This window comes from Mesocricetus auratus, unplaced genomic scaffold, assembly GCF_017639785.1.
Source record: "Mesocricetus auratus isolate SY011 unplaced genomic scaffold, BCM_Maur_2.0 Super-Scaffold_100043, whole genome shotgun sequence".
In the NCBI taxonomy this organism is placed as follows: Eukaryota; Metazoa; Chordata; class Mammalia; order Rodentia; family Cricetidae; genus Mesocricetus; species Mesocricetus auratus.
The window spans coordinates 1,716,375-1,860,553 of NW_024429220.1; the positions used below are offsets into that span (position 1 = coordinate 1,716,375).

Below are 144,179 nucleotides of genomic sequence, written 5' to 3' on the forward strand. Positions count from 1 at the left end.
ATAAATAGGTAATTCTTCAATGCCCATAGATGTCAAGTCTTATATTTATTTATTATTAAGCAACTATCCTTATTTATGAATTTAAAATATGTTTTATTATTTTTCATAATATACCTTGTGTCTGATAATAAGAAACTATACTATATCAGTCCTTTAAAGACAATGTGTCATGTAAGAAGGAATAAGAAAGCAACTTTTTTTATATAAAGAAACTCATATTACAGAAAGTCATATGTGAAATATACATATGTATTCATTCTATTTTTAGATTTTTCTTAGATGTTTTACATACAAAATATTTTGACCATACTCCTCCACTCCCCCAAATCTTCCCCACCTCCCTATCCATCCAATGTCACACTCCCCTTCTTTCTACCCCTCACACAAAAATATATAACAAAAGTGGCCAAAAGAAACAAAAGTAACCAGTCGAGAGATACAAAACCAAAACATGACAGAAACAACCACGGATTCTGTTTTGTATAGGCTGACTGCTTCCTAGTCACAGAATCTGCCCTGTAGTGAGAATGAAGTACTCAGTGACATGCTATTAGAGAACAATCATTTTCCTTTCTCCAGCAGTTATTAATTGCAGACAGCTTGTCAACTAGGGGTTTGGATTTTAAGGCTGCCTTCCCTTGTTTATCATAGCAAATTTGAACTCTAGACAATCTCTGGCATATCAGGAGGGAAATTTTGAATGGAACATGTTAGTATATTTTAATCGTTATCACTGTTTCACAACTGTTGTTATTCAGTGATTTTGAATATTTGTTTATTATGTGGCAAACACTATAGTTCTTCTATTATGTCTGTATTTCTGAGACATGTTTGTAGTAATTTGCAAGTATATAAATAATATGAATTTTAAATATTACTTAATGTCTGTGTGAATGTACATGTGTGTGTGCACATCTGTGTTTGCCAATGGAGGCCAGAAGAGATCATTGCATGACTCCTTTATGATCCCTCCAGCCTATTCTTTCAAATAAGGTCTCTGCCTGAACCCAGGGCTCTCCTTTGTTAGGCATGCCTGAAATCCTGGAAGTTCCAACAATCACACAATGTCTGTACTCGGCTTGGAGTTGAAGTTATCAATGTGCAGACACCTGGCTTGCCGTGGGCATAGGTATGCAAGGTCTAGTACTCATTATTGCACAGCGAGCATTTCTAGCCAGCAAGCCATCTTTCTAGCTCAATTATGTGAATTTTATTTTTAAGTATGACCATGTAAAACCATTAAACAATAAAAATAACAGTCACTTATGCAGAAAATAAGTGACTATTGTGCATTCAGCCCCAAATGGATCACTTGTATCATCATTCCTGCCCTAACACAGGCTCAGAGAGAACTATGGAAGAATTAGTGGAAATAATGCTAAGAACTGGACAATAGGGGAGAGCATGCTGTCTTCTGGACATGGCTGCTCTGCTCATGGATTTGCAGCTATGGTTACCTGCACAAGATCAAGCCACCAAGCATGCCAACGGTCAGCATTAACTGAACTCAGCGAGCTATGAAAACAAAATAGAGATCATCCAGGGAAGGGATCTACAGGAAGTGTTTAGGGCAAGCCAAAGTGGGGAGCTGACATTTCAGTGTTCATATATTCAAGGTAGATTGTTTACATGTATTAAATTGTTGAAAAGAAAAGATATATTAAATACAAAAATCATACCTTTAACTGGAATGTTTAGTAAGTTTCAATGTAAGTATTTTAAGGAATCTAGTGGGGTTTATTATCTTTATATTCTATATGGCATATATACATATATATGTACTTAATAAAATGGTAAGTAAAATTCTATTTGAATAGTTAGTGTACAAAATAGAAATGAGTTTTTACAGAAATACTGTTTGCTTTTTATTTACTTCACATCTCATTAATACCACAAAATAATAATAATTCACATTATAAATACATCATTTGCAATAGCTGAGAGCCAGAAAACATTTTAGCATGCCATATTTCTATCATTTTCAATGTGTTTATGGTCATAAATGTGTGACAATGTAATATAATACTTAAATAATTATGTGATTCTTTTACATCTATTCTAGATCATGTGGTTAATTCTAAATAATGTCAAACTGCATCTGAATAACTAAAAATATGTAAACACTTAAATACGGGGAAGGATAAGCAATCTTTTTTCTAACAGGATGTCAGGAGACTTTCGCTTTAAAAAAGTACTACCTCTCTGATGATTTTTCTCTCTTTAAAAGTGTTTCTTTTTTCATATTTTTTTATTTAGCTTTTTACACATGTCACTCTTAGTCCCTCTCTCTCCTCTCCTGCCCTACCCCCCAGTCCTCCCAATCCCTCACTCCCACTCCATCCCCCCTACACTCCCCAAGGAGGGGAAGGGCTTCCATGAGGGATTTTCAGAGTCTGTCACATCATCCCGGGTAGGGCCTGGGTTGTCCCTCATGTATCCAGGCTGAGAGAGCGTTCCTCCATGTGGTATGGGTTCTTAGAGTCCCTCTGTATGCCAGGAATAAACACTGCTCTACTCTCCAAGGTCCCACAGATTGCCAAGGCCTCCTCTCTGACACCCAGGTTCGGTGGGGGAGGGGAGGTTTCTGGATCAGTTCCATGCTGACCCTTAGTCATCAGTCTGAGGTCCATGTGTTCCCCCTTGTTTAAGTCAGCTACTTCTGTGGATTTCACCAGACTGATCTTGATTCCTTTGGTCACCACTCCTCTTTGCAACTGGGTTCCAGGAGTTCAATTCGGTTCCCAGCTGTGGGTGTCTACCTCTACCTCCATCAGCCACTGGATGAGGGTTCTAGGCATATAAGGTAGTCATCATTCTCATCTTTCTGATCTGAACTTGCATGCTTTTTTATTGACCCCTATTTCCCCTCTGGAAGGTACAGTTACTTTTATCTGTTCTTTATGATAACTGGGTTATGAGCTACTAAAGTGTGGGTCTTGTTGCTCCTTGCAACTTGTCAACAGCCGTATACAGAAGTGATTGTACAGACAATGTCAGCTGCAATGTCTCGGAGTTCGAAAGAATGCATGGGCTTTCTAGATCAAGAAGGATTAAAAATGAGATCACCTGACTTCTTGCCAAGACTTCTCCATAGGAAACCACCCTTAACTGGAAAGGTGTAAATTAAATGGGTGGCACATAGCAATCCCAGCTTTGCAGATAATCTTTCCAGATTTGTTTGGGAACAAACACAAGAGCTGAAATACTACCTGTGTGCATAGTCACTCAGATAAACAGAGCAAGTCTACTGTCATCATGGTTGAGTAACAGCTTATTGACCTTATGGTTTAACTTGTAGGAAGACTGAATTAGTATAAATAGGCAAAATTTTGTACATTTGTTAGTAGGCCTTGGTGTGGGCATTGGAGAAGTCAGCCTGAGTATGAATACCATCAAGATTGTCTTAATATGTGGAGGTGAGTTTTCATTTGCTGATTTTTTGTTTTAGAAGACTGTGGGTATTGAAGGATTGGATCTGTACTTGGATCCTTTTTGTTTCGGTTAATATTCCTTGACTTCTTATTGTTGTATACCCCTATGAGTAGGAAGAAAAACCTTAATTGGCCCTGGGTTCTTTCAAGCACATCTCCACTTGGTATTATCCAGCATCCTCTTTTTGTAGCACTGTTTGCTTTTAATATCTTACCGACTATATAGCTATCATATGAGGCATTTCTTAAGCTTATGAGTAATTCTCACACCAGGTTATTTCTTTGGGTGCTATATATGCTCATATATTATCCTTTGTGTTGTATTTCACAGTCTGGGAGTGAGTTTAATAATATTTTATTTCTGCTTTTTGCTGAGGAGGTGTGGAGTTATGAATCTATAATGAGTCACATCTAAAGCAAAACAGAGACGTTTTTCATGATGATGAAAATTATAAAGGAAATAAAATGAGAAAAGACACTGTGCTGATGTTTTGAAGTGGTGTTTCAAATAAAAATGTAATAAACTTTCTATGAAAATGTAGTTGAAATCAACACACAAAATTCCTTGACTGAATGATCAATAACAAGGAGGAAATTGGTGAAATTTCCTTTGGACAGGAATAGTCATTGTACTTGGTAATGGTTCAACAGTCTGATTGAATGAAGAAATAAATTCAAGATAGAATAACTTGGTCTTCAGTCAAAATTCATTATGCAAGACCCAACAGAAAAAAATGTATTAAATGTCATTTAAAGGGAAAACCAATGCTAGTTTGCTTTTACATGCAACCTTTTCATCAACTGTAGTCACTAATGAGCACAAACCTATGGAAGGATTGTTGGTAAAATGTTTCATTGTTCTTGGTTCTACTTAAGTCTTTCTGTGTTACAGCTTTACTGTTTTCCAATATTGTGGCAGAAATTCAGATATTAATCAACCCTGTGTATTTGTCTGAAAATAAGCTTCCTGGAACAGAACTAAGCCGTGCTTACGACAAAGATGTGGCTGGAAAACCAAATGCCTACCGCTTTTTGAATAAAACTAAAGATTTTGTCATCGATGCAAGTAAATTAATTTTAGCACTTATATATTTTATTTATTTTATGGCTGTTACATTGAAGTAAGACTCTGAAGATGATTTAGTTATACTCCAGTTGTATGTTAGAATGTTTGCTCAAACTTTGCTTCAGATAATTACAGTCTTTGACGCTTTCCCCCCTGTCTTGTTCCATTTTCAGAATAAGCCTGATATTGTCCCAAGTGTACTTTCCTGAGTAAATTAAGTTTTGTCCATTAATTATCTTGAGAGTTGCTTCTGCCTCTTCATTTGCAGAGCAAAAAGTAGATCTTGGATAAAAGATAATTTGGGAGATATGTATGTATACGTGTGTATATATGTATATACATATACATACATACATACATATAACCAAATTCAAATGAAACGTTTTGAGATTGTTTTGAATAGCAATGTGGAAGCATCTTCATGAACATTATTAAGTGTGGGAAGCAGGGAGCACATGCAGCACAGCTTCTGGCAGCTCCCAGCCTGATAGAACGTGGGCTTGGTAACTTAACAACACAGGAACAGGCTCTCAGTTAAAACACCGAAGAAGCAAAATCAATCCTTCCTGCAAAAGCATGTGATCCAGGCCCACTTGAAAATGCAGGTGGTAACTGTGGAGATTGTTGAAAGATCAAAAGATCATCAGCTTGTTTTTATCCATGATACTTTTTGTTCAAACTGTGATTTTTCATAATCATATAGTTTTCTAATTACATATGAAGTTAACTTAGCATTAATTGTAAACTTTGTTGTGTCCTAGCACAGATGTCATTTATATTTCAGACAACTGTTAAAATGCATGTACACATTTATTTGTTTATTGTACTCATGAAGTATCAAAGATTTCCCTAGTATGACTTTTATAAATGTAAGAAAAAGGTTTTGACAATAGAAATGGCTTAGTTGCAAGCTGTGTATCTTCTTCGGACTGATTTACTGAGAACAGAGCATGCTCTATACTCTACAACAGCCCCGTTTCCACAAACTCATTTTTACCTTCTGTTTATCAGACCATCCCTTTCCACTCAGTCCCTGAGACCAAACCTCAAATTTAGAATTAATGTATTTTGACAACAGTGTGATAATAGAAAACATTCTGTGGAAATAGGGTCTCTGATTTATTGAGTTACTTACTTATATTTGTGTGTAGTGTTGCTAAATGTCTGTGTGTAAGCCAGAGATTGACATCAGAGGTCTTTCTCAGTTGCCCTCTGCCTTGCTTTTTGAGATAGGTTCTCTCACCAAGTATGGAGGCCATCAGTTAGCCAGAAAATTCCAAGAATCATCCTGTTTCTGTCTCTCCAGTTCTGGGATTACAGGACACCAGGCTGTCTATGCTGACCTTTGATGCTGGTCTGAGTGCAGATCCTCATGTTTCTACAGGAACCACTTTTTCTATGGCACCATTTCTCCAGATGGTCTCTGATTTTTCCCAGTCACAGTGCAGTAAAATCCCCTCTCTCCTAGGACTCTTCAACTGCCTGCTACTCTTTTTTATTTGACCTCTGACATTTGATCATAGCACTCTTTTTTTCCTATTTGACCTTTGCTAAAGCGACAGTGTAAATCTTGGCTTGAATCTCTGATGAGCACTCCACTCTCTTGTTTACCACTTGTTTATTATCTGAATATATCTGAATCTAATTGTGGAAAACATCTGCACACTTAATCTCTTTATCTCCTGTGGTCCTTGCTCTTGCCTAAGACGGAAGCTCCTGCTAACAGGTATTTGTCCTCTCCTCCATGCTCATCAGCATCCTACCCAGTTGGTTCAATAGACTAATCCCACACAATCGTCTCTACTCAGATCTTTCAGTTCTGCCCCCAATATGCTTCACTTATGAAAAAAATCAATTTCAAAAAATCCTTTTTTCTTAACCTATCTTGTGACATTTTTCTACCTCTTGACTGAATTTTTTTTTCATCTTTAGGCACATTTGTAGCAAGTCTCCTGCTGATATTTTTCACACTCCCACACATCTCCTATCTCTGGATCAGGAAGTAGGGAGTCAGAAATTTTCTCATCTGTAAAACTGATTCTTGAGTGTGGCTGTGGTCCGCATTGGAATTTCCCCAGCTTGTATCAGCTCTGGATATTTTACTTCTTCCCACACACCAGAAGTCATATCTCTGGGGACTTGGTTATGTCACTCATACCATTTCTTTCTACTTCATTTCTGCCACAGTGTTCATTCTGATTCTTTGACCTTCACATTATATCCTATCTTGTGTCCCAAGTGCTCAATCCCTTCTATGAGCCCTGTACTCAAATTTCTTTAACTTTAAAATAATTTGCCATTCACACATCCTTGTGTTGTAGTCAGAACTTTGTCAACACTCCAGAACCATTTTGTTTCTGAGTATATGTGTGTTCACATGTATATAGTTGCATATATATAGACAGATGCTCACACACATGTGTTGGTGGGGGCCAAGGACTGACACTTAATACCTTCACTCCCTGCTTTAGACCTATGTATTGAGGCAGGATCTTTCACTTGAACTCATAGCTACCCAATATTGCTTCTCTAGTGAACTGCTGTCTTCCAGGAATCCCTTGAATTTACCTTCCAAGACTGGGAATATAGGTAGGCTATGTCTGCCTAGATTTTAAGAGAGTGCTGGGGATCTGAACTCTGATCCTTGAGCTTGAACACGTTCTTCAACCGTTGAGCAACCTCCCTCCCAGTCTCTTTTTTCCCTCTTAACTTCAGAATCTCAAACTCAAGTTGTTTTGCAAGCACTTTGAACAGAATTACGAATAAACAATGTCAAGATCCACTGATTTATGTTTTCTTTATGTAAATTACCTCTTTATTTTGTTTAGACATTATAATTCCTCTAACTGTCCTTCCCTGACAATGTAGTCAGGTAGTTTGTTACATGGTTCCTGAAAATTACACTTGAGAGAACTCATTCATTTGACTGCATACTTGTTGTTGCTCTGCGATTCCTGGGCCAATGAGTATAGGGAAAAGCTCACATGAACCATGATAGCAATTCTAAATTGTCCTTAGCACAAAAGATGTTTGAGTAGTCCTTCATAATGACTCTACTCAGATTTATTTTCATTGTCTAACAAGTTTATTTCTCAGTATTTCATATCTCTGACACATCTGAAATCTTTTTTTTAATGGTTAACTGAAATCGTGTCACATATGGGAAAAGAATGTAAGTGATCAGTAGACTTCCTTGGGTTCTTTAAAAACAATTGGTTTCTAATGTATCCCTTCCTGCTCTGTTGTCACAAGAGGTGTGCTTTTTTGGAATCTATTTTCATTCCTTCCAAAATAGTAGGAGTTTCCCTCATATTTTATTCCCTTGTCAGTGACCATCTTGAACTAATTTATTATTAACTTTTCCTTATATTGTCTTTATCTTCTGCTTCATTTTGACAAGTTTCAGTCATCATTTAAGTTATTCTTATTAAAACTCACAGATCTCCACAAAACTTCTCAATTCTTATTATATTGTTCAACATTTGTAAAGAATCTCTACAGCATTATTTTTAACTCTTGCCTTTGTCATATATTCTTGAGTAAAGTTCAGTATAAAGTGTGATTTCACAAAAATAAATCATTCTTCTTTAATGATATTCAAGGATATATTTTGAATATAGTGAATCTTAAATATTACTTCTATTTCCAAAAGTTACCCTTTGCTTTTTAAAAATCCTACTTAGCTTTTTAAAAATTGCATTTATTTTTATTTAGGTGTATGGAAATTTTGCCTTCATGTATGTTTGTGCACAGTATGTGTTTGTTGCTTCTAGAATCCAGAAAAAGGTGTTGGATCCTCTAGAACTGGAGTCGCACATGATTTTTAGCTACTGCGTGGATACTGGGAATAGAACTTGGGACTTATAGATTAATAATCAGTACTGTTAACCACTGAGCTACCTCTCTAGCCACCACACTCATCTTTTGGTTCCTATGACACTGTAGTCTACTGAATCACACCAATTACACTTTTCCCTGCCTCTTTTTCTTCTGTACAATGCCAGCATTTTCTTTGCTTATTCTGTACATTGCGTTATTCGGGATTATATTGATTTCTGTCTGCTTATTCAACCTTGTGTGCATCTCTTGACTAAAATCTCACCTATGTATCTCTTTACTACAGCTACAAAATATATTTGGATGATCATTAAATACACACAAAACCCAAATATTATGGGTGAACTCTAGATCAATATATCTACTGCAAAGAGGTACTTAGAATCACCTTAAATTTAATTATTTAAATGTGGCTTGATTAGTTTTTCCTAAAACCTACTTCTACTTTATCCTTTGTGGGAGTTCTATATATAACCTATCACTCTCTTGATGCAAAACAGCCCTGTACAAGAAAACATAACTTTCAATTGCCCTATGGCCAGCACCATCTATTGCTTTGCAGATCATCTCACACCGTGTGCCCTTTAGAAAATGTGAGACAAATGTGGATTACAGACTTTTCTCACAGCTTTTGTCTGATCGAATCCATCTCAAACCACTTGGATTTTAATCATTTGGCACATAATCTTCATCTTTAAAAATCACTGTTTCAAGCCATTTTCCATCAGGTCTCATCTGATGTTTTATATCCATCTTCTCAACAGCTTTCTTGCTTCCAGATTACTTTCACAAGCTTCTCTTTATTGGCAAACATTTTACTGAATAGTAAATATGGTCACTCAGTACAATACTTTGATACATATCTATTATGTGTCACATAATTATTCGATTGGTTCTATTTTCCCAAGACAAAAAAAAAAACACTGTAAAACATTTCAGAAATCTCTTCAAAATGTGACTCATTTTTTATTTCTGTTTCCAAAAGATAACACTTTCAGTATATATCTATGTATTAGTCAAAATATTCTATGCATAGACTCCTTTCTCTGGCTCTTTGAACACATCATGTCATTTGTCTTTATTCTTCTCCTAAGCAATTCTTTCACGTCTTTGATTTGAGAGTTGATAAATAAGAAAAGAACATAATTTTAGAATGCACTCTGTCCTCCTTTGGATAAAACGCTCCCTTATCTGTTAACTTCCTTTTCATCCTCTCCCGTCTCTTCCCTTCTCTTCCATTATCTTCCTCTTTTTTTCCACAGAGATTATAAATAGTACAGTTGATCTTAAATTAGTGAACTCTTTTCTTCCCCCTTGGAAAATTAGCATCACAGTGGTGTGTCATCATTCCATGCTCCCCTTATGCACTACAAGCCATTTTCTAATTCTGATTGTATTTCTTGAGGATAAGTGCCATGCCACTGATTTTTTAGTATGTTTCCCTAAACTAGTGAACTTATGTTTCTATTTCCAATTCTAACCCAAGTTTTCAGATCTACGTGCCTCTTCTATTTTGTTGTGCTGTACAATAAATCACTTAAAATAGTTGTCTTGAGATATACTATTTCATTTCTTACAGTTCTGAGAGTTGGCTGAGTGTGTTTTCTAATATTCCTGTGTTCCTTCACGGATTATGAATTCTGAAAATTTGCTCAAATCTGTCTCAAAGAAAGAGTTTGATCAATCCCTGAAACTAATTTATCAATATTATCTAAACATTCTATCTTAGTCAAAGTTCTATTGCTGTGAAGAAACACCATGTCCTTGGCAACTCTTATAAAGGAAAACATTTAACTGGGGTTGGCTTACAGGTTAAGAGGTTTAGTCCATTATTGTCATGGCAGGAAGCATGGCAGCATGTAGGAAGACATGGAGCTAGAGTAAGAGTCAAGAGGTCTATACCATGATAGTTAAGCAGAAGGAAGAAAGAGAGCCATTGGGCCAGGCTTGAACATTTGAAACCTCAAAGTCCATCGACCCACACTGACATACTCGCTCCAACAAAGCTGCACCTACTCCTCTAATAAGGCAATACCTCCTAATAGTGCCACTCCCTGGTCCCCAAGCATTCAAATCTACAAGCTTATGGGGGCCATTCCTATTCAAACCACTGCACATTCTTTCTTTGTTTTCCCTAACATGCTCAGGATTTGGAAGATTCTAGTTTATTATTGGTTGGTTTTATGCTACTCAACCTGGAAGGCTCTTAGACACAGTAGTGACACATAACAAGAAAAATGCAGCTCACCTCAGGGGGAGAGAGAGAAAGAGGAAAGTAGTGAGAGAAAAGAGAAGAGAAGAAAGTAGGAAGGAAAGACTGGGCTCACAAAATATCCTTTCTAGGACACTCCCTAATAACATGTGACCTGTCACTCGTCCCCAACTTTTGAAGAATTCTTCAGTTCCTGATGATGGAAATAAATGCTACTTGAAAAGGATGTCTAAGATACTATATTGAATATAATTCAATTCTCACTTACTGAGAATCACTCTATTGTCCCCACAGAGGCCAGTATCTAAGAGAGAGAGGTTTACTTTCTCTTTCCTTTTATTTCTCACCTGTCTCACGCACCCCTGTCTGTGCCCCTTTGGGTATGTCCACTCACATATCTTGGGTATGTCATCTTTTCCCTACAAGTTCCCGATACCACCAAGATGAAACTTAGCAATGAACACATAAAACTGTATAGAACATTCTAGATTCAAAGTTGATCACTTGCTAAGGCTACTCCTGGTAACACATCAACAAAAATTTGGGGCTAAACTGGTACCACTGATACGAGCTATTATGACCTACTTCTTTTGGTAGTTGGGCCTTCAATACCCAGATGTACCCAGATTTTATGTTATCAGCACAGATAGAGGCAATCTTGCATTATATTCTTAACACAAAATCATTATAGGGAATCAGAGAAGACCCATAGACTCATTATCTCAAATTTAATTTATTCAATTGAATAAGATGAGTTCTATTAGGAGAGGCCAATAAATCCTGCCATTGATGCTATTGATATTTCTTCTAGGTTGAATCTAGCACCACACTTAGAAAATATTTCTTGAATATTTAGGAACAATAACAAGCTCCATTTTAGTATGAGTGGTATTCAAGTGGGGTTATGTTTGTCTCCTGCTACTACTTGAGTTTATCAGGCACTTAACATTACATTAAATTGAAAAGAAAATCTCTAAGAACTAATAAGAAGTTTTTTTCAGGAAAACTTAATATTTGTCCTCTTAAATTCATAAGCTAATTTCAGTAAGTATATATATATATATATATATATATATATATGTTTGAAAAGATAGTCTGTTGATAACAGTGAACTTCTCAGAATTTAAAGTGTTTTTCTCAACATTTAGTAGATTTCTTTAAAAGATGGTGTTATATTTACTTTCAAGCAACTTATGTTTTGAAAATGCTTCCAGTTTCTTTTCAAATATATGGACTTAGTAAAACTGATATTCTTAACAATAAAAAATTGCTTAACTGTATGTACCTTTCTTCATTTCATCTACTATCTCTACTTGTCTCAATTTAACTGATTATTTTAATACTGAGAATTAGGCTAGTCTAGCAGGAGTAGTACATCTCCTTCCACAACATAAAATTCTTGGTAACAAATTTCATCTTAGTTTAATGTAAAAAAATCTGCAAAACACAAACCACAGGGGCTAGAGAGGTGACTCTGTTGATAAATCACTTGCCATACAAACGTGAATATTTTGAGATCAAATACCTACCACCCATGTAAAAGCTGGGCATAGCAATGGTTGCTTGCAATAAAATGCATATTGGAAGGGACAAAGACAGGGAGATCCATGGTGCTTGTTGGCCAACCAGGGTATCCAGGCAGTTAACTCAAATAGTGAGAGATCCTGTCCCATTAAAAGGTGGTAAGTGATCTAGGAAGACATCATCATTAACCTCATGTAACATATCCCAATAATCATGTATATGTCACTGCCCCCCCCATATACTATCAAACATATAATAGACCTTATGTCATTATTTTAGGGTCAACTTATCATAACTAGTGGGGATCAATATAAACAATATCCTTTTTTGTTTATATCAAATCACTATGAGTGAATGAAATCTCTGTCACTGATAGCCTTTGTGATCTCATAAATGATTTTCAATAAAAATATTTTAGGAAAGGCATAGTTTATTAGAACAAAAGTGTCTATCATTTATGTCAACTTGCCTGTATTTTTTCTTCACAGGTAATCTATTTTGTGCATGAGTTAATGTGCAACTTTGGATAGATTATGCCACTTCCAATTTAATTTATTTATATAGCAATTCCAATTTTGAATCCTAACACATTTCTAGACATTTCAGGTATATTTTTATAGATAGAAAGATAATTATGTATCTAAAAAGCTAGACTGATAGACTATTTCTGATTTTAATTGTCTCTTGGTTAGATTCTGGCGTCATCACAGCTACAAAAATCTTTAATTATGAAACGGATCCAACCAAGTTTCTATTTATAGTTGATACTGGAGGAATCATGAGACATGTTTTGACTGTTAATATAATCGATGTTCCAGAACCTCCAGACTGTACTGCTGACCCCCTCTTTTCTTCAGGTTCAGGTATGATTCTTATTTTTTTCCTGTTGTTTAGTTTCAATAGAAATCTACAGTAAAGGAGATAAAACATACTTTTCAATATGGAAATTTTTGTTAATATTATTAGATAAAGGATGTAGTATACACAAATATACAAAAATATGCCAGTATACATGTGTAAGAAAATACACAATACTCAATAAAATAGATTGAAAATACATTGGATAGGTAGAATTTTTTCACTTACATTAATGATGTTAGAAAGAATACACATTAAATTAGGAAAATAACTCTTAAGGACATTTCTTGAAAAATTAAGATAGGATGGAGATATAAGAAATCAATGAGTAAAAGATTCTTCCTTCTTGTGTAACAAGTGAGTCCTTCAGAAATCCTGTTTTGGTTATATTCTCATTTTTATTTCTTTTATTGAATAAAATCTGCCATCATGAAATATTTCAACAAACATATTCTACCTTTTCTGACAATGATTTTCCAATTAAGTTAATGTGATCAGAGCTTAGTCTGTGTTCTCTTCATATATCAGATTCTTATAACTACAGAGCCATTGTGTAATAAGTATTTTTTTCAAAAAATTTGAACAACAAAATAGTTCAATTACTTCCAAGTGTGTCGTCCATTCTACTTTCTTATTTTCTGATTATAAGGAAGAGATGTAGGAACTAAGAATAAGTTATTGACAACTGGATGCCTGAGATTCAAGGTTTGAACTGATGAGTTCACTTTTATTCAACTCTCCTCCTGTAGCAGAAATGCAACAATGCATACCTGAAAGCAAGCATGTGTATTATTGTTATTTATGAGCACTGAAACATCAGTTTCAAACACCTTTTTTTGTTTCACAAAACATGTTCTCTTTGTATATTTAAATAAATTTATTTTATGGAAACTTTTAGTTTTATTTTTAGTTCATAGACCATAGAAACCCCAACATAATTATAGGTGTAACTTATGTGAATAAGTTTAAAGATATAGAGAAGAGATAGAGGAAGGCCAGTCAGCAGTTTGTTTCAGTAAACCAGGAAGGGTATGGTGCATTTTGGTTAAGAATGTGATAGATATAAATGGAAAGTATTGTCTTGATATGCTTAAATACTAAATGAACCTGATGACAAACTAAATAATAAGGAAGAAGGAAAGCATGTAAGTTTCTGATTTGTACAACTGATATCATCAAGCATAAAAGGGAAACTGAGGAACAGACACCAATAGGAGAGAAGTGTGAACTCATTTTGAACATATTATTTGAGTGTTTGTATGGAGATTAGGCAATAAATAAGGACCCTAAGAATGACAGACAAGCAATCTTCCATAAATGGCACCCCAGCGCAACATATCATATTTGTTATGCCTCTGTTACATATATCAAAGTAGGGATTTAAGTTAGCAGTTGAGCTCAGAGGTCTTGTGTAGGGCTATGAATGTTTGTAATTGAAACCATGGGTTTGGATGAAATTACTCAATCACAGCAGGGAATTAGAGTAAAGGAAGGCAGAGGGCCAAATCTTGAAGAACATTTAATGATGTGGGGAAGAAAGTTAGCCTGCCAAGAAAAGAAAGAGGACTCAAGTGCTGGTAGACAAAGAAAGAGTTATGCCATGAACAACAGGGAAAAGAACATTCAAGGAGAATGCCAGGTGCTTACTTAGTAGAATTTCATTGTATAGTTAATTCAAATGGGGAATTATATTACTCATTGCTTCCTCCCAAACAAAATAAGAAAACATAGCTAATGAATCTAGAAGCTATTTTACCATATAATGGTATAGAAACCAGTGTTGCAGGTTGGTTTGGTTAGTGAGTTTGAGAAAAGAAAACATTTCTTTAGACATCTCAATATAAACTTGGAGAGAAGGCAGTGGCTGGGTTATCTGGGATTGGAAGACTCCTGTCTGGTTTGCTTCTTTTTAAAAGAGGACATTGGGGTAATTTCACAAACAAACAGAGAAGATTCATCTGAATTGGAGGTTGAACAATCATGAAGGGAAGTACAGATGGATGGGATTAAAAGCACAGCTGGAATTAATGAAGCATCTATCACTGTTTGCATCTTTCTTTTGAACATTTATATGTCTTTATTTATCATTTTAATTTATTTTCTGTTTATCAAATTAAAAATGCCTTGAAATTTTATATTTTCTCTTTTCTAAATATACTAGTATTCTACATTCTGAGAACATACTAGTGACCTGAGTGTGTCAGCTTGAGTATCTACTTAAAAGACATCTTTATTGCTGCAACTAAAAGTGTCATCCCATGAAAATATTATTTACTGTACCTCAATTTTGAAGATCATGAATTTGAACTATAAATTTCTTTTGGAAAAATAATTTTAATACATCATTTTAAAGTTTGAAATGTACAAATCAAAATCAAGTGTTAAATTTACTAAATGAGCAATATTAAATTATTTTTAAAATGATCTGTAAAATAAACTAGGATTTCATATATGAAATTATCTCTATTATATTGTCCTTGACTATTGCATTTACTTCCTTAGGAATCTTTTTTTTTTTTTTGAGACAGGGTTTCTCTGTGGCTTTGGAGGCTGTCCTGGAACTCGCTTGGTAGTCCAGGCTGGTCTCGAACTCACAGAGATCCGCCTGACTCTGCCTCCCGAGTGCTGGGATTAAAGGCGTGCGCCACCAACGCCCGGCCCCTTAGGAATCTTGATTGTATTTAGAAATATAATGTGTATTCCATATAGTTGATATAAAAGTATCTTTTACTTCTTTTTACTGTTATGAAAAATGTTCCCCTACAATCATGTGTAGTTTGTTTTGTTTTCAATAGGACCAAACATATGCATGACATTTCAATGGTATTGGTTGTATATTTAACTAAATAAATATGTTCTTTTCATGTTTTACTTTTCCTTCCTATTGCAGTCAAGAATTAGGCATCAGATTATCCCTCCTCATCTCCCCTGAGTTCTTGAACCCTTTCTGGATTTCAGACTCCTATGACTCTTGAGTGTGGTGACTACCCACTTCTTCCTTTGGATTACTTTTCTTCCTATGAAGGGATAATAAATGTGTGCTTGGTGATAACAGAATAAAGGAGATAGTTACTGGCACAGTGGGTTGTTAAGACACTGTTGGACAGAATTTGAAAATCTGTACCAGCATTTTGCCTTATCAAAGAAATTAATAGCTAGTCAGGAGATTGCCAACTTTGATTTTCCTAGGAGTTGTTTTCCATAGATGCTTGAGTTTTGGAGCAAATTTTTCCTAACGGTGCTCTTTTGTCAGCCAGGGGATGAGAGCAGAATCACTTATACAAATGTTGATGCGAAATCAATAACACAGACACTAAGTTTGGTCCATTTGTCAGGCAAGCATGGATGTACAAATAAGTGTTGGGAAACTGTTTCTGCTGTAGAATGGAGTAGGGTGTGAAAAGATAATATCAACTCTGACAATGAAGGGTAGAAAAGAGTTGGGGCCACATAAGCAGTGCTTGCTCAGTGGCTATGTTTTACAGAAATGCTTGTATTTATATGCTAAAGAGATGTAGTGAAAGAGTGACTGAAAATGAGGGTTAAGGTCAGAGCCACAAACTCGCAGGGGAGATGCCCGAAGGTGATCATGTTTGCCCCCTGTGGAGAAGTGCTTTCACTTCCTGTACAAGGACAGAATGTACAGCTAGAAGCGGTTGTTCAGGGTCCCAGAGGAAGTTCAGCTCTTGCTAGCCTAATTGGTTGTTTACTTTGTGATAGCTTGGTAGCTCATCTCTGCACTTCAAGATAGATGAGAAGGGGTTAAGGGTTTAGTGAAAAAGACAACGTTTGAAATAATGTAAAAAGTACATTAATGAAGAACTGTTTTGGAACATTGAAGATCCAGTAGAAGTAAACCTTTAACAATTCTTTGTCAATAATAGCTTGGGCTGATAAAGACTCATTTTTTTTTGACAAATGGCCAATGGTTGGACAATTCAAAAGAACGGTAAGTCCAATATTATGATCATTTGAATCAGATGAGTTCTAGTTGCCTGCATCTGTCTAGTTATGCTTAACTTCATTCATGTATTTAAAAATCTCAATTATTATCCAAAAGTAATTGTGCTGTGGTTTATTTGACTTTAAGGAAAAAGCAAGTTTTCAGATGTGTTTTTAAGACTTTCTGTACCTTCCGACACTACTGTATACTCAGGATGCTTTGAACAGAATTTTCTGTTTTTGTACTTTCAAAAGATTTAATTTTACCGTTAACCATTTCACAGCATAGTTAAACCCAGTGCTACTATTTTTTCTCTTACTGACAGTTTTTCTGCATTATTCTTTTGCTTGGCATAGGCAACATAGTGGCTTGAAGTCTTGAGACACCAATTTCCAAGTTAACTAAGATTTTACTCTTCATATTATTAATTCACCTAAGTTATTTTGAAATTGAATGATGATCGGTCTTAAAATTAGGGGCCTCTGGGGGCCCTGGTGGGCAGAGCAGGGGAGGAAGGGAGGGAGAGGGAGCTGGGATTGACATGGGAAAGAAGATTGTTTCTAACCTAAATTAAAAAAATTAAAAAACAAAGATAAGGTATGCTGCTATAATAAAAGTTCAAAGGTTAAAAATTACACTAAAGTGGACATTTTTTCTATTGGTATTTATTTTACTTCTATTTTCTCCTCCTCCTTCTTCTTGTATTGGTTCTGGAGACATGTTCCTACATACCAACATTGCCCTTAGTTAGCCCAAAGTCTCTTAGAGGTTTACTTTAAACATTACAGAATTTAAATTTAGTTGGGCATGTTGGTAAAGTTGGATTTTATTATAATTTCAATATAGTCTACTTATTTAAGAATTAGGAAATTTAAATAAGCCCAGTCTTGACCGTTTTGCTCATCAGTCCTCCCTCTCTGTCACTGGGTTCCAGGAGTTCAGTTCAGTGTTTAGCTGTGGGTGTCTGCCTCTGCTTCCATTAGTCATTGGTTGAAGGATCTAGGATGGCATATAAGGAAGAAGTAAAATTCATTATCAGGGAGGGGCATTTAAGGTAGTCTCTCCACTATTACTTAGTTTTCCTGTTGGTGTCATCCTTGTAGATCTCTGGAAATCTCACTAGTGCCAAATCTCCCCCTCAAACCTATAATGACTCCTACTATTATGATATCTCTTGTCTTCTCTCCTCTGTTCTTCCCTTCTGATGTCAGTGAGGAGGCCTAGGCAATCTGTGGTGGAGGGCATAGGCCCTGCCCTGAACCAAGTGACAGACTCTGGATATCCTCCATGGAGGGCCTCACCCTCCCTGGGCAACAGAATGAGGACTGGGTGGGGAGCTGGGTGGTTGGTGGGGGGGGGGATGAGAGGAGGAGATGGAGAAAGAGCTAGAATTGACATGTGAAGCAACCTTGTTTCTTTTTTTCCATATATTTTTTATTTAACTTTTTATGCATGTCACTTTCAGTTCCCTCTCCCTCCCCTCCTCTCCCAACCCCCAATCCTCCCAACCTGTCACCCCCACTCCATCCTGTCTGCTCTCCAGGGAGGGTAAGGGCCGCCATGAGGGATTTTCAGAGTCTGTCACATCATCCCGGGGAATGGCCCAGGTTCTTCCCCATGTGTCCAGGCTGAGAGAGCATCCCTCCAGTGTCCTGTATGCCAGGAATAAATACTGCTCCACTCTCCCAGATCCCACAGATTGCCAAGGCCTCCTCTCTGACACCCAGGTTTGGCGGGAGGGTGTCTGGATCAGTCCCATGCTGGCCCCACAGTCATCAGTCTGGGGTCCATGTGTTCCCCCTTGTTTAGGTCGGCTGCTGCTGTAGGTTTGCCAGTCTGATCTTGATTCCTTTGGTCATCACTCTTCTTTGCAACTGGGTTCCAGGAGTTCAATTCTGTTCACAGCTGTGGGTGTCTGCCTCTGCCGCCATCAGCCATTGGATGAGAGTTCTAGGATGGCATATAAGGTAGTCATCATTCTCACCATCATGAGAGGGCATTTAAGGTAGCCTTAATGCCAGTTGGTGACATCCTTGTAGATCTGTGAAGATCTCACTAGTGCCAGATCTCGCCTGCAACTTATACTGGCTCCTTCTTTTCTGGTATCTCCCATCCTTTTCTCCTCTATTCTTACCCTGGCTCAGCCTTCCTGCTCTCCCATGTCCTCCCCTCCCCTCCTCTTTTCTCCCTCTCTTTCTCCCATTCTCCTTCCACCCTCCCCTTCTCCCCTTCCCCCCCAATCCAATTAGGAGATCTCATTCCTTAACCCTTCTCCGGGTTACCATGCATATCTCTCTTAGGGTCCTCCCTGCACCCCAGACTCTCTGGCGGTGGGGTTTTGGGCTGGCACTCTCCTGCTCCATGTCTAAAATCCATATATGAGTGAGTACATACCATGCTTATCTTTTTGCGACTGGGTTACCTCACTCAGGATGGTTTCTTCCAGTGCCATCCATTTGCCTGAAAATTTCAAGATTCCATTTTTTTTTCTGCTGAGTCGTACTCCATTGTGTAAATGTACCACATTTTCTCTATCCACTCTTCAGTTGGAGGGCATCTAGGTTCTTTCCAGGTTCTGGCAACTACAAATAATGCTGCTATGAACATAATTGAGCAGATGTTCTTATTGTATGAAGGTACGTCTTTTGGGTATATGCCTAACAGTGGAATTGCTGGATCTTGTGGTAGACTGATTTCCATTTTCCTGAGTAATCTCCATATCGATCTCCAAAGTGGCTGCACAAGTTGGCATTCCCACCAGCAGTGGAGGAGTGTACCCCTTTCTCCACATCCTCTTCAGCATAAACTGTCATTAGTGTTTTTAATTTTAGCCATTCTGACAGGAGTGAGATGGTATCTCAGAGTTGTTTTGATTTGCATTTCCCGGATGGCTAAGGATGTTGAGCACTTTCTCAAGTGCCTCTCAGCCATTTTAGACTCCTCTATTAAGAATTCTTTATTTAGTTCTGTAGCCCACTTTTTAATTGGATCCTTTGGTGTTTTGGAGACTTGCTTCTTAAGTTCTTTGTGAATTTTGGAGATCAGCTCTCTGTCAGATGTGGGGTTTGTGAATATATTTTCCCATTCTGTGGACTGTAGTTTTGTCTTATTGACTGTGTCCTTTGCCCTACAGGGGCTCCTTAGCTTCAGGAGGTTCCATTTATTAATGGTCGATCTCAGTGTCCATGCTACTGGTGTTATGTTCAGGAAGCGGTCTCCTATATCAATGCGTTCAAGGGTACTTCTCACTTTCTCCTCTAGGAGATTCAGTGTGGCTGGATTGATGTTGAGGTCTTTGATCCATTTGACCTAAGTTTTGTTCATGGTAATAGATATGGATCTATCTGTTGTCTTTTACATGACAGCATCCAGTTACCCCAGCACCATTTGTTGAAGATGCTTTCTTTTTTCCAATGTATAGTTTTAGCTTCTTTGTCAAAGATCGGGTGTTCAAAGGTGTGTGGGTTGGTATCAGGGTCTTCCATTCAATTCCATTGTTCTACCTGTCTGCTTTTGTGCCAGTACCTAGCTGTTTTCAGGACTATACCTCTATAAAAGAGCTTGATGTCAGGGATAGTGACACCTCCTGAGGTTCCTTTATTGTACAGGGTTGCCTTGGCTATCCTGGGTCTTTTGTATTTCCTTATAAAGTTAAGGATTGTCCTTTTTAGGTTGGTGAAAAATTGTGTTGGTATTTTGATAGGGATTGCATTGAATCTGTAGATCACTTTTGGTAAAATTGCCATTTTTACTACGTTGATACTACCTATCCAAGAGCATGTCAGATCTTTCCATTTTCTGGTATCTTTAATTTCTTTTTGTAAGAACTCAAAGTTCTTTTTATACAGGTCTTTCACTTGCTTGGGTAGAGTTACCCCAAGATATTTTTTGGTGTTTGTGGCTATTGTAAAGGGTGATGTTCTCTGATTTCTTTCTCGTCTCGTCTATATACAGTAGGGCTACTGATTTTTTTGGGTTCATTTTGTATCCCGCCACCTTGCTGAAGGTTTTTATCAGCTGTAGGAGTTTACTGGTAGAATTCTTTAGGTCGCTTTTGTAGACAATCATATCGTCTGCAAATAGTGAAAGTTTGACTTCTTCCTTTCCAAATTGTATCCCCTTGATCTCCTTTTGTTGTCTTATTGCTCTAGCTAGAACTTCAAGTACTATATTGAAGAGATATGGAGAGAGTGGACATCCTTGTCTTGTTCCTGATTTTAGAGGAATCGCCTTTAGTTTCTCTCCATTTAGCTTGATGCTGGTTGTTGGTTTGCTGTATATAGCTTTTATTATGTTTAGGTATGTTCCTGTTGTCTCTGATCTCTCCAAGACCTTAATGATGAAGGGGTGTTGGATTTTGTCAAAGGATTTTTCAGCATCTAGTGAAACGCTCATGTGGTTTTTCTTTTTCAGTTTGTTTATATGGTGGATTACATTGATGGATTTTTGTATGTTGAACCATCCCTGCATGCCTGGGATGAAGCTTACTTGATCGTGGTGGATGAGTTTTCTGATATGTTCTTGGATTAGATTTGCCAGTATTTTATTGAGTACTTTTGAATGAGGGAGATTACTCTGTAATTCCCTATCTTGGTTGTGTCTTGGTTGGTTTTTTTTTTTTTTTTTGGTTTTGGTTTTTCGAGACAGGGTTTCTCTGTATTGTTTTTGAGGCTGTCGGTCCAGCGTGGCCTCTAACTCACAGAGATCCGCCTGCCTCTGCCTCCCGAGTGCTGGGATTACAGGCGTGCACCACCAACGCCCGGCTCTTGGTTGTGTCTTAGTGTAGTTTGGCTACTAATATAATTGTAGCCTCATAAAAACAATTTGGCAGTGATCCTTCTGCTTCTATTGTATGGAACAACTTGAAGAGTATTGGTATTAGCTCTTCCTTGAATTTTTTGGTAGAATTCTGCACTGAAACCATCTGGCCCTGGACTTTCCTTGGTTGGAAGACATTTATGGCTGCTTCTATTTATTTAGGGGATATAGACCTGTTTAAATTGTTTATCTCTTCTTGATTTAATTTTGGTAAGTGATATCTATCCAGAAAATCATCCATTTCCTTTAGATTTTCCAATTTAGTGGAGTATAGGTTTTCAAAATATGACCTGACAATTCTTTGGATTTCCCCAGTGTCTGTTGTTATGTTCCCTTTTTCATATCTGATTTTGTTAATTAGCATGTTCTTTCTCTGTCTTTTTTATATTTGTTAAAGGTTTGTCTATCTTGTTGATTTTCTCAAAGAACCAACTCTTCATTTCACTTATTCTTTGTGTTGTTTTCTTTATTTCTATTTTATTGATTTCAGCTCTCAGTTTGATTATTTCTTGGCATGTGCTCCTCCTGGGTGTTCTGCTAATTCTCTACTGTGGCAGTTCTCCAGTTTCTTCATGTGGGCACTTAGTGCTATGAATTTTCCTCTTAGAACTGCTTTCAAAGTATCCCAAGGGTTTGGGTATGTTGTGTCTTCATTTTCATTGAATTCTGGGAAGTCTTTTATTTCTTTCTTTACTCAGGGGTGATGCAATTGAGCATTGTTCAATTTCCATGAGTTTGTGAGGTTTCTGCAATTTGTGTTGATGTTGAATTCTAATTTTAAGCCATGGTGGTCTGACAGGATACAGGGGGTTATTCCAATTTTCTTGTATCTGTTGAGATTTGCTTTACTGCCAAGTATGTGGTCGATTATAGAGAAGGTTCCATGTGGTGCTGAGAAAAAGGAATATTCTTTTGTGCTTAGGTGGAATGTTATATAGATGTCTGTTAAACCCAATTGGATGATAACTTCTGTTAGTTCCATTGTTTCTTTGTTAAGTTTCTGTCTGGTGGAGCTGTCCAGTGGTGAGAGTGGGGTGTTGAAGTCTCCCACTATAAGTGTATGGGGTTTAATGTGTGATTTGAGTTGTAGTAATGCTTCTTTTATGAATGTGGGTGCCTTTATATTTGGGGCATATACGTTCAGAATTGAAACTTCTTTCGGATGGATTTTTCCTATGATGAATATGATGATCTTCTTCATCTCTTTTGATTAGTTTTAGTTTGAAGTCTATTTTATTAGATATTAGGATAGCTACACCCACTTGCTTCTTACATCCATTTGATTGGAAAATCTTTTCCCAACCTTTAACTTTGAGGTAGTGTCTGTCTTTGAAATTGAGTTGTGTTTCTTGTATGCAGCATAAGGATGGATTCTGTCTTCCTATCCATTCTGTTAGCCTGTGCCTTTTTATAGGTGAGTTAAGACCATTGATATTTGGGGATATTAATGACAATTGATTGTTGATTCTTGTTTGCTTTGAATCTGTTTTTGGTGGTGGTTTTATGTGTGAGTTTTTCTTCAATTTCTGATTTCTGGTAAAGTTAGATTATCTATTGCCCTTGTTATTTTGAATGTAGTTATCTTCCTTGGGTCAGAGCTTTCCTTCTAGAACTGTCTGTAGGGTTGGTTTTGTGGATTCATATTGCATAAATCTGGTTTTGTTATGGAATATCTTGTTTTCTCCATCTATAGTGATTGAGAGTTTTGCTGGTAATAGTAGTCTGGGCTGGAATCTGTGGTCTCTTAGTGTTTGTAGAACATCTATCCAGGACCTTCTTGCTTTCATAGTTTTCATGGAGAAGTCAGGTGTTATTCTGATAGGTTTGACTTTATATGTTACTTGGCTTTTTTCCTTTGCTGCCTTTAGTATTCATTCTTTATTCTGTATGTTTGTTGTTTTGATTATTATGTGGCAAGGGGACTTTTTTTCAGGTCCAGTCTATTTGCTGTTCGGTAAGCTTCTTGTAGTTTCATAGCATCTCCTTCTTCAGGTTGGGAAAATTTTCTTCTATGATTTTGTTGAATATGTTTTCTGTACCATTGAGCTGGGCTTCTTCGCTTTCTTCTATACCTATTATTCTTAGATTTGGTCTTTTCATGGTGTCCCATATTTCCTGGATATATTGTATTAAGGATTTGTTATATTTAAGACTTTCTTTTGATGAATCTATTTCCTCTAGTTTATCTTCAGTGCATGAGATTATATCTTCCATCTCTTGTATTCTGTTACTTATGCTTGCATCTGTAGTTCCTGATTGTTTTTTCAGCCCTTCAAATTCCAGCATTACCTCAGATTGTGTTTTTCTTATTGTCTTCATTTCGATTTTCAGGTCTTGAACTGTTTGAATTGTTTCCTTCATCTGTCTTATTGTTTTTTCTTGGATTTCCTTGCTGTCTTTAAGAGATTTGTTGATTTCTTACTTTTTTTTTGGTTTGTGTTTTCTTCCAGTTCTTTAAGGGATTTTCTCATATCCTCTTTGAGGGCCTTTATCACTTTCAGGAGGTTGTTTTGAAGGTCATTCGCTATAGTGGCTGCCAATAAAGCACTCTGTGGTAAAGGAAAGATGACAAGAAGCCAAAGAGAAAACAACAAAATGGATAATAAAAAAAACTAGTTGTCTTAAATAGCTAGCCAGGCCCCACAATAATACAAAATTAAAATGAACACAATTCATGTTTTACTTTTGACATAATGTTTCTAATTTTTGCTTTGCAGCTACATTTGAAATAGCTGAAGATTATCCACTCTTTCAATCCATTTATAAAGTGAATGTCACAGATGAAGACATTGCACATGGTGACAGGCTCACAGTAGGTGGCTATTATTGTGAGAAATGCATATATTTCTGGAGCTGGCACACAGGGCAAAGTGTTTGAGACTATTTCAAATAATAGGAAATGTAATTTAATGAATGAATAAAATTAATCACTCAGTATAGTATTTGTGTTAAAGCTGGAAATATTTTAGATTATTTTAATGTAACTATTAAATAAAATACACACACGCATGCGCACACACACACACAATTACTATAAATCAGAGTGTGTGTGTGTGTGTGTCTGCATGTGTTTTTGATGCTTTGCCTTTCTAATTCATAATATCTAACCTTAAGAGATTTGTCATCTCATAATTGATTCATGGCTATACAGTTTCTCACAGACTTGGAGAGAAAAACAAACCTTCTAAAATGTTATCTGCAGATTTTGGTTGCATTCATACTCTGAGAGTCCATATGATTTTCTGGCATCTGTTCTTTTTGAACACATATTGACATCCCTTACTACCAATTCAGTAACTCTCATGGTGAAGTACCAGACCAGAAAGGCTGCTGGGTTGTCAACTGACCTGGACTGTCCTGACTTTATCCCAGATCAGTATGGTGATATTGGGACAATCACATAATCTCTGCTGCCCTTGATTTCCACAATTAGAAGATATTTCTTTTTCTTTCCCCACCCCTCAGTGATATATGTGTAGTTATCAAAGTACCAAAATTCCTTGTGGAATAGTCAGCATTACATTGTTATGGACTGACCAATATGAAATTGTTAAGAAATCTGAGATGTATCTCATTAGATGTATTTTCAGTAGATTAAAAGAAAAATAACCTTAGTACAGCTGAAAATAATATTGCCAGTCTGCCATTTGTAGGAACGTGAGAGGAACCAGTGTGTGAGTGTTTCAAAATATATTTTGGGAACTAGTTATGTTGCTAGAGTATAGGTTTCATATCAATTTAAAAACAAATTCTCAAAGTAACTCGAGAGTTTTCTGATAAATTATCATCTTTCACTTTATTTTCAGGTACTTTTGAGAACAGATTTATTTAATTTAACTTCTCAACTCACTGAAGAACTTTCAGTAATGATTTAAAACCTGCATATAGACTGATATTAATATTTGATAATTTAAAATGTGTATGTTAATCTTGGTATTCTTGAAATTTAAAAAGTGTTAATAAATTTATTCTGTATGTATATCCTCTCATATATAAAATCATTAGTAGGATCAGAATTAGGCATTTTCAAATTCTTGTAGGAAAATGTTGTGTATAACTCCATTAAACATTGGCAAAGGGACAATACAATATAGTAAGCAAATTAGTTGATTTTCTTATATTACAAGTAACAAAATACTCTGATTTTATAACAGCTATCCCATAAGAGTTATAATTATGAAAAATAAGGAACTGTCTGTACTAATGTACCTTTATTGTACATTAATAGTCTTTTGTGCTTTTTAATTCATTTTGGAGGGAGTAATACACATTTTATTTTCCAGTACAACATTGAGACAGAATTATCTGGACCAAAGAGGGGAGCAAACTCCTTTGGAGTAGATCCTGTAAATGGTATTATTAGCCTAAGAGGTGAAGATGCCTTGGACTTTGATGCTGGATACCATGTAATTTAATTTTTTTATTTCTATATTAAGAATAGAAGAGAATTAAAAAATAACTTTGAAATCTTTATGAAAAATTTGAGATATTGTGACATTACAGAAAGGGTAATATTTCACAAGATTCATTTGCAAAGATTTGTTTAGTTAACCAAATGTCTAGACCTAATCCTTTCAGTTACTAAAGTATAGGGATTGTACTATACACAAAAATTTCTAAAGAAAGTTAAGACAAAATGAGCACAGGTATCCCAGGTAATTGATCATTGGGATTATTGAGTGTGAAGGGTAGATGGATCAAGTTATTAGTGTTATTACTGCTATTGCCAAACTGTTCCTGCTGTAGAGATGACTGCATATATGTTAATTCATGATGGCTTTGAAAAAATACCGAGTAATAAAATGTGAGACTCTAGAACAGTGGTTCTCAACATTACTAATTCTGTGACCTTTTAATACAGTTCCTCATGTTGCAGTGACCCCCAACCATAAAATTATTTTGTTGCTACTTCGTAATTTTGCTACAATTGTGAATCATAATGTAAATATCTGATATGCAATATGAGGGAAGAAGTTGCTGATGATATTTAGGAGGCAGATTCAGTAGTTGAAGATGACTTCCACTTTCTACTCTGAAAAATAAATAAAAGCATGAGGAATGCCAATTAATCTTACTTAAATTCATTTAGGAAATGGTGAGTGTTGCAGAATGGTAGAGTAGGCAATGACAGATTTAGTGAGTACTGTGTGAGAGTAAAGTCTGATGGAAAAGAGGTGGGAGTTAGCAATACTATTTGGATGTGCATGTAACCAGGTCAGATCGAACACTCTGTTGATCCCCTGCCTCCCTTCTCTCTGTATGCATACATTCTACACAACATATGCAGACATCTAAGACTGCTGCCTTTATACCCAATATACACTTCATCAACTGATTTTATGAGATTGCACATATAGTCAATCCACACAAATCACCAGTCTTTCATTCAACATGGAGACTTGTACGTTGTAGGCATTTATGAATGTTTGTTCAGTTTTTTAAAGACTTTTTACTCTATGAGTAATGCTTTGTTTGTGTTCTGAAAGTGACACTTGATGATAGGAATGCATAATATCTAAGGGAATAGAGGAGGGACAGGCTGACTAGGAAAATACTCAAGTCTGGTGACATCCTCAGCCCTTCAGACACTGTGCACTGTTCTTATCCTAAAGAATATCTCAAAGTCCTGAGTCTCAGTAACAGTCCCAAGCAGTTGGCTTTGTTAAGAGCTTTGGTTCATTATATTTGAGGTTAAATATAGAAATAATGCATGTTTTTGTTTCAATCGCCTCTATATTTGGGCCAGCAGCCAAGCTACAAAAACCTCTGAGTGAAACTTTATTGGATAAAAAACAACGCTTTTCTGAAATTTGTTGTGAATGTAGCTAAGGGAGTATTTATGTTTAGCCTATCTTTTCAAACATGTATATTTACACATATACAGACGTGTATATGTGCATATATATACATACACACTTATGAATAGAATTTTTCTTCATAGATATACAATTGTATTGCATATGTAGCAGGAGATGTATAAACTATATAGGTATACCACCTAACAAATGGTATATTATAAATTTTCAAAACCTCTCTTACAGACTTTCCAGCTTTCAGTGAGAGCAACAGATTCAGCAGGCTTGTTCTGTCAAGGAACGATAATTATCAATATTCGAGACATAAATGATGAGACGCCTCAGTTTGAGTAAGCACATTCATTTCAAAGTGTGAGCATAGGTAAATGGTTAAAGCAAACCTTTCGTATATATTACAAATGACAATGAGTGGAAAATCATACCATGTTCTGTCAAAAACATATTAGTATATACCCACAATTAATGCATGCATGGATGCTATACAATGTGTGTGAGAAAATACCTAAAATGAGTTTAGAAGTGACCAACCTGTAATATGATGGAAATATTTGGTTGTGCTTTTTCTTTCATTTTCAAGCTTTTCAAAGCTATTATGCTGATTTAAAAACTGCACTGACAAAAATGTTTAAAATATTTAAACATTTCATTATCATATTCCCAAGTACAATGTAACAGGAAATATTTGCAGATTGTGAATACGTATTTTTCATACTTCAAAACATAGCAATTAAATATTCTACTATAAAAACAAAGCAGCCAAATACTTAGATTTGTAATGAGAAAGAAGTAATAATGCTGAAGTCACTTCCTTTGATTTACTAAGTTGTGTCTCTACTATAGGGAGGAATTCATTGAGTTCCTGAATTCACCTGGCTGGATCTGAGAAACTGAAGCAAACTTAGAGTTTCAGTAATCCCTTATTTCTGAAAATAATTTATCTGCAGGTCTACCTATATTTGTAGTAAAAGTTCCATCATGATTTAAGGATAATCTTCTGCTGCTCTTATCTTTTAATAAACATAATTTTATTGCCTGTTTAACAAAATTTATTACCAAGTATATATGAGCCACAGCCAAATTAATATATAGTTTCTAAGCATACTATTTATATTTGAAGAGACACAGAATGCTAAGTAATAGCGAAACAGAAAATGAAGGGATTTACAGTGTTCCAGAATATAATTATTATAAGGGACACTGTATTTATTATATTAGATGTGAAAGAGAAGCCAAGTGAGATATGATCAAGAAGTTTGCTTGGAGACACAGCAACACACATTCAACTCTCATGTCCTTGGACCTCACATGGCACAGAAGTTATCAGTTACATACAATGCCATAAAATGCCAAAAAAGAGACTTAGATTTCATAAATGTTCTGGACATGATCAGAGACAATGTGAGTCTCAAACAGATAGTAAATAATGTTACAGAAACTGACTTAATACATTTCTCTAAATTACAGTTTTGGGGAGCCTCTCATCCTAGAGTTTACAAGATGACTGAATATATTCAGTGTTTTATGTTCATTTGCCACCTATTCCATGTATTGGTTATCTGGAACAATGGGGAAGCATTATTTCATTCTGTTTTTCATTTTCTATCTCTCTTATTCTGTGGTATTCTTAATAATTTGGTCTAATAGCAGAAACTACATAAAATCATATTCAAAAAATCTGTGTAATGTTATGCCACAAACAGATTTTCTTAACATCCGAATACATTGGGAGCTTTTAAGTTCTTGAAAAAAGGTAATGCTTTTATAAATCCAGAAGTTTCTTAATTATAACTCAGCAATTACAATATGAGTTGCTACTAAAATTTTTCTTCACAATTTTATTCCTAGACCATTTCCTATGGATTCAATTAATGTGACTGAAAAGAAACCCATTGGAGATTTTGTAGCAAGAGTAAAAGCAACAGACCGTGATAAAGACAGCAGCATCATATATTCCTTTAAAACCCAGCAGGAAGTGTTTGGTTTAGATCCTTGTAAGTTTTATATAAATACTTCTATACTTTAGCTGAATGTACACTTACCTCTACATGCCCTTGAGAGCTTGGGCTGGTAAAATTCCTCTTCCAAAATTGAACACTGAGTAGGAAACACAGCAGACACATGTGACATTTATACTTACAACTTTTCTACTTATTAAAAACATCTGTGGAACACACAGGTATCTCTTTGGTCATATTTGTAAAAATTGGGACTTTTAGCAGGTAATTTGGTGTTAAATATAGGATTATGGGTAGATTTTTGTCTATGTGGATAACGTAATTGTTATTGTGGTGTTTTGATATACATGATACTTTCAAATTTGGCAACTGAACAACAAAACAGAAGCACCAAGAATATGGAGAAGCTGACTGTGTAGTTTTAGACTGTCTGTCATAGCTAATTCTAGAGGTTGAAGTCAGGGAAGGAAGATGGACATAAAGTGAGAAAATTTAAGGTAGATTAGAACACAGAAGGATAAGAGAGATTCCATCAACTTGACTTGGCCTGTAAAAGGTTTTGCCTCTGACTTGGATGGTATTGGTGCCCTGCAGAAGCTGGGTCCTTCAAACTCAGAGTTTAGTATGCATACCAATTCTAGAAGTCAGGGACCTGAAAGATAGCCTGGATTTGTTCAATCTGTAGTTGAGTATAGCCATGGATACAGCAATAAAAATTATAAACCTATTTAAAACATTTTGAAATTGTGAATGTGTGTGTGTGTGTGTGTGTGTGTGTGTGCGTGCGCATGCTTTAATACACAACTCAACTGCATGATTCTTGAGCATCTTCGTGGTAGAATACAGTGTGCTGCAACAATGTCCTAAGGAAAGGCCGAGGGGAAGATAAGGTAGTTACAAATTCAGTTGTAGCCAGTTTCTTTCAGCAGCAATACAGTAGATAAACCAAAATTTATCTAAAAAGCTAAACTATCATACAATAAAGGATGTTGCCTTTCCAGTCTCCAAGTTGACCAATTATCTCCCTGTGAGCCACCAAAATGAAAAGCACATGAGAATAGACTAATCAAGTTGGCACGTTACAAAGCCATAGTACCGATCAACTATTATTTGAGAAGATTTATTTCAATCCATAGTTTTACATTTGTTCACAAATCTTCAAATTCAGATATCTGTGGAAGAAAGTAAGATGCTAGTAGAGTCCCAAAGACTTGTGAAAGTGCTGAAGATGTTCAGGGTAAGGTCAATGTTGATCATTCCAATGCAAGAAGAAGAAGAAAGTCTCAGAGGGAAAGAAGGTGGTGGCCAGGGATAAACAGTCACCGCACTTCAGCAAACTTTTCTCAGTTTGACACTTGAACTCATTCTCCTACAACTTTTGTGGATAACAAAGTGACCAAAGCTTATCATCAGAAGCAGTAAATGATTGGGATGAGTTTTCACACTCACTACTACAATATGTTATGATGAATATCAAATGTGACTTCTTATATTTGGTAATTTAGAGTAGGGGTTCTATTTGATATATTTGGTAAACAAATATGTCATAATTTAGACGTTTAAAGGAAGTATTATGAAACAAACTTTAATATGTGATTATTTTAAAATAAGATTGTAGTAAATAAAAAGCTGTTTTGGAACGTTGTTGAAACTGTAAAGATGAGTTACATTTGCTTATGATGTAGAACATTATTTTAAACATGTAAAGGTGTGTTGCTTTTGTTCATGTTATGTTTGTGTAATTTTATAAGGATATTTTGTATTTGTTTCACCTTGCCTGACTAAGGCACCTTATTGGTCTAATAAAAAGCTGAATGGCCAATAGCTGGGCAGAGAGATGGATGGGCGGGGCTGGCAGGTAGAGAGAATAAGTTCGAGGAGAAATCTAGACATTAGAAGAAGAGAAGAAGAAGAAGGGAAAGAGAATAAAGGAGAAAGAGAGGTACACACGCCGGGCCAGAAGCCAGTCAGCCACCAGACAGACAGACCCAAGAAACAGTAAAAGTAAGATACACAGAAGGAAAGAATAGTAAAAATTCATGAGGAAAATGTAGATAAAGAGAAACAGATTAATTTAACTTAAAAGAACTAGTCAGAAAAGATGCTAAGCTAGGATGATTATTCATAACTAATAGTAAATCTCCATGTCATGACTTGGAAGCTTGTATGTGGCCCTAAATGAAAAGACCTGGTACAAAAATCTTTAAATATTTGCAATGGATATATACTTGATAAATATCAACTTTCTTATGGATGAAAATTATGTCTTTATTTAAACATAATCAATGTCAACTAATGTAGGAATAAATATTTGAGTCTAATAGTTTTTTCCTTCCTTAGTCACAGGTATAATCACTGTTCTTCAGTCTTTGAATCTTGACAACCCAAGTAACCCCAGAACCTACTCTTTAGAAATTGAGGCGAGGGATGATGGCAATAACACCAGCTCATATGTGTTCACAGTTTTTGTGGAGAATGTTGATGATCCTATTTCCTGTGATTCCAATTTTGCAACAGGTGCAGGTATATTACACATAAATTTCATTTCAAAGATTCTAGAAACACTGTCCTATAAGAAGTACTATGGAATCATAGTTGAGTTTACTTGATGATGTTATTTAGTGTGAAGGATTCTAAAGACTGAGCCCAGCACCTTATGAATTTAGGGGCATGGTCAATCATTGAGCTATAGTTGTAGTTCTCAGGTCATTTGAAACAAAGGTTCACTTCATAACTCAAGCTGGACTTGGATTTGTGATGCCACCTTGTCATTTTACCACCATGTGCTGCCGTGTCATTATCCCACTGTGTACTATTGAATCATTCTCCTACAGTGTGCTACAGTGTCACTCTCTCCCTGTGAGCTACAGTGTCATTATCCCACTGTGTACTACTGAATAATTCTCCTACAGTGTGCTACAGTGTCACTCTCTCCCTGTGAGCTACAGTGTCATTATCCCACTGTTTGCTACTGAATCATTCTCCCTCTGTGAGCTACAGTGCCATTCTTTCATTGTGTGCTACTAAGCTTGGAAAGCTTTATTAACAGTAATTATTGAAGTAAAAGTGGTTATTAATTTGAAGGTGACCAAGGGTAGGTATATGGGAGGATTTCAAAAGAGAAAAGGGAATGCTTTTTTAAAAAGAAATAAACTGGGCGGTGGTGACTCACGTGTTTAATCCCAGCACTCGGGAGGCAGAGGCAGAGGCAGGTGAATCACTGTGAGTTCGAGGCCAGTATTGTCTACAAAAGTTAGTTCCAGGACAGCCTCCAAAGCCACAGAGAAACCCTGTCTCAAAAAATAAAAAAAGAAAAAAGAATTAAAAGCTGGAAAGAAGGAGAGATGGGCTAAAACGTAAAAAGATAAAAATAAAATAGCATCTGTGTGCTTCAAATTTCAGTTGTAGTTATGAATTTGTGTGATACATGGAGAACAGTAATGGAAATAGTATTCCAAATGAATATGTAACATGGGTGAATGACCCTCACAAGCTGTCAAATGTATGAAAATTCAAATGATAAGATATGAGTTAAATATCTGAGGAGATAGTGCCGTCAGTGCATTTTGCAAGAGTGAGGACCGATGTCAAATCCCCCAGAACACATGGAAAGAAAACAAAACAAGCAAACAAAACATCAGATGGTGTTATGTGCTTGTAATACTGCTGGTGAGGCAGAAATAGGTGGGTCTCTGGAGTGCCTTGGCCAGTCAGCCTAGGCAATTGGTACAGTCAAACTTAGACAAAGAATGAGTGGCAGCTAAGGAATACTGAGAGAAGGAGAAACAGTCATTCTCAAGGGGAAAGCACACAAATTGTTTATCCAATACTATGTAGTTATTACTGAAAAAATTAATTCAAGTAACATTGTATGGACTGTGAAGATTGTATTTATATATTTAAGAACACACACACACACACGCAATTAATTTAAAAAGAGACCATAAATTTGATAGAAAACAAGGGGGTAGGGATATATGGTAGTAGTTGGAAGGAGGAAATGAAAGATGTAAAATGATGTTATTAGAGTATAATTTCAATTTTAAATATTACAGTTGAAAACAAAGCAAAACCTACATGAATCTGGGTGCAGGCAAGCCTTCTGTTTTAGTGTTTGTGAAGATATTATCTTTTGGATGACAATGAAACGATTTGATGGTGTTCTTGGTAATTTCATTTTAGTGTCTCCATATTATAGTAAATTCTTAAAAGATGCACATGGATCTCAAGGTCATTATGACCCGATTTTCACCATAGACTTGGCTGAACTGCTAAGACAAGCTTGAGATCTGGAAGACTTAGACTCATCATATGAGTGGTGTCCTTGCAACTGAGGCCAAACATGAAGAGTTCACTTTGAATTAAACAAACGTAAACTTCTGTGAACTTACTCCAAAAGACATTGACCCAGTTTTCATGCTGCTGATTCGACATACTGTATAATCAATTTGCCTACTGCTTCTACCTGTGTAGAAGGGATAGCTCTGCGGAGTGAATCATTAACTCAGAACATCCGTTCACATACATTTGGTGTAGAACAAAGGTTCAAAGACAACTGGTCCTAGTTCATCCAAAAGTTGTTCTGTTAAAATCCATAGAAATATCGAAAAGTGAGGATTCTGTGGGACTACCGAAATAGATTATAAACAATAGCCACAGAACCTGAGAGATGGCTCAGTGGTTAAGAGCACTTGCTGCTCTTGCAGAGGGCCCAGCTTTGCTTCTCAAACTTACATGGTGGATCCCAACCACCTGGAACTTCAGTTTCAGAGGATCTTATCCTTCTTTAGGCATTCTCAGGTCCATGCATACATGTGGTACATACACCTGTATTCTGACACTTGCATATAAACACGAAACAAAAATAAATAAGTAATTCTTCCAAAAGAACCAGACTTGGTGTTAAACTGATGTGCCTGGTAAGTAGAGGATGCTACAAAGTATTCGAATGTATCAAGACGTTGCACATAACTACTAAACAACGCAGACTAAATTCATTTAATTCTGGCTAGATCAAAAGGATGTCAGCAATTATATCTACTTGCTTGTCTCTGTATTCTTTTCTCCCCACGTGTTTCCCTTTTATTCTTCATTGTCATGTTTATGCATGTGGTGTGACTATGTGTATACATGCATGCATGTATGCAACACATGTTTTTAACAGTGGATCAGTTTTTCATCATACAAAGAAACTTCCAATGCCTTACATACTCACATGTACATCCTTTTTATTGTATTTAGGGATGAGATGCGAACACACTTCATTTCATTAGAACCACGATAAAGAGCAGTGTTTGAAGATAGCAACATTTGTTGAGATGTATGAGACATGTATATATTATACTTAATCCTCAGAATCACCGTAAGGTTGAAAATGTACTGTATCTCTGTTGTATATATGATAGGGATGTAGCATAAATTAAAGCACATTTTTATTTGCTTCACCATTTGCACCTATTTTTATGCATTAGTGGGGAAGAAAGTAAAAACTTCAATATTCTAACATCTGTGAATGTAAGCAGAAGTATTCTTGTAAATAATAATGCCTCAGACTCTGAGCAGATTCCTCACATCAACCAAATATTTAAATTTAAAAATAAAAATTTGAATTATGTTGACTCTTTTAAATATCAAAATTTAAAAGCAGTTCTCTAGGCTGGGTTTTCTCCGGTTAGAGTCAAGTCAGTCAGTAAGGGGCGGGGTGGGGGGGGAGATTGCCTCTGCTCATGCGTTGGAGACTAGCCTGGACAGCTTAGAGAGACTTCGTGTCTGTCTACGGAAATGGGGGTGTGCGTGGCTCGGTGCTTCAGTGTAGGGTCTGCAAGCGTGAAGACCTGGGGTCATTTCCCTAGCACACACACACAAATTGGGTATGATAATGCCTGTCAATAAATCCGTTACTGGGAAGATGAAATGAAATCTCAGGGGCGCACTGCCCAGAAAGCACAGCTGAAAATGAGAGCTGCAGTTAAGTGAGGAAACTTGTTTCAAAAATAGGAAAAAGCAATTATTGAATAACACAAGAAACCCGATTTCTTGCCTTCCCATGTGTCTGTTTGGGCGATTATGCCAGTAAACACGCATATGACCCCACCCCCCAAGACGTAAATAATGTAAAAGAAACAGATCAATATTGATGTCCGTGTGAGTAAGCATTTGTAGTGTTTTCTAGAGAAAGTATCCATAAAGAATTACTCAGTAGAGACTTTTACACGGCCTGATGACTTACAGTAGCTGTGTGAAGCAAGACAGGACAGAGGTATGAGCTATTTAGTAACTGTCAATTTCTCATGTGATTGTGTAGGCGTTTCTGTGTCTGTTGCCGAAAATATCCCCTCCTCTGCTTTTATATATGCAATTCTTTCAAGAGATCCAGATTTGGGACAAGAAGTTGAAGTAAGTTTTTTTTATTGTCACTTATATTTTCCCAAAAATAAAAAAGCAGAGTGCATTGATTAATTTTTTTTAATGAGCAAAACTTGTTTCCTCAGGCTTTAACTAAACTAGGCTTTATATCTTATGATGCTTACTGAAGGGAGAGAGGGAATTTAAGCTTTTGAATATTGTTGAAAAATGAAAAGGATAAGACAGAAAATGGAATTCATAGACCTAAAACAGTTTGAAAACCCTGTAAGTGAAGAGTGTACTATCATTACCATTGATGATGCTTTTGAACTCTAGAATATTCACTTCTGGTTCATTTCCTTTCCTTTTTTATCTTCTTTACTAGACTCACGATTTTCATAAAGGATACTTAGACCTTCATATTATTTTGGTTTCACTAATAGTTTGTAAATAAGAATTAATAAATGATAGATGATGAAATAGTTATGCCTTCATGGAAGAGGTGAAATAAATGCATCATTCTGTTTTCTCAAAAAATTTTTGGTGCAATACAACCCATACATAATTATATTTCTATGAAACAAATTTAGCTTCTTGATAGTATAATACATTATATTAATAGTTTGGGATATTATTCCATAATTTCAATGGTTTAGTCAATGTCTCAATAGAATGGGCAAGAGTTTTCTGTTTGCTCATGCTCGTAACAACTGACTTATAAACAAACTTTGGAATATGGCTAAGCTGAAGCTTAGGAGAGTAGCTCTCAGGAAACTTCGTGGAGTTTCTATTCTGGTTTGATCACAAATTATTGTTTAGCGTACTCAGATTATCTTGTTTTTCCTTATCAAGTTTTTAGACTGAGAAAACCACATAGGAAAATAAAATTTCTTCTTGTTGGACTGAAAAGGCCCATGTATGAGAGCATACTGTATTGGAGGGGAGAATGTAAGAACAGTGTGTGATAGAAGTTGTGGGATATTCTTTCATGTATGTATGGATACTTGAATGTATACACATGTATATTTTCTGTAAACGCAATTAGTTAATTTTGCAAACCCCAAATCATCATCATAATAAAAGAAATAAAAGTTTTTTCCCATAAAAACTTTATGGGATTCTCTTCTAAGTTGACTTTAGTTGTTCAGAAATGGTCTAGAAAAGTACCATGATGTATCCATCCACAAAGTAACTCAGTGTGTCCATCAACATGGCTGTCATGTCTCTTTTGAAGCAGGTTTTATTGTTTCTTTGAACCAAAATCAGGATGCCATTTTTTTGTTTTTGTTTAGTTTAGCCTCTTAATAGTTTTTTTGCATCCTATAATATTTTTGCTAAGTCTGGGATACATTATCCTGTTTAAGTGTTAGAGTAACAATAGAGAAGATTATGTCATTGCTCATAAAAACAACCTGTTTGTTTAAAGTATTATTTTATTTTATTTTTTCATGCCTAAAGTCAGTACTGGGATGAGACCAAACGCTGTTGTGTGTACCTCTTTAGATACACTATTCAGTGTACAAGAGGGAATAGGGTTTTATATTGAAAAAAGCTGTCAATGTAACACTAGAAAGTAAACTAATTGTGAAACCAATGACAGCTATTTACCAAAAATGCCCGAGTTCTTAAGCACAAAACAAAATATGGAAAAAGTACAGCTGAAAACGTGAAGGAATGTTTGCATTGTTTTTGAAGTCTGGATACAAAAGCAAGTTCAGATTTTATTTATGGGCACTGTCTTCACAAAATGAAGCTGAGCGTAGCTTTTGCCAAATAATTGCATCAAAAATGTCAGTTCAAAATTCATGCTTTGAGAATAATATATCAGCAATGTTTGTGGTTTTTGTTCCTAGTTTTTGATATTGAATTCTTCAACCAATGCCACTGCTTACTTTGCCTTGGATCCACATAGTGGTGTCATTTCTAAAACCTTGGAACCTCTTTTGGATTATGAAAAAGATCCTAAGGTGAGAACAACCAGCGTTTTAAAACAACAAATGCTATATTTGCCCTTTAGTCAAAATGTTTGGAATTTACTTAAAATGAAGCAAAGCAAAAGAAGACACCCAATTCATCTAGATCAGTAGAAACTCATTTAAAGACATATTGAGGAGCACATTTGATGCATTTGTTACAAAGGTCTTGGGATGAGGCGTGGGCATGTTGGGGTACCATCCAGTACATTCTGTATGATGGACAAAGACAATGGAAAGAAAGTGACAGAATCATGGGAGAGTTGCAGATGCCAGGAGAGTGAGAAGGACAGGTGTAGCTAGAGAGCCTTAAGTGTGGTTACAGAAAAGCAACAACCCTAGAGAGAACAGAAAAGGAAATGCAGACTTCCTTAGAGCACACAGCAGCTCCCATGAGGACCGCAGGGCACCCAGAGCCCATAGTCTGCCAGGAGACTCTGGGTCTACCTTCTGTAGGATCCTTGGGCCTTCCCCTTTCAGGACTCTCTACCTGCCACCATCTCTGGTCCTGCCCAGGCATACCCTGTCTTGTGGCACACACAATTTTCCCTAATACTCCTTCACATTGATATTTTAATTCTAGCTGCATTGATTTTTAAATTAAATCGAGAATAATTGACATCTATAAGCTTTAGGCATTTATTTTTATTTTTAAAAAATATTCAAAACAGATATTTGTATAATACATGCTGACCAGTTTTCCTCCTCTCAGCTCTCCCACACATCCCCTCTACCCTAGACCTCCATTATCTCTCCCTGTCCCTTCAGAAAAGAGCACACCTCCAAAAGAAAACAACCAAACACGGCGAAACAAGAACAGTAAGACAGTAAGATAAGGCAAACACCCTCATATCTGGAGGCTGGACAAGGCAGGCCAAGCGGAGAAAGAGTCCCTAGAACAGGCAAAACGAGTCAGAGACAACCCCACTCTCATTGTTAGAAGTCCCACAAAAACACCGAGTTAACAGCCATAGAACACAAAAAGGGCCTGGTATAAACCCAAGCAGACCCCGTGCTTTCCTTTTCCATCTCGGTGAACTCTGCTTAGTTGACGGGGAACGGAGAGCATGTTCTCCTGGTGTCCTCTATCCTCTCTGACTCCTGGTCTTTAGGTTCTCGAGTTCTCGTGGGAGGGACCTGATAGAGACCCCCAGTTTAGACTCTCTTCGCCTAATGTCCATCTGCGGATGGATTTCTGTACCTGCTCCCATCCGTGCCATAGAAAGCGTTTCTGATGATGACTAGAGAAGGCACCTGTGACTATTGCAGAATATCATTAGGAATAATTTTTTTATTTTTCCCCTCCCTCCCTCCCTCCCTCCCTCCCTCCCTCCCTCCCTCCCTCCCTCCCTCCCTCCCTCCCTCCCTCCCTCCCTCCCTCCCTCCCTCCCTCTCTCCCTCCCTGCCTCCCTGCCTCCCTGCCTCCCTTCCTTCTTTTCTTTTTGCTAGTCACATTTGGTTCTGGCTTAGAAGTCCTGTTCCTGGCTATCTAGGCAGTATAGGACATGGGCTCCCACTCTTGGCGTGGGCCTCAAGTTAAAGCAAACAGTTGGTTGGGCACTCCCACATGTTCTGAGTCACCATTGCCTCCTACATCTTGCAGACAGCACAGATTCTCTTTTGGGACCCTCAAGAGTGCTTCCCAGTGCCACACACAGGGGTGCAAGCTCCATGAGCCGCAAGCTCTACCTCTGTAAGATCAGGGAGCAGAGGGGATGTTGTCCTAGGCAATGCAGCCCCGCAGTCAGTTTTCCCTAAGTGACCTGAATGTCTTTCACAATATTTGTGTAACCTTCCAAGGTACCTTGAATTTTATTCCTATATATTCACTTGTTGTCCATCATGGCTATACAGGACAAATGATTTTTGTCTTGAAAATACCAATTTTGATAAATACCAAGTGACTGACCGCTTGGCGTTGAATAATCAATTAGTGAACGTCTCCCTGGAGACAGACTGCTCCTCTATACCCCTTTGTTTCCTGAGGTACTTGGTCTATGGCAGTGATTCTCAACCTGTGGGTGGCAATCTTTTTGGCCAAACTCTCTCTCCAAAACTATTTACATTATGATCCAAAACAGTAGCAAAATTACTGCTATTAAGTAGCAAAGAGAATAATTTTGTGGTTGGGGGTCATCAGAACATGAGGAACTGTATTAAAGAGCAGCAGCATTAGGATGGTTGAGAACCGCTGGTCTACAAGTGGGGCCCTGTGAGATTTTCCCCTTCATGTTGGCATATCTGCTTGTGGTGTTCTTTTTCTGGTTGTGTTTAGGCAGCGATATTTCTGAGATTACATGGGTGAAATTTTTTAGGCGTTTGGTTAAGATCAAGTATAAAATCTGTTCTGATCAGTTTGCCAAAGTTTTTTAACTGGAATTTGATTTGATACAGGTTTTTTTCCTCCTTTTTTTCAGATAATATTTGGCTTCCTTTTTTTCTTAATTTAGTAATAGTCCGTGTTACGTTTTCCCTGTTATTATAATATCCTTGTTTTCTGATTTACACTAATATTTTAATTTATTTCCATATTTTAATCCTGATTATATTCCTTTATGTTTGTCTAGTCAAAGCTCATGGTCCTTTCTATATTCATTTGTCTGTTTTTTAAAAAGGAGTTCATCTTGAGGAAGGATAGTCATTTACAAAATCTATTTGGGCAGTGCTGCTGAGTCACGCCTTGAAAGGAACATATGGCAGATTTCTCCAAATGTTTGATATAATCATTACTTCTTCCCTGCCTTTTGCCCCTTTCCCTCCTTGCCCCCTTTCTATTATTTTACTCTGTATAAATATTGATCTAATAATCAAACTACCACTAGATAAAATTTCATCTTTCTTTGATTTGTGTGGCTGTCTTTCTCATGAGGATATGATGTTTATCATCGTAAATGCTTTCTTACTATGCAAAATATAAAGAAACAATAGGTTTCCTTGTTTCAGAAATACTATGTTTTTAATCTGTTTTTTACTTTTGACAATTCCATATGTTAATATGTACTCACACTATTTCTCCATCCCTCCCTCTCTCTCCTTTTTCTTCTCCCATGTCCCATTCATTAGCTCCATCTCAAATTCTCGAACCCTTTTTCTGTAAACCGCACACACACACACGTGCACATTCACATGCACGCACACATGCCCCCCACACGTTTGTAACCCCTGCATGCACACACTCTCACACACACCTGCATGTACACACATGCACACATTCACACACACACCCGCATGGCCCCACATGTGCTTGCACACATCATATATGTACACACATACACATGTACACACATAAACATGCAGGCATGTACACACACACACACACACACACACACACACACATGCCAGTCATTCCTGTAGGTCACAGGATTCACAGTTGTGTGAGACTGATGATTTCTTTTCTCTTCTACCAGCAATGCACACAGCAATTTGTCACACCATGAAAAACAGCCAGTAAGAATAACAGTTCCGTATCAGCACCAGCTTGAATTAGCCAGATTTTAATAACTCAAGTATGTTATGTTTTCAGCAATAGGGTTTTAGTATCAAATTCTGTCAGTGAACCAAATGAAATGGCAAAATTCTGTGATATTTGAAAGTGTGAAGAACCCTACTTGACTCAAAAAGAGGTAACCCATTCCCGATACTGTTTTTTGTTGTTGTTGTTGTTAGCATGTGTCATCTGGTTAAGGTACTTAAACCATTTTATATATGTCCATGGATTTATTTTTCAAAGCTCTTTCTGCTATGCCTTTGATACACAGTCTTCCTCATATTCTTTCCTCTATTCTGACTTCCATTCCTCAATGCATTTAATCTTTCAAGGAAGGAGAAATGGAAGATAGTACTATAAAGGAGACAAGGGAAATAGGCAAATGAGAATTAATTTTATATAATTTACGCTCACTCATTTGAAATATTCCTGGAGTAGAAGTTTCAATAAGGGAGCTTGTCATAGGATTTAGTGCATTTTGATATGACTTTTACATGCATATTCAATGTGCTTAATGTTTACAGAATTAATTTTAATAAATAAAAACTAAAATCAGAATTTACCAGCCTTATCATTATCTTGTAAGTCTACAGTTTACAATCGTTTGATTGTGCTAGAAATCATATATTAATTTTTACATATTTTAAATTGATAAAAAGTTAATGAGTTATCAATATTTTATGAAAGTATAATATGCTTAAGATTTTTCTAAACAATGAGACTTAAAAATTTATTTTAGTACTTCAATTAATTTAACTCATATTTTCCTACAATGCAATAAATTGATGTGTAAAAATACAATCCAAAATCTATGATAATTAAAAGATAAGCATTTATTGTAGAAATCCATACATTAAAAATAGGAGATAACCCTTTCAACAAATGTTAGGATAATCAGGAATGGTGAAGTTTGTGTTTCCAGGCTTTTCCCCCCCCTTTTTAAAAAAATTTAAATTAGAAACATGCATGCTTCAAATGTCAATCCCAGCTCCCCCCCTTTTTCCTCCCAGCCCCCTCTACCCCCCACCCCCAGTCCAATCTCCACATCTTTTCCCAGGAAGTTTGTCATTTCATTCAGGGCAGGACCTAAGCCCTTCCCCATGTGTCCAGGCTGAGAGAGCATCCCTCCATGTGGAATGGGCTACTAAAGTTCATTCGTATGCCATGGTGAACACTAATCTACTACCCAAGGCCCCAGCGATTTCTGAGGCCTCCTCACTGACACTACATTTCATTTTTAAAACATTAATTTTAACGTAAAAGAAAGTTGACTGTGTCATGCAATCAAAGTGAAAAAACTAAAACATTCTGTCTTTTGTTTCTAGTTTTTCCAGTTAGTAATTGCTGTGAGAAATAGGGACAGCCTGTCTCTGGAGTCATGTGTCGGCACCATCACTATAAACATCCAAAATGTTAATGACGAGAGTCCTGTTCTGATGTAAGCAACACTTAATCTAAATATTTAAGTGTTTGAACTAACCATTGGAAATGTTTTATTGCAGGATAAAGATCAGTGTTTTAGTTTCTTTCATTGCAAAATTTCTTTTAATATTAATGCAACCTTGAAAGCAAACTTCTGTGAGCTTGATAGCATTGGACTTTGTTTTTACTCACATGCTGTAAACAAAATTAACCCCATTTATGTTTTGCTCTTGAAACTACAGAGAAAGATTATTTTTTTCATGGAATAGAATTAAAATGTTTTTGCTCTTTGTAATTAATAAGAAAGGTAGTATAGAAATGAACATTTATATGTTTATATTGTGAGATCAATGTAACCACTCAAGAGAATTAGGACACTAAATAGTTTTTGACATGGATATAAGTCCAAAGTTATATAAAATGAAAAATTATTTGGAAGTTTTCATAGCTTTTTCTTATCTGTTATAATTTATAATTTCTCAGTAAGGTGAAGGACTAAAGGAACAGAATGAATAACATATTGTTTAAGCTCATTTAGAAATATATCAACAATGGCTAATGTATATACAGTAATTTTCAAGTTTCTTTAATTCAGAGGCTCTAAGTTGTCACAAAAGATATACTGCATGAAATTTCAAATATTTTCTGTGTAACCATAGATGGAAAGAGACATTTGTTTACACTGAGTACTAAAAACTTCTTCTTTGCTTTCTAGATACAGTCCTGATGCACCTATAAGTATTAATGAAAATCTGCCTGTGGGAACAAAGTTGGCCAAGTTCATGGCAACAGATAGAGATATAGAGGATGATGTACATTATGAACTTATAGGTACACAGAAAGAGTTTGCTATAAATGAAGGTATAATAATTTTATGTGGTTAATCATTTCAGAAAGCATACTATAAGGTACTTCATTAAACTAAGCTCTGAAGTCATCATATCTGAGTGAAATGATATTTAAAATATGTAGAGAGCACTTAGCATATTTTTATAAAGGAAATAATAATCCTTCCTTCCTTGTTAGAAGGATGTGTTCCCTGTGTCCATCTACTCTGGCAGACTTTTCCACAATCCAGATATGCAAGTTTGGACTGGAAACTTATTTTATGAACTTTGTTTGAGAAATCAATTTTCCCATGGAAACCAGAACTTTAGTTATCATAAACATAATGTTCATTTTATGTCATACATTGTTTTATGGTAGTACATTACATATATAAAAAGCCAGTTTGAACTTTTACTGAACCAATCTCAATCTGAAATGTAGTTCTGGGGAGGAGTTTCTGTTTCCTTCTCCCACCACCACGGAGGGGAACAGAGACAGGGCCTTGTAAGTGCTAAGCAATGCTGTATACCTGAGCTACTCAAATCCCCACCCAACCTACACACACACACCACACACACACACTGGATTTCACACACACACACACACGATTTCACACACACACACACAATGGATTTCACACACACACCACACACACACACACATATTGGATTTCACACACACACACACACACTCACAGACACCCACACACACCCCCACACCTCCCACACACACACACTGGATTTCTGTGACTTGCAAAAGCTTGAGTTCAGCCTGTTTGAGTGCAACACTTGTGATTTTAAGGGCATCTTGGATGCTCGGAGATTGAGAAGCTGACTGTCTAGCAATTTAGGCATGAGGTTAAAAGATGGAGTAAAGAAATACTCCTCCTCCTTTTAGGGCATTCACAAATGAATAGAATACAATTAAACGTGCGCTTCTCATCAACTCAATGTAAAGACTCGCATGTGTGGAGAGGAGGATGGATTGGGATAGCCCGTAGAAGGAATGCAAGCATGGCAAGGCAGACCTTAAACAGAGAGAGGGAGGGTGAGACAAGGCTGGTTTCTTCTGCCTGAGATGTGCCTCATAAAAATGGAAAGTAGGAAATTTGGATGAAACAAACACCAATAAGTAAATCTGATAGTATCAGAATGAACTTAAAATTTTAATACGTGTATTTAGGAAACTCAATGGATATGTGTTCTTTTTTTTCAGATCCAGGGGGACTAAAGGGACATGACAAGGAATGCTTCTAAACTAAGTCTTTTTATAAAAATATTGAAACAATCAGTGAAATTTGAGTAAGACTTTTAGAATCAGGATGTTCACTCTAGGATTATTGTACTTGTTTTGTAGCTGAGCTGGAGAATACCTTGGGGGTGGGCAACAATGAGGTCATGCTCTTAATCTTTTATTGTTCAGAAAAAGAACATTTGCACAAAGTTGATTATTTAAAAGTACACTCAGTATGAAAGTGGTCATTAAGGGTAGAGGGATAATGGCTATCAAAGAAAGGCAGAGAAGGTACTTGGATTATACAGAAAAATTCCTGGAGAAACACAAATATGACTAATATTCAACACTTTTTTCAAGACTATAATCCTAGAATAAAGCACAAGAAGCTAGGCTTTTTCCAAAGTAAGGTTCCAGTGAAAATCAGTACAGACATTTTAGTAAACTATTACAAGTTGATTTGTTAAATATAGTATTGTTTTTGTCTTGGTAAAATGTCTTATTTACTGTAAGAGTGTTAGTTAGATTATAAACAGATATTCCTCTAGCACCTATTCTGTAAGATTAAAATGTAGCATATTAAGGAAAATTGAAAACACAAAATGTGAATTTAAAAGCTCACATGTGGTATCTGGAGAGATAACTTAATGGTTCAGAGTATATGCTGCTCTTACAGAGGATCCAGGTTCCATTACAGTGCCCACACTGGCTGGTTAGCAGCCATCTACAGCTCCATTTCCAGGGAGCTTCACGTCCTCTTCTGGATTCTTAGAAACTTGCAGTTACAGGCCTTTCACCCCCATATATATATATATATATATATATATATATATATATATATATATATACACATGTAAGGTACAAGGAAGCAATCCCGCTGGAGGTTTACCACCATGATAATCAGTTAATTATATACATACAGTTTGCAAAGCAGTGTACAACTCTAAAGCCTGCACGTTGTGCTAGCACAGATGCAACACAAATATATAGGAAATTAATTCCTGCCTGAAGTGTCTCTTTTACTTTTTGCTGATTTTTGTTGCTACATACTATCCTAAACACCACTCTTCTCCAGAACCCCCAGTGTTCTCCAGAACCCTGCCTGCCCCATGTTCATTAATTCAGTCTCAGCTTCCCCACGTTTCCCACTGCAGTTTCCGTGAGAGGACCTCTGTAACACCGGTGACTTCTGTCCTCTGACACACACAGCCCCTGTTTCTCATATGTGCATGATTGTGACTTTCTTGTGACTTTCGTAGGTCAACATCTGACCCTTGTTTTATCCCTAAGAGTACTCTGTTCATGTCACATCTTTAATGTACATCTTTGTGGATGCCTTACAGACTTGGGAGATGTCACTGTTGCCTATCCTTTAGACTATGAAGATGAAACAACCCCCAAGTCTTGGGTATTATATGTTAGAGTTTATGACAATGATAAAACACATTCAACAACTGGGACATTCACAGTGATTCTACAGGATGTAAATGACAACCCTCCTCGATGCTCACAGGATATTTACGTGTAAGTAGTGTCGGCGATTTTTTCATCTTCCTTTGGATGTTTGCATAGAAAAAACAGTACAAATGGGTGAGTGAGCATCAGTTATCCTAGAGCAGAAGCAAGAGCCTTTCCCTCTTCTCTTTGTCCACACACATGACACTGCCTCTGCTTCCAACTGCCTGGACAGAATGACTTCCTTCATTTGTTGTCACAAAAGGTAAAAATCAATATGGAAATTCTCCAAAATAAAGAATTCCTAGAAAGCAAACAGTATTCCAGATAAGGAATGTTCCATCTGCATGCAGAAAACCCAAGGGAAATTTAGAAGTGTGTATTCAGAGCATCCAAACATCAAGTAGAGGAGAACAAGAGCATCTATTTACAGTGAGGTGCAAATAGTCTTGCAGGCTGAACAATGAACACTCCAGATTACTGCAAGTTTTCACTTTTATTTCACAAACAATGTTTTCATATCTTGAAATTGGTTTAGGGTACTCTTCCATTGAATAATTTATCTCTCTCTTACAGAGGACATTGTATATAAATAATGCAGGCATGTCTTGATCATTTAAGAATATAGGGCGCAATACCAGCCTCCACATAAAAGGAATAGGTTTGCTTTGCTGAGTTTTAAAAATCAGTGTTTTTGAACTGACAGATGTGAGTATCTGATTGTTGCTGGAGGTCTGGGAGAGGGGCAGGGCAGGGGGCACAGAAGTTTCTGAGGTACTAATACATAGTAGGGTGACTACAGATAACCATAGTGCACTGTGTTGTGTCACAACTTAAAGAATGTAACTACAAAGTCTTCACCCTAAATAAATGGTAAATGTTTAAGAAAGAATATGTGCTTGACTTGATAAAAACACAACTTTCTAGAACATTCTTTATCTTAGCAAATTATATGACTCATCATTCATTTCATTATTTTTCATGCTAAAATGATTATTTTACTTTAATTTGAAGGATTATAATTACAACGTTCCCCCCTTTACATTTCCTTCCTCCTCATCCTCCAATACACCATTATTTGCTGTTTTTCAAATTCACGGACTAAGTTTTCATTGTTATACCTGCTTAAATGTTTACACACATGCATTCCTAAATACAATACGCTCAGTCTGTATTAAGCTACTTGTGTCTATGTTTCTCAGGGATGTAATTAATTGCTTGTGCTCTTACCTAGTGAAGATTATTTCTTCCATTCTCTACCTTCCTTAGTTACGTGTAGGTCTTTGTGTAGGGTTGCGGCCTCACAGCCTTTTCTCCTTGTCAAATTTTGCTTGTCTACTGGCGTTGTCCTAAGTCATCTCAAATTTGAGTTTCATGTTGAAATGTAATGTAAAGTTAAGTTAGAAACATCCTCCAAAAATTGATGTGAAATTCCCCTGTAGTTGTTTGCATTAGACAAATAATTTACCACTGAATTACTGTTAACAATGTAACTTGACCTCAATGAGTCTTTCTTCGCATTGATGAAATGTACCATAAAAATCTGGTAGTTCTATTGTGATTCATGCATTGACATGGGGATTCCTGAATATTTGTGTCTGGAATCTTGTTATGTTCTGTTTCTAAACACAGGAGAGAAGGGAGATACACATGCAGCTGACACTCCACATTCCAATCATCTTACCAGGAATTGTAATTTAATCCACCAGTGCCCATTCCATCTGTTAGTAAACCCCCCACAAGCCATGAGCAGAGGTTGTAGGGAAACTGGGATACACACAGGAAATTGTGAAAATTGGTAAGCAGAATAGTTACTACTGACTTCCAGCTTTACTGAATCTAGAATCACCTTGGAGACAGTTAATGGGTATGTCTGACAAGGAGCTTCTATCATAGGTCAACTGATGTGGACATATCTGCTTCCTCTACCTTCCCCCCCAAAAAAAGTAAAAGATTGGGTTCTGGACTTAAAAGGATAGAGAAAATATGCTGGGCGCTAGCAACCAGCATTCATGGCTCTCTTTGTCTCACTACAAATAAAACATGACCAGATGCATCACGTTCGTGCACCAATGACTATAAAATAATGGACTAGATCACTTGAACTTAAGACAAAGCAAAATAAGCCCTCTTCCCTAAGTTTCTTCTTAACAAGTTTTTTTTGTCATCATAAATAGGAAAGTATTTAATTCAGAGTCAACAGTCCTAGCTCTCGGCTAAGCAAACCTAAGTTGTCAATATTTCTTAGTTTCTTTTTTTAAGGTGGGGAGTATGTTATAGTACCAGTTGAAGGGAGTCATCCTGGCCATTTCATAAGCTCCCATAAAACTTTATGATCTGCAAATGTAGAGTTATCAACCTGAGGAAAAACAAATTGTCATTTGTTCAGTCATATTCATGACAAATTTGCTATTCAGAAATCTAGCATAAGAGCACCGCCATTTCCCTTGGTCTCATCACAAATGTTAAATTATGTCTTGGGCAATTTTTCCTGGATACTATAAAAATCTTATTGTCAAAAGGGCTATTTATGTGCACAACATCTCACATGATCTATTATATTAAATTTAATCATCTACCTAAATCAAGTTAAATATATAAGTTTTTTTCTCATTACAGAATTGAACTTCCTGAGAACACCCCAGTTGACACCTCTTTAGTGTCCCTAACTTGTACAGATCGGGATGGAACTATTCCCAACAACAATATAACTTATCATTTGATGAAAGACGCCTTTTCAAATAAAACCTTTACTATGACAAACAATGAAGTGAAAGTAAGTATCATAAAGTCACTCTGATTGTGTTCCTGTGATTAACCTGAGATAGAAGAAAACATTTATTTTTATTATTATAAAATTGTTAATGAACTGCAGTAGTTCAAATAGCTTCTGGCAGAATTTGTTCCTGTATTGCCAACTGAACCTTAAATTGTTGAACTCCTAGCTTGTTTCAGGATGAATGTTGGAATGCAATTTTCATCATCAGAACTGAACTCAGAAGGTTATGAGTTACTTAAAATAATAGTTTTAGGATAGAATATTGTGTATTTATTTGGAATGTGTTGAAATATCTTTGATAAATATTTTAAATATATTTTAATATAGAGACTATAAATAGAACAAGCATGCATACTTTATTATAGTATCTTGTTAGTATGCCTCAGCTCAAATCAGTTAGATGTATGTGTGTATATGTGTGTATATGTGTGTGAAGATAGACAGGTAGACAAATAAATGATTAGACAGACAGACAGATAGATAGACATATATATATGATATATCTTTTATTCCCAATAAATTTAAAATCTAAGTCAGGCTAAATATAGTTAAATTCATGCATTTTGAAAGTAGATTAGGCAAAGTGAGATTAGGCATTGTGTGCAGCAGCAATTAAATGCAGCTCATCAGAGAAACTGCACATGAACAGCCCAATGTTCTCTGCATGAGAAGGATGAAAGTAATTTGTGCGTTTTCATATGGATTCCATGACACATTTCATGCAAACCACTATTATTCTTGTTCTTTCTTGTTCTGTGAATGAAATGTAGAGAATCACATTCATGATCTCAAATCAGTTGTCTTTCAGTTTTGAGGCTTGTACTGTGCAGCAAGCTAGAAAACACACCCTATTTTGTATGTCTCCATTACTCATGTACTTTTGTACAGTTTAACAGTTTCTGTAGATATTTCTCATATGAATCCATTTCTGACATTTCTTCTGCCTTGTGTTGGTGTCACATATTTCTCATTGGGTTCTCTCAACATTTCAGGTCTGTCCATCTAGTTAGACATTTCATATGTCCCTAGTTAGAAAAAACAAAACTAGTACAGTAACAAATGAGTGTCTGGACCATGTCTAGTTCTGGTTAGATATCTATTAATTATTGACTGAATTGATGATGGACAATAAGGAAAACTTTGTTTGTGGGGTATAGCAACACATTACTTTCAAAAGCCTCAATGTAATACATTCCTACCTACAAATGTTGATGTGATCACAACATGAAAATAGATCTTTGCAATCTAAGTGATAAGATGATAATGCTAGAAAATACAATATCAATATTCTTGAAGTAGTAAATATGAAAACAGTGGAAATGTTTATAGTTGTTTGAATTATTTCCCTTCAAGTAATTATAACAGGATATGAAATATATAAACAAATAACAAAGTTATTGATTTGAACCTTTTCTAATTTTTACTGATTTCCTGAAAACAATAACATACAATTTATGAAATCAAAACCATTAACAAGCTAAACACAGGGATTGATTTTACAAATTCTTTTCTGCCACTTCCTATATGATTGGAATAGGAACAATGGTACTTTCCTCAAAGGGTAATTAGGTTTGAAAGATTACTAAAATGCTTGAATTCTTTCTTTCTCCAAGGCAGAGAAGAGAAACAAGTTAAAGAAAATGATGCAAATTTAACACTTAGTGTATTAAATATTACTGTAGAAACATAGAAAGAAAATATACATGAATTTCCAACAATACCCAATTCTTTAGCTACAAGAATTTACATATAAAGTTTTTAAATGTAAAGCTAAAATTGATTAGTACATAGATAACCAAAAAATGGTATATGTTACAGAAAGATGGGAAATAGAGTTTTATCAGTTATTCAAAACTCAGACTGAGAGCAATCATTACAAATTTATATTAAAATAACAAATAAGTAGCCAGTGGGGTTGAGGACACCAGAAAAAATTGCCTACAGAATCAACTAAGTAGAACTCTTATGGGCTCACAGAGACTGATGAAGTAATCACACAGCCTGTATGAGTCTGCCCTAGGTCATTTGCATATATGTTGTGATTGTTTAGCTTTGTTTTTTTCTGGGACTCCTAACAGTGGGAATGGGCTTTTGGGACCCTTTTCCTCCTACTGGGTTGCCTTGTTCTGTCTTGATATGAGGATGTGTGCCCAGTTTTATTTCATCACGTTATGCCATGTCCAGTTGATATCATTGGGAAGACTACTCTTTCTGAAGGGAAATGGAAGAGGAGTGGATCTGGAGACGAGGGGAGGTGGGGGCGCTGGCAGGAGGGGAGAATCTGGTCAGGATGTATTATATGAGAGAAGAATAAAAAAGAAAGTAAATTCATGCAATATATTTTATCAAATATTTCCTTTTTTCTAATCTTCTCATAGATGTACAACTGGTAAAGATTTACACCCACTCCACAGGCTGCCCCATTGCTTGAGTAATGGTGCCTTTGCTTTACAGAAACCTTTGTGTTTTAAACAAAGATTTTAACGATTGGTCTTTCTTTTATTTTCTTTTTAATAAATTATTTATTTATTTATTTATTTATTTATTTTACATACCAGCCACAGTTTCCCATCCCTGCTCTCCTCCCAGTCCCCTACACCAACTTCCTTTGTTCTCACACCCAAATCCACTGCTACTCAGTTTTTGTTTAGGAAAGGACAAGTCTTCCTTGAGTATCAACAAAACATGGCATGCTAAGATGCAATAAGACTAAGTACCTTGGGCTAGAAGGATGGCTCAACAGTTAAGAGCACTGGCTTCTCTTCCAGGGGCACTGAGTTTAATTTGCAGCTCTCATATGATGGCTTCCACCCTTCTATAGTGGGATCTAATGGCCTTTTCTGTCATAAAGGTAAACATTTAGATAGAATAGTCATATATAAAACAAATAAATAAATCTTAAAAATGATATTCAATGTCAAATAATAAAAACACACCCTAAAATACTGATCATCTCCTGAAAGCCAGAAGGGGATTAGAGACAGTCCCTGCTCACACTGTTAAGAGTTTCACAAGAAGACCAAGCTGCACAACTGTCACATATATGAAGATACCTAGGTTAGTCTCATGCAGGCTCTCTGGTTGTCTGTTCAGTCTCTGTGAGCCCCTATGTGCCCAGGTTGGCTGATTCTGTATCCTGTTCAGGAAGCTGTTTAGTAACAAAACCCATATGGTACTGGCCTAAAAAGACACATTGATCCATGGATTCAAATCAAAGTCCCAGACGTGAATCCATACACCTAGGGACACCTGAATTTCTACAAAGAAGCCAGAATTATACAATGGAATTAAAAAAAGCATCTTCAACAAATAGTACTTGTCTAACTGGAGAATGACATGAAGAAGAATGCAAACAGATCCGTATCTTTCACCATGCACAAAACTCAAGTCAAAGTGGATCAAAGACATCAACATAAATCCAAATACACTGAATCTGATAGAAAAGAAAGAGAGAAATTGCCTTGGATGCATTGGCATAGGAAACAATTAGTTATTCAATATTAAAAATTTCAAAATGTAAAGAAATTGATTTTGTAGTTTGAAGGAAAATAAAATTCTATTCTTTACTTCTTGTCATTTAGAATATCAAAATCTCAAACCTTGAATCTGAGAGTCATAATTTTGCAACTGTCTTTAATGCTATTGATGTCATGCACAGCATTTCTATAATGTTTGCACCAGCTTTGGTAATTTTCTTACAGTATCTATAATTCCTTTCAGTGTTCAACTTATTTTTATTGTTTGTATGACCAAACAGAAATGGGGTTAGCATAGGAAGTAATTTTAGTAAAGCTCTATCATTATGAATTAACTGAGTTGTTGATGTTAGTGACATTGATGTTATTTATTTCACCTCACTTTATCGACTTTGAAGGCAGACTATAGAATTTAACAGTGGCCTAAATTAAGACGCTTAATATCTTCATTAATTACTAAAGAAACTAACTCTCTGCCAGTTGGTTAATGTCCATAGACTTTCATTTCTGTAAATCTTGGAAGACTATAGAATCTTTAAAAAGCAACTTATTTCTGTGCCAACTAATCACTTGATTGCTACACTCAATTTCCCTCAATAATAAATGTTGACTGTTAGGAAAAATAGCTAATGTGGACACGGCTATGGCATGGAAAGGACCTCACATACGTTGAAGAAGCCAGCAGCAATCATGTGCTTTCTGTACACTGTTGCACGATCTCAGATGAAGTCTAGGCTGTGAGTACTGTAAGGATTGCATGATTGTGCAAGAGATGTGGAAAAAAGACTCTTAGATTGCTTTGTCTGTGCATTTAGTGCTGTTAAACATCCTTATGACATCATGTCTGTCCTGTACGTCCATCCTAGGAGAGTAAAATTAAAGATAAAAATATGAGATGCTTAGACCCCTTAGTAGAGTTGATCTCAAGTCTTGGATTTACCTGATTTCAGAGCTTGGAGTTTATTTTTTTTAATTTAAGTTAGAAACAACCTTGGATGACATGTCCATCCCAGCTCCATCAACCTCCCCTCCTCCTCTCGCCCCCACCAACACCACCAACCACTTACCCCATCCCCACTCTGATCCCCAGGGAGGGTGAGGCCTCCCTCCCATGGGGAATCTTCAAAGTCTGTCATATCATCCTGGGCAGAGCCTAGGCCCTCACCCATGTGTCCAGGCCGAGAGAGCATCCCTCCATGTGGAATGGGTTCCCCAAATCCATTTGTACATCAGGGCTAAATACTGAGCTACTATCAAAGGCCCCATAGATTGCTAAGGCCTCCTCTCTGACACCCATGTTCAGGGGCTCTGGATCAGTCACGTGCTGGCCTTTCAGTTACCAGTCTGGGGTCCACGGTCTCCCCCTTGTTCAGGTCAGCTGCCTCTGTGGGTTTCACCAGCTCAGTCTTGATTCCTTTGTTCATCACTCCTCCCTCTCTGCACCCGGGTTCCAGGAGTTCAGTTCTGTGTTAGCTGTGGGCGTCTGCCTCTGCTTCCATCAGCCACTGGATGAAGGCTCTAGGATGGCATATAAGGTAGTCATCAATCTCATTATTGGGGGGGCATTTAAGTTAGCCTCTCCACTATTGCTTAGATTGCCAGTTGATGTCATCCTTATAGACCTCCCAAATTCTTCCTAGTGCCAGATGTCTTCTCAAACCTATAGTGGCTCCCTCTATTATGGTTTCTCTTACCCTGCTCTCCTCTATTCTTCCCCTGACTCAATCTTCCTGCTTTCCCCTTCCCTCCTTTCCTTTCCTCTTCTTCCCTCTGTTTCTCCCAGCTTCATCTCCCCTCCTCTCCACCCATGTTCTCTATCTTCTCAGGAGATCCCGTCCCATTCCTCTTCTCCATGTTACCATTCATAGCTCTCTTAGGGTCCTCTCTGTTTCCCAGATTCTCTGGCGGCCGGGATTGTAGGCTGGCACACTCCTGCTCCATGTCTAAAATCCACATATGAGTGAGTACATAGCATGTTTGTGATTTTGTGATTGGGTTACCTCACTCAGGATGGTTCCTTCTAGTGCCACCCATTTACTCTCATTAATTCTAATCCAGCTTTAATTTATTTTTGGAAAAAAGGAAGTAAGTTTATTATAATGTCATTGCAAAATTCTTAAATACAAAAAAGTAATTTCAGATGTCTGTCAACTGACACCCATATATTCCAATTAAACCATTCCTAAATCGAACAGCTCATCAGTTGAAAATCCATTTTCTGTAGCTTTGTGGGTCATCACACTGCAGCAGCACAGTGTGGAGCAGAAAAGGAGTCGTTTTCTCTCATGATGCTATGACTGGTGGAAGACTTGGCCACACCGCTGTGAATCTCCATAGAGACTGCTAAGCAGAAAGAGTTCAAACTGTCCTGGGGAAGTCGGTGGCTAAGCACACCCTTGAACACCGGAAGTACAATTTTCTGGGGGTTGCACTGCAACTGTGAAGTAAATGATGACCTCAAGTAGACTATTTTAAACAAATAAGTATATGTGTCTTCATCATTTTCCCTGTTTGTAACGCCTGAATAGGATAAAAATAAATTTATTTAAATTAATTACGCACATTTTAACTTTTAGTGTGGTTACTCTTTAAGCTAAAATTACAATATAGCGTGCGCTTGTGGCTCATAGGATATATAGTACTACTAGAAAGTAATATTGTAAACTAACATTTTAATTTATTGGCTTAATATCTTCAGTTTGGATCCATAAATGACAAAATAACATGTAATAAAAAACTAATAGTATATAATCTTTCATTTACAGGTTGGACCTATGCATCTAGATTATGATAATAGTGTTTTTTCAGCAATGGACTTTAAATATACATTGTTTGTAAGAGTCTCTGATGAAGGAATTCCTGTGCTCTCAAGTAAGAACTTGTAATTTTAATACGTTAAAATAGGTTGAATTAAATAATATGCATAGTAACTTTAATATTGGTTCTCAGATTCTTTGTAGTTAAAAATGTCCCAATCATAAGTTATAGTAATGCATTAAATAGTTATAATTAAATTTGCGTATTTAGTCTAAGCATATTAAAATTGGGTTGAAATAGTGCTTCTCAAACATTGAATACAGAAATTCGCAGTCACTTGAAGGCAATTTAATATACTCTTTCTGTACTATTTTCATGTTTAAAATATTGAACAAGAAACCAGCTTATTCTACTTTGGATTATATTAAAAATTGACCAATGAAGTATTTTTATGCCAAACTTAGTTTTAAGTACACTTTAACTAAAAGTAAATAATTTACTAATAAAATATCAGTATAAACATACCTGGGAAATCTCTGCATATAAAATATAGTATGTGTTAGTTATAAAGAAAAAATAAGAATTGTTGAAGAGGGCATATCAGTGTTCTATCTACACTCATAATTTTTTTTCTCCATAGCCATCATTAGAATCATATTAAGGGTGAGACGCATAAATGAACTTAATCCTATTGGAACTATGATGTCATTTACCTTCAGTGTATTTGAAAACAGTCCAATTGATACACTAGTTGGAAAAATTACATATACAGATGGAGACTGGCCATTTAACAATGTACAATATGCCATTGTTGGAGGCAACTTTGGAATACCACCCAAATTTTACATTGAATCAGATTCAGGTAATGCAAAAGCACTGATATTAATTAATAAAAATTAGTTTTTTTCCAGGGACAAGCCCCTGATAGGTTTTCCAATCCTAAGTGGTCAACTTTAAAAACAAGGATATATAGGTAACACTAATTGGATTCAGTGAATTGTATATACATACATACAAGATTTATGTCTGTAGAAATACAATATATATGCATCTATGTACAACAATAATAGTTAAAAGAAGAGGTTATAAGCTCAAGAGGAATATGGAAAGAGGTAGACAGGGAATAGTGAAGGGTTTAAATTGTGATCACACAGTGTGCTTATCTAAGAAATTCTCAAAAAGTAAAATGAAAAAGAAGGATCTTGTCTTGAATGTAGCTTATTTAGAAACCATGGGAATGAAAACTGTTCATTGGAAGCTTTCCCTTGAGCTACATTGTGCTCACCTTGCTTTGCTGGCTGCATAATTCTTAGCAGCAACAGAGGGAGCATTGAGGCTTTGATCTTTGATATATTGAAGTTCACAAAGCCTTTGCACATGTGTTCTTCCAAATGCCTAAGCATGTACAGTAGGTGACTAATGCATGAATTAACATCTGGCATGATTTAACGGTGGGAGCAATGCTACATGAATGTAACAACAATTAATTATATCATGTAAATTCTATTTGTTACTGTAACAAAGACTTCATTTCTATAGGTTATTGTATGGTATTGATTGAAACAGTTAAGACCAGCATAACAACTTTTTCACTGTTTTGTGTTAGGAATTATAAAGCTGTTGAATTCACTGGACAGGGAAGCAGTTTCACAGTATAAGATAACTGTGAGAATCACAGATGTGGCCAATGATGCTCTCCCTGACCCTCTCAGACAGAGAAGTGCTACTGCTCAGGTGACCATCCATGTTCTGGTAAGAATGCAACAGTGCTTGAGGTATTTTTTGTATCATTTAAGAGACAGACATACTCCCAGAAAATGAAAATAAAAGATATTTGGGACAGTAGAGTCTTGCAATGTTGACTTAAGTTCATGTGGTCTCACTACATTCTAAATGTAATGAAAATGATAAAATTGTCAGTTCTTGCAAAATACTCTGGTTACTGACTAATACAACCAGAATTTGTTTGAAGAGAGGGCGTGGAATCATAAGTTGCACTCAATTTATTAGAAATATCACTCTACAAATAAGCATACCTTTTTAAACAAACAAATACATTTTGAAGATTTTGCAGGCCATTCTGATGCATTTTAATTTGTGTATTTGTTCTTCTTAATGTTCTTTCCCTATCTTAGTTGCAGTGAGGGGAAGTAGTTTAGGTAGTAAAGTCTAGTGCATCACTCAAGAGTTTCACAGCATGAAGTACAGACACAAGAACATTTAAATATTCAATGTGAGAATATATTTGACATGCCTTGTTTGAGCATTACATCAAAATAATCAAATGCATCACTTTCATTGATGGGAATGTGCAAAAAATGAATTATATTTTATAGATAGAGCCAACCTCCCTTTGTCAAGTGATTGCATTCTTTTTTGCTGCTTGAGAACTGGGAGATTTTCAGCCCTGGATCCCAGAGAAAAGGCAATACTTTCTAAATAAAGGATGATTTAAAGTTGCAGACATTGAGTAGAGCCTTTGCATAATGCTCTGAGGTGAGCATTTTCACATATGTTGTGGTGAGCTGAACCTCTCAGCGGTGTCCATGACTTCGTGCTGTAATCCCCTCTACAGCCTCATTATGCCTGGAAAATGCAATAAAACAGGCCAAAATCTTTTTAGAGAGAAATTTAATGAAGTGACTTTAATGGTTTTTACCATGACTCAGGACATCATGAGCTAATGAAAGCTTCTTGACGATTCAAGCTTCCAGAAATATACCTGACACACTCATACTTAACAGTTTTTCTGTTGGGAGCAGGCCTACGTGTAAGGGCTTCTAAACCTGTAACTCCCAGGGCTTCTAAACCTGTAACTCCCATGGCATTCTGCATGGCATGCCTGAGATCCAGTAGGTGTGATGACTAGAGTTTGCTATATTCTTCATTGGTGAAGCATTCATTCCTCTCTCTCTCTCTCTCTCTCTCTCTCTCTCTCTCTCTCTCTCTCTCTCTCTCTCTGTCTGTCTCTCTCTCTCTCTCTCTCTCTCTCTCTCTCTCTCTCTGAATTAGATATAGATAGGTACATTCAGGGGGAAAATACTTGGTGTCTTGAGATCAGGTAAAACTTAAATATTTCTTAGAATTGCCAATATTTACTCTGAAAATATTCCAGAAAAAAACTTTGTTTGAGTGTTGCTAATATTTTATTCAGAAAGTAAGTCACAGTCCAAATTTCTAAAAGTACAGGTTTTGAAAATAATACCTTATTTTTAACAGAAACTGAAGCCATAATGAAGATAAATGTAGTAGAATTCTATTACTTAAGCCAGAAGCATAAGAATATATCTATACCTTTTCTGAATGAACTAACACAATATATGCTTTTTATAAACTGAAAAATTAGTATTCTTTTTACCTGAATGGTCATGCACACCCAAGTCTCCATGTTGAGTCTTCATCTCCAGTGCTATTTGCTTGTAGTTATTTGCACGTGTGCTAGGAGGTAATTTGATAAATGAAACAGGTGAGGCCTCAGTCTGATGAGATTAATATACTCAAAGAATAACAAAGGAACTCTCCAGGAAGCACACTCTCTACACTGTGTGGACATTTTGAGAAGAACTGACTGTATCAACCCCTCATGGAAACAAAAGCCTATAGAGATCATGGTCTAAGACTGTGAGAAAGTCAGTGTCTGTTACTTAAACCATGCAAATTCTTGTACTTTGTCATGGCAGCATATGGAGGCTTCAAGAAAATACTTGAAGAATATAATATTAAATCTATATCCATAGCAAACATGTGCACAGGTAAATAGAAGGTTAAACAATGAAATAGTACATTAATGGATAGAATAACTCAACAACTCATTTTTGGACAACGATAACCATAGAAGGAGCCTGTCCTGTGAACAATGCAATCACTAAAAGGCACTGTGCTCTGTCCAGCCAACCACCAAATATTTGTATCCATAACACTGAGGGTAAGCAAATCAATCTTTATACCAATAGTGGGCCTGCCAGAGTCTGAATCAAAACAAAGACGATGCTTTGACTCAAATAAAAACAAAACAAAGTGAAAAAATCCCCAAGCAAAAATAATCTCATAGCACACCATAATGTACTTGCTGACAAGAATTTACATGCAAAACTGAAGGGTGTTTTATCTCCTGCAAAGTGCGTGATCAGTTTCCTCAGAGGACAGTTTCTAAATAAGTACTGCCTTTTTTTGTGATTCTTTTTGAAGGAATTGTTACCGGACATAGGTCCTTTGTTTCCAGACTCAAGTACAGCGGCTCTTCCGTGCCAGATGCATGCTTCATTTCTGCAACATGTAAAGATTTGCATGCTCTTTACCTCTCAAATAATAATTGAATAATGGCAAAAAAATGAGTGCCTCTATTTCCATGAAAATGCTTTTCGGAATAGTTGCCGTCTCAAAATTCATTACTGTCGGAAGCTAATAGTCTGAAAGCAGGCAATGTCCACACAAAATTGGGTTGGCTTTAGGGAGAACTACCTGTGGAGAAAGGGAGCATAGTGAATTAAAGACCTTCTCAAGTGTGAAGGCTTGCACATGTATTGGTCCTTTCTGCTAGCAAAATACATACAAAGATCTTTAACTTTGATCTGGTAGCATCAGAACCCTCTACCCTGAATGGCATGAACTATATGCACATATTCAGTGTGAATACACCACGTAATGTCACATATACTCATTGTCCCTGCAGAAGTGAAGACTTCAAAGGCTTAACTTGGGTTAGACTCCCAGCCTTCCCAGTTACAATGTGGAAACAGGACAGGCTATTGAAACACTTAAAACTATTTCTTCATCACAAAATGCTGCTGATACACCATGCGACCCTGCAGTATAACTGAATTTCAAACATGACTCTCTGTAAAGCAGTCAGGAGCTCACAGCGAATACTGTACAAATCTTTCATAAACTAACTAGGACCACCCCACAGATGAAGAAAAATCCCAATTAACATTGCTGTTCTGTTGGCATACATGTTTTATTAGGATGAGGTTTTCATCATTTCATCCATGGAACAAAAGCTAGAAACTACTTTACCACGACTGATAAACACATTTAAAATGTTCTTGTTTTTTATAGATTATGGAATTTAAGCTAGAGCATAAATGTTCCCCATCTTGGATATTTTTAAAGTACAATGTTTCTTGAATTGTTTATGTTAATATAAAACTTAAACTGTAAAACTGTAAATCAATTTCTTTCATGCACTAAGTATTGCAGAGTTTAGAGAATTTTAAAACATAGCATAAAGAGCTAACCTACTACAGATTTTATTTATAAGTTACATAAGATCACATTTGGAGGGGAGAAAGAATGCAACCTGAAGGAGACAAGAGAAATACCAAATAAATTTTGGTAGACGCTGAGCTGGGTATTAATCATTCTTTTCAGTGTTCCCAGGTTTCATCATATATGCATTTTGACATTTAAATCTTTCTGAACTGAATTATAAAATGATACTTTCAATTTAGTACTTTGTTAAACTCTTGAAGGAAGAATCCTTTATCGTGTATCTTTTCTCATTATGTAATAATCAAAAGTTTTTCCTTAAATATTTACTTACCATTGTATATACTGGCAATGAGGCAAGAAAGCATGAGTAGAAGAAAAATGCTCTGAGCCCTAAATATTATCACAAAGGAGAATGTTAGAACTAGAGAAAATTTATTCTCCCATTTACACAATGGAAACTTAGACCCACCTCATCACTACTGAAAACCAATATGATCTTTGATGGTTTTCTGGATGCTTATTATAATGTAGAAGCAATGATATAGACTGGTATTTTCTGCTCAAAAGATATTTTATCTACTACATGTTAATATTTCCTGTTTAGTTCTTTTTATTAATTCTTTTATTTATATTAAAACAATCTAATTTTATTTACCAATTCCAGTTCTCTCTGCCTTCCATCCTCCCATTTTCTCCACTATCTCTCCATCCCACCCATCCACTCCTGAGAGAGGGTGAGGCCTCCCTTGAAGGATCATTAAAGTCTGTCACATCATTTGGGGCAGGACCGAGGCCTTTACCTCTGTATCTAGGCGGAGAGAGTATCCCTACACAGGGAATGTGCTCCAAAACGCCCGTTTAGGCACTGGGGATAAATACTGGTTACACTTCCAGTTTCCTCATAGACTGCCTAAGTCCTCCAACTGACACCCACATTCAGGGGGCCTAATTCATCCTATGATGGTTGCACAGCTGTCAGGCTGGGGTCCGTTAGCTCCCATTTGCTCAGGTCAGCTGTTTCTGTGGGTTTCCTCAGCATGGTCTTGATCCCTTTGCTCATCACTCCTCTCTCTCTGCAACTGGATTCCAGATGTTCAGCTCAGTACTTAACTGTGAATCTCTGCTTATGTTTCCATCAGCTACTGCATGAAGACTCTATAATGGCATTTAAGGTAACCATCAATCTCATTATAGGTGAAGGGCAACTAAGGTAGACTCTCCACTATTTCTTAGATTCATAGTTGAGGTCATGACTCCTGGAAATTTCCCTAGTGCCAGGTTTCTCATTAAGTCCATAATATCCATCCATCAAGGGTCTTTTCTTGCTTGCTCTGTTCTTAAGGCAGCTCGACCTTCCTGATCCCTCATGTTTTGCTCCCTCCTCCCATTCTCCACTCCACTTTTTCTTACCTCCTTCTCCTCCTTACCCGCATGATCCCAATTTGCTAAGGAGATCTTGTCCCTTTCCTCTTCTTGGGCGTCCATATATGTCTCTTTCAGCGTTCTCCTTGTTTCCTAGCTTCTCTGCGGTTGTGAATTGTATGTACTCACTCATAAGTGGACATTAGACAAAGAGAAAAGGGTAACCAGCCTACAATCCTGTTTACTTCTAAGCAAAATTATGAAGAATGTGGCCATGTAAATAAGTTATGCAATAAAGAACTTTGCTAAACCTAGCACCAAAAATTTTGCCAATTAGCCTTTTAGCAGTAGTTTTGAAAGCTCTTCACTGGCCTGGAATTGTCCCTTGTAAGGGTAAACCTCCTGGCCAGACGGTTCCAGTGTCTTAGCTGTCTCTACCTACACAGTGCTTGGATGAGACTCATAAATCACCAAACCTGGCTCTTTGGAGAGCAAACTCGTTCTTCATGTATACATTGCAAGTACTTTTCCAGCTCAACTACTCTCCCAACTTCTGAGACAAAGCCTGCAAAATGGAAAAATTATGACACAAAGAATATGAATTTCTGAGTCGAAACTTGAAAAGCAACCTCCAAAAAACACCTAACAAATCGAATTGTGACAGAGGCAAGATTAGACTTGTTCCACATGCAGTGAGTCATGTTGCATGCTTGTTTGTGTCATTAAATTGTGTAGTCCATTTTATGTACTGCAGAGTTTCTTTCCTTGGGGTGGTATCCCTCCAAATGGTTAGAATTCTCACCAACTAATTCCTATCCTTCTATTCCAATACTTTGAGAAAAAATCATCCTTGTTTATGTAGCTTACATAAACAATGAAAATATTAATTTAATTTAAGGGACTTGGTCTCAGACAAACAAACAAACAAAAAACATTGTTACCCCTTTTTACTATCTGACCATTTTGGCGACAGATTATGAGTTTTCTAATTATTTAATAATTTTCCAGTACTACTGAATAATAAAACACAGAACTATCAAGAGTATTCCTAATAAATTTTAATATGTTTTAACAAATAAAATACAAGTTGGACAATAATAAAAGTAATGCTCTTAGAAATTCACAAGTATGTTACTAAAATATCTGTTTAGTTCTAAAATTTTTCATGTTGGTATTTTTATACCAGTTTTAGTGTTACATGGAAACAACTGCCTCAGATGAACTTTTTTTCTGATTTGCAGATTTTACTTCTACTGAAAGACTTGTCCAAGTTTTAATTACATAAGTTTATCATATATACTTAAAACAAGACAATGTGTTTCCTGGATTATATACAAACATTAAATTCACAAACATGGTGGAGGTATTTACGCATGTACATTAATATCCCTTTGTGTATATGCAGTAAAAGAGAATCTGATGGTTACTTAAAATAAAACCATGACACAAAAGATGAACATAAAATGGCAATTCCTGGCTGACATTTAGAATTCAAGCCAGAGTTATTCATCAGCAAACAGAGGGAGAATTAATCACAAAACTGATTCACCATAAAATATTATAAAAAATGAAGGATCTTTGAATTAGTTTATTTTTGACAATTTAATGCACGTAATTTTGATAACATGCCTGTCTCCATTGTCTTTTACCCTCTCTCTTCTACCATTCTTTCACCCGCTGAGTCTTTTTCTTTCTATCTTACAATCATCTTGTGTAGTTGTTTTTGTTTGCTTGGTTTTTGTTTTGTTTGTTTGTTTCTTGCCTGTCTTGTGATCCGTTGGGTTTGACCAGGACCACTCATGTTGGCATGGCTTCAAATGTACCTACTGTAGCATGGGTAACACCACAATGACTACATCACTGGAAACAATGATTTCCTTTCCTTGAGCAATCCTCCACTGCCATTCATAACCCTGTACAGGGCAGAGATCTATCTATCGTCTGCCTGCCTGTCTGTCTGTCTGTCTATCTGTGACTGAATGTTTGCTGGCTCAGTCTTTTTAAAAGCTGTTTGTAGGCAACTGCAATTGTTTTAAGTTTTGAGTCATCAGTCATATCATACTCATAAGTCATCATTTAGCAGCTGTACTCCTGATATATTTTGCTTTCCATTCTTTCTGTGAAGATGCTCTCTGAGCCATGGAGGGAGTTAAGTTGATGTCCTGTATAGTACATAATATTCACTACTTCTGTGTACCGGGGGCAACCGTAGCGTTTGCATTAATGATATCCTCGGCAAAGCAAAGTTTCTTGGATCAAGGCTGTTTGCAGATACAAAGATAGACAGATAATTAGGAAGCAATTCAACCACACATCCACTTAACAAAACAAAAGTATTCAGCTCACCCCTAGGTTTTATGATCTCTCTATCCATGCACCCTTGACCCAGTCCATTGTAACAGAAATGAACATTTTCCTAGGAAGGGTGTGCCAGATCCTGTCCAAAATTAATTGGTTATTCCCACAACAGTAATGTGACCATTGTGTCAGTAGACACTTGTTTTTCAATTTAAATTAGAAAGAAGCCTGTTTCATATGTCAATCCCAGCTCCCTCTCCCTCCCCTCTCCCCCACTCCCCACCAGCCTCCTATCCCATCTTCCCTCTGCTCCCCAGGGAGGGTGAGGCCCTCCATGGGGGATTCCCAAAATCTGTCATATCTTCCAGGGCGGGGCCTAAGCCCTCCCCCATGTGTCCAGGCTGAGAGAGCATCCTTTCACTTGAGATGGGCTCCCAAAGTCCATTTGTACTCTAAGGATAAATACCGACCCACTACCAGAGACCCCATAGATTTCTGAGGCCTCCTCAATGACATCCACATTTTGGGGTTCTGGATCCGTCCCATGCTGGCCTCTCAGGCATCAGTCTGGGGTCCATGAACTCCCCTTTGTTCAGGTCAGCTGTTTCTGTGGGCTTCACCAGCCTGGTCTTGATCCCCTTGTCCATCACTCCTCCCTCTCTGCAACTGGGTTCCCAGAGTTCAGTTCTGTGTTTATCTGTGGTTATCTGCCTCTGTTTCCATCAGCCACTGGATGAAGGCTCTAGGATGGCATATAAGGTAGTTATCAATCTCATTATAAGGGACGGGCATTTATGGTAGCCTCTCCATTATTGCTTGGTTTGTCAGTTGGTGTCATCCTGGTAGATCTCTGGAAATTTTCCTAGTGCCAGATCTATCCTCAAACCTATAGTGACTTCCTCAATTATGGTATTTCTCATCCTTCTCTCCTCTATTCTTCCCCTGACTCGACCTTCCTGTTCTCCCATGTCCTCTTCTCCTCTTCTCACCTTCTACTTCTCCCAGCTTCCTATCCCCTCCCCCAATGCTCCCAATCCCCTCAGGAGATACTGTCCCCTTCCCCTTCTATGGGGTACCATGTATGTCTCTCTTAGGGTCCTAACTGTTTCCAAGCCTCTCTGGCGGTGGGATTGTAGGCTGGCATATCCCTGCTCCATGTCTAAAATCCATATATGCATGAGTACATATCATGTTTGTCTTTTTGTGACTGGGATACCTCACTCTGGATGGTTTCTTCTAATGCCATCCATTTGCCTACAAATTTCAAAATTCCATTGATTTTTTTCCCACTGAGTAGTGCTCCATTGTGTAAATGTGCCACATTTTCTCTATCCACTCTTAAGCTGAGAGGCATCTAGGTTGCTTCCAGGTTCTGGTTATTACAAACAATGCTTCATGATGCACATTCATACATTCATACAACAAGGACAACTGGGCAGTAGACACTTCTTGCTCAGCAAATTGATGTTGTAGTATGTGAGTACTAATCCTGGGCCAGATCATACTGTCTCTCTATCCAAGCTGCCTGAATTGCAGCTTCCAGAATTATGAATGCTAACCAGAAATGAGGGAACTTCCAGCTTACGTAGACCATGTTTCTCTTTCTTCTACAACCAAGGTGTGTGGTGTCTTCAGCAGTAGGGTCTTACCATCCAGTTGTGGTGGGAAACCAATGGAATTGACCATGATCTGTATGGTTTTCCAGAGTCTCTGCCTGGCCAGTTACTTCTAAAGAGTCATGCAACACCTGCTACTAGAATTTTCCATTCAATAGCACATGACTTCTCAGGTCTGCATTATCTACTCATGCACAGAGTATCTGTTCACAGTCTTTCATTAAATTATATAATTTTCACTTGGATTATGAGGTGGTGAGTTTCCTTGTGACTTCTCTATTTACTTAATCCTCTCTGTACACCTTACTTTCTACCTCACCTCTTATTTCATAGGGAATGTGTTCTACCACCAATATTTTTTACTAAATTTAAATTTCAACAAAATCAACAACATATTAACATATGTAACACATCTGAAAATATCAGCTTGGACATTTTTTTACTCAATAAAATGGATAGAATTTTTTTAATAAATGCTGATTTTAACTATTTCAATTACATGGTAGACTTAAGGCATTGAGGTTACTTTCTATACTAACTATTCTGTAATAATTCCTTGGCATATCTATACCTATATTGAGTTTTGTGCTAATTAAGTCTGATATCTGATATCTGAGTTTGATTGATGGCTTACCAGTTTTCCAGGACTTTCAAAACAAAGTTACAGGAACAAGGAATATTAAAACCTTATGTTTTTAGAGGATAGACATTTCAAATTAAACTGATAGCAAAAGTGTCTTCTGAAAATGCTTTAGGAAATACTATCTTCTAGACTTTTCTCCGAACTTCTGCTGAAAGTCACTAAAGCTCAGTGTTGTTGAGTTTTGAGGCACACCAATCCAATGTCTCTCTTTGTATCTATGCTCCGTGTTTTTTCATATTGAATTTTTTTCACAATATGTTTTGAGCACGATTTTCCTATCTCCTGACTCCTCCTGGATTCTATCTGTCTATCTAGTTTCTGTTAAGCCAACTCCATTTCACTGTCTTTTTCAAAAAAAAGAAAAAAAACCAAAATCCAAAATCCAAAAGCAAGGAAAAAGAAAATGAAAACAAAAGAACACAATTTTTTCTAAGAAGGGTGGTATATTGAATCGAGTTCCTGAATTATTCCAACATGATATCATGTTAAATCACCTACATATGCAAAATGAAATGTCTTTTTGTGTGTGGGGGGTAAAATTCAGCTTACATACAACATACGCCATCTTAGTCAACTGGTGCATTGGAAGGGGAGTTTATAATAATATCCAGAGGCAGGACTGTAGCCTCGGATACATAAAAGTCTGTGAACACTTTAAAAAGTTAAAGTTGGTAGAACTTGTAAATCTGGTGAATGCCAATGTCCAAAGAAAGTGATAATGTATTCAAGTTAATATGAGGCTTTGAATATATATGCATTGAAGCTCAAAATTATTTAAACAATGGTATCTAGAACTTGGTGTGATATAAAAGAAATAGTTATAAACTGGGGAGACTAGATCCATTACTAGTATCTAACCCCTACAAAGGAAAGAATATTATAGAAAATTGCAAAGCTAAAAAGAGAAAGAGAAACATGCCCAGTTCAGGAGAGGATGCCTAAAATTCCAGCTGAGGTAGACAGAGGCATGAACATCAACTATATACCATACACAGCTACACTGTGAGCTCGAGGTCTACAAAAAGAAATAAAAAAAAACAGAAATAAGCCAAAAATCAACATGTAAATGGCTATTTTTCATTTTTTGTTATCCCCATAAAAGAATATTTTGATTATTGGCATTAACCTAGTGATAATATCAATAATTCAGATTTCTTTTATAAGTAAAAACAATCAGTATCTCCCAATCTCAAAAGCGTATGCTAAAAGTATTATGCCTTCAACCAAATGTCTTTTTCGAAAGAGAAGTTTCTGACCCTTTGTAGGTCCAAAGATGAAACACAGAAATGTTGGCCATACATAATACCATTGCTTTCCTTGCACTCAGTGTATGCAGAAGCTCCTGTCTTATTTGTAATTGAAAATATTATCAGCATGCTTGTCTATTTTTTTTTTTTGGTTTTTTGAGAAAGGGTTTCTTTGTGGCTTTGAAGGCTGTCCTGGAACTAGCTCTTGTAGACCAGGCTGGTCTTGAACTCACAGAGATCTGCCTGCTTCTGCCTCCCGAGTGCTGGTATTAAAGGCGTGCGCCACCACCACCTGGCTGCTTGTCTATTTTTTTGAACAATAGTGTCAAAAGCACTTCATAGGAATTATTTGTTCTATTTATGAATAGGAAAAAATGAGCTTATTGAATCGGGTAACAAAATTACATGCCAGATACAGATGAAAATGTCCTAAGAAAATGACAGACCACTGTTTCTCATTAATGTAGATGCAAATATCTCCAATAAAATATGAAACTCACATCTAAAATATACAGAGATACTCATATATCATGATCAAATAATTATTCCTGGTATGAAAAGGTAGTTTAATATTTTTATAATATATTTATATATTATGCCTTTCTATCAGGTTAAAAAAGAAAATTGATAAAATTACACCAATAGGTGCTGTGGTGGTTTGAATAGGTCTGGCAACTATAGACTCATGTGTCTGAATGCTTTGCCCATAGACAGTGGCACTATTAGGATGTGTGGCCTTGTCACAGTAGGTATGTCCTTGGAGAAAGTTTATCACTGAGGTGTCAGGCCTGGAGGTCTCATATGTGCTCAACCTATGCCCGGTGTGACAGTCTCATTTTCTGCTGCCTGCAGATCATGATATAGAACTCTCAGATCCTTCTCCAGCACCATGTCTGCCTGCACACTGCCATGTTTCACCATGATGATAATGAACTAAGCCTCTGGAAGTGTAAGCTACCCAATTAAATTTTTCCCTTATAAGAGTTACTGGGATTATGATGTATCTTCACAACAACCCTAACTAAGATAGATGGAGAATAACATTTAATAAAATCAAACAGTAGACCTTGATGAATATTCTAAACAAATTAGAAATAAAGACATTTCTTGACCTGATAGAATGTATCTAAAAAACAAAAAAATCTTCCAACTACTATTCTATTTAATGGCATGAGAATATGCATTTTCATCTTAGTCTGGACATTATAGCGAAATCTTAGTTAATAGAAGAAACGATGACAGGAGACTTATTTGAAAGAAAAAAAGGAAATAAAATTGCTTTTGTTTTCGTGAGTTTTTTTATACTTGGAATATACAAAAAGAATAAATTGAGTTCTGGAGTTAAGAAGCTATTATAAAAAGCTTAACAGATGTTAGTATAATATCCCTAAGTTTATGTTTGTAATAATCCACAACAAGCAAGTAGAATATGAAATCATAAATTTTATTCATACAAAAATTAAAGAAAATGAAACATTATATATAAAGATAATAAAATGAAGGAAATAAAAAGAACAGCATGGAGAGCTATATTATGTTCACAAAGAGAAGACTCAATATTGCTAGCATATCAGTTATTTACAACTTGTTCTGAAGAATCAATACAATCCAATAAAAATTCTACATATATGCTTTACACTTATTGACAGTCAACTTGGAGAGTCAAAGACTATGAATGAAATATTGAAGAATATGAACAAAATCTTTAAGACAACATAGCAGGCTGTGGTGGCTCATGCCTCTAATTTCATCACCACAGAGGCCCACCTAGGAGGATTTCCATGAATTTGAGGCTGGTTTGGTTAACACAGTGTGAAATGCTGGCTCAAAAAAGTATTAACCACAGTAGTTAAGACTGTGTCATATTAATGAAAGGGCAGTGAAATAACCCAGTAGAACAAAGCCAAAGCACTCAACAAAGACAGCACCTCCAGTGAGTGGTGCTGGACTGAGGCCTGGCAGAGACCTCACACGCTTGGGAAACTTTGCTCAGTGTGATTTTACATCTAAATGTAATATTCAAATGTGAAACTCTTGGAAAATGTAGAAGAATTCTTTGGTACTTTTAGTACGAATCTTAAACTTACAGCATGGGCACAGGACACATTAAAGTGTCCAACATTGTCCAAATGATGTGACTGGCTATGAAGATAGATCCCCCATAGAAGGTCTCACCCTCCTTGGGGAGCAGAAAGGGGATGGGATATGGAGCCAGTGGGAGGCAGGGTCAGAGGGGAGGGAGTGAGAACTGGGGTTGACATGTAAAGCAAGACTGTTTCTCATTTAAATAAAAAGAGAGAGGAAAAAAGAAGCAAGTGACACAAGAAAGCTCTGACCCACAGAGCTTCACAGAAATTCACTATCCTTTTGCTTCTGAAAGATGATGTCCAAAAACTGAAAGACAAGCTACCATATGAGAGAAAATATTTGTAAGAGATTTGCCTGCTTTAAGACTATTGTCCATACAATTCCAAAAAAAATGCAAAACATTGTTAACAGTAAGAAAAGATAGTTTAGCAATGTGTGAACCACAAAAGCAACAAAATCCTTTCACTGAAGATTTTTAAGTGTGGAAACAAGCATAAGAAATCTGCCCAACAGTGTGATATTACCAATGTAAATATTAAAACTATAATGAAAGACTATTAGAAATGCATTTAAAGGATAAAAAATAAAATCACTGACACCACTAAGCGCTGTCAAAGCTGTGGGAAAACCGACACTCGTGTCCTTACCAGTGGATAAAAACTGTGTCCTCTCTAGACAAGTTCAACACTTTCTAACGAAAGTAAAAATATCCAACGGCACCCAGCTTAGTTAACTGAGAATACATCTCCACCCCAAGTTGAAAAGCAAGTGGGGTGTTCTTTGGTGTGTGAATGGGTAAGACTTAAGATGTAATAGGTACATATCATTGACATTTAATTTGAAGAGCTAAAAATCTAAGAAACCTATTCTTAAAAACCCTGGATGACTTAATTAAAATAGATGGGGCTCTATTCCGAAAATGAAGGAAAAATATGAAGCTTTCTTTTGGAAAGCTAAAGAGGCCTGGAAAAGATTGGGACAAATGACTGCTGAAGAATCCCCAGTAGTGCTACTATTTTTATTCCAGTTTGATCACTGGAAGCCTGCCAGACCGTAACAAAGCAAGTTCCAGATTATGATTAGCAAATAGTCTTGTGTTGGCTGTGGTGCCATTTTGCTGTCTGTCATCATCCATACCATCTTGTATTAGAGCAGCATGTCAGACATTTAACTGCCCTTGCCATGGAAACCAAGATTCCTCGGAGATTCTTGAACACTGGGACAACAATAACATTGGATAGTCTACCCAAATGAGAACATTTTTTTCTGAGTTTTCTCTTTCTTCTCTGACTAAAACAGGAAAATTCAGAAACAAACCCTAAAGGGGGCTGCTTTTTATTTTGTTATTTTTTACACTGAATATGAGCTTGATTCCAATTTCATGTTACTGTTGTTTAATGCAAACTACTCTACTTGTCATTTTTCCAACACAGCAAATAACCACAGCAACAATGAAAATAAGGGTAGGAAGTATAATTTTTGTTATTTGGCTCAAGGATAGTTAGTATGAGAGAAAAAAAAAACAAGGAGAAAAATCAGGTCTGTGCCCATCCATAAGTGAAAAGCCTTCCTAAGTAAACGCTCAGCCTGAGGCTAGAGACTGTATGTGCTTAAACCTCAGAGATAACATGAAAACGGCCCCTGCGGCCCCTGGGTGTCTTTTGAGACTGGGAGTGTTCACTAAGAGCCCGGAGAATGCAAGAACATACGTTTTACAAGGGAGAAAGCCAACAGACAAACTTTCTTGTAAGTACTACAAATACCATATGGAAAATTGATCCCATAAACTAGGAAGAAAAAACATAATAAAGGAATGAGTTTTGAATCCCACTATGCCAGTTATGGGATATATTCCAGGCTTTTATCCTAACTTCCAGAAAATATGACTGAATTGAAGTAGGGGATCTGACAAGTGTTTCAAGGACATTTTCTAACTTTCTTTGCAAATATTACACAACTGCCTACATTGTCTTGTTACTTGCAAAACAAAAATACTTCAGAAGGGAGAGAAAGAGTGGGACAGAGAAACAAAGAGAAAGACAGAGACAGAGAAAAAGCATGCATTATTGGTTTTTTGTATTATATAAAAGTCCAGTTTTGTGTTTTATTTTTCAAGTAATGCCATTAGATGGTTGCAAATTTATTTAACTTGCAGATAGCCTCAATAGCACACCAAAGAGAGCATTGTTTCTATTTGGGAAACTATATACTTAAAGTACTAACATTTATTTGTTTGTCTGTTTATTTTGTGTGTGTCTGCATCCCTGAGCATTTCTGTGTGAAGGTCTGAGGATAATTTGTGGGAGTTGGTTCTCTCCTACCTTGTGATTCTGGAGCTTGAACTCAGGCTTGTTGGCAAGTACTCTTACTTACTGAACCATCTCTCTGGTCCCATGGTTTATAATTATAAAAGATTAGATATCAGTGATTTGATCATAAACCATGAGTAGTATGGATACATATAAAAGCAGCTTATGCTTCTTATTCTTATTTCCAATTTATGAACCAGTTATAGTTTAATTAAATATTGAGTTTCTCTTGTTTTAATATTTAAAATATTACTTCACTATGTTCAAATATGTTTATTTTTGTTGTCTTTTGTGATAATTCTATCATTTCTTAGAGTACTATTTGTGGTTTACAAATTTGTACAGTTACTATTTTCAGATTTTCCTCATTGTAATGGAAAAATAACTATCATAAAATTATTACTGTATATCTAGTTTTATTTTTGTTCCTTAGCTTTGTAAATATCATGTGTTGTAGATCAAAATTTATATCATATTTCTCATTGATGTTTCTAAATTATAACAATAAGACAAATCTTAACTCAGAGAGAAAAAGAACTATATCATGTTGAGCATAAGTTAACAAGATCTTGCCAAAACTACCTCATATTTAATCTGTGTTTGAAACACAAGACCATGCAGGAAGAGCTATCATGATTAGTACCACTGTCCCATTTAGACCCAGTCTAAAGGCCTGAAGAACCAAAGCTGTGGATGGGGGCATTCAAGTTAGTTTTGAAGTAGCAAATGAAACAGCCTGGAGCTCTCAAGCCCAACTGAAGTAGAGGCTGACCACCAGGTCTTTCTTTCTAATCTAATTCTTCAATGGATTGAAGTGTCCACCCTCATGGTTGGGTATTTCTTATTACATAATCTTAGGACTCACCTGTTAAACTTTCCAAAGAACTTCACTGACACACCCAGAAATATGTTCTTGGGTGTCTGAAAACTCTTAACAAGTTGTTCAAGGTAACTTGATCACTGTATATCCATCCATGAAGTGAAGAAATTCAAATTCATTTCTTCATCATTTGGTGCTGTCACTGTTTTATTCTAAAGGATGTTTAGCTTGCATTTCCTTATTGCTGTGATGATGACTGTGGATTTATAGTGATATACTTAAATTACAAAATGACTGCTAGCTGTAATTACAGCCCAGTGCTTTTTTTTTCATTTTTTATTTTTATTTTAAATAGCTTGTTTTACATGTCAATCCCAGTTCCCTCTCCCTCCCCTCTTCCCGAACTCCCCTCCCCCCCCACCCTTCCACCCTATTGCCAAATCCTTCCACATAGGGGATATCTGGAGTCTGTCACTTCACTCTGGGTAGGGTCCAGGCACTCCCCCTAAGAGTCCAGGCTGAGAGAGCATCCCTCTTTGTGCTATAGGCACACGATGATTGTTTGTATTCCAGGGATAGACACTGATCCACAACTCAGGGCCCCATAGGTTGCCCAGGCCTTCTCACTGACACTCACATTTGGGGGAATCAGATCAGTCCTATGCTGGCCTCCCCACTGTCGGTCTGGGGTCCAAGAGCTCTCCCCTGTTCAGATCAGCTGTCTCTGCTGATTTGCCAGCCCAATCTTTGCCAATTTGCTCATCACTCCTCTCTCTCTGTCACTGGGTTCCTTGGGTTCAGTTCAGTGATAAATTGTGTGTTTGCCTCTGCTTCCATCAGTCACTGGATGAAGGCTCGAGGATGGTTATAGATATCAAGTACATTATCAGGAATGGGCATTCGAGGTGGTCTCTCCACTATTGCTTAGCTTGCCAATTGGTGTTATCCCTTTAGATCACTCGAGGTCACTCTGGTGATCTGTCTTCTATCCTATGATTCCCTCTTACCCCTATTCTACCCCCACCCACTCAACTTCCTGATCCCCCATGACCAACTCTCTTCCTCTTCACCCCCTCTCTTCTTCCCAGCTCCCACTCCCCCCCAACCCTCGCCGTGTTCCCCATCCATTCAGAGGATCTTGTCTCAATCCTCTTCTCTTGGGTACTATGCATATATGCGTATCTTTTAGGTTCTTTCCTGTTTCCCAGACTCTCTATCAGTGGAAGTGCAGACTGGCACTATCCTGATCCATGTCTAAAATCCATATATTAGTGAATACATACCCTGTTTGTCTTTTTGTGACTGGGTTACCTCACTCAGGATGGTTTCTTCCAGTGCTATCCATTTCCCTGCGAATTTCAAGATTCCATTGTTTTTTTCTGCTGAGTAATACTCCATTGTGTAAATGTACCACATTTTCTCTATCCACTCTTCAGTTGAGAGGCATCTAGGTTGCTTCCAGGTTCTGGTATTACATAGTGGCTATGAACATAGTGGAGCAGATGCCCTTGTTGTATGAATTTGCCTCCTTTGGATATATGCCTAAGAGTGGAATTGCTGGGTCTTGTGATAGATTAATTCCCATTTTCCTGAGGAATCTCCATACTGATTTCCAAAGAGGCTGTATGAGTCGGCACTCCTACCAGCAGTGGAGGAGTGTTCCCCTCTCTCCACATCCTCTCCAGCATAAATTGTCTTCAGTGTTTTTGATTTTAGCCAATCTGACAGGAGTAAGATGGTATCTCAGAGTTGTTTGGATTTGCATTTCCTTGATGGCTAAGGATGTTGAGCACTTTCTTAAGTGTCTCTTGGCCATTTTAGCCTCCTCTATTGAGAATTCCCTATTTAGTTCTGTACCCCACCTTTTAATTGGATCCTTTGGTGTTTTGGAGACTTGTTTCTTGAGTTCTTTGTAAATTTTGGAGATTAGCCCACTGTCAGATGTAGGGTTAGTGAATATCTTTTCCCATTCTGTGACCTGCCTTTTTGTCTTTTTGACTGTGTCCTTTGCCTTACAGAAGCTTTTTAGTTTCAGGAGGTCCCATTTGTTAATTGTCGATCTCAGTGCCTGTGCCACTGGTGTTATGTTTAGGAAGTGGTCTCCTGTACCAACTCGTTGAAGAGTATCTCCCACTTTCTCTCCTAAAAGTTTCAGTGTGGCTGGATTTATGTTGAGATCTTTGATCCATTTGGACTTAAGTTTTGTACAAGGTGATAAACATGGATCTATCTGCAGTCTTCTGCATACCAGTACCCAGTTATGCCAGCACCATTTTTTGAATATGCTTTCTTTTTTCCATTGTACAATTTTAGCTTCTTTGTCAAAAATCAAGTGTTCAAATGTGTGTGGGTTAAAATTAGGGCTTTCGATTCAGTTCCATTGGTCTACCTGCCTATTTTTGTGCCAATACCAAGCTGTTTTCAGGACTATAGCTCTATAATAGAGCTTGAAGTCAGGTATGGTGATGCCTCCTGAAGTTCCTTTATTGTATAGGGTTGTTTTGGCTATCCTGGGCCTTTTGTTTTTCCATATGAAGTTGATTAATGTTCTTTCCAGATCCTTGAAGAATTGTGATGGAATTTTGATAGGGATTGCATTGAATCTGTAGACTGCTTTTGGCAAGATTGCCATTTTTATTATGTTGATCCTACCAATCCAAGAGCATGGGAGATCTTTCCATTTTCTGGTATCTTCTTTGATTTCTTTCTTTAAGGACACAAAGTTCTTGATATACAGGTCTTCCACTTCCCTGGTTAACATTATCCCCAGATATTTGATGCTGTTTTTGGCTATTGTAAAGAGTGATGTTTCACTGATTTCTTTCTCAGTCACTTCATCATCTGTATATAATAGGGCCACTGATTTTTTTGAGTTTACCTTGTATCCTGCCACATTGCTGAAGGTGTTTATCAGCTCTAGGAGTATCCTTGCGGAGTTTTTTGGGTCACTTATGTAAATTATCATATCATCTGCAAATAGTGAAAGTTTGACTTCTTCTTTTCCTATTTGTATCCCCTTTATCTCCTTTTGTTGTCTTATTGCAGTAGCTAGAACTTCAAGTACAATATTGAAGAGATATGGAGAGTGTGGACAGCCTTGTCTTGTTCCTGATTTTAGAGGAATTGCTTTGAGTTTCTCTCCATTTAGTTTGATGTTAGCTGTTGGTTTACTGTATATTGCTTTTATTATATTCAGGTACGTTCCTGTTATCCCTGATCTGTCTAGGACCTTTATCATGAAGGGGTGCTGGATTTTGTCAAAGGCTTTTTCAGCATCTAGTGAGATGATCATGTGGTTTTTCTTTCACAGTTTGTTAATATGATGGATTACATTGATAGATTTTCTAATGTTGAACCATCCCTGCATTCCTGGGATAAAGCCTACTTGATCATGGTGGATGATTTTTCTGATGTGTTCTTGAATCCGGTTTGCGAGTATTTTATTGAGTATTTTTGCATCGAAGTTCATGAGGGAAATTGGTCTATAGTTCTCTTTCTTAGTTGTGTCTTTGTGTGGCTTGGGTATCAAGGTAATTGTAGCCTCATAGAAAGAGTTTGGCAGTGAGCCTCCTGCTTCTATTGTGTGGAATACTTTGAGGAATATTGGAATTAGCTCTTCTTTAAATTTCTGGTAGAATTCTGCACTGAAGCCATCTGGGCCTGGGCTTTTTTTGTTTGGGAGACTTTTGGTGACTGCTTCAATTTCATTAGGGGTTATAGGTCTGTTTAGATTGTTTATCTGTTCTTGATTTAGTTTTGGCAAGTGATATCTATCCAGGAAATTGTCCATTTCCTTTAAATTTTCAAATTTTGTGGAGTACAGATTTTCAAAGTATGCCCTGATGATTCTCTGGATTTCCTCAGAGTCCGTTGTTATGTCCCCTTTTTCATCCCTGATTTTGTTAATTAGCATGCTCTCTCTCTGTCTTTTGGTTAGTTTGGACAGAGGTTTATCTATTTTGTTGATTTTCTCAAAGAACCAACTCTTTGTTTCATTGATTCGTCTCAAGTGTTTTCCTGGTTTCTACTTGATTGATCTCAGCCCTCAATTTGATTATTTCCTGGCGTCTGCTCCTCCTGGGGGAGTTTGCTTCTTTTTGTTCTAGAACATTCAGCTGTGCTATTAATTCTCTAGTATGACTGTTCTCCAGTTTTTTCATGTGGGCACTTAGTGCTATGAACTTCCCCTGTAGCACTGCTTTCAAAGTGTCCCATAGGTTTGGGTATGTTGTGTCTTCATTCTCATTGAAATCGAGGAAGTCTTTAATTTCTTTTTTATTTCTTCTTTGACCCAGGGATGGTGCAGTTGAGCATTATTCAATTTCCATGAGTTTGTAGGTTTTCTGCAATTTGTGTTGTTGTTGAATTATAATTTTAAAGAATGGTGGTCAGATAAGATGCATGGAGTTATTCCAATTTTTTTGTAGCTGCTGAGGTTTGATATGTTGCCAAGTATGTGGTCGATTTTAGAGAAGGTTCCATGTGGTGCCGAGAAGAAGGTATATCCCTTTGTATTTGGGTGGAATGTTCTATAGATGTCTGTTAAACCCAGTTGGGTCATAACTTCTATTAGTTCTTTTGTTTCTTTGTTAAGTTTCTGTCTGGAGGTCCTGTCTAGCGGTGAGAGCGGAGTGTTGAAGTCTCCTACTATTCGTGTGTGAGATTTTATGTGCATTTTGAGCTTTAGTAATGTTTCCTTCACGAATGTAGGTACCTTTGTATTTGGGGCATAGATGTTTTAAATTGAGACTTCGTCTTGATGTATTTTTCCTTTGATGAATATGAAGTGTCCTTCTTCATCTCTTTTGATTGATTTTAATTAGAAGTCTAATTTGTTAGAGATTAGGATTGCTACACCTGCTTGTTTCTTGGGACCGTTTGATTGGAAGATCTTTTCCCAACCCTTTACTCTGAGATAACGTCTGTCTTTGATGCTGAGATGTGTTTCTTGTATGCAGCAGAAGGAAGGGTTCTGTCTTCGTATCCATTCTGCTAGTCTGTGTCTTTTTATAGGCAAGTTGAGGCCATTGACATATAGGGATATTAATGACCATGGATTGATGATCCTTGTTTGTGCTTGATTTATTGTTAGTGAAGTTATTTTGTGTAGTCTCTCCTCCCTTTTTCTTTTGGTGTTTTGTAAAGTGGGATTATATATTGCCTGTGTCTTTGTGAATGTAGTTATCTTCCTTGGATCTAGGTTTTCCCTCTAGCATTTTCTGTAGAGCTGGATTCATGGATACGTATTGTTTAAATCTGGCTTTGTCATGGAATATTTTGTTTTCTCCATCTATGGTAATTGAGAGCTTTGCTGGATATAGTAGTCTGGGTTGGCATCCTTTTTCCCTTAGCGTTTGTAGGACATCTGTCCAGGATCTTCTGGCTTTCATCATTTCCATTGAGAAGTCAGGTGTAATTCAGATAGGTCTGCCTTTGTATGTTACTTGGCCTTTTTCTTTAGCTGCCCTTAATATTTTCTCTTTACTCTGTAGGTTTGATGTTTTGATTATTATATGGTGAGGTGACTTCTTTTTCTGGTCCAGCCTATTTGGTGTTCTGTAAGATTCTTGTATTTTAATAGGCATATCTTTCTTTAGGTTAGGGAAGTTTTCTTCTATGATTTTGTTGAAAATGTTTGCTGTACCTTTGAGTTGTATTTCTTCCCCTTCTTCTATACCTATTATTCTCAGGTTTGGCTTCTTCACGGTGTCCCATATTTCCTGCATATTTTGTGTTAAGGATTTGTTGGTTTTGAGATTTTCTTTGGTTGACAACTCTATATCCTCTAACGAGTCTTCAACACCTGAGATTCTGTCTTCTATCTCTTGTATTCTATTGGTGATACTTGCATCTTTGGTTCCTGATCACTTACCCAGCTTTTCTATTTCCAGCATCCCTTCATTCTGTGTTTTCTTTATCATTTCTATTTCAGCTTTCAATCCTTCAACTGTTTGAGTTGTTTCCTTAATTTCTTTGGTTGTTTTTTCTTGGTGCTCTTTAGATTCTTAGAGAGATTTGTTTATTTCTTGAATTTTCCCCCATTTCATGGATTTTTTGTTTGTTTTCTTCTTCCATTTCTTTAAGGGATTTCCTCGTTTCTTCTTTGAGGGTCTCCATCATCTTCATGAAATAATTTTTAAGGTCTGTCTCCTCTTCTTCATCTATGTAGTGCTTTTCGGGTCTTCCTGGTGTTGGATCCCTAGATTCTGGTGGGGTCATGTTGGTGTTTCTATTGCTGAGTGAGCTCTTATTCTGTCTTCTTCCCATCTCTTCTTCCAGTGGGTGCTGGTTGGGTCTTTCCATCTCCACTGGTCTCCTTCCTTCCTGCAGTTGAAGCTGGGGATGCTGACACAGAGTTTGGGGCCTGGAAGGGCTGATGTCTTTCCTGAAGCTGGACTCGCTGGGGTTGGGGTCTTGGAAGGGCTGATGTGTTTCCTGTGTGGGCGGGTCTTCTGGATGCCTGGAGCGGCCCCGAAAGATCAAGGGGATGGGTGTTGGGCGGGCGGTCTCCGCCGGAGACCCAATCTCACATGAAGCTGGACTCACTGGGGTTGGGGTCTTGGAAGGGCTGATGTCTTTCCTGTGTGGGCGGGTCTTCTGGTATGTACCATTTTTTATTTATTTTTCTTTCTTTTATTTTTACTTTTTAACTCATGTCCTTATACTTTTGCCTTTAAATAATTTTCTATATAACTTTATGGTATATGATTCTGTATTATATTTGTATTTTTATGGCAATTCAAAATGCCTTTACATTAATTATGGCTGCTAATATAATCATATTTATTCTATTACCTTGTTTTACATCTTGCCAGCAATGTTTATATCTCCTTTTCTACTTTTTTCTCCTTTTATGTTGACTGATTTTTTTCCACTTGTTTTGAGTTACATATTACATTTTTTTTGTCAGTGGCTAAAAATTTCCCAGGAATCAATCAAGAAGGCATGAAGCAAATGGAAACCCATTTATAAAAATAAGCAACATTTAATATAAGTGACAATAATTTTCTATTTTATAGAAATCAGCCTGAATATATTATTTCAGTAACCACATTATGAACCAAAATAGAGGTAGCACTGTTGGATATATGATGTTCAGTATTGGGTTAAGAAGTAAAAGGTAGCAGATTGTGACTAACTACAATGGTACTACAGGGAATTTCAATCATTTCCAGGCACCTCCTCCAGACTCAGAAAGGGGGCAACACCAGCACTCTTAGATGATGACAGGGAATCCTTTGACAGAGAACATCTCAGAGTGAAGTGTGCTTGCCTGCCACCCATCCTACAGCCTGTCACAGCACACGAAGTCAAAGTCTGGAGTGCACCTGCTGCCCTAGCACACAGGAGAGTGAGTCAGGCAGAACATGAGTTCAAACAAAAGAAAAGCGATAAAGAATGCAAAGGAAACTAAAGAGAAGGCACCAGGCTGAGCTTGTCTATAGATTCAGAGACAGAACTTGGTGAGACTGCTGGCTTGTAGGGATATACTCCCCTGAGGCTGCTCCAAGCACAGGTGGCACCTAGGACATGTACTGTGCTGGGAGCCACCTGCTGAGGAGTGTTACCTGACAGTGAAGAGAAGTTCACATGTAAGATTACTGGAATCTATCCAAAAATGAAAACATTAAAAACATATTAAACATATTAAACAAAATTCTCTCCTGCCCCCCCTCTCTCTCTCCTCTCTTTCTCACACACACACATACACACACACACACACAGACACACACACTCACGGACACACAAAACAAAACACTCAATCATCTAATAGTAAATACAGGATAAAAACTTGGGACAAAAGGCTTCTTGCTGTGGATACTGCTTGGCAGTTTGCCTCTGGAACTTTCCTCTGTTAAAGCCTTCAAGAACATCAGGTAGTAAAGAGTAATCAGTGAAAGAGACTTTCAGCTCTCTCTTCACAAAACCTAAGAGACAATCACAGGTAATGATTACAAAGCTTACTAATTAGCATTAGCATCACTATTGAGAACTTATCTTAACCAATTTAAGTCTACAAAAATTGAGATAATTTTCATTTGCCTCTTTAATATGTACATTATCACTACATATTTTAGCTTTTACCAATTTATTTACTTATTTATGTTTGGTTTTTCGAGATAGGGGTTTTCTCTGTGTAGCTTTGTAGACCAGGCTGGCTTTGAGCTCGCAGAGAACTGCCTGCCTCTGCCTCCCAAGTGCTGAGATTAATGGCGTGCGCCACCACTGCCCTGTAACTTTTGGTATTTTAATCCCATCATGTAGTTATACTTTTTATTCAAGATTTAAATACAAATGGATATTGAGCTCCCAGTATCACAAAAGAGGTAGGCTTTGTTTGGGCTCACAGTTGTGGATAGAGTCTTTGATAGTGGGGGAGTCAAAGTTGCCTGACTGTACCTAATGTCAAGAAGTCCAGAGCTAAGAATCTCTCACGGATGTGCTGAAGGCATTGTTTCCTACATGATTCTCTATTCTAGCAAGTTGACAGCTAACAATTATCATCAAAATAAGTCTACACAATATAGTTTCCATGACAATTTGCTTGTGACCCATCATTCCTTATTTCAGAAATTTACATGTGATAGTTTCTCCTCTCTTCAAATACATATGTAGATTTAAAATTCAGGAAGAGCAATAGTAAACCCTTTTTATTGGAAACCTTTTGTGTTCTTAATTTTTTTCAGGCCATATTTATACAGAGAAAGTAAAGATCGTTAAGGGTATAAATTCTTTTCAACAAGCCAAACATGTACGAACCATGATTATTTTTACCATGTATGTTGTGCCTTCTTCCTGTTTTCATATTTAAATATTTCATATACATTTTATCATTTTTTCTGTACTGCAACTCTTCCCAGTCCCTCTATACTTCCTTACACAGGCTAGTTCGAGTTCTTTCCTTCTCCCTAACTCTCTCTGTCTCATTTTCTAAAAAACAAAATTCCTTAAGAACACTAAATTTGAACAAGGAAAAGACAAACTAGACAAGAAAAAAACAAAAGCACACAAACACGAGCACACACACACACACACACACAGAGAGAGAGAGAGAGAGAGAGAGAGAGAGAGAGAGAGAGAGAGAGAGAGAGAGAGAGAGAGAGAGAGAGAGCCTGAGCATAAGGTCTGTTGTTTTGGAGTGTGGTTGATAAACCCAGTTTCCTCCATTGAAGAAAACTGATTTTCCCTTTTCCCAGCAGGAATAAGTTGCTAATAGCTTCTTCGGTAAGGATGGGACCCTGTGTCCAATCACCTTTTCAGGGCTGGGACTGACAAAATATACTTCCAACCCAACTCTAATCAGAATATGTATGGAAAGATATAACAACCTCATTAGGGAAAAAATCCACAAAGGGACATCCTAATTCTGAACATCTATGCACCCAACTTCTTAATTTATCTACTTAGTATTTTTGTTTTACTTTAAAACTTAAAGTTTAAATACTATTAAATTAAAGGTCCACAATGTCCTAGGTTGTCCAAATTTACCATGTTTACCTTTAAAAACTTATAAAAAGGTTTACTTATTTGTGTTTTCTAATATAGTGTATTCATTTTTGCCTGTATGGACACACACTATGTGTATGGCTGGTGTCCCAGTAGGTCAGAAGAATGTGCTTGATTTACTAGGACTCTGGTTGCAGGTGGTGGTGATCTGCCATACAGGTGGTGGGAACTGAATCTGGGTCCTCAGACAAAAACAGTAAATGCTCCTAACTGCTGAGCCAGGTCTCCAATGCCTGCAGTTAAAAGCTTGGTGAACTGCTCTATGTAAAGACAATGTATTCTATTTCAAAGTGATATAAAAATGATAAACACTGCTTAATTCTGATTCACGTATTGAAACCACAGTTTGTTTATTAGGGATTAAGAAAATTTAAATATTATGCTTTATTTAATAACCACCTTAGGTAATTGTATAACAACACGGGGATTGAAAATGCCTTTCCAGATTATTCAAAGATAATTGCAACTCAATTTCTTTCTCTTTAATTGGGAACAGATTTTAAATCACTTACCAAATGTACTGGCTAAAGTTGTTTTTATTTATTGAAATTTAGTTAATAAATACATGTAATAGCATTTCAGAGTATTTTGTTCCAGAATTACAGTGATTCTAAATTTTAAGGTATGAACAACTAAAACCATAGTTTTGCTTTTTTGTATACTTCATATTGCTCAAATTTCCATAAAGAATAATAACTTAGTAACATGAATACACTATGCTTTAATGTAATTGGAGATACAGTTTTGTAAGAAAATGATGGTCTTTTGCCAAAATTAATTCTGGCGAGCAAGATTGGAATGATATATTAAATTCCAAGCCATAGAAACAGCACCTTAAAATAAGAAACTGATGATTCAAGGTTGGCAGGGTCCCTTTGTTTAATTTAAGAACAAGCTTACAAGCTGGCCATAATGTTGGAGCATTAAGAATTCCTTCTTTCAAAATGTTCCCAGAGCTTTAAAATGTAATGGGAATATCAAAATCATGATGGAGAGTTACAGTCCTGGGACATTATTTAGACATGCACTTTGAGTACACCAATGAATGTGAGCCATATATGATAATAACAGCAATTGTAAAAGCATAGAGATAATTTCTTTCTGAAAAATATTTGCTTGGCTCTTTATTTTTTAAAATGAAATGTTCATATTTTTATACGTGTTAATCATTTCTGTACTTGTTTATACTATGTTAAGAACACGTGTTAATGTTTAAAGATAGCCTCAATCCTTCCAAATTTGTGAATTCAAATCACTTTATTAATTCCTGTCCTTGCCATCTCACTCTTCTCTTGGTAATTTGGATGATTCTTGTTATCAGTTTGTAATTTGAAATTATAAACTTCCTTCATAAAAACAGTGGCACTCCTCAGCACTACTCAAGACTGTTAGGCTTGAAACACTTGAAAATTAAATAGTACCGTTTCCTATGCATTTTTTCATGAAGAAACAAGTACAGGCTCTAACGTAGCATCAGCTGTCTGCTGTGTCTGTTTTATTTCACAAGCTAGTAACTCAAGGAAAAGGAAAAGGTGAATGAATAAGTCAGAAGGAAAATATGTGATGAAATAAATTTTCTGTGAAGAGGCACATTGGGAGAAATTGCTGAGCTGTGGGCATCAGCTTTGAGGATTTAAATGACAACCATTATTCTTCAGTCATAGAATCCAAGTGTGTGTGTTTGTGTGTGTGTGTGTGTGTGTGTCTGTGTGTGGGTCTGTGTGTGAGTGTGTGTGTGTCTGTGTGTGATGTATTTCTATAGTTTACTGGAAATCATGTAGACCAACACTAATGCAATAAAAGTTAGAAAACTGACTAATGTATATGGTGAGATTTTTGAAACCTGACTTAACCTAATAAAATATCATTTTATTGTAGAATGTGAATGATGAGCCTCCTGTTTGTACACCACCACATTTAGAAATTCAGACGTATGCCAACTTTAGGGGTCCTTTAATTCGCCTCAATTGCTTAGACAAGGATTCTCCACAGGATCATCTAAGCTATTCCATCACAGGAGGTAAAGAGTGTGAATTCAAATTGTTTACTTCCACGCTGTTTCATATGATTTTCACATCATATATTTTACACTGCTGGGGACATATCATAAGACATATTTTAAACAAAAGCTTAAGCAAGTATGGAAATAAGCATTCATACTCCAGTTCCCATTGTTTGATTATCTCATGATTCTTAGGAAACACAAATAATCAGTTCACACTTTGGAGAGAAGGCACTGAGTCTCCATCACTGGCCACTGGGCAGAATTTCCAGGATTATCTATTTCAAGGAATTCAAGATGGAGTGACGTTCCAGTTACTTATTGAAGTCACTGATGAATTGGGTGAGAATCCAGTTAGTCAGTTGACCGCCACTACTACAGTCATAATTCATGTGCTTCCCTGGACCACAGCACAGCCAACTTCTTCCAGAGAAACAACTCCAACTACAGTAAGTAAAAGCAGTGACCTGAAATTCTCAAGGCATTTGAATTAGTCATACTCACACAATTCTCATAGGATGTATCCTATTGTTTTGGCATTAAAAGACATGAAATGCAAGAATTACTGTAATATAGTTGAATTCTCATCCTAACAATAAAGGAAGTTGCTAGCCTCCAGTGTTGGAATAAGTCAAATGTATCAAACATAATCAATTTTGTGGTCATTGCTTCTTAGAATCCCTAGTAGTTCTTTTCGTTTTTTCGAAACAAGACTTATTTATTTATTTAATGTATAGTGGGGCTTTGCCTGCATGTATGTCTATATGATGGTATCAGATCCCCTGGAACTGGAGTTACAGAGAGTTGTCAGCTGTCATGTGCTTTCTGGGAACTGAACCCAAGACTTTGGAAGAACAGTCAGTGCTCTTAAGAGCTGAGCCACCTCTCCAGCCCCAGTTTTTGTCCAGTTTTATCATAGTGTGTGTTTTTTTCTGTTTAAATTATTACACAGGAATAATGTATTATGGTAAAAGTGTAATTTTATGCTGAGAAAAGATATTTGGCAGCTTTCTCTTTTCAGAAGCATTGTGGGTTAGGATTGTAGTATATGCATTTTGAAGAAACATAAGCATTTAGTCCTTAACACATTTAGCTTGTTATAGTTTACAAATATTTCACAGTGTCAAATTATGGTACACTTGTTTCCGTAGCTGAGCCTGAAAATAAGGTAAGTTTTCCTAGTACATCTTTAGTTCTCCATTGTAGAGGAAAATAAAAATGTAGTTTTTAAAAAATTATTCATATTTTCATGTAAAGAAAAGAAAACTTCTCAAGGAAAAAGGCATCAAATATTCCAGAGAGAATATAATAAATCCCAAGGACGTGATGGTACAAGCTATTTTCTCTTTCAGGACAAAGAGGGTAGTGGGTGTAGCTTAGTTAGAAAGAGGAAGATCATGCTTAGTAGATATGTCAACTCTTGGAACACAGGATGTCTTGAAGCTGAAAGGTGGGATTAGGAAAGACCTGAAATTACAACCATTCCATAGTAGAGAAGACAAATCCATAGTGTTTGGTAGACTTTAATAATATTCAAATAAAGAAAAACGTTGATGTGGTAGAATTGATTTTTGTATGACTTAATACAAGACAAATTAAAGCATCCAAGTCCCTATGCATATCTATGATCCTACTAACATATCTTTCTTGCTGCCTATGTAACAATGCTAACTCAAAGAGACACACTTGAGATTAAATAGCCATTTTTGAATAAGTTACAGAAAATATTTCTAGACTTTATAGTTAAGTTTTTGTTAGACATAGAAAGACACAATAATCCAAATTTTAATATTATAAATCTAAAGGAAATAGAATTTTGATGACTCAGTATTAACCTTTCTCCCAACTGTTTATTAAAGTGTTAGTATAAACACCTTGACTTTTCTTCCCATAAAGTCTTTGTATATTAAATCGTTTCAGTCATTGACTGAAACTCTATTTTCTGCTTCAGGGATTCTAGTCATAATCCATCTGCTTCAGGGATTCAGTCATAATCCATCATTTATAATTTTAAATATGCATATTCTTCTGGACATCAGCAATTAGTTTTCAACCTCTCTGCTTTCCCCAGGATATATATTCATAGAATTTCCACATTTATCGAGTCATTTTATAAGTCAGGCAAACATTGCAAAAAACCCATCTTGTTGTTAATGTGGTCAGATGTTAATGTAGCATTCCAAAGAGTGAAAATGCATTGTTGTTCCTTCCTGGGTCAATGTGAACCTCACATCTTTGTTCTGAATCATTCTGCTCTAATGGAATCTTCTCCTCTGTGGGAAGTTATTTTAGCCTACGTTGTTATTGGGGGTAAATACGTCCCTCACAATTATATTTATACCCAAATTTCTGTCGTCCAAATAGCTGAAAGCAAAATCTAGCAATGCAGAAGCCATTATAGTAAAATGCAATAGGTAAAATAATCAAGTTCTGCACCAAAATGTACGAGAATTTTTTTTAATTTGTAGGAGAGCTAAGTGGTATTTTAATCCATATACTTCCCTTGGCAATGCACATTAGGCTTTCTAAATGAGACAGGGCAATTAAAGCTGTCTGGGAATGATTACTACCTTGTGACCTACGAAATCAATTCTACTAAATAAGTGATTTCTCCTACAAGCCATATCAGTGTTAATGTTTGTATGTGTACTTGCATAATACGTATATATCCACAGGGAGATATGCGTACTTCTCTTTGTGAGAAGTGTTACAAAACCAGAAATGACCCAACAAACTCTGCAGTACAACATGTTTATTATAGAGGAAGAAAAATGCTACTTAGACAATTCTAACTTCAATATGCTTGCTAGGTAATGAGTAGGCATATAGGTAAAAGCAACTACATGTTGTAAAATAGTTTTATAAAAGAGAATACTTCTAAAGGTTTGTTAAAAGAATCACAGACTAACTACTATTTCATTTTAAGTTATATTAAAAACATCAGATAAAGTCCACCTGTGTCTTTATCTGTCTGTTTATTCACTGCTTGAGCAAACTTTGGGCTAGCTGCGCGCATACAATGAGAAACAAGTTAAAGAATAACAGAAAATTATATACTTCACTAGAAATGGCTTCAATAGTGGACAGTTGTATTCAGAATTGTATCATACTCTTATGGAAACATTTTGAAACATGTGCCAACCAAGAAATGTATAGTGACTTTATTTTCCATTATGGAGAGTCTACAGAGCAGTCATGAGGTACTTGTGCCAGACACAGTGTTTCTGTGTTTGATAGTGTTTAGTAAGGGCACACAGAATACTAAGTGGATATTGGCAGGTTATAGAAGAAATGCCCATAATTGCAATTAGTCATTTATAGTAATGAACTAGATGAAGGAGAGTGGAAGATAAGACTTTTGTGTAGAAATGCATTGATGCATCAAAATATATTTATGAAATATTTTATGCATTTTCTATAAACAAGTCAAAGAATATGAATATAGTACATCACTATTATAAGCTATATCTTTATTATTATTAAAAAGCACATCTTTCTACTTAGTATGTTGAATTAGATACGAAAACTTCAAAACATTTCTAAGTGGTCAAAGTACACTTCTCAAATACTATCTGATTCTAAACTACAACTGCAAAAAAACATTATAAAAATAGAACATTTTCAGACCAGATTGCTAAGAATGTGTGCTTGTGAATTTCAGAGAATAAAGTCCTAATGATAAAAAGCTTAAAGCAATTAAATTTTATTCAATATTATAAATACTGTAGGGTACATCTTCAGCCTGAAACTCACTACAGATAAAGAGAGAGATCAACCACAGCTTCTTGTAACTTTTGGAAAAATATATAGGACTTCTCAGAAATTACAATGTATTAAAGACATTCCAGAGACTTCTGCATATTTTACAGTGCAAAGTATGGTACAAGTATGGCCTAAAGACCAATGCCATGTGTTATGAGAAAAGTATGTGGCACTTTTTAGTTGGGAAAGGTGGGGGTTCATGAACTATTGCAGAATCTGATGATATCTTTGTTCCCTCTATGCAGAACAATGCATGCGTGTATACAATTTTATATTTCATTTCAGAGACTTGTAAAAAAATCATCCATGGAACCCAGATTTAAATACCCCGACTAATAACAGCAGCATATCTCTGCCTGTGAATTTGTAAAAAAAAGTGTTTTCAGGAACAAATCTATTCCCCTTGGTACAAAGTAAACAAAGAAGCCAGGCTATAGAGCCCCTGAGAACACTATAAAACACTCCTTAAACATGGTTGCACTTGGGAAGATACACATTAGAATAAGTAACACAATTACTGAAGGGAAAGAAGCAAGGTGGAATCACTTTAACTACAGAAAAGCTTAGTTAAAAGGCTAATAACCAAAGAGCACAACCTGATGAACTGATGAAAATAAACAGAACCATTGTAAAGGGTCTCGTGTTCACCCCATGCCTCGTCACTCAGAGCCTTCTCAGAACAGGTAGAGAAGAAGAGAGACACTAAGTCATCTTTCAAGAACTGAATTAAATTCTTCAACTTCAGTGTATGTTGTCTAAAGAGACAATGAGGTAACTGGCTAGACACTATTTCCTGCAAATACAATTCCCCAAAGGAATCATGAATCAAAATTCCAGAGACTCTGTGCAGCAAATTGAGACCATAATAAAAATTCCAGGACTAATGTCTATTTTGACAGTAGGGATGATGGTAGAAACTTTAAATCATCCCCAATTGTAACTATGGTTTTTATTCTTATTTCAACATAGTGCATAGAAAGGAGAATGTCTGTAAATAACTCTGTCCAGCCTTTTCATCAGTTCTGCTGGGGAGCGCATCCATATTTCCTGTGCATATCAGTATAATGAAAAGGCTTTTATCTTATCAGTGCAGAACTGATACAGAGAGACGCAAAGTGCAGTACTTTTTTGACTTTACGGAATCTGAACTTTGAAAATGCATACCATGGCTATCCTATTTACATCTCGTGCTGCATTCTTGCTTCCCTACTGTGTTCACTGACACACTATTTTTTCGAGACTAGTTTCTGCATCACCAAAAAACAACAACAACAGCAACAACAACATGACTATTAATATGGATCTCAGAAACTACTTTGCAATAATATCCTTCTTCTGAGAAGTCTTTGGGAGATAGAAATTTAAAAAATGAATCACAGTGGAGACGCTTGCATCTCAGCAGCAGACAAACGTCACATAACAGGATTTTTGCTTTACTTTGCCTTTTTAGAGTTGTTCTATCAGCATGTTCTCAGACTCATCCATCAGATTCATTTATCATTTTTTTTCTTGTCTTTTTGAGACGGGGTTTCTCTGTGGATCCCTGGCTGTCCTAGACCTTACTCTACAGATCAGGTTGGTCTCAAACTCACAAAGATCTTCATGCCTTTCCCTCCCGAGTGCTGGGATTAAAAGTGTGAGCCACCATTGCCTGGCATATTCTTTAGGGAAGTAAAACATAGAAAACATTTCAAAGCAAGTGGAATTCATATTTACATATAAAGCAAAGTACTATTAAGCCACCAAAATAGAAAACAGCATTAGTTTTTATATTCTTTTACATAATAATACATCACTATGACCAAATTTGAAACACTGTGAGCCTAAAACTAACCTTCTTCCTTTTATGTCTTTTGGTTTGGTTTAGTTTGGGTTTTAATATGGATTCTCATGTAACTCACTTGCTTTCCACCTGCCATCGTCCTGCTTCTACTTCATACATGCTGGAGTTATAGACCCGACATAAGCTACTGCACCCTGACTTTTTGCTTTTATTTTGAAACAGGGTCACATTAAATGGCACAGGCACGTTGATGATGTCTCTGTCCCAGAAGATGGAGTACTGGGATTATAAGCACATGCTCAAAGATAAATCTAATCTTTATTTTTACAAAGCAAGAGCACAGATAAGAGAAATGCACAATTCACTGTGAGCTGGGTCTTAAACAATTTCTGCCTTAGCTTAGGAAGTGGTGTTTGTGTGATCACTGGTTATCTCTACATCTTGAACTAAATTTTCCTTATACTTTCTATTTTCCTAATTGGAATGCTGAGTTTTTACATAAGAACCATAGTAATAAATGGGCATATACTGATTTCTCAGGGGATGTGGCAAACTTTTGTAAAGTACTTATACTATTTATTACACTCCTACTAATATGCATCATTTCCTAAACAGAGACTGGTTTACCCAGTGCAGCAAATTGAGACCATAATAAAAATTCCAGGACTAATATCTATTTTGACAGTAGGGATGATGGTAGAAACTTTAAATCATCCTCAATTGTAACTATGGTTTTTATTCTTATTTCAACATAGTGCATAGAAAGGAGAATGTCTGTAAATAACTCTGTCCAGCCTTTTCATCAGACATAACAACTCCAGTTCCTATCTCATTCCAGAGTCCTTGCATGTCTTCTTCTTCTTTATTTTTTGCAAATTTTACATGTTTAAAACTTCTTTAGTTCATGCACACCTAAAAATATCAGACAGGAAGCATTGATTAAAAATTTTCTAAAGGATAAATGAAAATGTATTAAGTTATAATCTATTTTGTGGCATGGAAAATCAAACCTTTGGCATCACACATGGCAGGCAATTGCTCTCCCAATAAACAACACCCTTAGATTTCCTTTTACAATGTATTTTGCAGCAGGGTCACACTAAGTTGCTATGACTAGGCTTGAACTTGTGGTCTTCCAGCCTGGATTTTCCAGTAGCTGGTATTACAAGCCTGCACCAAGAGCCTTGGAAAATTTTTAACTTCTTAGTAAAGAGGAAGAATTGCAACCATGTGCCTACAATGCCAAATTACTTACAAAGCAAACAATTTAACGTTGGAACAGTGAATTGATAACAATAGCTATAGAACCTCCATTGTCAGGTAGAAACCAAAGGCCCTGTGAAGAGGTACTTTAAAGGGAATTGTGTCTGTTTTACTGACTGTCACAGGATGAAGGGCACATTCATAATGAGCATGATGTTAGAACCATCTCTGCATAAACTATTAATAACAGGTCCCTTGAGCATATAGGGGCCTGGAAATGCTCACTACATAGTTTGAGCCTTCCAGTGTTCAAGCTCTGTTGTTCTTGACTTTCAGACATGGGGACTGTGAGAAAGCCTCCTTCCTTTCTCGGGTGTGCCCTGTAAGTAAGGTTCTTGGTGACCCTGAAAACCTTTCATCTTCTACTGTATTGGGAAGTTAGGTAATAAACAAGTGTCTGAGCATTTATTTCGAAGTGTGTTATGCCACAATAATCATTCCTTCAAAAATAAGATGCATATCCAGGCAGTGGTGGTGCCTAGAGGCAGAGGCAGGTGGGTTGCCCCCCTAAGAGGCCAGCCTGATCTACAGAGTGACTTCTAGGACAGTCAGGGCTACATAGAGGAACCATGTTTTGAAAAATAAAAACAAACAAGCCAGAAAGACAACAAAAGATGCATGCATAAGTAGTAAATTTTTCATCTTCTCTCAGTTTCAGTACTCATCTAACTCTCATAAGAAATAAATATATAGAAAAGCTGAAAAATGCATGAAAGTACTATTTGGAAAAGTAGTAGCAACATTGAAGCAAACCAACCAGGTATACATCTGCCTGTTTTGTTTATAAATGAACCACACAGTTTTCACACTGATGGAAAACAATCTTATGTCTAAATGGAGAGGCAGAGTGTAGCTTTAGTAATGAGACAGGTCCCGACTTGAACCTTCATTCTTCCTCTCCATCACTATGTAAACCTGTGCTGAGTTGTTTACCATGTTGGCCTCAGTTTCCAGTCTGTCAGCAGGGATTACTCACAGAGATTTCAACAACTCCCTAGTGCATTGGCCAGAACATAAGATACTGTTAATACATAGCATGCTTTATAAATTTATTAGCTGAAAACATACATGAATAGATTGTTTCTTGTTTTGAAGTACTAGGAACAAAACACTTAGTTCTCATTTACAGCTTTCACTAAGGAATAAAGAAAGTTTTCATATTTTCTTTTATCTTATGATTTTTTATTTAAATTAGAAAAAAACCTTAGTTTATGTACCAATCACAGTTCCCTCTCCCTCCCATCCTGCTATGCTCCCCACCAGTCCCCCATCCTACTCCTCATCCACTCCCCATGGAGGACCATCAAAGTCTGTCACATCATTTGAGTCAAGGCCTAGGCTGAAAGAGTATACCTCCATGGGAAACAGGCTTTCAAGTCCATTCCTGTACTAGGGATAAATACTGGTTCCACTGCCAGAGGCCGCATAGACTTCCCAGGTCTCCTAGCTGACACCTACATTCAGGGGCCTGGTTTGGTCCTGTGCTGGTTCCCCAGCTGTCAGACTTGGGTCTGTGAGCTCCCATTTGCTCAGGTCAGTTGTTTCTGTGGGTTTCCCCAGCATGGTCTTGATGCCTTTGTTCATCACTCTTCCCTCTCTACAACTGGATTCCAGGAGTTTGGCTAGGGGCTTACCTGTGGATGTCTATTTCTGCTTCCATCAGCTACTGGATGAAGGCTCTAGGAAGGCATTTAAGGTGGTCATTAATCTCATTACAGAGGAAGGCTATTTAAGGTATCCTCTCCCCTATTGCTCAGCCTTCCAGCTAGGGTCATCCCTGTGGATTCCTGGACATTTCCCTAGTGACAAACCTCTCCTGAAACCCACAATGGCTCCTTCTAACAAGCCATATCCCCTCCTGCTCTCCTCTATTCTTCCCCCAGCTCAAACTCGTCCCCCATGTTCTCCTCCTCTTCCTCTTCTTCCCTCCTCTTTCTCTTCTCTCCATCTCACGTTACCCCCTCGGTGCTCCCAATTTGCTCAGGAGCTCTTGTCTCTTTCATCTTCTCCAGGGGACCATATATTTCTCTCTTATGGTCCTCTTTGTTTCCTAGCTTCTCTGGAGGTATGGATTGTAGTCTGGTCATCCTTTGCTCTGTGTCTAGTATCCACATATAGTGAGTACATCCTTTGTTTGTCTTCTGTGTCTTTGGTAACCTCACCTCTTCTAGTTCCATCCATTTGCCTGCAAATTTCAAGATGTCATTTTTTTTAACTGCTGAGTAGTGCTCCATTGTGTAACTGTACCACATTTTCTCTATCCACTCTTCAGTGGAGGGGCATCTAGGTTGATTCCATGTCCTGGCTATTACAAATAATGCTGCTATGAACATAGTTGAACATATGTCCTTGTGGGTATATGCCTAAGAATGGAATTGCTGGATCTTGAGGTAGATTAATCCCCATTTTCCTGAGAAATCGCCATACTGATTTCCAAAGTGGCTGTACAAGTTTGCACTCCCACCAGTAATGGAGGACTGTTCCCCCTTCTGCACGTCCTCTCCAGAAGTTCATATTTTCTGTATAACACTAAAGTTTTTAGTATTAATTTCATAATTTGACAATTTAAGGTAAATTTCTAATAAAGTGAAAAAAACATTGTTTCTGCTTAAATCATCAGCTTTATTATTAAAAGTTATTTGACATTTTCAGTAGACATATAATCTGTCTTTAATAAAATATTAGAGGATAAAAATTTAATGACAAATTTCTTACTGACATCTTTTGCAAAATGTCTTCCTCAGTGAGAGTTAAGTATAATAATTTGAAAGGCAGTAGAACAGGCAGCCTTGGACATCTGTTGTGACTCTGATTCCGAACACTGGCAAAGATTCCATGACATGGGAAGATTATTATTATTGTCCTTTCTGTAAGGTACAGCAAGCTAAGTGATTAAGGCTATGAATCAAAATAAATTAACTGCATGAAGCTGTGAGACGCTTGGAGCATGACTGAGTGACAGGTGGGAGTCTTCTGCTTTCATCAGTGATTTACCTCAGACTGAGATAAATGTTTGGTGACATATGTAGTCCTCCTGTTCTGAGCGGTTGTGTTTCCTCACTCCTTATCCTCTTCACCATGAGGAGGCACCACTCCAGTGTCTTGAGTTCATGAGTGCCTTTGGGTTGTCTCCTGAGGCAAGCATGAGAGCATCGGAAAATGTGTCACCCTACATTTCAGCAAATATGAAAAGTATGCACTTGGCACAGCAATAAATGCACAATTTATAATGAATTCAATGAAGTTTGGGATTCAATAATTGGAGTCAATTTCCTTAGGGTAGCATTGTGCAGCTAATATTTGAACAAGACTTCTTGCCTAGTATGGAGATTTACATTTCTAAATACATCTGCATTTTAGTTTTCACATTTAAAAAGTGAATGGATTTAATCAAATTCAAAGATTTGGTGTTGTCTCTTTACAAAGTTAAAAACTGAAATACTGAAAATCCAAGTTCTTTTCTTAAGGTTAGGTAAAATTATTTTCTAAAGGTCATACACTTAGTATATGATAGAACCAGGGAGATCAGAAGCAAGTCGTGAAGAAACAAAAAGGCTTGAAGTTTGAGGAATCATGTGACCAGGGTAGTAACTAAGGTATAAAATAAAAGGGGCTTAGCATCAAAGGTCTGAGAATTTCCAGTAAGGTTGGTTTCCAGTAAATTAAGTTACAAGTCATTTTGACAAGTGCTATAAACAAATGTAGGGCAGACATCAAATCAGATTCTGGCCTGAAGGATCTGAGAAAGTCCCAGAAGAGATAGTGGAATTTTAGGCAGGTTTTGATGGACAGAATGAGAAGAGCAGATATTAAGCAAAAACCACAGTGGAAGAAAGGTAGATTCGAGAGCACATGGTTTATTCATAAAAGGAGAAGGATCAGGTGTGTCCTGAGCAGGGATAGTGAAGAAATTGACAAAGATTGGAGAGCAGTAAAATGCAAAATGCAAAAAGAGTAAGAAGAAAAAAGACCAGAGGCAAGAAAATTAGACAGGCAGCTGCTGCAACAGAAGTTTAGGTAAGCGCTGATCTCTGTTGTGACTCTTGTGCCCTAGGGTCACCAACAGACTTGAAAACATTTAAAACATAAAGTGATAGCATAATGTGCCCTGTGTGAGAGAGAGAGCAATGAGAATATAAAATTGTTTTAAATCACACACTGGGAAGCATGTAGCTAGAGATTCCAGCCAACACAAATTACACATTTAAGTATTTACTCAGTGTACAGGGATTACTAGATGGGTTAGAATAATTCTGTCTACTGTACAAATGTTTTATAAGTATCAAATGAAGCAAGAGACATGAGAGGTCTTGTAATAAACATGCTATGTAAATATAATCCATTATCATTGTGTTAATACCTGTGGAAAGATTTTTGCTCTTTTTACACCACATCTCAGTATTATTCCGACTTAGCTTAGAAGCCTGACACACTTCCCAAATAAGTTTGTCTTTTTACAAACAAAAAGCATTAGATAAATTTTATGTGAGTGCATGAGAAAACAAAAGAGAAAAAATGCTTCAAAAAGCTTTGCTTGTTGTCAAGTAAGCACTCAACACCAGGTGAAAGTCAAGCTCCGTAATTTTCCTACTGATGCCTGCGTGAGAGCTACAATGGATGTTTTAGATATTGTGTTTTGGAGCCTTGGTATGGATTAGACTTTTGAAACTTAAAATTGTTACAGTACTCTAAGTTTGAGAGTGTGAAGCATCGGGCATTGTCAGGAATGTGGTCTTTGAAGACACGCAGCTGTGTGTGTGATCTCCATTTCTGCCATCTTGGACTTGGCACTGCGTAGGATGCCCTGTGGTACTCATCTCAGCCCCTCCCTTGCAGACTGGCCACAGTGAGCTCCTCTCCTTTGAGACGGGATTTAGGAGAAGCAACTAACTCAAGTATTGTGATGAAGCATGGCCCTCAGTGTTTGGTAAATAAATGCTGTGCCTGGGATTCATGATTGTGTATGACTTTTATACGTTGACTCCCAGACCAAAACACAAATTCAACAGATACTTGTTAGAAGGAAAGACAGATGATGGCAGTAAGGAGAAAAAAGGGGCAGAGGCAGTTAGAATCTACTTCCTTATATCGTGGCAAAGGTACTTGAGTGTGTATTATTATTTTGAACTCAAACACCTCAGCTCCAGTAATCCTCCAGCCTCAACCTCCAGAGTAGCTAGAACTCCAAGGCTGTGCCACCACACCAAGCTATTTCTTAAAGATCTGAAAGTAAAGCTAAATGTCTTACGTAGAGAACTAATTGTCAACCTTTTAATCTATGTATTGCTTAGAAGTACAAAACATTATTTACTCATGAAAATTAGATCACATCATGTTGACTGTCATATCTTAAGCTTAACTTGATTTCCCCATCTCCCTTTGTTCAGACATGCCCACACTTGCGTATTATAAAGCAGAATGTATATAATGCTTAATCTTAACAATTACCCACATTCAACACAGCTAGGATTCCTTTCGCTGAATTGCACAATCAATGGGATTTCTTCTGTCACCCTTTTGATGAATCCTTTTTTCAGAAGTTCTCCCATCACTTCTTACTTCTGTGCCATTTCTGTGAAACTAGTTTTATAGATTACCTTAAATATCACACTTAATGCGTACCTTTACAAATTTATCCTATCTTATGCTGCCATCTGCTGGATGCCATTGTTCTTAGGCAAGGATAATAGTCAAAATTCATGGAAAACCTTGCTACTTATTGGTTTCTTAATGGTCACAGTTGAGGTAGTAATGGGACTTTACATACTGGGGGCAAACCTGAGATTTTTAGCAAGAGACAAAAAAAGGCCAATAATACCGTGGTTCATTTTACTGACTCACACTTTATGTCATTTAGCCAGTATTCATTAATTTGTCCTGCCAAGATCTTCATGGAATCCACAAAGATATGTAAGATATACTTTTGTTCAATGTGACTTTATACCATAGCAGGAATAATCATAAAGAAACTGAATACAAAGGAATTCATTCAGTATATATTGTATTTCATATATTTGTCAATTGCAGCGTTAATGCTTAGTACATATTTATGAATTCTCAGATTACTACCTCTGTCCTAAGGAAGATCTCCTACTATTGGAGGCCTGACACTTGGTTTCCAGCTGTCGTCACTCTAACGGGAGCTCTCTTTGTGATGTGTCTGTATGCAGTTGCATGGTGCCTCTTCAAAAAGTAAGACTTCAGTTGTTGCTTCCCTTTGAATTTGTTCACAATGAAATATATCAGGGATGTCTTCATAAACAGGATACAAAGACTTTGAGAAAATTTCTGTATTTTTTCTCATGCTTCATCATGATGACTATTCTACATGTGGACTTTGATTATTAAGGAATATATACTGACCTAAAAGCCAAAACCTGTTCCAAAAATTGTTGAATAAATGAATCTAGCTTAAAACCTTTCGGCTTTTAAAAATGATCACAAATGGGATTTTAATTGTCCATGTGTATAATGAAGATCAGGATCTCTGATCATATTTGCTTATCAAAAGATAGAAGTGACAAAGTAAGAGACGAAAGAGCCTGACGAGCAATCAGAGAAGGGTTGAAATAATCCAGTAATTATCTTGTGATATGTCATGGTTGGGCTGTTGACAGGAGGGCAGAACACAGGGATGATAAACAGACAGTGTGTGCTCTTCATGAACACATCCTTTAGTAGAAAAGGAACTAAATCACAGAACCGGGAGATTGTAGATCACAGAGCAGTGGGATAAGGGGGTGACTGAAACTCAAGCATCATTCCGTGGCTTACAGAACTTTTGTCGAGAGACAGTGGCCTTTTGAAGAGGAAGCGGAAGTGAAAATAAAGATGCTAAAACCACCAAAAGCGACTTATGCTCCTTTCATAAGCGTAACAGTAGAAGTGGGTTAATATGAGTCTATTGTACTTTCTAATCTTGGCTCTTATCCTGAAAGATGTAATACAAATCTAAAAGACAAAGTGACATGATCCAAAGGTAAAGGGAGGGCTATCAAGAAGGTTGAAAAGAAAAAAAAAAGAGGATAGCTGAAAGGATTGTAAGAGCCATTTGATGCACGCCCATTGCACACAGGAGCTCACAGCATCTGAGACTGTATGAGAAAGACCTGCACAAGATCAAGCCAGACAGAATTCCAGCAGGGATTGGGGGAGGCACTTCCCTTCATCAGCTGATAAGATATTAGCAATTGACTGCTGCTGGGGGCTGGAGTGGGAGGATATATTTTTAAGGGGTGCATCTTTGAAAATCTACTCATGTTCCAGTAGAGTTTCCTTCACTAAGCAGGGAACTCAAAGTTGGGAAGGAAAGCAGTAGGGACAGGGAAGGAAAGTGAGCACTAAATTCCCCTTGTATTTGCTTCCTTCCCTCCAGTGTTCCTGCCTACTCAAGACATTTTCCTCAGTGTCATGGACATCAGAGTCAGCCATGTCTCAATGAAAAGGAACTGAGGTAAAGCAGATCGAATGCTTTAAAGAAAGAAGTTTGAGGTTCTACCAGTTGAGTTCTAAGTGATTCAAGTATTTCAAATTTAGATATAGGTTATGTCTGTTAGATGCTTTGAAATATGAAATGTTACCTTTAAACTCTACGTTAATTTATAAAGTGCCTTATTCATAAATGTTTATTGACCACACAATACAGTTCTAGGTCTTGAATTATAGCAGAGAGCAAAGTCATATTTCAAATGAGAATTTCACTTTTCAACTAATTTTGTTTATTTAATGACAAAGGACAAACAGGCTAGAAAAATAGGAACAAATGCAGATTTTTCCTAGAAATTTTACTTAACATAGCATCAAAACACATTATTTATTTCTATAAAAGATAATATAAAATATTAATAATATGCACTATTTATCCCAATTTGAAAATATAACCAGTTATGCATTATAATATGTCAGAAGTTATTCAAGCTATATTTAGCACTGTCTAATTATAGCATTATATAGGGTATATATACCTATTTATTTATAAAAGTAGACTGTTATATCATTCACCATTTTCTTATATTAGCATTAAAATACATATTTTGTGCTAAGGATTAAAATAAATGTTTCAAATATGTTCTGTGATAGGTATGAAAATTCACTGAGTGTTGTCACCCAACTGAATTCAAGACCACACTTGCTGCCTGGGAATGATAAAGTAAGGACAAAGACAATAAAGAAATTCCATAGAGTTTAGAATGCTTATTTTTTCCATTTCATATAATCTAGACACAAAAAAGAACATGTGAATAAGTGGTGGTGAATGAGAACTCATAAATAGAATAGAGGATTAGTGTATAAGTATAGAGGATTAAAGTATAAGCAAAACTTGGAGGAGGTAGAGTTCCCACCCACTTTTCAATGATTTGATGCTTACTATGTCAATGAGGAGAAAAGGGGCAGTGCTGATATATTTGTAGAGGTGGAATTGATAGTGGTTCTGCTGAGACAGTTTTCAAGTCTCCATTTTTATTCTTTAGGTGAAATTAAATTACGTAGATTAATCTAGTGGGGCCATTGTTAAGGATAACTGTGATGTCACTGAACACTTTTTACATGTCAAACTGTCTCATGAGAGGGTTTCATTGAATATGATATTTTATTGTGTGTTTTATTGTTTAAGAAATTTATACAATCATGCAACATGGTTTTATCAACCACACCCCTCCCATCCTCATATAGTTCCTTCCCCCCCAGGAATATCAGTATTTCTTCTCAGCCTATGGTAATTTTCTGTCTCTGAATCCACTTAGAGGTATAGTACATGTAGTGGGTAGGGTTATCTATTGGAGCATGATTAGTCTCCATAAGAGCTGTGTCTTTAGAGAAAACTAACATTCTCTCTCCTAGAAACCACTGATTACCAATAGTTCTTCAGCTAGGGGTGGGACTGTATGAGCACCTTCCCTCTCCATGCTGGGGTTTGGTCTGGCTTTATCATGTGCGGGCCTTGTGTATGCGTTTCCAGTTGCTGTTATTTTATATGTGAAACTGCTCTCCTGTGTCCCACAATCACTGCCTTTCAGTCATCCACTGGTTCTTACAAGCTTTCCACCCCTTTTCTCCTTGTGAAGAGGGGATATGACAAAGATTGCAATTAAAACAACCACAGAAGTAGATTTTGCCTAAAACTACATGTGGCTCAGTGTCTTTGACAAAAAATATTTTCATGTCAACACCAAGGTAATTAGAACTTATATAGGTTTAACCAATCATATTAGTTCAATTGATGTTTATTCAATATCTAATTATAAATGTCATTTTGTAGAGTGTTTGAAAGCTTTTAAGGGGATGTTATACATGGATTTCACTATTCATAAACCCATATTTCAGCTTGGAGAAATATAAGCAAATTATTGGAAAGAATAATGCCAATTACTTGATAAATTCTCCAAACGTGTAGTGCATATAGTAAACTTTATAGAACTTCTGGGAGCTACAAAGTTCCTGTTCAGTAGAACACCTAGGAAAACTGCAGAGAAATAAGCATAGATGTCACATGAAGAAGTTGCATTGTTTTATAGACAGGAAATGGAGAAATATCGTACATGTTTATCTTGGCACCGAACATGATTTACAAACTCCAAGCTGTTTCACAACCTTTCCTTCTTTTTGGACCAGCATATGCCTTTCTCAGACTCTAGGATTCTGCTAGCATATTCACAGGGACGCAGTGCCAGCATCCCTAGTTCTCCCTACGAGACTAAGTTAAATACATCTTTAGAAGCCTGAACATACTTCACCCTTGCTCTGTCATTTAGTACACATGAACATGTGTGCATTTCTCACCACATGATTTCCTTTACCTTTTTCACTGATATGAAGGTCATTTTTTCACTTGAACACTTCCACTGAAGTCATAGTGGCCCATAATTCTAATATCTCAAAGACTGAAGAGGCAATAAGTAAGTAACATTTTAATTCTTTTTCCTTTCTTGTGCACATTTCTTTCCTCATTCAAATTACTATATTTTGACATAGGTACCTTCATATGATTTTACAAACTCTATCCTTGTTCAAGTTACCACTGAACTAATTGAACACTTTGCTCCCTGGCTCCAAGGAGTCTTCCCCAGTGTGTCTTATGTCATCTTTCAACGATACTGAACTTTCTGAAAAACAGTCATCTTATGCCAAGACCAGTCAGGATTTTAACTCTTTTGCTCCTTCTGTTTAGTTATTTTCCTCATTACATGGCTACCCTTCAATGTCATGAAAATTTTAACACTTTCAAACTAAAAATTAAAAATATATACTCTTTGATTATTTTCCAATTTGATTAAAAATATTCAGGTACTTATCCATTTACCCCATCTCTTTTATGTTGATCATCATGCTTCTTTTTCTTTTCTTTCTTTGTTGTGTGAAGTGCATTTTCTCTCTCTCCTGTGTACATCACCCCCTTGTGTACATGTGCCTGTGTGTGTGTGTGTTTGTGTGTGTGTGTGTGTGTGTTGATATACACATGTAGGCATATGAAAGACAGAGGTCAATGCTACATACATTTCTGAATAACTTTTTGTCCTATTTTTGGAGACTGGTGCTCACTTATTGGCTAGACTGGCTGGCTAGTGAACTCTGGGATTCTTGTGAGTTTTGTGCTCCCCACCCCATGTCTAGGGTTATAGACATTGCTGAGCGTGACTGGGTACTAGAGATGCAAACCTGGCCCCAACATTTGTACAGAAGTCCCTTACCATGGGCCATCTCCAGAACCTCATGCATTTTCTTTTTTTATTACTCACCTAATGCTACACTTTGCTTCTGCCCGTCTTGGAATTCACTGTCTACCATCATGGCTCAACTCACAAACACATCACATTTTCCTCTCACCATCTGTTTGAAACTCACTTAGGGAAACTTTCCAATCCTGATGATATTCACATATCAACTATTGGATGGCAATATGAAGCTTCAGTGTGTTTCCTAGGAAAATAGCATAGTTTTGTATTCTGGATGTACTACAGGTTATAACAATGCTCACAAATTGCAACTCGGCATATTCACACCAAGTATAGATTTCACAAATCTCATTCTTGACTTAAGTATTTTCAATTGCTTCTATTATCAACCATTAATTGTAACATGATAAATAAAGGACTCTGAGACTGATATTGAGGTTCTAGCATCAAGTTGAGGATCAGAAAAGCAAAGAGGCCAAGCCTGTAGTTCTTACCTCTACCTCAGCTCAGACAAAGGCCCGATTCTCAAACTGTTCCCGACTTTACTGATTTTCAGATTCACTCAGACTGCTATGCTCTCCTCAGTTTGACTGGGGATTTCAATATCTTCCTACCCTAATCATTTTTTTTCAGGCCAGGAAATTAACCCCTAATTTTCTCAACTGTTTCTTTACTCTACGTTTTAGGAGTTCAATACTATATCCATGCTATTGCATAACACAAGCTATTAATGAATAACCTGTTCCACATCCAAGCCCACACAAGCAAAAAGCATTTTTTTATTTTAGAAACAATCTTATTTTACATATCAACCCCCCCCATTCCTTCACTCTCCCATCCATCCATGCCCCCCACTCCCCAAAGACAGTGAGGTCCTCCAGGGGGACCATCACATCATTTGGGGGGAGAGCCCAGACCCTCCTTCCTGTATCTGGGCTGCAATAGTATTCTTCCATAGGGAATGGGCTCCCAAAGTCCATTTGCGCACTAGGGATAAACACAGGCTCCACTGTTAGAGGTCCCATAGACTGCCCTAGCCTCCTAGCTGGCACCCACATTCAGAGGGCTTGGTTCAGTCCAACACTGTTCCTCAACTTTGCGTCTGGGTTCCTGTGCTCTCACTTGTTTGGGTCAATTGTTTTTGTGGGTTTCTCCATCACGGTCTTGTCTCCTTTGCTCATCCCTCCTCCCTCTCTGCAACTGGATTCCAGGGGTATGTCCTATAGTACACAAAGCTTTGAGACAAATATCAAATTGCCACAACTTCAAATCACTATCTGACATAGAAAAGAATGTTTTCACTGTCCTTAAATATAGAAAGCCCAAATACATTCCATTACTTCAGTACTGTAGAGTCTTTTGCATTTAGTACTTCTGTAACAATGTCAGGCCTTTTTTTCTTTGATAAAGGGTATATTTAAATATATGCTGGTTATGTAGTTTTTAACATTTAGGTCACTTCTCACCCATTTACCTCTTTCTCAACTAGTTAACCCCTATTTTCAAAGAGGATAGTATTCATATCCTCTGAATAAACTCTGGAATGTACACATCTATTGTGCTTAGCAAATAATTACCAGCACATAAAATAACATATTATATGTGTTAATTAACATGGGATTAATCACAATAATATGTGCATTCAGGTACAACCTATTTTTTCCATTGATTTTTTTATCAGAATTGAAGAGAGATGGTAGTCATACAACATAGATGACTTCATGTGATAACTTATCTTTGTCCTAAGATAGTTTAAAGCTTTGCATCTGGACTCTATCTCTGAGTGTCTCTGTATGTCTGCCTTTTGTGTGAAATGATAAACTATGGGGATATTTTACTGAAATAGTAAGCAATAAAAATAATATGCATTGTTTGATTCAGATGTGGAAGGTGTAGAAAGACTGGAGTTAGGGAATATTTTGGAGTAATAATTTAGGTTTTTGAATTCCAGGTATTTCTACTCTATTCCTTCATCTGTAATTTGTAGCTGTCATTATTGTCAGGAGTTACTGACACCTGTGGCAAAACAAAAACTTGGGTTGATAAGAATGGAACACAGAAACAACTAGTTTGTGCCTCAAATGTCTCAAATGTGTACTATAAACTTTACTCTCTGTCACAAGAAGCAACCATGACTTTATCTTGCAAGTTAATAAGTTGCCGTACATAATACATCATTATAGTTATATAAATGTGATGAGTGAAGGAAGTCCTGAGTAAATGTGTAAGGAACACATGACGTCCTAAGCGAATGTGTAATATTGGCAAGGACCCCATTGATACACATCAAAGGGAATGTGTGAAGCCTTTATAGGTTCAAGTTGCAGGATTGGAAAGCCTTCCTTTGGTCAAATTACAAGAGTCTGCCAATGATTGATGAGTATGTACCAAAACTAGCAGCATAGCTTCATTCTGCATGGTGACTGAAAACTGAGACTGCATCCTTATAGAGACTAGCTAACACTTCTCCTGTGTGCTTAACATAATAAATGTGCTGGAACATCAGGTTGTTGTATAGTTGGTGTCCTCCAACAGGCCTCACACAGCCCACCTAATCCCAGCTTTTCTGTATGTGTGCCTTATATTTCTGACATTTCTTCACTCCCAATTCACCATAGTCAGGCTTCCAGGACCAAGACATGGAGCATGTGTCATGAATACACTTTGCTGAGGGCTCAATGACATTCAAGCATGGCATTTTTGTAGAGTATAGCCTTCCCGCCAGCCTGGTTCCAGAGCTGCATCAGTCCCAAATGAACACACAGGAGGCTATATTAATTATGAAGCTGTTGGCTTGGTTTCTTATTGGCAATCTCTGACTTAAATATTTACCCCATAATTGTTAATCTAAGTATTTCTTTTACCAGAGAAAGGAGTCTGGACCTCTTATTCCTATTGCAGATACATCATGACTGCCTGTGTCTCTCTTTCCCAAAAATCCTCCTCAACTCCTAGTCCCACATATCCTGCTTCCCTATTGGCCAGCAGTGCTTTATTGACATATACACAGGACTTCCCCGTCATCTCCTCTTTTCTGTCTAAATAAAAAAAAGGTTTTAACTTTAACATACTCAAATTATATATAACAGAACAGTTATCAAGTAAGAACATAGTTACAATATTTTGTCTATTAACATTTAGTAAGATTTAAAGAATTTTATTATCTATCCTATCTGTCTGAGTCTAAAGTCTTATATGTAGCTTATCTTTTATCAAAACTAAAGAAAACTATAATTATAACTATCTGTCTTCAACTACATCAAAGACCACCGAAGGATAATATATAAACCCTAGAGTTGACAGAGATATCTTGCTGCCTGGACAGTCACCAGAAGTTTCTCTGTAATGTTGGAGCATCCATCTTCAGCCCACAGACCACATTGTGTCTGGAAGACTTCTCAGCAAAGCAGGAAATTTTGAACTGTCCATCTGTATTGGCAGTCTGTTATTCATTTATCTGTGTCCTGTAGAAAGTCTTGTACACTCTTCCATGAAGCAAGAACCCTGTAGGACTGTTTGAGTTTAGTAGTCACTTTCCTGTGGGTTTTGTATGTCCAGTTTATATAGCAACAGTCAGGCAGTCTAAGAAAGAGCAGTTTCTTGCCCAAATGGCTAATCTTGCCATGTTGAAAGTAAACTCCATAACAAGTTTATTTGATGCCCATCTTCCTCTCAGACATAACTGATGTGCTAGGAGCAGACATCATTATCAAGAAAAACCCTAAACCATTTTAAATGTCAATTTTTGAAGGTCTTTGAAAGGTTTGAAGACTGTCTATCTATCTCAAATATATCTCTGTATATCTAGAAAACCTAACTAACCTAACTATAAGTAACTATCTATAGTCTGTATTTAATTATGTATTACATTTTTAAAGATCAGTATAAGCACAATACTTAATCAAGAGGGGATCCCCTCGTTCTGTGTTTTCTTTATCGTTTCTATTTCTGCTTTCAATCCTTCAACTGTTTCAGTTGTTTCCTTCATTTTTTTGGTTTTTTTTTTTTGGTGCTCTTTAGATTCTTTGAGAGATTTGTTTATTTTTTGAAAATTTCCCCCCATTTCATGGATTTTTTCTTCTATTTCTTTAAGGGATTTCCTTGTTTCTTCCTTGAGGGTCTCTATCATCTTCATGAAATAATTTTTAAGGTCTGTCTCCTCTTCTTCATCTATGTAGTGCTTTTCAGGTCTTGCTGGTGTTGGTTCCCTAGATTCTGGTGGGGTCATGTTGGTCTTTCTATTGCTGAGTGAGTTCTTATTCTGTCTTCTTCCCATCTCTTCTTCCAGTGGGTGCTGGTGGGGTCTTTCCATCTCCACTGGTCTCCTTCCTTCCTGAAGCTGGGGATGCTGACACTGAAGCTTAAGGTGAAGCTGGGGTTGCCGGAGTTTGGGGCCCAGAAGGGCTGATGTCTTTCCTGAAGCTGGGCTCGCCAGAGTTTGGGGCCTGGAAGGGCTGATGTCTTTCCTGTGTGGGCGGGTCTTCTGGATGCCAGGAGCAGCCCTGGAATATCGAGGGGATGGGTGTTGGGCATGGGATGGGGGGTGTCCCCACTGGAGATGCAATCTCACCTGAAGCTGGGCTCGCTGGGGTTTGGGGCCTGGAAGGGCTGATGCATTTCCTCGTTAATTTTGTTTTTAATTGTCTCAGTTACATAGAATCCATGTCCAATGCTACAACTTTTATCAGTCATCAAAGATTTCCTTTCCAATACCTTACTTACTTGTTCTGTGCAACTCAGAACAAGTGGTACAAGAATGTCTTCTTTACCACACATTCTATGTGGAGAACTACTGCTCCATTAAATATCAGTGATTAGTTTTATGTGTGTTTGCACATATCTGCATATGTGTTTACACATGCAAACCTGACAGAAAAGTTTACATTGAACTTGTTTTTGCTAGTTTTCTTGTTTTATAACCAGCATTGAGTGTTCTCAGTTATTCAGGGTCAACTCCACACACTCTTTTCTATGGGTAGAAAACAACTCACTGAGCTCAGTGACTCCAGTCTCACAGCTGAGGAACCTGCATAAGACCGAACCAGACACTCTGAATATAGGTGTCAGTTGTGGGGCTTGGGCAGTCTGTGGGGTTGCTGGCAGTGGAACCAGTATTTATGGACTTTGGGAGTCCATTATCCATGGAGAGATACTCTCTCAGCCTAGATACATGGGGGAGGGTTAGGACCTGCCCCAAATGAAGAGACAGATCTTGATGATCTTGCATTGGAGGCCTCACCCTCCCTGGGGAGTGGATGAGGGGAGGGATGGGATGATACCAGGTGGGGGGGAATGGGGAGGATGAGAGGGAAATGGAACTGTGATTGGTATGTAAAAGAAGATTGCTTTTAGTTTAAATAAAAATTAATGAAAAGAAACGACTTATTGACACATACTTATTCACCATAGTTTCCTTTCCATTGCTTCATGATTTTTTTAAATGATTATGACCTGTATCTTGGAAACCAAATCATATGAAGCAAAATTATATCAGGCACCTGAGTTGACCACCAAATTCTAATTCTCAGCTCTTGTTTCAAGAACAGGAATAAAAGCTAATGAATCCCAAAGACGATTTCATGTGGCAACTGAGCAGCCTTAACTCTAACCACACACAGTGCTTATTTGATAACTACATAAATAGTATTGATTCTAGGACTTTGCATCCCATACTATATCATACATTCATCATTAGATAGGACAGGAGGAGAGAAATCCTTTCCATTCTATCAGGAATTACAAAAATCCCTAGAGTGTTCAGTAATTTTTGTAAGGCATTTAAAGTTCATAGTCATCCTAGGAGCTAAGTACTGATTCACCAGTTCTGCTTTGAATATCTGATGCAGAGTAATATCAAGAAAATTAAACAGGGGTGCTGGAGAGATGACTCAGTGGGAAGGAAGAGTGGTTCCTATCCAGGTGACTTGGACTCAGTTCCTAGCCCCCATGTGGCAGCTCCTAACTGTCTATAATTCCAGTTCAGGTGATGTGGCATGGTCATAGAGATGTACATGCAGACACCAATGCACATAAATACATAAATCAAATCATAAGAAGGAAACAGGTAAGATTCATGGCTGGAAAATGTGGAGACAGGATTCACATCTGAGTAATTTGGCTTCAGAATCATCATTTCCACCTCCCAAAACCCTCACAGAGTATATTCAATAAAGGTGTTTGGTTTAATGAGTGGATTGGGGTTAGACTATTTTAAATGATTTATAGTATCATTTGGGTTTGCATATGTGTGGAAGTACCATATATACAGTGTACATTATCTCAAGGATTTCTTCTCTGTGTGGATTTTTATAACACATTAGTGATTAACTCCAAGTCACCAATAATATGTCCCTATTATATTAAAGAAAAAATAAAAACACTTCTCCTTAGAGTCATTTAAACAACTTAAGTTAGTATTTGAATTCTGTATTTCTACTTCATGTTCCCTGAGTCTTTTGTTCTTTGTTACCTGAGTCTGAAGGCTGTCTTGTGAATCTGTTTGTCTCTGTGTCTGTGTATGGCTATCCCTTTGTGTGTCTGTCTATTGTATAGGGTGTGTGTGTGTGTGTGTGTGTGTGTGTGTGTGTGTGGTCTGTCCATCTGTGAGTGGCATCACTGTCTGCCTTCACTCTATTGAACAGCATAGGAAACATCCTATGGGATAAGGAATGAAATACTTTACAGAAATCTTTAACAGCTTCTTACAAGGGATTAAGTCACTACCTACAACTGATCCCAGCTGATCCAGATAACAAATACTGCTTATCAACTGACAGATATAAATGGTTGCTTTTAACTTTTATGGTAGGTTTTGGGAAGTTGCTTTCAACTTCTGTGTTTGCTGCTTTCAGCAAATAATACACATGCATTGCTCTGGTGCATGGCAGAGTACATAAGTAAAGATTGCATCTATACCTTAGATTAGCCAAAGCAAGTAAAGTTGGATGTTACAATGCTCTCTTACAGGCAGGTTCAGCAAACATTTTAGTACATAACAGGCTAGTCATCTTAAATCTTAAGTGGCATCAAGGTGTATTATTAACTCTGGATGTGAGCTCCAGCAATGGGTTATGGTGTCTTAGAATGTAAAAGGGATTTTCAGAATATTACATCATCACAATTCTCATTGTTAATCTCTCAGTGAGAATGCTCTTTAGGACTTAGAAAATGGAGTCAGCATGATGTTAGTGCCAGTGGAGAGCAGGCTTCCTCAAGAGCACAAGTGGTTCCATGCAGCTTACTAAAAGAGGGTAAAGGAATTTCATTGGCAGAATGCAATAATCAAATATATGCTCATTATGATTTTTTTTTAGTTTTTATGAGACAGGGTTTCTCTGTATTGTTTTGGAGGCTGTCAGTCTAGCCTGGCCTTGAACTCACAGAGATCCGCCTGCCTCTGCCTCCCGAGTGCTGGGATTAAAGGCGTGTGCCACCACCGCCCGGCTATGATTTTGTAATGTAATTAAACTTAATCTAACCCATCTTTATTCTTTCCTCATACATTGTACACAATCCAATGAACATGCACTTCAGATTATTTGATTAGTTATTGATGAACCTGCTATCATGGGCAGCATTATTGTTTCCACTGAAACCAACAAGTTCTGGAACATGTGTGGTGATAGAAGCAAAAATAATAATGGTAATCTTAATATTGTACAATATTTCAAATGGTGTTATCTTTATTAATCAAGCTATATTTTAATATTTAATATTCAAATTTTTTGCTAAGATTTTAATCTAGTACTTTTTTCTTTTTCACCAGTGACAGAAATACAATATGTCTTCAACAGCCAGACAGGAGATGCCAAGATGTTAAACTATTAAGAAAAGAAAATGGTTTCAACAGAAGACATTTTGACTTTAACCAGAAGAAAAGAAAAGTCATTACATCTTCATGTCACTTGCTTTATTTGAAAAGGTCTTTGAAAACATAGTTTTTTCACAATAAAACAGCATCATGTTTTTCAATGTAGCCAGGTACTTTTGTGTTACCTGGCACATGTGTGTGAGGCAGAGCTGTTCTCTCTAGCACAGCTGCTGTGCTCTACCCAACAATTGAAAGTGTGGCTACTTTTGGGCAAATTTTGAGATTGTCTTCTCACACTCTGACTTTTGTAGTGCAAAGTCTTATTACCCAAGTGTGTTGGGTATCACTAATCAAGGTCATGCTACATCTGTTCCCAAATTGTGATGTCTTTAATATCCTGCCTTTGCCATGGAGAGGTGTGCATTTGGCCATTGTTACTGACTAAGACAATAAAATTGTTTTGTGCTCAGAATTATGTCAACTCACATTACATGTGTCTGGGTACTAGAAATGTTCAGCAAGTGGGACATGAACTGAGAAGCTCACCATTAACTTGAACTTGGAATAAACCAACTTGGCCAGAGACTTTATATTACCTGATATCCAGGGTCTTATTCTGAGGTCACAGTGATGCTGCAGACTGTATAAACCAAATTCTACTTGAACCTTTTGTCCAGTAGCAATTACACTGACTGATACTCCTCACTTAAAACATCACATTAAAAAAAAGACCTTTTTTCCCTGTGGAGAAGTGCCCTTGGGAAGGTACTATTGAAGTATGTTTCAATCTAATAAGAAGTGAGATGCTCTTTTAGTTGATGAGTTCTAAAAATTACCTCTGTTCTGGCTCCTGGACCTGAGTGCATGGCTTCTTTTTAGCGTACTTCTTAAACTTTAGGTTGAGAGATGTTTAATTCATTTCACTGTAGAAGTACCCCAGCTGGTTAAGTAGCGAACTTCTGTGTGGGACAGCACATACCATCCTAGTAAGAATCCTCAGCCTGCATTGGGATGGATTGTTTCAGCTCTCAGTGTCAACATGCTGCTCATAACGTCCTTTCTAGATTTTGACTCTCAAGTGGACCGCCTCTTTCTTATTAGTGTGTTGTTACTCCCACTGCAATTGTGAGCAGTGTGTCAAATTTCTACTATCAACCTTGGCTTACAGAAGACAGCAGATCCCACTGAGGTTCTCAGTGGGACACTATTCATTAAGAAATCATTTACTGATTGAATAATGCAGTATTTGGGGGTTTCCTTGTAAAACATGCACTTCAGATGACGTTTCTTTTTTATATTGTTTATTTATAAACACATTTTTTAAAGAATTGTTTTGCTCTTTTGGCTATTTCCTGTGATAACATTTCTATGTTCACTTTATTTCATGTGCCCCATACATTTTTCCACTTTAAAGAGAACTTTATTAGTAAAGTGTTGTCTAATGATTTGTGCTAGGTTCTTAGTGTCTACTTGTGTAATGATGAATTAATTCTCTCATCACTTTTATGTAACAGAACTTTAGATCTGTCAAGCTCAGCACCCTCTGGAGTTAATCTCATGTATCCTCTTGAAGTTCCGGCTAGTCTGTGCTTGCTCTGTTTTTCAACTTAACTGAAATACAGTCCTTCTTCCATGGCAAAATCAACTTTACCCCTTGAGGATATATGTTGACTTGGCCTTAGTGCAATCTGCCCGCAAAATAAGTTTCAAGCCATTGCCTTCTAGTTAAAGGAGAATAGACAGTTACAAGGTGAGATGGCCCACTTTTACAGGGTGAAGGGGTTCAGAAAAGACTGTGCTTCAGGCTCAATGCCTGCTTAAAGATGTCTTGATTCCAAGTTTCACTTCTTTCCAAATAAGGTCTTGACCTTGCTAGAAGAGATTTGCCAAAGCTGAGAACTGAGGCTTTACTGGAACTCCACACCCCATAGGCTTGTGGGCATGTGTCCTGGGCCAGTTTTTTCCCTGGTCTGTAGAGGCTATAGATGAGAGCTCAGGTCTTATAGCAATGCAGCCCCTACTTCCTTCCTTTTTTCTTTATTCTTTCTCTGTGTATTTGTGTCAGGCTCTCAGGGAGGATGGGGATGCTTCCTTTTTGCAGGCATGCACTCTAGGATTGACTATTGAGAACATTCCCTCCAAGATACAGTGGTTGTGCAGTCATTTTCTTATACAGAAAATCAGCTCATTCAAAGTCACTATTTATAAAGAATTCTTGCTGATTAGTACCCAAATAACTGGTTTTTTTTCATTTCAATCTTGCTTCATATGTCAATCCCAGCTCCCTCCCACTCCCCTCCTCCCCTGCCTCCCAACCAGCTCCCCCAGGCCCCCATCCAATCCCGACTCAATTCCTTAGGTAGTGTGGGACCATCCCTGGGGGATCCCCTGAGTCTGTCACTTTGTCCAGGGCCAGGCCCAGGTCCTTCCCCAAGAGATCAGGCCGAGAGAGCATCCTTCACTGTGGGAGGGGTACCCAAAGTCCATCTGTATGCCTGGGACAAACACCAATTCACCACCCAAGGCCCCACAGTTTGTCCAGGACTCCTGGTTGACACGCACATTCAGGGAGTCTGGATCAGTCCCATGCTGGTCTCCCAGCTATCAGGCAGGGGTCCAAGAGCTCCCCCGTGTTCAGGTCAGCTGTCTCTGTGGGTTTCAGAAGCCCAGGCTTGAACCCTTTGTTCATCATTCTTCCCTCTCTGTAACTGGGTTACAGGAGTTCAGTTCAATGTTTAGCTGTGGGTGTCTGCCTCTGCTTCCATCAGTCACTGGATGAAGGTTCTAGTTGGCATATAAGGAAGTTATCAAACTCAATATCAGGAATGGGCATTTAAGGTAGCCTCTTCACTATTGCCTAGATTGTCAGTTGGTGTCATCCTTGTAGATCTCTGGAAATCACACTAGTGCCAGGTATCTCCCAAACCTATAATGACTCCCTCTATTATGGTACCTCTCATCTTGTTCTCCTCCTCTCCCAACTTAATCTTCCCACTCCCCCATGTCCTCCTCTCCCCTCTTCCTCTCCCTCTCTCCTCTTCACAGATCCCCCTCTCCTCCCTCATGCTTCCAGCCTGCTCAGGAGATCTTGGCTCATTCCCCTTATCTGGGGTACCATTCATATCTCTCTTAGAATCCCAAACTGATGGTGGGATTGTAGGCTGGTACTCCACTGAGCCATGTCTAAAACTCATATATGACTGAGTACATATCATATCATGTTTGTCTTTTTGTGACTGGGTTACCTCACCCAGGATGGTTTCTTCTAGTGCCATCCATTTGCCTATGAATTTCAAGAATCCATTGTGGCTTTTTTCCTGCCAAGTAATACTCCATTGTGTAAATGTACAACATTTTCTCTATCCACTTTTTAGTTGAGGGGCATCTAGGTTGCTTCCAGGTTCTGACTATTACAAATAATGCTGCTATGAACATAGTAGAACAGACGTCCTTGTTGTATGAATGTGCATCTTTTGGGTATATGCCTAAGTGTGGAATCACTGCCTCATGATAGATTGATTCCCATTATCCTGAGGCTTCTCCATACTGGTTTCCAAGGTGGGTGTATGAGTTAGCACTCCCACCAGCAGTGGAGGAGTGTTCCCCTCTCTCCACATTCTCTCCAGCATAAATTGTCATTGGAGTTTTTGATTTAAGCCATTCTGACAGGAGTGAGATGGTATCTCAGAGTTATTTTGATTTGCATTTCCCAGATGGGTAGGATGTTGAGCACTTTCTTAAGTGTCTATTAGCTATTTGAGACTCCTGTATTGAGAATTCTCTATTTAGTTCTGTACCTGACATTTTTAATTGGATCCTTTGGTGTTTTGGATACTTGCTTCTTGAGTTGTTTGTAAATTTTGGAGATCAGCCTTCTGTCAGATACTGGGTTTGTGAATATCTTTTCCCATTATATGGGCTGCTTTTTTGTCATGTTGACTGTGTCCTTTGCCATATAGAAGCTTCTCAGTTTTAGGAGGTCCTATTTGTTAAGTGTCGATCTCAGTGTCTGTGCTAGCTGTGTTATGTTCAGAAAGCAGTGTCCTATACCAATTCATTCAAGGGTACCTCCAACTTTCTCTTCTAAGAGGTTCAGTGTTGCTGGATTTATGTTGAGGTCTCTGATCCATTTGGACTTAAGTTTTGTGCATGGTGATAGATACGGATCTATCTGCAGTCTTCCAGTTATGCCAGCACCATTTGTTGAAGATGCTTTCTTTTTTCCATTGTATAATTTTAGCTTGTTTGTAAAAAATCAAGTGTTCCTAGGTATGTAGGTTAATATCAGGGTTTTCAATTTGATTCCATTGGTCTACCTGTCTATTTTTGTGCCAATACCAAGCTGTTTTCATGACTGTAGCTCTATAATGAAGCTTGAAGTCAGGGATGTTGATGCCTCTGGAAGTTCCTTTATTGTACAGGGTTCTTTTGGCTATCCTAGATCTTTTGTTTTTCCATTTAAAGTTGATTCAGTGTCTGTGAAGAATTGTGTCGCTATTTTGATAGGGATTGCATTGAATTGCTTTTGGTAAGATTGCCATTTTTACTATATTGATCCTGTCTATCCAAGAGCATTGGAGAGCTTTCCATTTTCTGGTATCTTCTTTAATTTCTTTCTTTAAGTACTCAAAGTTCTTGATATACAGGTCTTTCGCTTCTTTGGTTAGCATTATCCCCAGATATTTAATGTTGTTTGGGGTTGTTGTAAAGGCTGATGTTTCTTGCAGCCCATTTATCATCTGTGTATAATCTTGTATGCTGCCACTTTGCTGAAGGTGTTTATCAGCTGTAGAAGTTCCTGTGTAGAGTGTTTCGGGTCACTTATGTAAACTATCATATCATCTGCAAATAGTGAGAGTTTGCCCTCTTCCTTTCCAATTTGTATCCCCTTGACCTCCTTTTGTTGTCTTATTGCTCTATCTAGAACTTCAAGTACAATGTTGAAACCACATGGAGAGAGTGGACAGAATTGTCTTGTTCCTGATCTTAGAGGAATTGTGTTGAGTTTCTCTTCATTTAATTTGTTGAATATGTTTTCTTTGCCTTTGAGCTGTATTTCTCCATCTTCTTCTATACCTATTATTCTCAGGTTTGGTCTCTTCACGTTGTCCCATATTTTCTGTATGTTTAGGTATTTGTTGGACTTGAGATTTTATTTGGTCGATGACTGTATATCCTCTAATGAGTCTTCAACACTTGAGATTCTCTCTTCCATCTCTTGTAGTCTATTGGTTATATTAACATCTGTAGTTCCTGATCCTTTACCCACCTTTTCTATTTTCAGCCTGCCCTCATTCTGTGTTTTCTTTATTGTTTCCATTTCAGTTTCAAGTCTTGGATTGTTGGAGTTGTTTCCTATACTTGTTTGTCTTTTTTTGGCTCTCTTTAGATACTTTAAGAGATTTGCTTATTTCATGAATTTTTTGTTTTTTCTTCTATTAAGGGATTTCCTCATTTCCTCTTTGAGGGTCTCTATCATCTTTATAAGGTAATTTTTAAGGTCTGTCTCTTCTACTTCATCTGTGGTGTGCTTTTCGGGTCTTGCTGGTGTGGAGTCTCTAGATTCTGGTGGAGTCATATGGCCTTTCTATTGCTGAGTGTGTTCTTATACTGTCCTCTTCCCATCCCTTCTTCAAGTGAGTGCAGGTGGGGTCTTTCTGTTTCCACTGATCTCCCTGAAGCTGAGGCTGAGCACGAGGGTCTAGGAAGAGACTGGAATGCCACAGGACTCAAGTCCTCCCTTGCTGGGTGAGTCCACTCAACTCCAAGTGCAGGCCCAGGGAGATCAAGGGAGGATGTGATGGTTGGGTTTGGCAAGTGGGTCTGGGGAGAGCCAAAGGTGGGTCACAACAGGACTCAAGTCTTTCTGGGCTGGATGGGTACACTGGATGCTGGGGGCAGGCCAAGGGAGATTGAGAGAGGGGGTGATGGTTGAGTTTGAGTCCCCAGGAGGACCCACGCTCAGCTGAGGCCGGGCGTTAGGTCTGGACAAGTAACTGTCTTTGAATCAGTTATTTCCAAATAGTAAAACACTTCTCTCTTGGAGGAATACCTATCATAAATTAGCACGTGTTTTAGTTGGGCTAGCAACTGTTTTTGCTTTGGGTTATAGTTGCTTCTTCATTGGTTTAAGGATTTGCAATTTAACACCCCTCCCACTCCCGCCTAGTTCATAGGCTAACCTTTCACTCAGCTGATTGTTGTACAAAATGTTTTATTTTGATGAGTTCTCTTTATATAATTTTGTTTTGCTTTATTATTACTATTTTTGATGGCAAGTTATTGTATACTACTGGTTGTTCTGGAAATAGCTATATAGACCAGGCTGGGATTGGATTCACCGAGTTCCAGTTGAATCTTTTCCCCAAGTGTTGGAATTAAAGGTGTGTGTCACCAAGTCCAGATCTATTTCTTGATACAACTATACATACTTTTGGTATGTTACCAGAAGTTTTGGAGAGTCTCAGCAGAGTTGACACACAACACAAGGGAAACTGGAACCTGCTCTTGCATTATTAGTTTCATTTAAAAATCTGGAAAGGCAGGTCAGTAGTTAAGAGTACTTACTGGTCTTCCAAGGGACCCTGGTTCAATTCTCAACTTCCACACACTGGATAACAATGTGTGGAAACTCCAGTTCCAGGGGATCCAACACCCTCATCCAGCCATTGTGGGTACCAGGCACACAAATGGTACACATATATGCAGGCAGCAAAACATCCACATACATAAAATAAAAATAAATTAATCTAAAAATAAAAGGTTAAAGAATTTAAGAATGGACTTAGAAACTCAAAGCCAATTTCATTAGTGTTCAAAAGAAGAACGTTGGGGAAGAGAAACTGTAGTTATCGGTAGTTGCTAGAGGAGAATGGAGAAGAGAAAGACAGAAAAGAAAGTTATTCTGTTTGAGTTAAGCCAGCACGAAATCAGTCAACATGGCAGGCAGAGAAGCAGACATGATATCAAGGGGGCGATTTAGAGAAAGAGCACGGAAACCCAAGACTAGGGAATGCATACTCAGGCTTTGGCTGCCATCTGAAAGAAGAGGCAGAAAAGGAAAATGTACATCTTCTTGAGTCAGGACTCAAGAAGGCAGGCAGACATGGCTGAACCTCAGGGTAGCTCTCAGGAGCACTGAGGGTGAGGGGCAGGAACCCTAGGGGAAAAAAAGTGCAAAATCTTGCCTTTCTAGGGGTAGTACCAACTTCCTGTGGGGTACTACCTTAGCTAATCCTTTACCAGCCAGATTGGCTTATCCTAAATTTTAGCAAGGACATGTCTCCACCTAGTGGTAGGTGAAACCTATCCTGAGAAATAATGTAAGAAAGAAAAAGATGTAGTAATCACATTGGAAGAAAAGATGTTAAATGAAGGCTTTCTTTCTCCCTATTGATGTCATTAATTGCAAAGTGTCTTTATTTCCTTATTTGATAGTTGTGTGTTTACAGAAATGCAACTGATTCATTTTGTGTTAATATTTTATCCTGAGAAGGCCTGGGCAACCTATGGAGCCTTGAGCAGTGGATCAGTGTCTATCCCTGGAATACAAACCATCATCGTGTGCCCATAGCGCAAAGAGGGATGCTCTCTCAGCCTGGACTCTTAGGGGAATGCCTGGACCCTACCTGGAGTGAAATGACAGACTCTAGATATCCCCTATGTGGAAGGAATTGGCAATAGGGTGGGAGGCTGGGGGGGAAGGGGAGTGTGGGAGGAGGGGAGGGAGAGGGAACGGGGTAAAAGACGAAAAGAAAAAAAAAAGGAAAAAGAAAGCAAAAAATATTTTATCCTGAGTTTATTACACTGATTTACTTCTAACACAGTTTTACGGAGTCTTGTTAGCTTTAGGACTTGTTCTCAATGACCATGTCATCTGAGATCAGTACACAAAACTAACAGTGGTTTTTCTGAATGATAAACAAAATTGACAAATCTTTAATCTGATAAAGAAAACTGTAGAGAAAGTTCATGTAAACGCAAAAATGAAAGAGAAGACAATGCTACTGATAAAAGTATCATAAGGAACTATGAAAATTACCACAATTACGTAACTTAGAAGAAATGGGTAAGTTCCCAGAAACATAAAATCTACTAAGATTTGTAGTCATAAAGAGAAAACTTATGTTGTTTAGTAACAGTAAGAAGACTGAATCAGAACAAAAACAAAACAAAACAAAACAACTTCTTATCAAAGAACAACCAACGGCCAAATGGCTTACTGCCGAATTCTACCAAACAGTTAAAGAATTGATGCCACTCCTTTTCAAACTCTTCAAAAACCCTGATAAGGAAACACTTCTTGGAGTTCTGATGGCAGCATTACACTGACTCTGAAGCCACTCAAAGACTCTGTGAACTGTGAGAACCCCAGGCTGATCCATGATAACTTCTTTTTAAAAATCCTCAACAGGGACCAGAATGATGATTCAATGGTTAATAGTACTTACTGTGTAATCTTGAGGACTTATGTTCACATTCCAGGAACCATCCTACAGGCCTGGCATCCCTTGTACACATGGACCCCCAGTTATAAGGGAGAAAGAGATGGGAATATGGCTGGGGCTCACTGGCTTCCAGCTTAATCTAGTAAAGCTGAGCCCAGGCTTAGGAATGGAGCCCATCTCAAAGGAATGGAGGGAAACTGATGGAAGAGGACAACAAAAGCTGCCTTCTGCCCCAAAACTACATATCGTTATATATACATGTGCCACACACACACACACACACCACACACACACACACACACACACGCCATTATTAAATCTTTAAAAACATTAACAAAGTAACAGAAAACAGAAATAAGCAACACATAACAAGGACTACATATGAAACAAAAATGGAATTTAACATGGTGCAAGAAATGGTCAAAATATGTAAATCAATTAAAATGAAACACTAACAAAACTGCAGATGAACATTACAGGCGCATCTAAAGAGATACACAAGCGATGGTAATCTACTACCTGAAAAATGTTCTTTACAAACTAGTATAAAAAGAATTGACTTCAGCATAATTCAGAGTTCAGGTAGCATAGTTAAAATCCAAAAGCTTTTGTGCTAAGATTTGGAACAGAACAAAGTCACCTGCTCTTACTGCTTCTGCCTAGTGTAGTTAGTACTAGAAACACTGTCCAGAGAAATTAGAGAAGAAAAATATATAAAATGTACCCAAGTTAGAAGAGAAGATAGAAAATTACCTATGAATGAAATGAACACTCCTTCTTCTAACTCAATATAGAAATTATATTATTACTATATAATTTTATTTTGCTTCAAAAATAATTGTAGCCTAATCTGCCATCTTTGAGAAACTACTCAAATTCTGTTAATATTTAAAACAATGACACAACTAGGAAGAGATGTAAGCTAGTGAAAGCATACATCTGATATGTAGGAGAAACAACCTATCTATTCCTCTTTTATTTATTACTGATTATTTATTGAGCATGTGCTGGGATGTCACTAAGCATGCCAGAGAGAATATTATAGACAGAGTCAGGTCACAGTATTTATGATTTTGTAATTTTATTCCTTTCTCTACTTGAAATATTTATTTAGAATGTATACATCTATACATCTGTATATTTTGTGATTTTTTTTTGAGATGGAATGAATCAAGAAGTTTGTTGAATACCAGATTCTCGGCTCATGTCTGCCATCTAGTGCCATCAGATGGTTCATGTATAAACAAATATACTTCTATTATATTTTAATATTATAATTTGATTATATAACTTTCTCCTTTCCTTTCTTTCTTCCAATGCCTTTCATATAAACCTTTATCTTTTAATATTCATTTCATCTTTTATCATCAATTCTTGTGACACACACACACACACACACACACACCCAAAATATGTTAGTACAACCTGCTCAGTCTGTATGTTGCATGTATGTATGTTTCAAGGATGACCATTTAGACAAATTGGTGTGTGCTCATCCTTAGGGTAGTCTATTTTTATACATCTCAGCATTCCTTAGTGACCGTATGATTTTTGTTTGCTTATTTGTAGCATTAAGGCATCCTGGGCTTCCCCTATGTTTCCCTAACAAACATAATCCCTAATTACATTCCAAATATTTGTCATTATATCCACATGTAAGTGTAGTCCTCACCTGAAATAAAGAAAACTTGTCTTTCCAACAGATACCATTATAGATTGCCATGGATAATCAAACTGAGAGTTGTGCCAGTCACAATGGATGCATCTACAAAACACTGCACCTAAGCTAAGTGGCCATTGAAGGGGAGGGGTTTGAAGGATTATAAGAGTCAGAGGTTCAAGGATATTGCTGAGAGACTATGTCTACTAGGAATGTCAGCAGCTACACTCATAAAGTATTTCCAAATGACATCCTAAACATGAGCTGAGCAAGGACAATGCCAATAGACATGCTAATTCTGGGTGTAATACTCCCTTTTAGTAAGCTCATTGCTAGTTTGTTCTTGTGAATCATTAATTATCTTTGTCATTCTTAGTGTACACATATTTTATGTAAATGAAATTACATGGTCTTGTCTTCTTTAGACATCTTACAATAACTTTTTTTTGCAAAAAATATAAGAAAATTAAATGTTTATTGACATCAAGTTATAATCTACTTCACTCTAACATTAGGACCGAATGCCAGAGCAGTAATGATGTTATTTTTTGTTCTACCCTATAAGGAAATTAAGATATGAAAAAAATGTCTATGTAGTATTAGACAATACTACAATTTGATTATGCTGTGGAAAATTTAGTTACTTATGCAAGGATGTGTTACATTCATATATATATATGTATATAATGTTTTTATTTAAATTAGAAACACTCTTGCTTCACATGTCAATCCCAGCTCCTTCTCCCACCCTTCTTCTCTTGTCCCTTTACCAGCCTCCCCCAACCTTCCACCCAATCCTCACACCATTCCCCAGGGAGAGTGAGACCCTCCATGAGGGAATCTCCTGAGTCTGTCATTTCATCCAGGGCAGGACCTAGGCCTTTTCCCATGTGTCCAGGCTGAGAGAGCATCCCTCCATGTGGAATGGGCTCCCAAAGTTCATTCATACACCATGGTAAACACGGATCTACTACCCAAGGTCCCAGAGATATCAGAGGCCTCACTGAAACTACATTCAGGGAATCTGGATCATTCCCGTGTTGGCCTCTCAGCCCTCAGTCTGGGGTTCAAGAGCTCCTCCTTGACCAGTCAGCTGCCTTTGTGGGTTTCACCAGCACAGTCTTGACCCCTTTGCTCATCACTCCTCCATCTCTTGTCACTGGGTTCCAGGAGTTCAGTTCAGTGTTTAGCTATGGGTATCTGCCTCTGCTTCTTACAGTCACTGGATGAAGGTTCTAGGATGACATATAAGGCAGTCATCAGTCTTATCATCAGGGAGGAGCTATTAATGTAGTCTCTCTGCTATTGCTTAATTTGCCAGTTGGTGTTACCCTTGTAGATCTCTGGAAATCTCACTAACGTCAGCTCTCTCCTGAAGCCTATAATGACTCCATCTATTATGGTATCTCTCATCCTGCTCTCCTCTATTCTTACCTCGACTCAACCTTCCTGATCTCCCATGCCTTCTTCTCCCCCTCTCCTTTTTGTTGTTCCCTCTTCCCTCCCCCCTAGTTCCCAATCTCTTCAGGAGATCTTACCTCATTTCAATTCTCTGGAGTATCATGCATATCTCTTGGGTACCGTCCTGTTTCCCAGACTCACTGGCACTGGGATTGTAGGCTGACACTCCCCTGATCCATGTCTAAAATCCATATATGTGTGAGTACATACCATGAAACATCATTTCTAATTGGGTTTTAATCCTTCCAGACAGTACTAAAATCTATTACTAAAGAAATTATGAAATACTTACGAATTGGCATTGAGAAGTATGTTAGTAATTTTCTAGAAGTATCTTATTTTTTAATACTCACTTTGACATGTTAGAGATCTGATATCATAGTTTCCATCTTAGGAGCTAGTTATGGACTAGCTGTGTGTGCAAAAGCACATGCTTACACATGCTTGCCTATGTTACAACAACACCAGGGAACATTACTTCTAGAGCAAAGTAGAACATCCTTTCTTTGTATGTTCATTAGTATCTATAAACAAAAACATCAATGAATGCCACAGGAAACCTCTTCTGATTTTGATGACATGAGTGTTTTTATCAAAACTAATATAAGTTAAAACACTGAGCACAAGAAACAGATACATGTCCTGTTTTGCTGTCTAAAATCCATACCAAAGCCATAAATGTCCTAAAATTTCAGTAGATATAAGAATGTTCATTCATCCAAGTTAGAAATTATGTCAATGTAACCATTCTTACCCAAATTACCAGCAATATTCCATGTTGTAATCAAATAAAATTTCTGAAAAGCAGCTTGCTAGAGAATCCAAATGACAATTCAGTAGGATTTTTCAGTATTTGCAAAAGTGAATTATGAAAGTATCATTGATAAATAATGGCAAAAAATATTGGAAACAACCTAAGCATTCAGTATAACATGTATTTGGGGAATGCTTCCTTGCCATCTAAAGGCAGCAAAAGTGGCAAAAGTGTCCCCATTTTATAGCACATAAATAGTATATGGAGTTATATCATTGAAATTATAATGTAATGTTTATAAAATGAAAGTCCCAGTACATATATCAAATAAAAGCTTAGATTATAATTAAAATAAAACAATTAAAATATTTTTATGTCTTCATTTTCCCAGTTTCGTGCAGAATATATGTATTATTTGGTTGGAATATTTGAAGCTGATTTTTTGTAGGTTAAATTTGTCATTGAAAGGAAACATCAAAGGGTTCCATTTAATATTTTATTTTATTCTTTTTAATTATAATGTGATCACCTCGATGGGGGTTTTCCTGTTGGTATAGAAACTATTTTATGAAAATAGAAACAAGAAACAAACAAAGAATATTTCATCTGAAACAGTGGGAACTGCTGTAAAAGCCAAATGATATATTCTCCCTAATTACAGATTCACCTTCAAAGGAACTCCACTGTTACTCATAAACCCACCTTTGGTATTTGAATCTCCCAAGATTTCCTTTTCAGGCAAGCAACCTTTAAATATGAATTTGATTTACGTTGACTTCTATCCTACTCATGGGATATTCATTATTATCTTCTTTCAACAATAGAATTTAATTACTGTACATTCTGTGAATGAAGCTAATGATCACATTAGCATAAAATGGTTGAAAAGATAGAAAGAATGCCTATTAATCTCAAGATTATATGTAGCCATGGCAGAGTCTGTTTCCATGAGATATTCCAAAGGTTAAATATGTTAATAATACCAGTTCAGGCTACACATCCCCATGAGCTATGACTATTAACTGGGCCATCCTTGTAGATTCCTGGAAGTTTCCCTTGTACCATTTTTAAAGCTGTCCCTGAAATGACCAACTTTCTAGTCATCTCTTCCAGTACCTTCCCCACAAGTCAAACCCATCTGATCCCTCATGTTCCTATCTCCACCTGTCCCCAATCTATGCATGAAATCCCTTCTACTTCCCCTTCAGGGAGATCACATTGTACCACTTGATCCCTCCTTGGTGCCTAGCCTATTTGGGTTTGTGAATTGCCGCAAGGTTATTCCTTACTTTACAGCTAATATCCATTTATAAGTGAATAAATACCATGTTTGTCTTTCTGGGTCTGGGTTACCTCACTCAGTATAATTTTTTTCTAGCTCCATCCATTTGCATTTGAATTTCCTAGTGTCATAGTTTTTAAAAACTGAGTAATACTCCTTTGTGAAAATGTACCAAAATTTTATGCATTATTCAGTTGGCAAACATCTAGGTTTTTTTCTAGGTTCTGGCTATTATGAATGAGTCTGCTCTGAACAAAGTTGAACAAGAGTTCTTATGGTATGGTTGATCATCCCTTGGGTCTATGCCCAAGAGTGGTATAGCTGGGTCTTGAGGTAGACTGATTTCCATTTTCCTGAGAAACCACCATACTGATTTCCAAAGTTGCTATACAAGTTTGCACTCCCACCAGCAATGGAGGAGTGTTCCCCTTTCTCCACATCCTCTCCAGCATGAGCTGTCACTTGTGTTTGTGAACTTAGTCATTCGGACAGGTGTAAAATGAAATCTCAGAGTCATTTTGATTTATATTTCTTTGATGGCTAAGGATCTTGAATATTTTTTAAGTGTATCTCAGCCATTCAAGATTCTTCTGTTGAGAATTCTCTGTTTAGATCTGCAGCCCATTTTTTTCAAGTAGCAAACTTTAACATTAATTGTTCATTTTACACTATAGCACAAGAAGCACAGGCTCTCACCAAGAGTCCTGAGCCACGGCACTGGGCCTCCGAGTAGGGCAAGACCAGTGCGCAATGTGTAAAGATGGCTCCAGGGGCCGTTGTGGGCCAAGCTTCAGCACAGAGAGGGGGCTGTGAAGGCCAGAGCCTAGGTAGGGGGTGGGGCCCGCAAGAGTGACAGCCACCGAGCAGGAAGAAGCTGGCACCTCCAATGTCACAACACCATGTGCCTTTGTCCTCACCTCTGGCTGGATGTCAAATCCTAACCACCATGCAGACGCTGGCTCTAGTGTGGGCTGAAGCATCCCAGCAACCAAGAAAGAGAATAAAAAAGGCTGCGACAAGTGCATGAGCCTGTCCAGGGCACACTGTGCGTCAGGCAGTCCCAGGTCCTCTTAGTTGGTGGAGCTGTGCTGTAGGACTTGCTGAGGGATGAAGAGTTTCCTAACAGCTGAGGCCCGCTCCAGGCTGTTCCGGCACCGGGCAGTTCTCTTTGTTGTCTGGCCCAGCAGACTGGACCGAGGACTTCTTAAAGTAACACAGACAGCACACGGAGTGGTACTTGTCTGCTCCGCCAATCACCTCCACCTCCTTCTCCAGGCCCAGCCTCTTGGTGTAGGCAGCTTCTCGGAAGCACTCCATACACACAGCAGTCAACTTCACCATGCTCTCGGCCAGGGGCACCAGGTTCATGGTGCTGCCGAAAGCCTTTCTCTGGAAGGTTCCGTCTAGTGCTGCCACGATCACTGTCTTGCCTGCATTGGCCATCACTTCAAAGAACTCCACGATGTCAGGGAAAAACTGTCCTTCATCGATACCAATGACAGCCACACCCAGGGCCTCCTGGGCCACATCCCGGCGTATGCAGGCCGGCAGGGCATCCATGGTGTTCCGGTCATGCGTGGAGAAGCTGCTGCTATAGCACGTGTCTTTGGCGTACTTGATGACCAGGCATTTGTCCTGGGCGATCTGGAAGCGCCAGATTCTCATCATGAGCTCCGTGCTTTTCCCTGAGAACATGGGTCTGAGGATCACCTGGATCTGCCCCCGGGTCTTGCTGGGGGAGCCGGGCAGCACGATGGCCAGATTGATGTAACTCATGGTAGCCCATTTTTAAAAATGATGTCTAGTTTTTTTTTTTTCTCCAAGTAACGCACCAGTGGAGGGATTGGAACACCAACCCTGCCACGTAATCTTTGACCTGTAGTCTTAATTCTTTGGGGCCAGCAAAATGAGACAAAACTTAACTGTCCAGGACTGGCAAAAGAGTGGGGAGAAACACACACACACACACACACACACACACACACACACACACACACACACACACACACGCACACCTTTAGAAAAAAACTTTTCTCTGTTCTTTATTGCTTTTGTTTCTTATCTCTGTCCAAATGTATCCCTTTTGTCTCTCTCCTGATGACTTCCTTCTAACTATTTCCTGGTGTTTTCTTTCTACATCTTTCCTGGTGTTTATCTCATGTCTTTATTTTTCCCTTATATTCCAACAAAACCTGTCAAGCAGTATAAAACTTAATGTGGTTATAATCCATGTTTTCAAGTGAATGATTACAGTGAATATAATTTAAAAACATGTTTCCATACTCCTTATATGATTAAACAAATTATACCCGAGAACTCACATACACTCATGTCCAATCAACACTGTGTAAACAAATAAGGCATTTGTCTCAGTCAGTTCTTTTATTGACAGGCTTCATTTTTCAGCTACAAAGGACCAATTTCAAACAGTAATCCTATAAGAAGTCTTAAAAGAATCACAAATCTAAACTTTTCATATGAAAAACAGTCACCTCTATTTTAAACCCTCAAGGCCCATGCACACTTATTAAAAGTTTTTTTTAATATTAAGAAGCTGAAGGCAGAAATGGGCAAGGGATTATCTTGTTTGATAACCAACCCATCCTAACAACTAATAATAACTGGGCTGTTTCCTCCTTTTTCTTTGACCTTAATGAGTCCCTCACTCAACTATGTGCCTTTCTAAACTTTAGATTGCTACACCTCAAAATATTAACAAAAACATCTTAATCTGACCTTAAGTTCTATAAAGCTTCATTTAGCTATGACGCACACCAAAACTCATGAACACATCTCTGCAGTTAAATTATTAACTTCTGGGACACAGTTGTTTTTCTTAATCATTCACCAAAGCCACAGTCTATATGACTTCTCAAGAGAAACTAGCTGTGATATTTCCTTGTTCTTATTTGTATCCTCTGATGCTCTTGTTTTATCAGGGGTAGGGGTAGCACCATAACATTTTACCTATGTTAGTTTTCCCATTAAGATAGGAGGTAATAATCTTCATAATTATCCACAGGTAAAAATGCCCAGTAGAACAGGATATTCCCATGAGATAATCACACTATATTAAAGACAGTGGGGAGTCTCCCCCACACATATTCAGAGGAAAAATGGCAGCAGCAAACATGTAAAGACACAGCAGTAACAAAAGACAAAGCCTTCAAGGCCTTGCTTATCCAAGATTCATCCATCAGTGCCTTGCATGCTGGTGGACTGATACCCTGAAGTCCTTTGTCACCTGCTGCTCTTCTGACCCAGCCATAGGCACAGACACCACTTAATGATACTTAATGGTTCTTAATGCTAGTCTGCTATACCTAGTCCAGGTGTCATCAGAGATGCTTCCTGCAACAACTTGTGGGAACAGATGCAGAGACTCACAGGATAACATCAGGTCAAGCTTGAGGAATCCAGCAAAAGTGAAGTAGGAAGATGGGTCAAGGACATTACAAGGAATCCCACAGAATCAACTCACTTGGGCTCTTAGGAACTCACAGAGATTAAACTGATTAACACAGGGTGTCTACATGGGACTGAACTAGTCACTCTGCAAATATACTGTGCTTGTTAGTATTCAGGCATCTGTACCGGCCTACTCTTGGGGTTTTAACAGGATACACCCTCAGCTGCAGCCACTAAAAGCACCTCCTGTGCACATTCACTGTGTTCCCTTTTAAAAGGGTCCTGCCCATTCCCATCTTTCTTTTTCTTTCTCTCTCTTTCTCTTCCACTACTCTTGTCCCCAGGGACTGGTCTCTGTCCCCCTCTCTGTCCCTCTTCAGCCCCTTCTCTCTCCTCTTCCAATAAACCTCCTATGTGAGTACTGTTGTATGACATGACTCCTCTTCCAGGTGTTTTAAAATAACAATAGTGGTTGTCTTAGTTAAGAATTTTTTTTCTGTGAAGAGATGCCATGACTATTGCAAATCTTGCAAATGAAAATATTTAATTAGGGTGACTCAATTACAGTTTCAGGGGTTCAGTCCATTATCGCTATCATCATGGCAGGGAACATGGTGTTGTGCATTCTGATATGGTGCTTTAGGAGTAGGTGAGTGTCCTACAGCCTGCAGAAAACAAAAAGTTGACTGAGACACTAGGTGGTACCCTGAGCATAGGAAACCTCGAGAACCAGTCCCATGGTGACACACTTCCTCCAACACGGCCATACTTATTACAAAGCCACACCTCCTAATGGTGCAACTCCCTGAGATTATGGGGGCCAATTCAAACTACCAGAGTTAGGATTAGGAGGTGGTTAGTCTTACTGCATATGCCATGCTTCCTTGGCATCCATAGGAGCTCTGCCATTTTGTGAATAAAAATGGAGGAGGAATGAATGGAGAGCAGGTAGGAGCAGGGACTTGTGCATCCCACAAGTTGTTGCATTTTAATAGATGTTTAGGTACCTGTAAAATAATATTTGAATCATATAGTAAATGTTATAATGTTGAACTTTAGATTAATTTAGTGAATTGCTAAAATAAATTCAAATTTGACTAATGTAACTCCAATGTTGCATATTATTATAGTTCATATGAGAATATTTTGAGTTCTTTTTCCAGTTGTTATTCATTGAATATGTACTTATAGGTTATGGATATAGAAACGTAAGTGAATGGACCAAGGTCTTTTCTTTCAGTGTGATTTCACTACATAGAGTGATAGAAATCAAGAAATCTCAATGGCATTGTGGATGAAACCATTTAAGATATACTCCAGGTGCAACTGTACGATGATCCTGTAGGCTCTCATGTAAGTAAAAAACAACTGGCAAGGTTCTATTATGTCTGATTAACCCTTTTTTTTAAAATTTGTTGGTATTTTAATCATGCAAATTTTGGTTATGAATACGATAATACATTGGAACAATTGAAAGTGCTACTTTAATAGGTTCAGATTTTTCATTGTTCATAGAATACAGAATTGTCTAATGTTATATTTTGACAAAATAAGATCTTTAAGTGGAGAATGGTGCTGCTCTTAATAAAACTAAAGATTAAATATGATGGTCAATGACTAGCCATAAAGGAAAGGATTCTAAAGAATATGTATATGCATATGTATATGTATATGTATATGTATGCATACATCTTTTTCACACACACACATATCGTTTGTTAAGCAACGTATCCAGTTTATGAATTGAGCTTACTATACAACATGTGTAGTTTGTACAGATGAATTTCGGGCTGTTCAGTAAGATTTATGAGGAAGGAAGGTTTTCATTGCCATCACATAGTTTAAAAAAGTCAGTTGTTGAGTACACATCAAATGATCAACCAAGGAAACAACCAAGTTTTGCTTATTACTTTATTACTCTATTTTTTTTAATAAAAAGCCTACTAACAACCTTCTGTGAATTTTTAAACATGTAGTGTGTGTGTGTGTGTGTATGAGTGTGTGAGAGTGTGTGTGTATATAAGTATGTATGAGTGTGTGTGCTTGCGTGCAGGCCAGGGGAAAACTTTGCTGGATTAAAGTCAAACACCACTGTGTCTAGCCTCATTTCTCTGGCTGAGAGCTTGCCATGAAAGCTAGATTGATGTCCAACAATTTCAAGGATCCTGTTCTCCTTACGTATAGACTTCTGTGATGTGACTACAGGTATACACCACCATGCCTGGCTTTTTTTTTTAAGACAAGAGTTCTGGAGATCAAACTTGAGTCTTCATGTTTGTAAGGCAAGAACTTTACTGTTGGAACCATCTTCTTAGCTTCTTAAATTAATTTCTTTAAATTAAGAATCTACTTAATTTATGTATATGTGTGCCTGTAGGAGATTATGTACACCATATGTGTGCATTTCCGGCAGAGGACAGAAGAGGGTGATGGGGCTTACAGAATTTGAGTTGCAGGCAGTTGAGAGCTGCTGTGTAGGTGCTGGGACCCAAACATGGGTTCTTTGCAAGGGTGGTAAATGCTCAACCACCAAGCCATTTCTCCAGCTCCTAAAATTAAAATTCTTATACTGAAAATTCCAACCACACTTAAAAGTAGGGGGGATAGTATTCCTCAAAGAGCACCACATAACTGTCATCTAAATTTTACTATTATTATTAATTTGCCATTAGTTTTGCTTTTTCTCCTCACAATATTTTAAGGGACAGTACATTTTATGTGGTATTTAAAATCTGACAATTGCAGATTGTTTTGCCCTACTGAGTGGGGGCAGCTAAGTTTTCAGGATTTGTACCTGTTGTAGACATTTGGGCCACACATGGATTAAGAACCAGGGGTTTTTGTCATTTCCATGTTCACATTCAGATGTAGACTGCAATTCTGCTTCTGGTAAGTCTTCTAATGAGGAAACCCTACAGCTGGAACAGAGGCACTGACTTCCTTCTCATCTGAGACTCACAGAAGTGCCCGGCCTCATGATAAATCTGGATGAGAGCTGAGCTCCCGTGATTTCTTTTTTTTTTTATTAATATTTTTTTTATTTTCCATTTTAAATTTAGATAAGAAACAAGGTTGCTTCACAAGTCAGTACGAGTTTCCTCTCCCTTTCCCTCCCCTCCTCCTGTGCCCTCCCCCATCCCCCCCCCCGTTATCCCCTCATTCCCCCAGGGAGGGTGAGGCCCTCCATGGGGGTGTCCATAGTCTGTCATTTCATATAGGGCAGGGCCTAGACCCTTCCCCAAGAGTTCAGGGTGAGAGTGCACCTCACATTGTTCTATGGGGGTCCAGAGACCGTGTGTATACTTGGGATGGGTACTGATCTGCTGTCCAAGGCTCAATAGATTACCTAGGCCTCCTCACTGACACCCAGATTCAGGGGGTCTTGATCAGTCCCATGCTGGATTCCCAGGCTGATGCCTGGGATTCAAGAGTTAACCTTTGTCTGGTCAGCTGTTACTGGGGGTTCAACCAGCCCAGTCTTAATCCCTTTGATCATCAGACCTCCCTCTCTGATACTGGCTTTCTTGAGCTCAGCTCAGTACTTAACCAGCCAGTAAATGAAGTTTCTGTTTCCCAGACTCTCTGGCCATAGGATTGTAGGCTGGCACTCCCCAGATCTATGTCTAAAATCCATATATGAGAGAGTACATGCCATGTTTCTCTTTTTGTGACTGGGTTACCTCACTCAGGATGGTTTCTTCTAGTGTCATCCATTTGCCTGCGAATCTCATGATTCCATTATTTTTTTCTGCTGAATAGTACTCCATTGTGTAGATGTACCACATTTTCTCTATCCACTCTTCGGGTGAGGGACATCTAGGTTGCTTCCAAGTTCTGGCTATTACAAATAAAGCTGCTATGAACATAATGGAACAGACATCTTTGTTATATGAATGGGCATCTTTTGAATATATGCCTAAGAGTGCAGTTTCTGGGTCTTGTGGTAGGTTTATTCCCATTTTTCTGAAGAATCTCCATACTGCTTTCCAAAGTGGCTGAACCAGTTGGCACTCCCACCAGCAATGGAGGAGTGTCCCCCTTTCACCACATCCTCTCCAGCATAAATTGTCATTGGTGTTCTTGATTTTAGCCATTCTGACAGGAGTGAGATGGTATCTCAGAGTTGCTTTGATTTGTATTTCCCGGATGGCTAAGGATGTTGAGCACTTTCTCAAGTGCCTCTCAGCCATTTTAGACTCCTCTATTGAAAACTCTCTATTTAGTTCTGCAGCCCACTTCTTAATTGGGTCCTTTGGTGTTTTGGAGACTTGCTTCTTGAGTTCTTTGTAAATTTTGGAGATCAACCCTCTGTCAGATGTGGGATTAGTGAATATTTTTTCCCATTCTGTGGGCTGCCTTTTTGTCTTGCTGACTGTGTCCTTTGCCTTACAGAAACTTCTCAGTTTCAGTAGGTCCCATTTATTAATTGTTGATCTCACTGTCTGTGCTACTGGTGTTATGTTCAGGAAGCTGTCTCCTGTACCAATTCGTTCAAGGGTACCACCCACTTTCTCTTCTAAGAGGTTCAGTGTGGCTGGATTTATGTTGAGGTCTTTGATCCATTTGGACTTCAGTTTTGTGCATGGCGATAAACATGGATCGATCCGCATTCTTCTACATGCCAGTCTCCAATTATGCCAGCACCATTTGTTGAAGATGCTTTCTTTATTCCATTGTATATTTTTAGCTTCTTTGTCAAAGATCAGATGTTCGTACGTGTGTGGGTTAATACCCGGATTTTCAATTCGATTCCATTGGTCTGCCTGTCTATTTTTGTGCCAATACCAAGCTGTTTTCAGGACTATAGCTCTATAATAGAGCTTGAGGTCAGGGATAGTGATGCCTCCGGACGTTGCCTTGTTGAACAGGGTTGTTTTGGCTATCCTGGGTCTTTTGTTTTTCCATACAAAATTGATTATTGTTCTTTCAAGGTCTATGAAGAATTGTGCTGGGATTTTAATGGGGATAGCATTGAATCTGTAGATTGCTTTTGGCAGGATTGCCATTTTTACTACATTGATCCTACCTATCCAAGAGCATGGGAGATCTTTCCATTTTCTGAGGGCTTCTTTAATTTCTTTCTTTAAAGATTCAAAGTTCTTACGATACAGGTCTTTCACTTGTTTGGTTAGCGTTACCCCAAGGTATTTTATGTTGTTTGTGGCAATTGTAAAGGGTGATGTTTCTCTGATTTCTCTTTCAGCCCTTTTATCATCTGTATATAGTAGGGCTACTGACTTTCTTGAGTTGATCTTGTAACCTGCCACTTTGCTGAAGGTGTTAATCAGCTGTAAGAGTTCCCTGGTAGAGTTCTTTGGGTCATTGATGTAAACTATCATATCGTCTGCAAACAGTGAAAGTTTGACTTCTTCCTTCCCAATTTGTATCCCCTTGATCCCCCTTTGTTGTCGTATGGCAATAGCTAGAACTTCAAGTACCATGTTGAAAAGGTATGGAGAGAGTGGACAGCCTTGTTTTGTTCCTGATTTTAGAGGAATTGCGTTGAGTTTCTGTCCATTTAGTTTGATGTTGGCTGTTGGTTTACTGTATATGGCTTTTATTATGTTTAAGTATGTCCCTGTTATCCCATATCTCTCCAAGACCTTTATCATGAAGGGGTGTTGGATTTTGTCAAAGGCTTTTTCAGCATCTAGTGAGATGATCATGTGATTTTTGTTTTTCAGCTTGTTTATATGGTGGATTACGTTGATGGATTTTCGTATGTTGAACCATCCCTGCATCCCTGGGATGAAACCTACTTGATCGTGGTGAATGATTGTTTTGATGTGTTCTTGGATCCGATTTGCCAGTATTTTATTGAGTATTTTTGCATCAATGTTCATGAGGGATATTGGTCTGAAGTTCTCTTTCTTGGTTGTATCTTTGTGTGGCTTGGGGATCAAGGTTATTGAAGCCTCATAGAAAGAGTTTGGCAAAGACCCTTCTGCTTCTATTGTGTGGAACACTTTGAGAAGAATTGGTATAAGCTGTTCTTTGAATTTGTGGTAGAATTCTGCACTGAGGCCATCTGGACCTGGACTTTTTTTGGTTGGGAGACTTTTGATGACAGCTTCTATTTCCATAGGGGTTATAGGTCTATTTAAATTGCTTATCTGTTCTTGATTTAGTTTTGGCAAATGATAGCTGTCCAGGAAGTCATCCATTTCCTTTAAATTTTCGAATTTTGTGGAGTACAGGTTTTCAAAGTATGACCTAATGATTCTCTGGATTTCCTCAGAGTCTGTGGTTATGTCCCCCTTTTCATTTCTGATTTTGTTAATTTGCGTGTTCACTCTCTGCTGTTTGGTAAGTTTGGACAAAGATTTGTCTATCTTGTTGATTTTCTCAAAGAACCAACTCTTCGTTGCATTGATTCTTTGTATTGTTTTCCTGGTTTCTACTTTGTTGATTTCAGCCCTCAATTTGATTATTTCCTGGCGTCTACTCCTCCTGGGGGAGTTTGCTTCTTTGTGTTCTAGAGCTTTTAGCTGTGATGTTAATTCTCTGGTATAACTGTTTTCCTGTTTCTTCATGTGAGCACTTAGTGCTATGAACTTCCCCCGTAGCACTGCTTTCAAAGTGTCCCATAGGTTTGGGTATGTTGTGTCTTCATTCTCATTGAATTCGAGGAAGTCTTTAATTTCTTTTTTTATTTCCTCTTTGACCCAGGCATGGTGCAGTTGAGCATTATTCAATTTCCATGAGGTTGTAGGTTTTCTGCAATTTGTGTTGTTGTTGAATTCTAATTTTAAGGCATGGTGGTCTGATAAGATGCATGGAGTTATTCCAATTTTTTTTGTAGCTGCTGAGGTTTGATATGTTGCCAAGTATGTGGTCGATTTTTGAGAAGGTTCCATGTGGTGGTGAGAAGAAGGTATATTCTTTTTTATGTGGATGAAATGTTCTATAGATATCTGTTAATCCCAGTTGGGTCATTACTTCTATTAAACCCTTTGCTTCTTTGTTGAGTTTCTGTCTGGTATTCTTGTCTAGTGGTGAGAGTGGTGTGTTGAAATCTCCCACTATAACTGTGTGGGGCTTTAGATGAGATTTAAGTTCTAATAATGTTTCTTTAACGAATGTGGATGCCTTTGTATTGGGGGCATAGATGTTCAGGATAGACACTTCATCTTGGTGGGTTTCACCTGTGATGAGTATGTAATGACCTCCTTCATCTCTTTTGATTGATTTTATTTTAAAGTCTAGTTTGTTAGATATTAGGATTGCTACCCCTGCTTGTTTCTTGGGTCCATTTGATTGAAAAATTTTTCCCAACCTTTAACTCTCAAGTAATGTCTGTCTTTGAGGGTGAGGTGTGTTTCTTGTATGCAGCAGAAGGAAGGGTTCTGTCTTCGAATCCATTCTGCTAGTCTGTGTCTTTTTATGGGTGAGTTAAGGCCGTTAATATTGAGGGATATTAATGACCATTGATTGCTCATCCTTCTTCGATTTGCGATGGTTGTTGTTGGTGGAATTATGGGTGGAATTTCACCCCTTTGTTCTTTTGGCTGTTGGTAGGGAGGGATTCTCTAATGCTTATGTTTTTCTGGTTGTAGTTAGCTTCCTTGGGTTGGAGTTTTCCTTCCAAAATTTTCTGTAGGGCTGGGTTAGTGGACACATATTGGTTGAATCTAGTTTTGTCATGGAATATCTTGTTTTCTCCGTCTATAGTGATTGAGAGCTTTGCCGGGTATAGTAGTCTGGGCTGGCATCCATGGTCTCTTAGTGTAGGTAGAATATCTATCCAGGACCTTCTGGCTTTCAGAGTTTCCATGGAGAAATCAGGTGTAATTCTGATAGGTCTGCCTTTATATGTTACTTGACCTTTTTCCTTAGCTGCTCTTAATATTCTTTCTTTATTCTGTATGTTTGGGGTCTTGATTATTATGTGGCGAGGGGATTTTTTTTTGTGGTCCACTCTATTTGGTGTTCTGTAGGCTTCTTGTACCTTCATTGGCATGTCTTTCTTAAGGTTGGGAAAGTTTTCTTCTATGATTTTGTTGAATATGCCTTCTGCCCCTTTGAGGTGGATTTCTTCTCCTTCTTCTATACCTATTATTCTTAGGTTTGGTCTTTTCATGGTGTCCCATAATTCCTGGATGTTTTGTGTTAAGGATTTGTTGGATTTAAGGTTTTCTTTGGTTGATAAATCCATTTCTCCTAATGTATCTTCAACACTTGAGATTCTCTCTTCCATCTCTTCTATTCTGTTGGTAATGCTTGTATTGGTAGTGCCTGACTGTGTGTCCAGCTTTTCTATTTTCTGCCTTTCTTCAGATTGTGTTTTTTTTAGTGTCCCTATTTCAGTTTTCAACCCTTGCAGCGTTTGCTTTGCTTCTTGCAATTTTCTGTTTATCTGTTCGTCCATTTGTTGCCTTTTATGAATTTTTTGGTTTGTTCTTTCTTCCATTTCTTGCATTTTTTGGTTTGCTTTTTGTTCCATTTCTTGGATTTTGTGCTTTGTTTCTTCTTCCATTTCCTGCCTTTTTTGGTTTGTTTCTTCCTCCATTTTTTTCATTTTTTGCTTTGTTTTTTCTACCATTTCTTGCATTTTTTGCTTTGTTTCTTCTTCCATTTCCTGCCTTTTTTGGTATGTTTCTTCTTCCAATTCTTGCATTTTTTGCTTTGCTTTTTCTTCCATTTCGTGCCTTTTTTGGTTTGTTTTTTCTTCCAATTCTTGCATTTTTTGGTTTGTTTTTTCTTCCATTTCTTGCATTTTTTGGTTTGTTTTTTCTTCCATTTCTTTGAGAGATTTTCCAATATCCTCTTTTAGGGCCTCTATCATTTTCATGAAAGTGCTTTTAAGGTCGTTCTCTTCTGCTTCCTTCACGTTGGAATATTGGGGTCTTGCTGGTGTGGAGTCTCTAGAATCTGGCGGTGTCATATTTGTTTTTCTGTTGCTGACTGTGTTTTTGTATTGTCTCTTTCCCATCTCTTCTTCTAGTGGGTGCAGAAAGAGCCCCTTCCTGGTCTGGGGACCAGAGTTCCCTTTTGGTGGGTGCTAGTAAGTCCAGTAATCTGGTGGTTCTTCTATACCTTGTCCAAATGCTGGTCCGTGGGTAGAGAAGAAGAACAGGAATCTGGGGCGCTTAGCCTCCTACCTGGACCCCTGGACCCTATGCTGGGTCCTGTTGTACCTGATCCGGAACAGCTACTCTCCTGGTCTCCCTGCCTCCTGTAGTTTCCTGTTCTCTTTGGTGGGAGAGAAGATCTGGAGTCTGGGGTGCTTGGCTCCCGCCGGGATTGGGAGCTCTGTGCAGTTCCCTGGCGATCTGCAGGCTCTGGAACACAGGCCGGGAAGCTGGCCTGTTTACCTGATGCTGCCAGAGGGACAGCTACTTCCCTGTACTCCCAGCCTCCTCTCGTTTCCTAGTCTCGTTGGTGGGAGAGAAAATCTGGGGTCTGGGGTGCTTGGCTCCCGCCGGGATTGGGAGCTCTGTGCAGTTCCCATGCGATCTGCAGGCTCTGGAACACAGGCGGGGAAGCCGGCCTGTTTACCTGATGCTGCCAGAGGGACAGCTACTTCCCTGTACTCCCAGCCTCCTCTCGTTTCCTAGTTTCGTTGGTGGGAGAGAAGATCTGGAGTCTGGGGTGCTTGGCTCCCGCCGGGATTGGGAGCTCTGTGCAGTTCCCAGGCGATCTGCAGGCTCTGGAACACAGGCCGGGAAGCTGGCCTGTTTACCTGATGCTCCCGCCGGGATTGGGAGCTCTGTGCAGTTCCCAGGCGATCTGCAGGCTCTGGAACACAGGCCAGGAAGCTGGCCTGTTTACCTGATGCTCCCGCCGGGATTGGGAGCTCTGTGCAGTTCCCAGGTGATCTGCAGGCTCTGGAACACAGGCCGGGAAGCTGGCCTGTTTACCTGATGCTCCTGCCGGGATTAGGAGCTCTGTGCAGTTCCCAGGCGATCTGCAGGCTCTGGAACACAGGCCGGGAAGCTGGCCTGTTTACCTGATGCTTCTGCCGGGATTGGGAGCTCTGTGCAGTTCCCAGGCGATCTGCCCTGATTAACCCTTTACTGGTATATTGTCAGGTATTTATTTAGAAGATTATTATCAATGTACTTGAAAGCATTTGTGGCTTTATGATGGTGATGGTTCATAGTTCCATGCTTACTCCTAAACCCAGGAAGTAAAAATTATGTTGTCAATATAGTTTTGTACATTAGTCATACCTGAATAAAATGTCTTAGTTTTTTCAATATCTTAAGCGTGAATGCCCTAATTTAGCATTTTATTCATTACAGAAGTATTCATAATAACTGATATAAAAGAAATGTCTATCAACAACTGACTATATTAAGAAAGAGCACAGTGTATATATAAAGGAATATTGTTCAACCTGAAAAGTGAAGAAATTTCTGCCATGTGTTACAGCATGAATTAGGTAGATCTTGATGGAATATTATTTAGTGATGCAGAAACATAGATACTGCATATCTTTCTGAAATCTAATCTAGGCAAAATTGAGTGGTATGATGGCTGCCAGGGAAAAATATGGAAGTGATGATTATAGCAGAGAAATACAGGAGGAAAAACTCACCAAAAGATATGAGACAGAAGTAACATACAATGTAACCTTATCAACTACAGGAATATTGTTAAATTATTGAGTTCCTAGTGTCTGAAAGTCACTGGTATGGAGAGAAAGGCAAATATGGTGAATGGGAATAAGACATAGTAAGAAAGACACAATTAATGAAATAAAACAGGTGAATCTGAAAGTAGGAATTTTTTTAAATACTGAAAGAATGCATTTTCGAGAGTGTTCATTTTTGGTAAATGATCCAAACTATTGTGTTGGTTTATTAATAATAAACCAAGAAACAAACCCAGAATTTATTCTTTTAAACTATAGAAAATGGAATATTTCTGCAGATTGAGAGAATACATTGATAAAACCACATACAAAAGCAATTTCATGATAAATAGGTAGGTAAAGATTACAAATAGATGAGAGATATTGATAGATGATACATAAATGATGATAGACACTGATGATTCAGACATGATAGGTAGATATTGATAGATGATGATAGACATGTGGTATATATGATTATAAATATGTTTATGGTAGATAAATGATAGATAGAAGATGGATGCTAACAGACAACGAATATATGAATAAAAGATATGATATATTTTATGAAAATACAAATGAATGAAAGATGAGATAGCTATCATATAGACAGATGACATATAGATACATCCTCATAACTGTGGCTCGATAGTTTCACTTACAAGATTCTGTTTATACAAGAAGCATGTTAAAAATATTATGCACAATAGTTGATTATAACATTTACTATATTTTATAAAATGTTGATGGCTCATCATTCTTCAAGAAAATAATTGTAGAAAAGGAGTATTTACTGCCCTATGAGTTCTATTACTCAGCAGATTGAAAAAGACCAATAAGATGAGGGAGAATTGGGCGTAATGCTTGTCAGAAAGCATCACCTTAGGGGTGGTCATACAAAAGATTGAGCTTGAGTGCTAGATGACAAAGTCCAGACAAAATAAATGCACACATGTAATTAAACAAGTTCAAGGAGGTGACAACATTCCCATGAAATCTTAAATATTTGTGAAGCTAAAACTTAGAGTCTATGGAGTAAAAGGAGGAGCTGAGAAAATTTAAATGGAAAAGAAAAATTATTTAACAAAAATTTAATATTTTTTCTAAGCCGTGAGAAACAGACTGACATTCAACCACAAGAAGCATTTAGGACACTAACTACACAAAATCAGAGATGAGCATTACAAACCACACCATAGTCAAAGTGTCAACAATATAAAGTAAGACATCAATGTTTAATTCAGTAAGGGAAAATGATAACCATATATAAAAGCAGGAATTACAGAATAAATTCATATCTTTCACTAACAATCCAAAATGCCAGACCAAAAAAAATGAATTGCATATTTCAGGTTCCCAAACTAAGGATGCTATAGTCAGTAAATTTATTTTTAAAAGATGGTGGAGAAGACAGGAATATTTAAGACAGAGCAAATGTACACAAGACAGTCATACCCTGATGATGAAAAAAAAGAAGTTATGTTTGGTCAGAGTTTCTTCTTGGGACCAGCAGCTTGACCTTTAGCTTAGGCTTGTTCCAAACTAGCTCTTATAACTTAATTAACCTGTTTCCACTAATCTATGTTTCCATGTGGCTTTTTACCTTTTTACCTTTTCCATTCTTGTTACAGGATTTCTGCCTGGGTCCTGTCACCACTTTAGCCCCCCAAATAACACATTGGCTAGTTCTGTATTAAGTATTAATCCATGACCACCAATATGTATATTTCTATAAGGACTTATCTTTCCGAGGATGCCAGCCTGAAGTGTCCTCTCTTCCCGGAATCACATGGTAACTCTCCACTCTTGACTACATTTACCAGAATTCTCCTTGACTCCTAGTCTTATCTATCTTGCTTCCCTATTGGCCAACAGTGCTTAATTTATCAACCAACAAGGCAAACATACACACAGAAAAACTTCCCCCATCACATTCTGTATGTTCAATTATCTCCATGTCTCCATGGCATCTCTCATGCACCTAAATTTTTCCTGAGTTTCTTTCTCTGCCAGGTTTCATTATTTCTCTCCTACCTAGTCATTGGCCATTCAGCTATTTATTAAACCAAGCAGAAGGCACCTTGACAAAGACAGATCTTCACAGTATACAAAAAGATTATCTCACAACAGTTATGAAATTTTAAGAAACTAAAAAGAATTTAATGTATTATATCAAGTGGAAGAATTATATCTTCGGAACTAAAAAGACAAAAATGACATATTCTTTCAAGTGTAGATCCTCACTTACAATGTTTGTGTGTATATAAACAAGGGGTACAGACTTTGAAACTAGAGAAGAGACCCGAATAAGAATAAGAAGTATTGAGAGAGGGAGGTGATGGAAGTTATAAGGAACTTGGGGGCACGAACTATGGAAAAGAGTCTATTAGGATAGGGTGTAGGGAAGCAAGGGAGGGACAATGGAGAAGAAGCAGGGGTGAAAAATAGCAAAGCAAAATTCTGCTGGAAAAATCATATAATGAAACCTACCTTTTATAAACCAATGGTTTTTCTAATTCATGCAAAATAGATAAGTCTACTGATCTTTGCAATGTTAAACTAACCCCTCTTGTTGAGGGCCTTTAATTTACATTTTCAAATAGAGAGGGTGGTATACACAGCTGAGAAATTTCATAACTTCACCAGAAGCTTCTTTTAACTTGTACTGTGCCAAGAACCCTTAGCAGCCAGCTCCTCTAGAATCCCCTAAAAGGAAGCAGTGAACAATAATCAGATCTCCAGTACTCTCACTCATATGGTCCACTATGAATCATGGCAGTGTATTTATAATCTATAATCTAATTCTCTTTTGAATCATGTTACTGTACCTTTTTGCAAATACATGAGAGCCATTATTTTCATCCTCTGAATAAAAGGCCCGAAACCTGACATCAGGTCACACTCTGATCACAAGCAATACTTCAATGTCCCATGGGGATATACCCTCAGCAGAGTTGGGCTATTGTCCCACCATGAATGGGCAGCAGTGACATCAGGCCCCTAGCAGACCAAGATCTTGATTAGCCTCTATCCAAGCCTTCACCCATGCAAGGGGTTGCAGTCATTCATTCAGCAGGGTTAGCTCTAGTGTATGGAAATCAGTTTTCTTCTGAAACTCTTCTAAATGCAAAGCAGATTATAAACCAGATATTTTTTGTTTTCCATGTCAGGCGCTAGCTCATCACTCAGTTTTCTATTTTCTTGGGGGCGGGGGAGACTTGTATATTATATGTTATCATATTATCTAGTTTTAAATATTTAATTTTAAACATTCCTTTATTTTTACATTATGTATTCAAGCGCTTGCCTGCATTTGTAAATGTGTCACACATGTTTCTGGTACCTGAGTAGTCCAGAAGAAGGCCTTGTATATTCTGGAACTGGAATTAAGGATGAGTTTGAGCCACCATGTGAGTGATATATACTCATGTCCTGTGCAGGAACAGCAAGTACTCTTTTTTTTCTTTCACCAGAGAAGTTCATTAATTTTTTTTAAAATTTAAATTAGAAACAAGGTTACTTCACATGTCAATTCCAGATCTCTCTCCATTTCCCTCCCCTCCTCCTGTGCCCTCCCACCAACCCCCCCAATATCCCCTCATTTCGCCATTTCCCCAGGGAGGGTGAGGCCCTCCATGGGGGTGTCCATAGCCTGTCATTTCATCCAGGGCAGGGCCTAGGCCCTCCCCCAAGATTTCAGGGTGAGAGTGCATCTCTTATTGTTGGATGGGAGTCCAAAGTCCATTTGTATATCTGGGATAAATACTGATCTACTGCCCAAGGCCCAATAGATTACCTAGGCTTCCTCACTGACACCCACATTGAGGGTGTCTTGATCAGTCCTATGCTGGATTCCCAGCCATCAGTTTGGAATTCAAGAGCTAACCCTTGTCAGGTCAGCTGTTTCTGGGGGGTTAAACCAGCCCAGTCTTAACCCCTTTGGTCATCAACCTCCCTCTCTCTCACTGGATTTCTTGAGTTCAGCTCAGTGCTCAGCCGTGGAAGTCTGCCTCTGCTTCCATTAGCCACTGAATGAAGGTTCTGTTTCCCAGACTCTCTGGCCATGGGACTGTAGGCTGGCACTCCCCAGGTCTATGTCTAAAATCCATATATGAGAGAGTACATGCCATGTTTCTCTTTTTGTGACTGGGTTACCTCGCTCAGGATGGTTTCTTCTAGTGCAGCAAGTACTCTTAACTGAGGGTCCATATCACTACCTTCTACGTGTGCTATTTTATTAGCAACTATTTTAATATTAATATATTTGGATATCAACGTTATCTATCAGGTTTGGAAGTGAAAGCCACCAAATTTTACATAGCATCATTTTAAATACATATTGATAATGCTTTTTCCCTTGACTGCTAACTGTATCAAGGGAAGTGAGTGTCAAATAATTGACTCTAGTTTAACTGATGCTACCACTGTGCTATGTAATTGTATGAACACTATTTAGATTTCTAAAGAGTTTTGCACAAAGAAGCAATTAATTAGCAACAGTGGCATGGATCCTGTGTTTTGGTTCCCAGTAATGGTGGTGTATGGGCCAGATGACCAGAACCTCTTTTCTGGATTCCGGGTGTGCAGAGTCCCAGGCTTCTTCCTCATGAAACTCTTGGCTTAAGCTAGTTAAACCCTGCCATCATTTTCTTCATGCAAAAAGAAAAAAATGAACCTTTCCTTAGGCCAGCTTCTATATACAGCAAAACCTTTATAAATAATTCAAGAGCAAAGTGTTAAATTATATTTCAAGGTCATTTATAATGGAATACAATAAGATGAAAATGACTTTTTTAATGGTGGATTTTTGTGCTAAATTAAATTTTACATGGTAAGCATCATATATAAGCATTTGCTTTGCCTACAGAGGGGACCAAAGCTCTACGCCATTTGCCTTCTATTGCATATTGCAAAGCCACTGGGGTCCCTGCTGTAGGACCTACTACCACCCCATATTGCACATGTACCTTTTGAAAGGGCTATGTGTTTGGCAACCTTACATGTTCTCCTTTGATTTACTTCCGTACCCACCATTAGATTTAAAGTGCTTTACCCTTGTTAGTAAAATTCTTGCATATTTAGGGGGATTGAAACTTTTGACATCTCTCAACCAAGAGGAGAGTTGGAATTTAAATTCTACCCTGAAGTTTGTAAAGGCCGATGACTATTCTTCTGCACTAACAACTCTCTTATTTTATATTATGGTGTCCTCTTCCCATTGCTGCTCTGGAGTTTTCTCAGCAATGGTGACCTACTGTAATGTGTTTGATATAGCTTTTTGTATTAAAAACTATGCAATGTCCCCTTGCCCCTTGTTGCAGGACATTTGATCACACTGTGAACCCTGAGATAGCATTTTGTTTACAGGAAAAACCTGTTTTTAGTTGTGACTTGGCTCAGCCCCAGAACATACATTTGATCCTAAAGCTTTATTCTTGAGTATTGTAAACAGGATTAAGTAAAGTCAACCATAGGTTAGGAGGTGGAGCAAGCAGCCAGCTGACAAGAAGAAGCCACAGAGACTAAGAGGGAGACAGGAGAATGGATAGAGACACACAGTAAGTAGAAGGGAGGGACATTCAGCTTGAATACTGCTTGAGACAGCATAGGGAAAAGTCTCTTTCTGAGACATCTGTGGAGGAGGAAGGTCAGCTGGGTACTTTCTCTGCCCCTCTGTGCTAGCAGGTTCTCACCCCAGCATTTGGTTCCCAGGTCTTTATTGGTAAAATCCAGTGACTGACATTTAGATCAAAGCAGCAGTGTCTTATCACATACAGCAGGTGGGAGAGACGATCCTGCCCCTCGCCAGCTGCAGCACTTGGGAAAGCAGGCACTGCACCTTGCCAGGGCAGTACAGTAGAGGGGACACTGTTGATGGAGATGAAGGTGAGCTGGCCCAAGGATGTGAGGAGGGGACACCTGGCGTTACCCCTCATCTACCATATGGTTCCATGGTCAAGGAAGCAATGCCCTCCACTTGCCTCTCACCCCTTGTCATCTGCAGCATGCAGGACAGCTGGCCCTGAGGCCAGGAGAGTGGGAAAACTGGTCTTGACCTGAACGAGCAGGGTGTGCCTCTGGCCTGGGCAGCACACATAAAGCTGACCCTGCTGGTGGGGCCATGGGTATGGGAGTGGATGAAATGACATCACTCCTCCTCATCTGCCTGGAGGTGGCATTGATGAGGAAAAGAAGCCCTCCCTTCCAGTGCCCCTAGCCACCTGTGGTAGGCGGAGAACTGGATCTGCCCCTCGCCAGATGCAGCACACCGGAAGTGGCCCTTTCACCTTGCAATACAGTACAGACTGTGATGGTGTGGGTGGGGCTGAGGCAGCCCAAGGGTGTGAAAACAAGAGAACTGGCCCTACCCCCATGCTACTTGCTGTATAGGGTGAGATAGTTGGGGCAGTGCTGGACAGCTCATCCTAATGCTGAAGATGAGGAAGAACAGGTCGGATGACCAATATAGCCACCACCCATGCCCAGAACTAGGGTTTTGAGTTGGCCTGCCACAACATCCACCCCATCTGTGATCTGCTGGAGCATGCGAAGGAGACAGAACTGCAGATCCAAAGTGTGGGATCTCCATGACACACGGCAATAGCACTCTAGTCCAGAGGTGCCCCAGTGAGGGCCCAGTGTCAGTGGTGTAGAAGAAACCAGAGGCCTAAAAACCAGAACAATGACTGGCCGTAATGAACCCTTATAAGTAAAGATGTATGCACTAAAGGATACACTGTCTGACTCACTGTTTCACACTATGGCTTTCATGATGAGATTTTTTTTCTTTCCTTCTTTTAAATTTTATTTTGTGTTCTGGACTGCCTTCCTATGCCCTGTGCACAACCAGCTGAGACCTGGGGTCTGCCACTGTGGTTCCCACCCTGGTGGGAGCCAACCCACCCAGACACTGCCAGCAACCTGGTCTCTTTCACCACCCATGGGACTAGGTAAGCCTGGGACTATGCACTGCAAATCCCAT

The 144,179-nt window shown here is 37.8% G+C and overlaps 2 protein-coding genes and 1 long non-coding RNA gene across 3 annotated transcripts; 2 read left to right on the forward strand and 1 right to left on the reverse strand.

Annotated features, from left to right (window-relative positions):
- Positions 1 to 1,420: 1,420 nt before the first annotated feature.
- LOC121135834 (protocadherin Fat 4-like) lies at positions 1,421 to 99,314 on the forward strand. The gene is made up of 22 exons (XM_040735158.1): positions 1,421 to 1,490; positions 3,348 to 3,416; positions 4,324 to 4,497; positions 12,763 to 12,933; positions 24,407 to 24,501; positions 25,973 to 26,095; positions 27,731 to 27,834; positions 29,351 to 29,496; positions 31,801 to 31,983; positions 35,765 to 35,856; positions 42,591 to 42,703; positions 43,403 to 43,548; positions 46,092 to 46,272; positions 48,823 to 48,979; positions 55,224 to 55,329; positions 55,856 to 56,077; positions 56,822 to 56,967; positions 84,195 to 84,336; positions 84,514 to 84,767; positions 97,188 to 97,318; positions 98,502 to 98,579; positions 99,206 to 99,314. The coding sequence occupies exons 1-22, from the start codon at positions 1,421 to 1,423 to the stop codon at positions 99,312 to 99,314; spliced, it is 3,012 nt and encodes a 1,003-aa protein (XP_040591092.1).
- A 9,651-nt stretch (positions 99,315 to 108,965) lies between these two features.
- Positions 108,966 to 110,081, forward strand: LOC121135825. The gene is made up of 2 exons (XR_005872945.1): positions 108,966 to 109,049; positions 109,565 to 110,081. It is a non-coding gene; the product is annotated as an uncharacterized LOC121135825 (long non-coding RNA).
- A 14,251-nt stretch (positions 110,082 to 124,332) lies between these two features.
- Positions 124,333 to 124,989, reverse strand: LOC101834759 (thymidine kinase, cytosolic-like). The gene has a single exon (XM_040735200.1). The coding sequence runs from the start codon at positions 124,987 to 124,989 to the stop codon at positions 124,333 to 124,335; it is 657 nt and encodes a 218-aa protein (XP_040591134.1).
- Positions 124,990 to 144,179: the final 19,190 nt, after the last annotated feature.

Excerpts from the sequence above, each read along its gene's own strand:
- LOC121135834 (XM_040735158.1), top strand. The coding sequence starts at position 1,421 with ATGGCTGCTCTGCTCATGGATTTGCAGCTATGGTTACCTGCACAAGAT. Across the intron at positions 26,096-27,730 it reads ACTTTGATGCTGGATACCAT|ACTTTCCAGCTTTCAGTGAG; the intron begins GTAATTTAATTT and ends CCTCTCTTACAG. Across the intron at positions 56,078-56,821 it reads TTACATTGAATCAGATTCAG|GAATTATAAAGCTGTTGAAT; the intron begins GTAATGCAAAAG and ends GTTTTGTGTTAG.
- LOC101834759 (XM_040735200.1), bottom strand. The coding sequence starts at position 124,989 with ATGAGTTACATCAATCTGGCCATCGTGCTGCCCGGCTCCCCCAGCAAG.